Source organism: Odontesthes bonariensis, chromosome 16 (assembly GCF_027942865.1).
Source record: "Odontesthes bonariensis isolate fOdoBon6 chromosome 16, fOdoBon6.hap1, whole genome shotgun sequence".
NCBI classification, from domain to species: domain Eukaryota; kingdom Metazoa; phylum Chordata; class Actinopteri; order Atheriniformes; family Atherinopsidae; genus Odontesthes; species Odontesthes bonariensis.
The window spans coordinates 38,002,418-38,112,949 of NC_134521.1; the positions used below are offsets into that span (position 1 = coordinate 38,002,418).

The 110,532-nt window shown below is 43.4% G+C and overlaps 2 protein-coding genes across 2 annotated transcripts; both read right to left on the minus strand.

Moving 5' to 3' along the window:
• Window positions 1-378: 378 nt before the first annotated feature.
• On the minus strand, window positions 379-30,361 carry sim2 (SIM bHLH transcription factor 2). The gene is given in 11 exon segments (XM_075486805.1): window positions 379-424; window positions 426-712; window positions 5,220-5,361; window positions 5,449-5,596; window positions 9,317-9,423; window positions 9,944-10,143; window positions 13,380-13,465; window positions 14,064-14,172; window positions 14,302-14,391; window positions 27,721-27,803; window positions 30,187-30,361. Coding segments are annotated over 11 exon segments (1,473 nt in total).
• An 18,876-nt stretch (window positions 30,362-49,237) lies between these two features.
• amot (angiomotin) lies at window positions 49,238-110,061 on the minus strand. The gene is made up of 12 exons (XM_075487053.1): window positions 109,750-110,061; window positions 88,952-89,957; window positions 87,143-87,719; window positions 68,229-68,373; window positions 65,648-65,740; window positions 63,446-63,591; window positions 61,728-61,877; window positions 59,373-59,569; window positions 58,189-58,317; window positions 54,698-54,936; window positions 51,979-52,209; window positions 49,238-50,004 (listed from the first exon to the last, which is right to left on the minus strand). Exons 2-12 carry the CDS (start codon window positions 89,899-89,901, stop codon window positions 49,871-49,873), a joined length of 2,991 nt encoding a protein of 996 aa, XP_075343168.1. The 5' UTR covers window positions 89,902-89,957; window positions 109,750-110,061; the 3' UTR covers window positions 49,238-49,870.
• Between the last annotated feature and the right edge of the window lie 471 nt (window positions 110,062-110,532).

The following is a 110,532-nucleotide window of genomic DNA, read 5'->3' on the forward strand; positions in this document are numbered from 1 at the left end:
TCCCGTTAAAAAGGAGTTTTTTCTTTCCACTCATGGAAGGGAAGTTTCGATGCAATATGTTGGTTTCCTTAGCTAGCTCTTTGAAATGTCTCTGTATGTATGAATTTGACTAATTTGGAATTTAATGATTTGGATGTGATTGGATTAAGATTAGATTACAATGAATTGGATTCTAATTGTCTTGAATTGGATTGTATCCTTGAAGCGCCCTGAGATGCATTTATTGTGATTTGGTGGCGAATTGAAACATTTACTGACTGTAAAGTCTTACATTGAAGTGGCAAGACGGACACAAAAGCTTCTTCATGTTTCTTAGTTTACCCAATAATAGTATAAAAACTGCATCAATGAGTTTTAGTGAGGACAGTTTAAACTTTGTCAAATAAAGACTGTACCTGTGTACTTGTTGGATGCAGAGGGGCTGCCATCAAACCGGCCTTTTATGGTGCAGGAAACCGATTATTCGTCGAGACAACTGAGAGGAGGTAACTGAGTAAGGAAGGTGGTTCTGAGGGTCCAAATGCTGGTGATTGTAGGGGTATTGGAGGGTCCAATTGTAAGCTGGGTCGCAGGACACCTGACCTGCTTCAGGGGTCAAGCTAGAGCTTTTCTCCCGGCAGGATGCCATCGGGTACCTGAATCTCTCCTTCCCCTGCAGCTTCCATGGGGAAAAGCTTGAGTGGGCCGGCTGGAGAAGGCTGGAAGCCTGCTGCTACCCATAAAACATACAACAGCAAATACTTACAATTTCACAGTCATTTCTTTCAGAAGATTACTTTTTTTCTATGTTTCTATGAAGAAATGATATGTTCACTGTATTTTTCACTGGACCCCAATACGGTCACACATATAATGAAACATAGTGATCATGAAAGGAACAGCAAATCCCCCCTCTCTGTTAGAGGCAGAGCCTTCAGTTATCAGGCCCCTCTCTGTGGAACCAGCTGCCAGTTTGGGAGGCAGAGCCTTCAGTTATCAGGCCCCTCTCTGTGGAACCAGCTGCCAGTTTGGCTTCAGGAAGCAGACACCCTCTCTACCTTTAAGACCAGGCTGATGTAGCGTGCTCAGAGGGGGGGAGGAAGGAATGTTTACATGAAAATCCTCCCTTCTTGACACCAAAAGACTTTTCACTTTACGACCAAGGAAAAACCTTTTAACAGATTATCTAAAGGATAAGAAACCAGGTGTGGGACCTTAAAAAAACCAAAAGGTCCTTTGTCCGATTTTCTCCCCCAACAGGATACCCCCATGCTATCTATGCATAATAAATTACGCATCGACACCTCCCGATAAGAAAACAGCTGCGGTCTACTCCCTTTTGCCTTGCTTCAACCAAAGGAATGTTCAATTCTCTATTCCCCAGAGTGAAAATCCACTAGAAGCTACGGTTTTCTTGGACTAAAAGTGTGAAAATCGGGACTGGATGAGCCCACAGGCTATTTTAAGACTTTCCCCATTCTTCTACATGGAATATTCGAAAATTACAAAAGACATTTTTATAGAAATCCTCCCGTGGAGCCACAGTGCCACCCAGAGGACATGAATAACGGACACTTTTCACTATATCAGCCAGTAACCAGACAATTAAAATACCATGTATGTTTTAATGTTTTCATTATTGCAATGCCTAACCCAATGGTTTGAATTCTACAGGTATTAACCAAAAGCTGCATTTACCTTCATTAACTAGAATCCCCATTAGTTGTCATACCATTTTCATTATGATAATGTGAAGTATTCTGTGTTGATGACCGTTCCATGCTCATATTTGTGTTTATGCTGCTCTCATGCAACATTATTGTCTGTTATGAACATTATATGTTCTAAATCAATGTAACGTAAGTTAATACGTTTGGAAGAGAGAATTCCCTTGTTCCCTAATCACAGTTCAACCCCCCTTTTTTTAGCCTTTTGGTTAAGGGTCAGCTAAACGCTGATTGGTCGAAAGCTGACACGTCACACCAAGCTTAAAAGCCAGACGCGCCATTTCGTCGCTCTCTCAAATTCGTGACTTTTGGACCTCTTTGTGGTCTTCAAAGCCTCCGACAACAACGTTCATCAGAAGAAAGCAACACAGCCTCCGACTCTGACAAAAGTAAGGCGCTGAATCCCCCAGCTGGTCGAGGCGGATGGCCACCCTTCCTGAGTCTGGTTCTGCCAGAGGTTTCTTCCTGTTCAAAGGGAGTCGTTTCTCTCCACAGTCGCCTCAGGCACGCTCAGGACGGGAGATTGGACCGAAAAACAAAAAGTTTTCAGTGCAATCTGTTGGTTTTCTTAGCTAGGAAATTGTTTTTGAATTGGCTCTATATGAACGAATTGGATTATTTTATGAATTATGATTATTATTAATTAATTGAATTCCAATTGGCTTGAATTGGACTTACTATCTAAGTGCCTTGAGATGACATTTGTTGTATTTGGCGCTATATAAATAAAAATGAATTGAATTGAATTAAAATCCTTAAAGCGGCGGACAAAGCTGAATCCTTTCTCTGGAAAAGTGGTGGTTGGAGCTGGGATCCTTATAAAGTAACCGGCCGAAGTGATTAGCCATATTGCCTCCGGATGACGGCCAGACTTAGCATTACGTAACAAGCCATCACTCATCCCTCTTAGTTAGCTATCTCTCTCTCCCAACCGTATTTCATTATAACAACTGCAAATTACCCATATTCTGTCCCTTTATCAACTGTTTATATATATATATATATACGCTTGTGGAATGTTAAATAAATGCTTGTAATAATTCATCAGAGCGTCACGGACAAGTTATTAAGCATCGGTTGTCTCTTCAGAACAGAACTCATTTCAGTGAGACTTCTTATTTCATAACCTTAACAGTCTTTCCTCCCAGGACTGTAACGAACGTAAGATAAAGTTCAAATGAGGGAGGTGGTGCCCCGCTTTTTCTGTTATATATTCATTTATAAGTGCATAACGCTACACTTAAAACTTTCCTTTTTATAAAGCTTATAGTTAGGGATGACTCAGGTAATCCTGAAACATCCCATAGTTAAGCTGCTATAGGCCCAGACTGCTGGGGGGCCTCATCTGTCACACCTTTCCTCACTTTACTCTCTTTATGTATATGTGATATTATTGTGGTCATTAACTCGTGTTTCCCTGTTCCAACAGATATCCTTTGAATGGTGTTACAGTGTTTGTTGTCCCCTCTTTTCTCTCTTCTCAAACCCCAGCTGGTCGAGGCGGATGGCCACCCTTCCTGGTTCTGGTTCTGGTTCTGCCAGAGGTTTCTTCCTGTTCAAAGGGAGTCGTTTCTCTCCACAGTCGCCTCAGGCACGCTCAGGCCGGGAGATTGGACCGAAAAACAAAAAGTTTTCAGTGCAATCTGTTGGTTTTCTTAGCTAGGAAATTGTTTTTGAATTGGCTCTATATGAATGAATTGGATTGTTTTGACATTTCAGTGAATTGTTCTATATTATTGAAGTGCCTTGAGATGACATTTGTTTTAATTTGGCGCTTTATAAATAAACTGAATTTAAAGGGGATAGAGAATCAAAATCGTCTTTTTCATGTTTTTGGTGTTAGTTCTGAGTCTCCCCGCTGTGGGGAGTACACACCAAGTGCCAGCAAGTGTCAGAACCTCTGTTTCAAGTACTCCCCTTTTTTGAATAGCCCCCAGAATATCCCCCAATCCGTTTTTGTGAAAAAGTGACGTCACTTTTTCAGCAATCGCCCCCCCCCCCCACACCCAAATCCACAGCCACCCCGTTTCAGACACGCCCCTTCGGCGAGAAACAGGAACAGGTGAGCCTTCCAAGGCTGTGAAAGCGGACTACGATCGTTACATATTCTTCCCCCGGAAAGCAATGTTCGCGATCAATGGCTTTTATTTATTTTTAACAGCATCCCCAACCGCCGACTTTTCCTTTGCGCCGCGCATTTCACGGAGTACAGTTTCACAAAGCTTGCACGATTCCGAGCAGCAGAGTACAGGGTCAGTTCCGACAGGGACAGACACAGACTGCAGCGAGCTGTGCGCTCCACTGAGAAGCTGATCGGCTGCAGCCTCCCATCTATCCATGACCTGCACGTCTCCAGGACTATGGAGCAAGCAGGTCGGATCACAGCTGACCCTTCTCTATTTGCACCGCTCCCCTCGGGCAGGAGGCTTCGGTCCATTCGGACCAGAACCTCCCATCACAAAAACAGTTTTCCCCCCTTGCAGTTGGACTTATGAACACTTCATAATCACCTCATAACCTGCCCCAGTCACTTTACCATCATTACAATTGCACTAATGAAGCTGCACTGTTGTTGCTCTGTATATTAGATACTGTGTATTGTTGTACACACCTTGTACATTTTATATTCATATATTTTTATTCTTTATTTCTTATTATTATATCCTATGTTACATGTTTGCACCTTACGCCGCAGCAAATTCCTAGTTAGTGAACACTGTTCACTAACAATGGCAATAAAACGGATTCTGATTCTGATGAGCTTTCTTTTCAGTCAGTGTATTACTCTATAGCTCTGTTTTCAGTGAGAGCAAGGGCAGCCGAATAGCCCCAACACCTACCTGCATTTCATAATGAGGTTGCCAGATAAGCTCTGAAACGACGCCAATAAGGGCAAAAGACCCATTCTAAACCCAGCATAGTAACAGCTGTTTCAGAGAGCCTTTTAGGGGGGTTCTGAGCCATTACAGACCCAACCAATTTTTTTTGGGCTACATATCACATCACAGAACAAGGATTAATGCCCCATTCAACCATTCTCTATCACCTTTAATTAAATTCTTTGGAAAAACAAAACCTAAAGATAATATAATAATATTAATTCTGCAGAAAATAAAACATATTGAAATTGAAAAATAAAAGGTCATTTAAATTCACTTCCAGGTTTTCTGTTACATAGTGACTCTTCTTTCTCCAAACAGACAGGTAAAGCACATTTTCAAATCAATAGGGTAACATTCTTACATTTTATACATTTCTCTGTATGTTTCCCAGTTTTCTACTATTGTGCAGTAGATTCATTCTGGCAATCTGAATCACACGCTTAAGATCATTGTTTGGTTCACAGGGTTACAAAACACTTCCCATTATAAGAATAGCAAATGATTGATTCTTAGTTTATAGAATAGAAGAAGAATAGAAAAATACTTTATTTATCCCCCAATGGGGGAAATTCAAATTCGTCAAGTAGCTCAACATTTTTTTATGAATCACTAAAGCAAGTAGAAAACCCACCTCAGGATATGGAGCTGGTCTCATTTTGCTTTTCACCTTGACTGCTCTGGTTCTGAGTTGTTTGTGGTGGTCCTGAGAGAAAGTAAGACTGAGAGCTCGAGTCTGGTCCACAGATAACTGCAACTCGTTGCATTCAATGTCTCTGGATTCAAACAGGAAGGTGTACACAGTTCATCTTTGAACTGGAAGCTTACAGACAGAAAATGACAGAAGAAAGATGTTGACTCACGTGAGAACGTAGTTTACACTGACGATACAGTGCGGCCTGGATGAGCGGCTGTTGTGGATGATGGTGGCGTAACTTTGCACCCACACCCAGCCTCCGTGCTTTGATAACATGCGGTAATACTTGGTGGTGACCTGGCCCTTTACAAGTACTACAGAGAACACAAAGATCAGGATCAAAGAGAGAAAAGTCTGTGTCCCCCTCTGTGGCAGGACCACTTGTTGCTCTGGATATTCAAAGCATACAAAAAAGATTAAATGACACTGTTACACTATTCTCTGTGTTGGAAGTTTTTATCATTGCAGATACTCATTTTACCTTTTGAAGAAGAAAGTTAAAAAAAAAAAAAAATTGTGTGGACAATAAAACATCATTCAGTTTGATTTTTCATGCAGCAATATTGCCATTTTACACAGGGTGGCATGTGTCACTAGCATTAGCACGACCAGCTAATAGATCTAATATGTCCTTCAGTGCAGGCCTACACTGAAAACTGCCTGCTTTGAGAAGAATGAATAGCCCATCACAATCTGTTGCCAGGATATATTTTGGGACTTTTTGACCAGTGCGAACAAAACTTGAGCAAACATCCAAAGTGAAAACCTAAGAGCTTGAATAAGGGCAACTGGACTTCTTCTTGGATCTTGAAGAAGTTTCACCTCTCATCTGAAAGGCTTCTTCAGTTCTAAACTAGATGGTGCGGAGTATCAGCTTATGAGCCGTTCACATGTAACCACCTGATCAATGTTTGGGTCATCTAAGTCCTTCTCTTCTGTGAGTAGTTTACCTGTCTCAAAGAGCGAGTTTTGGTCACATGATCGAAGCTGTGAATGGTTGTGAAATTGCCCGGGGAGGAGAGGAAATGCTGTGCTGGAAAGGTGGTACCTGAGACCACCTCCTCCGTTCAAAGATGCTGCTTCCATTTTAACATATATGGCTTCTTTGACTCCTCTCTTAAACCACCTGTCTCATCATTACTGTCCTCAGAAGTGTCCATCCTCCTGAATATGTAGGTGAACTGCTGAGTCCTGACCTGAAGAGCTGGCTCTTGTTTGGGAAAGAAGCAGGAGCTGGATCAATTATAAGCAAATATCAATGAGTGTCCAAGGACAATTATTAATATTCAGTAAAATTATTAATAAGAGTAATTACCCATTTGGAACCACTGACTTAAGTCAGAAGCTGATAACTAAAACCCAGTATCAGTATGAAAATATGTTGGTTACAGAACAGATATGAATCCGAGCACTGACATCCACAACCAGCAGTTACCACGGTGAAATATGCACAATGACCACATGCAACTTCGCCTTTAATTAACAAACACTATTATCTTCTAAGCTTATACTATGTACAAGATAAACAAGCAATGGGAGAAAGAGTATTGTTTGTGTGCGTATTGGAGAAGAGGGAGGACACTGAGACAAAATGGTAGCCATGATCATGTGACGGTGAGGGCACAAGATGGCGGCTGTGACCATGTGCTCAATAAGTCATGTGTTAGCCAGAGAAGTTACAACTATGGGGACGTGTAACGCATGTTTACAGTGTCCTGCACAGGTGAACTCGTTCAGTTGGTGGTGTCCCCAACACTCCTGCGCTGTGCCATGTGCTTGTGAAGCTGTGGTTTTGCATCTTGTTTCCCCTCGGCCTTAGTGGGTACACTTTCAGCCCAGAGATGGAGTGCTCTGATGACAGCCAGTTTGTGTTCTCGTGGATGATTTTAGTCAAAAAGCAGGCCCTGGTCTGAACTGGCGGCGGCTGTCACCACTATGATCCACGGTTCTCCGGTCGAGACAGTTGAGGAATATAAATATCTGGGAACCATCCTGGGTTGCCAACTGAGGTTCTCTTCCAACACAGAAGGGATCCTGAGGAAGTGTCACCAGAGGATGTACCTACTAAGGAAACTGAACTCTTTTTCTGTCAGTCAGAACATCTTGTTGACTTTCTATTACACATTCATTGAGAGTGTTTTGGCTTTCTCCATATGCAGCTGGTATCACTCCATTACTGTACAGGAAAGGAACCGCCTGCATAACATTGTCAAGGTGTGTTCTAAGATTATTGGACTTTCTGTTCGCCATCTGAACACTGTGTACGAGCAGCAGGCTAGCAGCCTGGCTCGTCGAATTCTCAAGGACCCGACTCATGCTCTGTTTCCGGCATTTGAGCAGCTGCCATGTGGTCGCAGGTTCCGCTGTCCAGCCTGTAAGACCCAAAGGAGGAGAGCAACCTTTGTTCCCAGCGTTATTCTCCTCTTGAACTCTAAGAAGTCTAAGACAGTTACTTCAACTTAGGTCTTCTTGTACAATACTTTAGTGCAAAATCTCATGTCCTGATGTGCAATATTACAATATCACCTTGACACTAACTACAATGTCACTTTAATCACATTGTCATTTTATCGACGCCTTATTTTTTTTAAATTTTATTTATTTGCTAAATATTTTATCACCCCCTTTGGTGTTTTTATTTTCTTTTTCTTTGTGATTCCATTTTCTTGCTCTTATTTTAATGTACCGCTCTTCGCCCTTCTAATTGCCCACTAATTTAGAAGAATCTCACTTAGTCTGGAAAGATAGTTTAATAACATAAGAAATCCCTTTGTAAAGCTCAAACTGCTTTTCACTCATTGATATTATAAAAATTATAATATCAATAATAATAATAAAACTTATCTATAATTCACTCTTCCTCAGAGTGCTACAAGGTAAAAGCAACAAGTAAAAAGCATGATAAAGACTGTTTTGAATGTATTGATGTAGAGTTATGTGTCATCAGCATAAGAATGGAAAGAAATCCCATGTCAGCTGATGACATGGCCAATGGGGAGCATGTAAATGATGAAAAGGATGGGCCCAAGGACTGAGCCCTGCGGAACACCACAGGTGAAAGGCAGCTACCTGGACTTGCATCCTTCCAGTGAGACACATCCAGTCCTGTCAGAGGTGGAACTGGAATCACTGTCGTGCATGGTCTGACTTTGGATCTGAAGAAGTCCGTGAAGTTGTTACAGCGCTCATCTGTAGCTTCAGTAGAAAGTGATGGTTGTGGCTTCATAAGATGATTTATTGTAGAGAAAAGCTTCTTGGAATTGCCAGTGTTTTTATTGATTAAGTTAAGAATTTTGACCGAGCCTCTTTTAGGGACTTGGAGTAGGCTGTTTGATGTTCCCGAAAGGCCAGTTTGTGAACAGTGAGCCCAGTGTTTCTGAGTTGGTGCTCCAGATGTTCTCTTTCAACATTCTTTTTGGCATCTCACTATGGGACACGCCCTTGTGTGCGGTCCCCAGAAGGTCCTTTACACTATGCCAGTCCTGACTGGCAGTCAGAGGCCAGACTTCCCATTTCATCAGGCGTCCCCATTTTAGCCATATCTCTCTCTTAACCCGTCTTTTATTGTAAAGCCTGCAAATTATCCCTGTCACTGTCCTTTTATCAACTGTTTGCATATAATTTTGAAGTACTGTTTAAATAAACGTTCTTATAAATGACCAGAGATTTAAATAAATTCTTAAGTGTCGGATATCAATTCAGATAGAACTGAGCTTCAGTGGAGATTTTATTATAACGTTAACCAGTTCTCCTCTCGGAACTATAAAAGTGAGAGGTGGTGCAAAGGTAGTATCCTGTATTTTAATTCATTTCACGTGTAGAAAACGCTACAATATATATGTGTATAGTTATGATACATGTAATATATCTAATATATAATTAGCGTCCTCAGAGAAAGAAGCAACTGGCTGCTACTGTAGACACCAGCACTATCCAGAGTTATAAAAGTTTTTCTATAATATCTTCCCTTCAGTCAGCAGTTGTCTTCTTACTTTCCCAAAACATCTGTATCACCAGAGATTTAGAGGACTCACATAAATGGTGAGCATAGCGTAGATGGAAAACATCACATGTGTGAACATGGTGGTAGAGAGTCTTCTCTATCAGGTCCTGGGGCTCGTAGCCTGTCAGCTCAGCCACCCTGTCTCCAGCACAGGAGAGAGGGCAAGTTAGGGCAAGAAGTTAGGCACTTATTTAGAATGCCAATGTACTGAGGTCCATTGTAACATTGAGTTAATAGAAATCAAATTTTCTTTTTCAAATCAACATGCAATTCCATATAGTGTACATAATTACTAATTTCACAATTATTCTTAAGAACATATTTAATGTTGCACCGTTTATCTGTAATTGACATTATTTCTACATGGTTTTAGAATTATTTTCTGTCCCTGAACTATATTAAAAAATAGTTTCAGTGTGCTTTACAATAAGATTCAAAAGAGCATCATGGCTTTAAAAATTATCAAGGATTTAAGCGAAATTGAAAATATGGAGTAGTAATATTCAGACATTGTTTTGGAATTCCTCTTATTAGGAAAGTGCCCAGTTCCTTTTGTTTCCCTGTCAAAGGAACTTAAAATAGAATACATGAATATTAACATCTCAGGTAGAAAATGCTGTTTGGTATCCATTCACTTGCTCAGTCAAATTTCTCCTACCTCATGTCCAAAAAGATCAGTTTCAAGTCAAGGCTGGCCCGGAACATGAACATGTTACTCTGCAGTTTGATCTCAGTGATCCCACTGGGGGGAAAGGAGTGACCAACTGCCACCAGACCAACCGCCTGGTAACAGGATTCATACCGCATCATGTCCACCATGTACTGATGCAGTTTCAGATAGCCACTGCAGTGGATGACCTGGGAGAGAACAGCACAACACCAAAGTAATTACCTTCAAGTACAAGGTCAAAGTATTTTCCATATCAAAGCATAATGGGTATAAGCAAAACACAAATGACCATTTACAATGATAACCATTTTTTCATTATGAGATTTTTTAGAAGTTATTGATGCCCAGTCATTGTGGTTAGACAGGAATGAAACCATCCACCTTGTTTATAAGAAGTCATTTTAATCAAATAACATTTGATTAAGTTGTTAATCTAGATATTGGTCATTGAGATAATTACTTTGATAAGACTCAGTTCTAAAAACTCTTAAACTTCTTTTTTCTTTTAAATGTTGTTTTTTGAAACTCCAACACCAAACATCCAAGCGATAGCTGTGGAATAGTTTAATATACTCACAGAAACACTCATAATTCAGAGCTGCTGGTCAACTCATTTGAATATCTGTGAACCTTGATCGCGTCACACATTTGTAATAATTCTGGTAACTTCTTGAAACTATCAGGTTTTTTTAAATTTTGCTTTCAATTCCCACATCTTTTCAACTTCTTCCTTCAGCCTTTGGTATTTTTCAAGCTTCTCCTGTTCCTTCTTCTTGATGTTAGTGTCACTTGGAATTGCTCCATCTGTCGCTACTGCCGTCTTCTGTAGTTTGTCAACCACCACAATGTCCGGTTGGTTAGCCATCACCTGTTTCTCAGTCTGGATCTGGAAGTCCCACAGGATCTTAGCCCTGTCATTCTCCACTACCTTTGGAGGTGTCTCCCATTGTGACTTAGGAACTTCCAATCCATACTTGGCCCAGATGTTCCTATACACTATTCTTGCCACTTGATTTTGGCATTCCATGTATGCCTGCAGCTTATTCTGCATTGCCCCTAACAAAGGTCAGTACAGGAGGTCATTACTTCCCACAACGGAAACTCTGTACAATGACATTTTATAATTACACAATGCAATTTCTGGAGAAGTTGTAGCAAATGGACTGTACTTCTGTAGCTCTTTTTCTTGTGTGGTTAACAACAAAAGCGCTACCCACATAAACCTATTCACACTTCTTAATCTATACGATGTTACAGGCTGTGCAGTGCTTTTCTCTGCCAAATACATTAACACATCGATGGATGCATTGCAACATTGGTCTGGGGAAGCCGGGGATCGCGCCAACGTAGCTTGGTGTTCATGGTGTGATGCCTCATGCTTAGTGGTGTTTTACCTCTGGGGCCTTTCAGAAAAGATGTGTTTATACTGACAGATCATGTGACACTTAGATTGCACACAGGTGGACTTCATTTCACTAATTATGTGACTCTTGAAGGTAATTGCTTGCACCAAAACTTTTTGGGGGCTTCATAGCACAATTTTCAGTTTTTTATTTTTTAATTATCTTTTTTATGTATATTTTTTCTAATTTCATGAGAACTTAGACTATTCACCAACTTAGAATATTTTGTGCAGATCCATCACATAAAATAAGATTTAAAAACATTTAAATTACAGGTTGGAATGTAACAAAATAGGTAAAAAGCCAAGGGGGGTGAATACTTTTGCAAGGCACATCTAATAATCTTGACCTGATGGCCCCACTCATCAACATGGACAGATCCTGGTTTTATTTTTTTGTTTATTTCCACTTGTTCAAATATTCTTGATTGTGTTGCTCCTTTTGAATTTAAAAGTCTCAAACTGAAAACTGATCACTGGTTTAACAACAACACAGGTGTTTTCAGATGGATCTGCAGAAGAAAAGAAGAAGTGGAAAAAGATAACTCCACTTTTGATTTGTTCAGGAAAGCTCTTTTTAAAAAAAATTAAATATTACCAGGATGCAAAACTAAAGTACTTATCAGACATTGGACCTCATGCAAGAACCACTCCTACGTGATTAAAGAGAATTTGCCGCATACACCAACGGCTACTTTTGGATGTCTTAGCGCGTCAGGCTCTTGGAAGAGAGCGGGTGTTCCGAGACCGTGTAGATATCCTGCGGAGACAGACGAATGGCTGACATCGCGATTTAGATTGCAACTGGTAGAGTGCAGACATCACCTCTCACTAAGCTGTGTGTTGCTCCATGATTTCAGGGCAGTAGTCCTCGAAGATCGCCACTGGGTTCCCCTGGTAGAGCAGTTTTCCCCTCATTTTGCAAGCTTCTTGAATGATCCTTTCCTTAACTCTGTAGTTGGGAATCCGTGCAATTACCAGTATTGGTTTACCACCGGGCAGCTTAGCAGTCAGGGCTCTGTTGGCTCGGTCCAACTCCGGAGGTGAACTCAGAACTTCATCCCCGAAGATCTCGAGCAGAAGCTTTGAGAAGAAAGTAGTGGGTTGTGTGCCTTCAGCAGACTCAGGCACTCCCACTATCCGTATGACGTTGTGTTGGCTGCGGGATTCAAGATCAATAGTCTTAGCTTTTAGCTTGGCGAAGCTATCCTCCAGAGCAGTGTATTTAGCTTCCATCTCCTCAAATCGGAGGGGACGTCAATCTTTGTCTGTGGTCAGAGATGGCTGATTGGACACCGTCCAGTTTAGTTTCGAGGGAAGTTAAGGCCGATTTAAACTCAGCGGAGAGGACTGTTTTGTGCTCTGCTAGTAGCTTGGTCAGAGCAGCCTTGGTAGAAGCCGGTAACTCGTCTTCCTTTTTTCCGTCCTTCTTGGCTGACTTCGATGCCATTCGGTCTCCGGGTAGAGGTAGAAGTGACTTAGGCGTAAAGATACGACAAATGCTGTGTTGCAAGTGAAAAGTTTGTGTTAAATGTTAAGTTTTAATGAAATGTTGTGGGAGCTTAGGCGCAGTGCATCTACTCCATTCGTGACCCGGAAGTCCTCCCCATGTAGACTTTCTTATTGGCAAATCAGTGGCAACTTTCAGAGAGATTTGCAGCAGCAGAAATAATAAAGCTGCTGTGGCAGGTTGTGGCAGAGACAACAAACAGGGACAGCTGAGGTTGACAGATACAAGCTACAGTATATTAGTTATTCAGTACAACTGAGTTGTGTTTTTAATGTATAAATATTCATAGCATTGCAGTTTAAGTGCAAGCTTTAGTTATATTGAAGGGTAAATGATTACAACATGGCTGTTAGGATACTAAAATCTTTATCTAGGACACACTTAAGCTGGATAGATAATCAAAAGATCAGCTAAGTTAACGCTATATGATATTCAACACGATATATAACCTCCTGCTTTTGCAGAAATATCTCAGACCTAAAGATTACACAAATTAAAATGGCTGAACATACCTTGTATCCTCCACATGTCATTCCCGCATTTCGCTTTGCAAGAACACATTTCATCCTCAAGAAGAAGGAACGCTCAATTTCATACCCTGTCCAAGACCACAAATTACAAGTCATTACTATTCACTGTACATGCATTACTCACTTTATATTTTGTAATATGTTTTTTCAATCCATTTTCCCAGTTCTGTGACACGAAGACTTTTTTTGAAAAAGGTGATCCAAAATCTAGCCTATTTGGTCTGATGGATTAAAATAAATGAATGTGCATCCTAGCTGGTAAGCTGCATAGATCAACAGAAAAACATTCACCCTTAAAGCCATGAAAGCCGACCAACATACAGTACAGCATGACAACAGACCCATTGGCACTCAAGCCCATTGACACTTGAACCAAAGCAAGATGTAATGCTGTGGAATTTAATATACTGAATATATTTAAACAACTTGTTGCCTATTTTTGCAAAAAATGTTCCAGAAATCTAAGTATTTGGCACACAACTATGTCATCCAACAGTGATTACTCAGCAAATAGACAATTTATGTCATCGTCTAAGTGGCAAAACAACGATCACTTTGAGCTGTTTCAGTGTTCAATCTGCATTATATCATGGGAAAAGCATACTATCAAATGTGCAGTATTTAAAAAATCACAGCACAGACAAAGCTGAAAGGGTTTTAAGGTACCTGGAGGCAAATGATGGTGTGGTGGCTGGCGAAAACATAGCAATGCGGTCATCTCATCGCGGTCTAATGGGTGGATGTACTCAAATATACTGTTTCCTGTTAGTTCCACCTGCAATGCACATTTTCATTCTATGCTGTACATAATTTCTGTTTACATGTGCCTCTCTTTCCAAATGTTTGTCTTAGACAGATTAAACGGATTTATGAAAGAGCTTAAAGAGGCCAGGGAGGGTCTTACCTGGGACAAGCCAAGGTGGACTGATGCTGTTTCTGAGATGTAAATGATTTTCCCATCAGGGGCAACAACAAACACAAAGCCATCTAAAGTCTGAGGGAGCACAATGACAAAAAACACAGGGTTGTAAAGTTAAACATTTCAATTTCCATAAATTACCAATAAGTTGTCTTATCGGTCTCTTTCTGTGTGCGTGTGATGGCTGGTGATGCGGTTTGAGGTGTGAGTGGCGGTGGTTACCTGGTTCTCAGCCAATCATTGCCCATATTTGAGTGCCACCTTATCATTAACTGCCCTTGTCTATCCTACGCTTCAGGATTCCTGTGCCAGCGTTACTGTCTGTCTTTCTACCTGCCAGCCTTCTAACCAGAAAATAATACAACTCTGGACTTTTCAAACTTTTGGACTAATAATTTAAAACTGAATCAGTTTGGTGTGTTTTCATGTTCAGCTTTTGGAAAAGAATCAAGTCGAAGAATTATGGCTGCAATACGGCAGCGCTTTACACAGCGTCTCTGTTAGGTTTTGACTTGGTCGAAACATAAAGCAGAGGCAAGACATAATACAGCAGCTGAACCGATTTATTCTGCATAACAATTAAATAACAGTGAAAGAGGAAAATCTTCCTAATTTTCTCTGAAGGGTACAAAGGTTCTCTCATGGCAAAACCCAGAAAGTCTCTTCAACTTGCTTTCTTGTGAAGATCTAGAGGGGGGTGAAAGTGCAGGTGGTTCTTACAGAAATCCTGGACGTGTGACAAGAGGACTCTTTCATGGAGTCCTTTCAGATGAAGCAGGCTGATATAACAGTGCAGCTAACATCAAAGCTAACAACAAGCTACATAGAAGGAAAACCACTAGTCAGGCTCTGTCATTGGAGACAGGGGTGGAAAGAGAGTGCAGGCCTGGAGGGAAGGACAGAGTAAGTGCTCGGGTAGGAGAGGCTCTCTGAAGAGCTGAGACCTCAAGATTTTCTTGAAGATAGACAGGGCTGTTCAGGTAGTGTGGAAACACACATGAACAGAGTCTGGATTGTCTTCAGCGTGGTGTAGGCACTGCTAGACGACAATCCTTTGACAACCGGAGTGACCGAGTTGTGATGTAAGCCTTTGTGAGAGCATTGAAGTAGATTAATTCCGTAGCCATTCCATTAAGGACTCTGTAGGCTAACATCAGGGACTTGAATTTGATGCGGGCGGCTAAGGGCAGCCAGGCTAAGGGTAGCCAGTGGAGCTAAGGGTAGCCAGGCTAAGGGTAGCCAGTGGAGCTAAGGGTAGCCAGGCTAAGGGTAGCCAGTGGAGCTAAGGGTAGCCAGTGGAGCTAAGGGTAGCCAGTGGAGCTAAGGGTCGCCAGTGGAGCTAAGCGTCGCCAGTGGAGCTAAGGGTCGCCAGTGGAGCTAAGGGTCGCCAGTGGAGCTAAGGGTCGCCAGTGGAGCTAAGGGTCGCCAGTGGAGCTAAGGGTAGCCAGTGGAGCTAAGGGTCGCCAGTGGAGCTAAGGGTAGCCAGTGGAGCTAAGCGTCGCCAGTGGAGCTAAGGGTCGCCAGTGGAGCTCAATGAACAGAGGGGTGATGTGCTCTGTTAGGCGGATCGAAGACCAGAAGCACCACCGCGTTCTGGACCATCTTTGTGAGGCTTGCCTTTAAGTTTGGTACAAGTCTCCATGACATGTTCACCTTTACAGAAGAGACATCCCAGTATTGATGGTGATGCAAGAGCTGAGTGTTCCACTTCCTCTGCAGCCCTCTGTTCCAGCTTTATAGGCGCTTGTAGTGAAAGATTTCCTGACTATGTCTTTTTTCTGTTCTTTGAAATTGCTTTGTTTAGGTGACGGTATTTTAGCTGCCATGTTATCTTTTATGTCTCCAAAGACAGGGTGAAGAACAACGTTGGCCTGTTTGTAAATAAAGTCTGCCAAATCCCTAAACTTGACTCTTCTATCACATTCCTCTTGTATGCGACACACAACATTTCTCCACCTTTCACGCAGCTTGAATGGAAGCTTTGCAACAATAGCCTTCAAGTTTGCAGCATTGTCCAGTTCTTCCATATAACTCACCTCAGTCATGGTATTGCAGCATGCTGTCAGGAAGAGTGAAAAGGTGTTCAGAGACTCTGCATCCTCTGGCTTGATAGGTGTCCAGTCCAACACTTTGTTTCCAAAATGCTCTTTTAGTAGCTGTTTGGCCCTTTGGTAGCCTGCATCTGGATTCATGTGAAGGCAGCTCTTTATCAGCTCCTTTGGCTGTCCGTCAGTGAACTGCTCCAAGTCATAGAGATGGTCTTTAAAGCTCTACACCATGCTCGAAGGCTCTCATAAATGAATTGTAATCCAGAGGATCACCGCTGAAAGTAGGGTTGTCTAATGGGGGCAGTGTCATCATTCTCTGTTGTTTGACCATTAGCTCTGTGATGTTGTTCTGTCTTGACATAACACTACAGAGAGTCTCCACGGTGCGATCACCAGTCACAAGATCACCACTGGACTGTTGCCATGTCGCCAACTGGATTTTGACTCACAGGTAATTGTAAGTATCCAGAATCCATAGTCCATCCTCCTCCTGCACTTACATGTGATAGATGTTCATCCTGATAATTTTCTAAAACTTTGAGTTTAGCATCAGAGGCTACAATGGCAGTTTGCAGATCCAAAACTTCCCTTTTTGCTTTAAGCTCGGCTTCTCGACGTTCGAGATCTTGCTTTTGTTTAAGAGCTGCAGCTTTTGACACCTTGCTCCCAACAGCCGGACCACGCCGCCTGCTCCTATGGCTTTCAGCTGCTGACGCTAATGATAAACTGTCTGCATCACATTCTTTAGCTTGTTTAGCACGATCTTCAGCTTCTTTTATCCACATCTCCACATGTTGCATAGTCCACGATTGTGCATCAACTTAGGGCGTATTCAGACCAGGAAAGTCCGATAGTTCACTTGCTTTGGTCCGAACCTTTTTTTTTCATTTTGGTGCGGTTTGCTTTCAGACTGTACATTTCAGTAAACGGACCAAAATATGTCAACAAAGCCTCGCGCCCTGAAGTCGTTCGGCTATTGGTCAGAATCGACACGCGCAACACAAAATGCTAAGTCCAAAAGTGAATGTAGCCATGGACGCTTTCCGTGCCGTTATTGCTTTTAATATAATCAAAACTATATGTTGTTCAACGTTTTGCTATTTTCACAACTGTGTAATTACTATGCTGCTGTACAAGTAATTTATCAACCACGACGACAAAGGGCAAGGCGGCTACGGAGGAGAACGCTGATTCGGTCTTGCGTTAGCTTTACCACAGCCGGTCTAGTAATTAGAAGAACGACGCTCTGTTCTGTTACCTAGCAGCAGACAAACGACGGATGCTTCCGAGGTACAAAAAAGCAAAAAGTCTGGGAGTAGGTCCGGTCTGCTTTCACACCTCCAAAAGATCCGCACCAGGGTTCGTTTGATCCGGACCGAGTCCGACCTTTCCGCTCGGTCTCGGTCCGCTTGTTTGGTCCGGACCAGAGTTCGGTGGTTTGTATTCAGACCATCCCAAAAGGTCCGAACCAACGAAAATCTGGTCCGTTTGGTCGTTTGGTCCGGACCAAACGAGGTAGGTGTGAATACGCCCTTAGGCTCAAACCATGAGCTCTGATCATTTTGTAATTCTTCTTCACACAACAATCGCGTTAAAGCATCATTTGTCTTGCAACATTCCTCTAGATAGTCCTGATAATCCAAACGTAATTTCTGTTTGACTTTGTTTGCATTTGCATCGTCTTCCATTAGCCGTTTGATCTCGTTAGGTTGGCTAGTTAGATGGCCCAGTTTAGCTTTCCTGGATTGAGTTAATCGATGCACTTTTTCCAAGACAGCCCTCTCTGTCATTTTCGTTTCCCTCTTTCCACAAACTAACTCCTCACAGCATTCACCCATAATGTCCAATTGCAATGATTTAGCGGTGTTAGCTTGTTTGCTTACCGCGCTGTTCTCTTGTCGACGTTGTCCACAAAGCAGTCCAGTTTCCACGAGTCTTGTCCTTTCCGATGTCCTTTACACATGGAGAAGAAGAGGTTTTTCGGACAAAAAATTTCCACGGCAGCTTATGCCAGACGCGTGTTGCCCAAAACAAAACGAAGAAAGAAGTGTTTTCCAAGATGGTTGATTTTACAGGTTTATTCGCCAAAGTGCAAAAAATAAAAAGCACTAGTTTTCCACGGGCACTATAACTAATGATAACTGTACACTGTCACTCCAAAACACGTCTTCCACGATTTCCAGCACAATATCAACAAGTTATCAACACGGTCAGAAAAAGCGTGTGCTTCTGTGACTCTCCCGTGATGCACACAGGTGCTAACTGTTATCTGCTTCACTGAAACTAATAAGGACATTAAACAATGAATTATGAGTGTTTATGTGCAAATGATGATAAAATAATAATGACTTCAATTAACTTATTTTTAAATGCAATTAAATTATTAAACCGCAATGAAATCCAAATACATTCTCCATATTAAACTCAAATTTACTATGAATTGTTTATCAATCATATGGCACCTACATATGTCTTTATATTTATACACATATATATATATATATAAATATACTATATATATAGTCAGAATTTTAGTAAGATTTTGCGATTTTGGTTCATTTTGTGTGTTTTAAAAAAAGGGGGCAAGACTCAGCTGCTAGTAATCCATAGAAATAATATTTTGAGTTGTTGTTACAGAGTCTGTTTTATTGCAAGCCATGTTTTCTAACCACAACATCTGTCATGTCCATGGGGTTTTCCCCATATTTTCAGTTCTTTTGTGTTTTATCATGTGTTAGTTTATTTCATGTCTTAGTTTTTAAGTTCATGTTTAGTTAAGTCTTGCCGTGTTTTAGTTTTGCCATTGTTTTTCCCTCAGTCCCCATGTTCTGGTCATTAGTTTCATTCACTTCACCTGTCCATCGTTTCTCAGCTGCACTCATTTACCAATCACCCTGTTCAGTATTTAGTTTCCAGTTTTCCCCATTCAGTTTGTGAAATCCTTTCACCGTGCACCAAGCTAGTTTTGTTTTAGCCATGTCTTACTTTCCACAGCTTAGTTTCATCATCCAGCCTTTTTGTTGACTCCGTTTTAAAAATAAACCAAGTTTGCTCTCACCTTGAAGTCCGTGTCCTGCCAACCCCAGTTCTGACAACAATGCTCTTTTCAATACCAAAACTTAACCAACATTTTAAAAACTAACCTAATTTTTGATACATAACTCTAACCATGCATGTTTTAATTCTTTACCTAAACCAAATATCCAATATAATGTGTAAAACAGAATATTAAAGCGTATAAGCAAACAGAAACTGATGGCAAAAATTACATTTCAAAGCAAAGTTACAGAAACCATTCTTGGTCAGGGCAGTACTTAAACTTGACACTTATCTCGGCAGTTATTGTTGTTGTTGCTATCACACAGCTCCTGATTTCCAAATGGGGACTATATTTTTGAATGTGGTGCAACAGTCAGCAGATGTGGCTATTTCCTGACCGGCAGTGACTGTATTTCTCCACATTTTTTGAGTAGTATGAAAAAAGTAGAAATAAAAACTAATTAAAGAATAATTTTGCTCTATGATTACATCAACAATCATAATCCAGGTAATTGAACAGAACACCACTCTCTTTCTATTATGTTATTTGCTTTTTTTTTTTTTTTTTTTTTTTTTTTTTGGCAAAAACTACATTTTCCAACTAAAAAAAACTACTTTCGAGTTCTAACATGTTAACATCAACTATAATTTGATCAATCAATGAATCAAGAATTTTTCTTTTCCGAATTTAGACTAAGGTCAATTTAATTTATATAGCGCATTTAAAACAACAAATACAAGTAAAAGAAGATAAAGACAATAAAAAAACTAATTCTACATTTAGATGTCATACTCCAATTAAATGGAAAACTAAGGAGAAGATGCTGGACTTCAGTGACATAAATATCTCTACATCTGAACAATGCGTAAATGGAAAGGTGAACTGTTCCACTGGTTTCAGGCAGGCACTGAAAAAGCTTGATCCTCTCTGAGTTTTAACCTGGATCTTGAAAGATCTAAGAGAAACTGGCTGGTTAACCACAGGGGTGTAGATGTTTAGAAGATTGAAATCAATTCAGAAATGGACACAAGGCCAGTGAATGGATGCCAAAGACGAACTGTGGCACTCTGAACAATTGGCAGTGGATTTTTACCGTCTGATTGAATAGATAAGTAGACCTGGATGTTGTCTGCAAAATGATAAAGAATATCCCGCTTCCTGAAAATGGATCCCACAGGCAGGATATACAGATTAAAAAGCATTGGCCCTAAAATGGATCCTTGAGGTACATCACAAATGAAAGGGGCTCTAGAGGATGAACAATCCCCTAAGAGAAACTTTTCTCAGTCAAGTGTGACTTAAACCAAGTCAAGGTTGATTCTTTAATGCCAACAAATTGCTTAAATCTTAACAGGATGGCATGATCCAGTTTGGTTTTTTGCCGCACACGACTTTCTCTTAAATTTGATTTAAATTGTAGTTTTGAAACTGGCCTGTAGTTAGAAAGTACAATTGGGTAAAAAATAAAGATACTCAGCCCAACAGCATAAGAAACTTCCTTAAAAAGCTGATAAGGAACTCTATCTCGGGAATAGTTTGAAGGCTTCTTCTGATGTACAACCCTCTGTATAACAGGCTCAAACTGCTCAAAGACAACTTAACATGGCAGAGATGCAGATAAAGACTTCACTGAAGGAGGCCTCAAAGCAGAAACTTTTTTTTCTCGTCAAAAAATTTCAAGAAATTCTCAGTGCCGGAGAAGCCACAACATGACCAGTTTCACATACATTTGTTATTGATTTTAAACATTAAAAAGTACTTGATGCTCCCACTGTCTTGGATGGGTAGAATAAGTTTGCTCAAGATGAATGTAATTCCCAGGATTTTGTACCCCATGCAAATGCTGCCACTTAAGATAAATAGGAGAGTCTATAGAGTTCATAGCTGAACTCCCATAGCTGAGCACACTTAGGATTTGGTGCTCAACACACTGGCCGGAGAGATTTTTCCTCAGCATTGCAACCTTTAATTAATAATAAAGCTTTCCTTCCAGGCATAGGAAAGAGTATTTTCGATGACTGGTACTCAAAAGAATTAAGATTCGTTTCTGATTTATTTGAAAATGGTACTTTCATGTCATTCAAACAAATTCAGAATAAGTTTTTTTTTTCTTCAAGTGAGGCATTTTGTAAAATCATATATAACATTTCCAAATAACCATCCAATTTTAATTTTTTTTTTTTTTTTTCATTGAAAGCTTTCTTAATTTAATCGCCTTTACTCTCTTTTTTTTTTTTTTTTATGGAAAATGAATCTTTATCATATCTGCTAATGCTGACAGGACTAGGGAGCTTTGGGAAAAGGACTTGGGGGTGAAACTTATTGCAGAGGCATGGTCAGATGCTTTCATATCTGCAAAGAAGGTATTTACATGCAATAGACTCCGGGAGAGTCGATATAGAATTTACAGTCTGCAACGCACCCCTCACTTTCTACACAAAATAGATCTCCAAATCTCCCCCCTCTGTATAAAGTGTAAAACAGAAGCTGGAACTTACTACCACTGTATCTGGCAGTGCCCATTAATATTGAAATATTTGGGGAAATGTTGCTAAAGAGCTTAGCTCTATATTTCACAAAACAGTAACATTAGATGCAGTATTCTTTCTTCTAAGCATACGAGGCAGCTCTGTTTAATGTGTAAACTCCTGCTCTGTTCTGATCCAGTGGATCCCTCCTTCAGTCACACAGTGGGACAGAGAAACCTCTAAGGTTTTTCCTATGGAACATCTTGGTGCCATTTTAAATGGTAACAATGCTTTCTATGATATATGGCAATCTTTTCTTGATCATCTTCCCAGAGAACTCGTTCAATTATTGAAGAGGCAATCACCCCTTGTCTTGACAAATAAAACAGGATTGGTAAATCCCTCTTCATGACCACATTGTAAACAACATAATCACGACCTGAATGTGTTTTCATGTAACCCATGTGCAGCATTTTTTTTTTCTTAACTTTGCAAGAGCTGTGCTGTTTGTTTGTTTGTTAATGAAAAATCGATAAAATATTATTGAAGGAAAAAAAAGTACTTGGAGCATGTGACAGTTAGAAACAATGTAAGAAAAATCCAGATTTTTACAGCTCCCTGATACTTTGCCAAGCAGCCCCACAGCATTTCTAAAGAGATGTGTCTTTTTTCTACTTTCTCTTGTCATGTTTGCTTTCATATCTGAGATCATGGATGGTATGCTTGAACCAGGGCTGGGAGGGAGAGTTTGTGTGTTTAGCCTTTAGAGGAGCCACAGAGTCCAGAATGTCAGTACAGATAGAATTAAGCTGGTTGGTGATATCCTTAATGTCCTGATTGGAGCAGTACTGCAGGGGCTTCACTAATCTGATAGATTTCAGTTTGTTCTTGTAAATGAAGAATCTTCCTCACACACCAGAGTAAGTCATGGAGTTCCCCAGGGTTCTGTGCTTGGACCGATTCTTTTCACTTTATACATGCTTCCATTAGGTAACATTATTAGACAGCATGGCATAAATTTCCATTGCTATGCTGATGATACTCAGCTGTACTTATCTATAAAACCAGATGAACCCAATAGGTTGGTCAGACTACAAGCATGTCTTAAAGACATAAAGACCTGGATGACTCAGAACTGTCTGCTGCTAAATTCAGACAAAACTGAAGTCGTTATCTTTGGACCTGAGCGTTTCAGGGAGAAATTGTCTAGCTATATAGTTACTCTAGATGGTATTTCCTTGGCTTCTAGTTCTACAGTGAGGAACCTTGGAGTTATTTTTGACCAGAATTTATCATTTGACTCGCATATAAAACAGGTTTCTAGGACTGCCTTCTTTCACCTTCGTAATATTGTTAAAATCAGGAACATCTTGTCTCAGAGTGATGCAGAAAAACTGCTCCATGCATTTGTTACTTCAGGATTGGACTACTGTAATTCTTTATTATTGGGCTGTCCCACATATTCTCTGAAAAGCCTCCAGCTGATCAAAATGCTGCAGCCAGAGTTTTGATGAGAACTAACAGGAGAGATCATATTTCTCCAGTTTTAGCTTCTCTTCATTGGCTCCCTGTTAAATTCAGAATAGAATTTAAGATTCTTCTCCTTACATATAAAGCTCTTAATGACCGAGCTCCATCATATCTTAAAGATCTCATTGTAAGATATTTTCCTAACAGAGCACTTCGTTCCCAAACTGCAGGTTTACTTGAGGTTCCCAGAGTTTCTAAAAGTAGAATGGGAGGCAGAGCCTTCAGTTATCAGGCCCCTCTCTTGTGGAATAAGCTGCCAGTAAATGTCCGGGAAGCAGACACCCTTTCCACTTTTAAGACCAGGCTTAAAACTTTCCTTTTTTATAAAGCTTATAGTTAGGGATGGCTCAGGTGATCCTGAAACATCCCATAGTTAAGCTGCTATAGGCCTAGACTGCTGGGGGGCCTCATCTGTCACACCTTTCCTCACTTTACTCTCTTTATGTATATGTGATATTATTGTGGTCATTAACTCGTGTTTCCCTGTTCCAACAGATATCCTTTGAATGGTGTTACAGTGCCGCCGCACCCCCCCCCCCCCCCCCCTCTCTCTCTTCTCAAACCCCAGCTGGTGGAGGCGGATGGCCACCCTTCCTGAGTCTGGTTCTGCCAGAGGTTTCTTCCTGTTAAAAGGGAGTCGTTTCTCTCCACAGTCGCCTCAGGCACGCTCAGGACGGGAGATTGGACCAAAAAACAAAAAGTTTTCAGTGTAATCTGTTGGTTTTCTTAGCTAGGAAATTGTTTTTGAATTGGCTCTATATGAACGAATTGGATTATTTTATGAATAATTATGATTACAATGAATTGAATTCCAATTGGCTTGAATTGGACTTTATTATCTAAGTGCCTTGAGATGACATTTGTTGTATTTGGTGCTATATAAATAAAAATGAATTGAATTAAAACTTGGGTGGGTTTCCTACTCAAACATGGCGTACGCTCAAACCCAAATGCCCTCCTACGCACAAAAATATCCAGATGTATAATCTGAATCTGTGCGTACGAATGAATCCAAGCACATTTCCTTTGTACATCCCAATCAACGTGGAATTGAGCGCATATGTCGGAGCACCCGACTTCACAGAAAGAGAGATGTCGGTGCTACTTTCTGAAGTGGAGACCCGCAAAAATGTGTTCTTTGGCACGCTGTCCTCCCATAAGCAGCAAACGTAAGAGGAGTGGGTGGGAGAGCCTGAGGCTGTCAAAGCTGTGGCTCTGAGAAGCCTCATAAGCAGAGGTGAAGAATTACATTTGCTCACAGAGACGATCAGGGGCTTGTTAGAAAGATCTTAAGCTGAAGTTTAACCAGCAGGAAAATAACTTTAACCACCGACTATGATGCTGTGAGGACGGGATGGAAACTGGGGGCGCACATACTCAATGCACGGGGAATAATATTAGGACAATTACACAAATAAAGTTACTAACCAAGAAGCCACCCATCACACACGGTGCCACCTTGTAGTCTGTATTTACGCATCACACATGATCTCTACATCGATCGAATGAAAATGTTTCCTGTTAACGTACAAATTCATCATGTGATTGCGCTTTTATAGCAATGTGTGTGTGCAGTCGATAGCTCCGAAATTTAGCTTTAATGTTGGGAATTTGATATACGTAGCTGAGATGCAGATAATTCTGTCCCACACGGCTGGCATGGCTCGGCTCGGCTCAGGGTTGACTGGCACAGTCCCAATCGGTTGGCCAGCTCCCTCTGGAATGCCCCGGTTGGAACCCCAGTGTGCACATCACCTGTGTGCACAGGCAGCGCATGGCTCCTCGCTGTGTTGCGCTCCAACGCCGGCCGCAGCTCTGCGCACAGTTCCAGGAGGATTTCCCTCAAAACGGCTAATGAGTCGCCATCATGTGCCAGCAAATCCTCTCTGTCTCTGAACACACGCTCTCTTCAAATTGCACCATTTGCAAAGTCTTGCAATACCACTAAAGCAGCCATTGTTTTTAATGGTATACATTGCACCACTTTGCGCTGCTTTTATATCCACTCCTGTAACTGCAGACACATGGGTGTGTTAATTGTTCATGTATCTCAGATGTGCACATCACTGTCTGAGGACAAATTGTTTTCACATTTATTTATTATAAGTTTCCCAACATCATCTCTAAGTGTCGCCAAAGAATCAACAGCTGTAGAAAAGTGCGTACGCCAGCCCTGAAGCCGGCGAGGCACCACGCATTTCCAGTCATTTCGCTCTTGATCAGTGGTTGCGTTAACCGAATATTTCCGTCATTAACTGTTTTTAAAACGGTGACGGAAAAAAAATAGGGGGCATCTGTCATTTTGACAGATTGCAATTCACCCCCCTGACCACTTGGTGGCGATGAGCATATTAATTGGCTCTTGTGGAGGAAGAATAGTAAAAAATGTCATGGCAGTTGAGTGTCAGCAGTTTCTTTAAAAAGCCCAATAACGATAAAGATGTAACAAGACGGACAGATGAAGGACAAATTCAGCCCTTGGCCTCGGCTGAGCGAGCAGCAGCAAAGAGGTTGGGCGGGTTAGGCCTCAGTGGGAGCAGGAGTTGTCCTGGCTGAGGAGGGAGGATGGGAAAATGTTCTGCCACATATGTAAAAAAGAAAATATGAGCAACGGATTTGTCCGAGGATGCACGGACATGCAGAAATCAGCATTAACTGACCACAAAAGTAGGCTCAGCCACCTTGATACTTCGAGGGTGCTCAACCAGATTGAGGCTATGATTAAACATGTGGAGAAATCACAGGTTGCCTGCAACGAGGCATTAAAAACACAACTTAAGGTTGAAAACAGTCTGCCGGCTGTCCAAACCTTAACAGTGCACACACACACCCACCATGTGACAGTCAGTCGGATGGAGGAGGCCTTAGCCAAGACCATAACCAGTGATATTGATGACCACATCGACAACAGCAGATATGTTGGAATAATAGTTGATGAAACCACTAATATCACGGTGGAGAAAATGCTAATCGCATACATGACACTTCAACGGAAAGGCTAGCCTGAAACTGCGTTTATCGGCAATTACGCAATTCCCTCTGGCACTGCTGACTGCATCGCAGCAAAAATAAAAGATGTGGGGTTGTTATGGCTCGGGCTGTTGGACGTGGAAGTGACGGAGCCAATGTGACGGTGGGTCAAAAGGCCGGAGTTGTACAGCAGCGCACGGGACAGTGATGCCTTAATAACAGTCACCACTCTTAATAACATACACACATGTAACAAGGGTTAATTTGGCTTGTTTATAATTCCACAAAATGATTGTTTTTAACCTGACATTTACAAGACTAGTCAGGTGGAACTTTTCTTTTCTGTTTCTGTACATTCTTTTATGGGGGATCAACATTCGCTACAAAGACAAGGGCTGTGTTCGAAACCGCCTACTTCTCCTACTATTCCTACTAGTCATACTTTTTTTAAGTTCCCGGATGTACACTAGATGCATACTAGATTCGCCGAAATGTTGAGTATTCATCATGAGGTTACTTGTCACACTCAAACTACTCAAGATACAACGTAACGTGACGTTGCCCATCGCCATTTGAACGGTCAAATTCCGTTAACGGGACGAGAGCAGTCAAAACTGCGGCTAGCTTTAGTAGCGCCGAATTCGTGGGAACAAAATTGTAAATGGCTGGTATTTTGTCAGATTTTCAACACCTTGGGGGTCTAAACGACTACTTTCTCGCCTGAAAATGTTTCAAATGTTGCTAAAGTTATATTTACAGAGTTTATAGCTTAAGCGAAATCAGCTTTTCAGGCCGGCTGATTTCGGCTCGGGCAGGAGTGGAGTGCACTGTGTGTAAACGCTCTGCATACTGTCTGATAGATGAGAATGCCGTTTTCAAGTATGTAGTAGGCGGTTTCGAACACAGCCACAGTCCCGCCTAAACACTTCCTATTTTTTCTGATGTTCGGTGAGGAAAGGTGAGCTCCCATTTTGTCCTTTATATTTAGCATTTTGTTTCGTCAGGTATGTTCCATGCGTTACATATTCCCGGTTTAGAGACCAGGAAAGACATGAATGAGTTCACCGAAATTTGTTGCTTTAGGTCAACTTTAGGCCCCTTAGTGACGCCTCGGATGATGTACCTCTATCTACAGTCGCCCCTAGTGTGACTAGAGCCCCCTCTGTCTGAATGGCGTGGTACTGAAGTGTCTGGTTTGGACACTGCAGTTGCAACAGCTGATCCATCCCTCGCTGGGTCCCTTTCCAGTGAGTGGGATGATGGTCGCACGGCCTCATGGGTCATCAAGTCATCCCAGTCAATAGAGTTACTACAATAGAAGTGTAAGAGCATAATATAGAGTACTGACTTGTAAAAGTTGGGAACCTAAGTCTTTTGCCATACTGTCCAGAGGGTTGAACCTGGCTGACTGGCCCCATCCATCCCCGAGACCTATGGAGGGGAGACAGAAAAAACAAGACAGTTAATTAGTGAATCAATGACCACCCAGAAATATAGGCTAAGAATTTAAATTAAAATTCTCACTCCAAAGAATTTAGATGGGGGTACAGTAAGGATTTCTTTCCATCCATTATATTCCACTTTTTTGAGTTTGGGTTATGGGGTCAACAGGTCAAGATGAGCAGGCAGTCACAGGTGGGCAGGCACCTGGGAGGGCTGGTGGGCTTTTATCAGGGCAAGAGAGGCGGCAAAGGCCCATTGTTCTTTGTTCGTTTGCTTGGTTGGAGCAATAAACCTAAAGAAACTTCATGTTTTGCCTGGACAATGGACTCATTTATCCTGCGTAAATTCACTCCCTATGTGTCTCAGTGGCCGTTTGATTTAATTTAGTTTATTATGGTTTTGAAATTTTTTTTAGTTTTACACAAGAGGACGAATAGCCATTACAGGAAGTTCTACCCTTAAATGACATTAGTAAGCCTAAAATTGGACATATACCTGTATAAAACTCAGAGCCTATTTAAGAATCCAAATCTCAGAAAAAGCTGAGGCAATCGATAAGAACGTTCTTCCTTTCTCTGAAGCAGACAGAAATAAATCAGCTGGTTGGACAGACTGATCTGTGAGAGCAAAGCAGAAGGGATGTGCAGCACCGATTAGATGCTTCCAAGTCTATATAAATCTTATTTATGTCACCAATAGTCTTCTTAATAAGGTTCATAGCCTCATTTTATTTTTTCAAGCTATCCGTAAAATTTCATCAGTAAATTTGAATTCATGACTTTTCTTTTTGTGGTTGTATCCTGTGAACTGTTAAAATCTGCTCTGTGAACAATAAAATACTGTAAATCTGTAAATACTGTAAAGGGTTTTTCTAAGAGGTTGTTTTTCTCCTTTCCTATATATATATATACACGTGCCTTTTTGTTACTGAAAGGGAGAAACTGTTGAGCACTTGTTTAAAAGAATGTTTTTGCATTTCATTGCTTTTAGTTTCCATTTACAAAGAAACACAGCCAAGCATTCTGGGTAAGAATATTCCATTTATTATATATTTATAATAATAATAAAATTTCCACCATCTCCTACTTTCTACTGATATTTTTGTTATCTATTTGATTTTTATCCAAGAAAATATTATATCCACAAACCAGTTGGGTAAAAAAAAAAAAATCGCCTAATTTCACAGTAACTTTAAAAATTATATTTTCTAAAATATAAAAAAGTCAATAATAATTATTCAAACAATTTATTTTTAATAAATCAGATAATGAAATTAATATGTGAGCACTGTGTAACAGAACTGTAGGACTGTGTTTATGCTTCTGAGCCAATTCTCCTGTCAAACGGAATGAAAACAGCCATTAATCACTTTTAAAGTCATTTGTAGATTATTTAGTTAATTCATGTTGATGTTATTTCAAATGAATTAAAGGCCTTCAGACACTTCTGTCTCCGGGCGTAGCTGCTACATCATTTGGTAAATCCGTGGAAAGTTCCATTTGAATTCAGTTGAGTTTTCTTGGTGAAGCACCAAGTCCCCCTCGGTCGGCTGCGTGTCCGACAGAGACGCGCTTCGGTCGGCTTTGCTGCGTTCACCGGGGGTCCGGCCATGAGAAGGCGGCCCACTCATGCACACTGACGGCCGGCAGCAGTAATAATAACACATGATGGAGCAGTTTGTTTTTATTCATGAATTACTGCTTTTTGCTTGATAATTTGGGCCTTTTTAGGCTCCAGGCCCCTGTCCGGCTGGTGGAATAAACACCAGAATCTACCGCACTACTTCTGCCTGTTGCTGCATCTGTGGCCTTTTTAAAAGAAAATCTTTCTTCTATTTTTTTTTATTTATTTATTTTTTTTATTAACGTTTTCAAAAACAAAGTGCTACAATAACTTTGGTAAAACTTTCTAAAAAGACTCCAGTTGTGAACGCGTGCACTTTAGAAAGTTTTCATACATTTAATAGTCTTTTTAGATTTTAGCTTGATGAGTAAACTCTCCTGAGACACTTCTCATTTTCCAATATAGTAAATTAATAATTGATTTGAGTCAATCGGCTACAATAAATCCGTTCTTATCATTTACAGTCACTGAGTATCAGGAGATTCACCCCACAGTTTGTATTTGGTCTGTTCTTTTTGTCAAAGAGACACACACGTTATAAATATAGGCTACACATTATAAATATATAATATATATATATATTGTGGGCGCGCTTTTAATTTCCGTCGCTGCAGCATTGGTTGAAACTGAAATGTACAGTTCTATAATAACTCCATCTGTTAAGTATTCCAGCTGTTGGACTGGCTCACACAGACCGGCTCTCCCTGCGCCTGAGGCCGCTGCGGGCCTGCCGGCCGCGGGGACCTACCGTGGGGGAAGAGCGCCCTCAGCCTGATGTAGCTGCTGCTCAGCCGGATGACGGAGGCCTTGTCCAGCTGGGAGGTGATGGCCGCCGGCAGAGGCAGCAGCTTGGCCAGCTCATAAAACTCTCCGTTCTCTTTCTCTCTCCGCGTCTTCGCCGCGTTCTTTGACTTTTCCTTCATCTCTGAAATAAAATGATTTGAGCCTCTCAGATGAAGAAAAAAAAAAAGCTCCTTCTGCTGCTCATTAAATGAGGAGCAGCTCTGTGAATAATGACTGAAGGTTCCTGCTGTTTGACCAACCTTTAAAATCACTGATCAGCCAGAGGTGCAGAAGCCTCCACGCGCCACGTCCCCTTCCCAATGCCTCAGATGTCCCTCAGTTTTGCGTCCATTCACGCGCACACCCAGCTTTCCTGCCCTGTTGCCCCCTTCAGGGTCTGCTACCAAACAAAAGATCCAACTGCTGGATGGACTGATCAGAGTTAGGGTGCACAGGTCTGAATGAGCTGCCTCCAGACTGCTGCCTGCCCCCCCCCCCCCCCCTGTGTGCGTGTGTGTGCGCGTGTAAGGGACTAACCCAAAGTGAAGCTAAGACGATATCCTGTATGAATATACTGGTTAGGAATGTGGAGCAGCCTTAATGTTCTGAAATGTATCGCCTTATTTTTTTCTTTCTCAGATTCATTCAGGAGGAGGGCACTAACCGGACCAACTAAATGTGACCACCACATTTTTAAAACTCTGAGTAACATTTAGTCTTCTTGATTCAAGACGGAACTGTTTGCACAATCACAGTTCAGGTGAAATTTGAAGTGTTTTTGTAACCTCGTGTTATAAAGTTATTTTATATAATATAATCATTGTGTGACTGTCACTTATAGATCCAGCTGCTTTACTACAGCAACCTTGATGCAGGCGGGGCGCAGGCTCAGTAAGTTGTAGTTACAACAATGTGAACATGAATGATAAAAAAAAAAAGCTCCAAGATGGTGGCACATGCAGTTAGCAGCCCGAAACTCAAAGCCTGCCTGAAGTCATCCCACCAGACGCGTGTGTAGAAAACTTCCTATAAGCCCCCCCGGGCTGCTCTGTGCTAACAGTAGAGAGATATAGGGAATACTTTATGTCAAAAAAGAGTGATTTATGACATGTGACCTTTAATGTACGTATGTCCGGTCAGATCAAAGGGTTAGGTACATATGTAGGTCAGCGATAACAAGTGGCTGTTGGTGGTGGTGGTTAGGGGTGTGTGTTAGGGTGTTTCAATATGTTTAAGTAATAGCAGTTAAATGCTGCTTCTCTGTGTTTTATAAATAAAAAGGTTTAGGGGTTTTAATAGGAATGGTTTAGTTTAAGCTGTCAAGATTTTAAAGTCAGAGCGGGTGGTCAGAACCTGGTTTTTCTACATTCAGCTTCAAAGTGTCGTTATTAGTGCAGTGAGATAGAATGAAAGAAAAAACACATTTCGTGTACAAAACAATTCAAAGTACGTCACGTAAAATAAAAGCTAAAAAAACAAGCAACTGTCCAGATAAACTAAAATATATCGTGCAGATTCCACACAGACATATGAGAAAAGGAATATAGTAAACAGGCTGAATTTCCAGTCTCATCCCGTAAGGTGACTTGGGGGGTGTTGGAGGTGTGATAAGAATTCAGGGGACAGTCAGTTGATAATTAACATATCAGAAAGAGACCGTGGCAGAACCCCCATACATTTCGGGCTGTGACTTTCCTGTTGGCATTGCAAGAACCTGACTAAAAGGGTGGTTCAGTGTTAGTCAGTTTCCTATGTACTTTTTTTTTCCTTCTTACTTTATCAGTTCACAACAGGTGTCAGTGGATGGTCAGACATTCGGTTTAGTTAAAGTGTGAATTAAGGGGCGGTCTTAAGTATAAAAACCAAGTACCCTACATTACTGGCTAGGGATTCCATCAACACGTGACAGAGGACCATGGATTTGGGTACGCAGACAAAAAAAAAAAAATCTTTTAAACCGTTCTTGGTGAAAATAGAATCAGGTTAGAATATAGTTCTTGTTTTTCTGTAGGAAAAACGATTGGAGCTCAGAGCCAAAGACTGACACCCCTCGATTTCGATGATATATTCAACCCGATCAGCAGTAAGTATTCAATCTTTCAATCTTAATATATATTTATTTATTTATATAATATATATATATACACACACACACATACACATGTATAATTTTATTCATCGTAACTTCTAATTACCATCTCCAGAAACAGATGATGAGGATTTAGAGGATTTTGTATTCACACAGAGCGACTTTGGTAAGTTTTTTTTTTTTCTTTTTTTTTTTTTTTTCACAATTTCACTATCCTCTAACCTGCACAATAATTAATTAATTAAAAAATACTACCTGTGTGGTTACTTACAGATCTATTAACGGCCGCTGAACACCAGGATACCAAACGGAATGGATCAGTTTTTAACGGCTACTTGAATGGCATTGAACCGGCACCAGTTACCACCAGCCGCTTATCGTTGAGAGGAAGAACCAGATGGAGAGCTGCATTTTCACAAGAGCCTAAAGCTGTAATCGTACACCGTGAAGCTACGGAACCACCTGGACTTCACACGCCGCCTAGCTATTCCTTTTCCCCGCGAACGGAGCAGAGGGTAGAACCTGCAATTTTCGACATCACTCCAAGGAGAATCGATTTTGGGGAGCTGACTGAAAATACACCACGTAGAGCCGCTGTTTTGAACGAGCTACACGGGCTATGCACCCCGGCCGGGGGAGCGGGTCCAGCGGGCCAGGTTCTTGAGGTGGCGGTGGATGGTGATGAAGGGGCAGAGTCAATTGAACTCCAACCCGTTGTACAGGGTGAGTTGAAAAAAAAAAAAACTAAAAACGTTTCATTCTTTTCATTTTTATTTTCTCTCAGTGGATAAGTTTACATCTGTGTTTACATTTAAATGTAAAACCGGGCTTCCTACGCGTGTGTGTACTACGTCACTACGTGAGTGACGTATTAGGGGTAGGTATAACCGAGGGATGTTAGGTCTGTCACTTGGATGAGTACATGACTATGGAGCGGCAGCAGTCTGTAAAATCGTGCTGAGTATTGTAATAACGCAGCATGTTCATTACCACCGTGATGCTTTAAATCAAACGTTATATGGTAACATCTAAGTATATATCACATAGTGTACAATGAAGCATTTTTAATTTTATTTCTTTATTTCTTTTTCTTCTTTTTTTTTTTTTTTACACTGGTACAAATTCTGTTTCATACTATTTCACAGAATCTACAGCAACGGTGAGGACCGCGAGGGCGGTGGTTTCAAAACAGGGCCATCGCAGATTACGCTCAAGAGCCCTACTCATTAATGGGTTAATCGAAGGTATAATCTCTTTTTGTTTCTACTTACAACATAATGCACAGAACCTGGAACATATTAAAGATATGCAGGTTTTTTTTTTTTTTTTTTTTTTTTTCTTATTTATTTATTTTTTATATTTTTATACCCCTTCACAGAAGCGATGCTATGTATCGATCGCATACAACCACAGATCCGACGTTCACGGCTGAAAAGAAAACATGCTGCTGCCATACAACGGAGTAAATTAACGACTCTCAATTTTCTGGGGACTTCCCTGGTTCTTATCCGCAAGATGAACCGTAATTTGTAAGGTATTACAAAAAAAAAAAGTTAAATATCTGTATCGTTTTTTAGTTTGTTTGCTTGTTTTTCGTTTTTTTTTTTTTTCTGATCTCCTGTTATCCGCTGAACCATTCTTAACTCTGAGTAAACATGGATAATAGGGTAATCCGTACAGCCCTAGATGAATTATTAAGAGCTGTTGAGGCCTTGAAGGATATACCCATACCGATTCATCCTTCAGATTACTTTAGAGAACTTAACTATGCACTCCGTAATATAAATCGGGTTAGGGGTGCGTGTGAGGAGGATGATGATGATGATGATGATGATGAGGTAGGTCAAGATAATCAGACAGCTTTCTTACATGAATTAGAACAAGCAGTCCTCAATTTAAACAGACTTTTGTCATCCTTCCGTGATGCTGTATCAGAATCACGGACGGATGCAGCGGTGACCTCGAATATGTCTCCAGAATCCCTCAGTGAAGCTGTATCAGAAGAAGAAACTGCTTCTTCTGATACATCTTTACCGAGAGATGCTCTGATAACCTCATCAGCCTCAAACCTGTCTCCAGATAGTGTCTCGATAAATCATATTTCTTCGACCTCGTCAGATGAATCAGAACAGAATCCACAACACCGAGGAGGGAATTTGAATCAGGAGATTGTAACCAGCGCTGATCCAATTCAGAGAGATAACCCACAGCCAATTCTACGCGAACGCTTCAATACTACTGAAATAAGACGCCCTCTCACGATACCGCGACCATCCCAGGGTAGTGTGCCTGATATCGCTGCGTTCACCACAGCAGTCATGAGTGTTCTCGTTGAAATGGCTGAAACAGCACGGTCACTGGTCAGATGTAATGATATCGTCCAGTTGGAGTTAGTCGGGGATAATATCTCTCAACACATAACTGTTACGGTCACTGATGAAGCTAACGTAATTCTGGACGCCTTTCTAGATTTTTTAGATGAGTTAACTCAGTCTAATGCAGAGATAACTTCAGACACTAACATGGAGTTAATTCTACAACTGGTGACGAGTCCTTCAGGCGGTGCTAAACGGAAGGCATCAAAAACCTTAGAATGCGAACTGATTCGTAAGAAAAGGCGCCACCTGTACATTGCACACAATTCTGACAATCAACTCTGCTTCGCTGTCAGTCTCGCTCACCTGACTAACCCGAGCTTTACTGACAGTCAAGCCTTAGAACAAGGGAGGGTTTGGCAGCAGGCTGTAGGTCTTACTGATCAGACCGCTGTGACCTTGAGTGATGTTGGAAAATTTGAAAATGTCCTAAATAGGAAAATAGTGGTGTTTCACAAAACCTCAAGGGATCAGGCTCTGTGTAAGTTTCAGACAGATTTCAGTGATCGTACGAGACCTCTTTTTCTACTGCTGCTAAAAAACCATTACTATGGGATAAAAAATCTGAAAGGTTTTACAGGATCGAATTACATCTGTCACCACTGCTACACAGGGTTCAATAAACCCCATACACATTACTGCTCTGGTTACTGCTCTACATGCTGTGATCCATCTTGTACACTCCAACAATACTGTCCAATAGTCTGTGGGGATTGTAACAGAACCTGCCGCAACTCGCAGTGCTTGGTCCGACACAAAAAACCTCGGGAGAGACCCCGGGTTGGAATGCTTGTGAGTGATTGTGACCTGATTAAACTGTGTGCAACATGTAAGAGATTTTATTATGTTGCGATGAGTAAGGAGAAGACTCTGCATGTTTGTCAAGGCTTAAAATGCTCGATCTGTGGTGAGAAGCTAGCTTACGGTTCTGCAGGTGTTTTTGGTGATCATCAGTGTTACATTCAACCCCGTGTTGCTGATGAACAGCTTGATGAGAAACTGATCTTTTATGATTTTGAATCATTAGTTGGTCAGAACGACGTACACGTCCCCTTTCTGGTCTGTGCTAAAACGCTAAAAGGTGAGCTGTATACTGCCTACGGTTTAGACTGTGTACGTCAATTTCTCCTCCATTTCAGGAGACCGCGATACAAGGGTTATACGTTTATAGCGCACAACGCTCGTGGATATGATGGCTATCTTATCCTCAGCGTTATGGTGCAATTAGGGATTAAGCCGTCTCTTATCACGCAGGGGAGTAAGGTTCTCTGTTTTACAGACCGTGATTTCGGCTTGAAATTCATCGACAGTTTGTCTTTCCTGTCTATGAAACTGAGTACGATGCCTAAAGCGTTAGGTTTCACTGATCACTGCAAAGGTTACTTCCCCCACAGATTCTCTTCAGTGCTGAATTTGAATTATGTGGGGCCTTACCCTTCACCTCGCTACTACTCTGTAGAACTCATGAGTCCCTGTGAGCAGGAGGATTTTTACAGGTGGTATGGTGAAGTGAGTAAGGGTACATTCAACTTTGAAAAAGAAGTTCTTCACTATTGTAAGAATGACGTTGAAATTCTTTTAAAAGGGTGTGTTAAATTCAGGGAGCAGTTTTTTAACGAGACGCGCGTGGATCCCCTCAAGTGTATCACAATAGCATCGGCATGCATGCGGGTGTTCGTCAGTAACTTTCTCAAGCCTCAAACCCTGGCTATACCATCACCCTTTGATTACAGAACTCAGTGTAAAACTTTCTCACGCGCATCGATCCAGTGGATCGAGTGGGAAGCATATACCAGGGGCATAAACATCGAACACGCGTTAAACAGTGGGGAGAGGAAGATAGGATCCTATTGTGTGGACGGGTATGCAGAAAACGTCAGCGGTGTGGGTGAGATTTTTGAGTTTCACGGCTGTTTCTTTCATGGCTGTCCCGTGTGCTATCTGCCTCAGGATACTTGTCAGATAAGGGGGTTACCTTTTGAGCTGTTCTATACAGCAACCCGTGATAGAGAAGCGGCGCTTCGGTCAGTGTACGGTCATCGTGTACATGTCATGTGGGAGCATGAATGGACTGATATGAAGAAAACCAACCTGGGGGTGATTGAATTTCTCAAGAAATATAACGCCCCCGAACCACTCTCCCCCCGACAGGCTCTGTACGGCGGTCGAACCTGTGCACTCAGACTGAGATACACTGCAGGGGTAGGTGAAACTGTGCACTATGCAGACTTTACATCTCTGTACCCCTATGTGAACTGCAGCTTTCCCTACCCCCTTGGTCATCCCAGGATTATCTGTAAAGATTTTGGTGACCCTGACAGCTACTTTGGTTTCATTAGAGCTGTCGTTTACCCCCCGCGTGGTCTGTTTTTCCCTGTTTTACCTTACAGGACATCTCACGGTAAACTTGTGTTCACTCTCTGCCGTTCATGCGCAGAAATGAATAACCAGACAGATGCATGCAGTCACAGTGATGAGGAGAGGGCACTAACAGGTGTGTGGGTGAGTGTGGAGTTTAGCAAGGCATTAAAGCTGGGTTACCGTCTTGCTAAAATCACAGAGGTGTGGCATTTTGACAGAACCAGTAGCACGATCTTTGTTGATTACATACACACGTTTCTCAAGGGTAAGCAGGAGGCTTCCGGTTACCCGGCTGATGCAGTTGATGAGGAGAGCAAGTTGAAATACATCAGAAATTACAAACTCCATCAGGGCATCCAGCTGGATCCCGACAAAATAGAGGTAAACCCCGCTAAAAGACAGGTTGCTAAATTGTGTTTGAACAGTTTCTGGGGGAAATTCGCCCAGAGGAGTGACCTGCCCCAGACAACCATCATCAGTGACCCGAATGAATTCTTTAACTTCATGTTCTCGGGTAAATATAAGGTAACCTACTTCCACTTCCTGAATCTGGATATGTGCATGTTGCAATGGGTCTACAAAAAGCGGTCAATTACCCCTCCGAGTAAAGTGAACAATGTATTCATTGCTGCGTTCACCACCGCTTATGCACGGTTAAAACTGTACACCTGTCTAGAACTCATGCAGGACAAAATTCTCTACATAGACACAGACAGTCTGATCTATGTGGTGAAGGATGGTGAGACTCCTCTAAAGCTGGGGAACTATCTGGGTGACTTGACTGATGAGTTGGGAGGTGATACAATCCAAGAGTTTGTTGCAGCTGGACCCAAGAGTTACGCCTACCAGACTAAAAACAAGAAAAAGGTTTCGATGCGTGTTAAAGGTATCACTCAGACGCATGAATGCTGCGAGAAGGTCAACTTTGACAGCGTCAAAGAGTTGGTGGAGGGTTACCTGGGTGGTTCCAGAGATGAAGTGATTGAGACTCCTCAACGCACCATCAGGAGGGATAAAAAGGTGTTTCAGTTAAAAAATGCGACATTCCTCAAAAAGTTCAGGGTGGTGTATGACAAAAGGCGTCTCTTTCCGGACGGAACAACTCTCCCTTTCGGTTATTAAGAATGGTTCAGAGGTGAAATAGGAAATTGTAAATAAAAAAAAAAAACAAACAAAAAAAAACAAACAAACTAAAAAATGTCACAGCTCTCGGTTAAAGAGGTTGATTTTGATCCCAGACTAAAGACACCCTTTTCATGTCTGGTTGTGGGACCGAGCGGGTGTGGGAAGTCTTACTTTGTAAAAAATGTTTTACTGAATTGTAACCTTGTAATGGATGTTGTACCTGACAATATTGTATGGATTTATACGTCTTTCCAACCTTTGTATGCTGAACTGCAGCGGATTATTAAAAAGATCAAATTTGTGGATGGATTGCCTCACTCCTTTGAAGATGAAAACCTGTTTCCTCCTGATCTAAAGCACTTGGTTATTCTGGATGATGTTATTTTTCAGGCGTCGGACCATCCTGAAGTGGTGAAAATTTTCATACAGTACAGACATCATAGAAACATGAGTGTTATGATGTTGACTCAGAATGTGTTTCATCAAGGAAAGTACAGTCGCACCATCAGTCTAAACAGTAATTATCTTGTGTTGTTTAAGAATCCCAGAGATAGATTGCAGGTGAATATACTAGCTCGTCAAATCTTCCCTTCGCAGAAGGCTCTCTTCCTGGAAAGTTTTGAAGATGCCACCAGAGATCCGCACGGGTACTTAATTGTTGATCTCACTCACTCATGTCCAGAACAATACAGACTGAGAACAGGTGTGCTTCCAGGTCAGTGGCCGGTTGTCTACATCCCAAAGCAAAGTAATTCATCATCATGTCCGCGCGTATAAGAAGGAATGCTCCTTTACTCAGAGCTCTGTACCACGCCACACCTCAGAAACGTAAAGACATTCTTACTCATTGTTCACCAGATTTTCTTCGTGCTTTGTGTGAAATTGCTCTAAATATTTTAAAGGGTAACATTAAACTGTCACCTGCTCAATATCGGAAATTGAAAAAGCAAAAGAAAGTTATCAGACTGCTGGCTGATAAGAGAAGCGGTTTAAAACGTAAACAGCTGGCTCTCAAAAACCAAAGAGGAGGTTTTATTCTACCGATTCTAGCAGCTCTCGCACCCTTAATTGGAGATCTAGTCGGTGGAATCATCAGAAGATAAAAAAAAAAAATAAAAAAAATCATGTCTCTCAGAACTGCACAAAAAATGTTTCTCGTTTCACCCCATCAGTTCAGACATTTGACTCAACCAGAGACTTCCATCAGACAGACGGCTGAGGAGGAATTGGATGGTAAAATGAGAGCTATACTTGATGAGTCAGGAATGAGCTCTTATGAAAAAATTAAGAAATATGACGCTCTATTACAAAGATATCTCACCCTAATCAAACAAGGTGAGATAGAGGAACCTCGAGTGACTGTGAGTCTACAGCGTAAAAGCCTTAATGATCCAATACCTGAATCAGATTCCACTGAGACGGATCGTGTTCACGAGTCCGATCAGATAGAATTGGATGCAACTGCGAATGATGTGCTAAAAATCCTTCCTAAACGTGATCGTCGAAATGGGGAATACATTCTGAGAAAATTATCAGAGAGAAACGGCTGGACCTCCAGAGGAGAATTTGTTTATCAGGGGCACGCTGTGAGAGGATCTCATTTGATTGATTTACTTAAAAATCTTATGCTCCCTTTTAAGAGGAAAAACCAAACCCTGCAACCGACGGGGTGGGTGAGTTTTCTTAATACCCTGAATGAACTGAACATACCCATATCCTCTGTGAACAACCCACAAGCCCGTGATCAGTACCAACGCCTCAAAATGGGACCGAGTGGTTTGGAGAAAAACCCTTCTGTAAAACCTAAAAAGACAATAACCCTCTCCCCGCATTTTTCAAGATCAGTACAGGGTGAGCGAGATGAGGCTGCAAATGGACAAAGTTCACGTAAAAGGACAAAACCTATCCCTTGGAGTACCTTCTAACCTTAAACCTCTGTAAGAAATGAATAAAAAAGACATATTTATTTGTTTTCAATAAAAACTTTTATTGATCACAGTTTTTCAGAGTGTACAGTCTTCTTTTTTTTTTTTTTGAAAAAAAAAATCGGATGGAATGATCACTTTCATGCATTCACAATTTGTAACAGTCTTTGAACATCTGTAGAGAGCAGGCTCTGTGGTGAAAAGATTTACCACTTTGGTTTCTGATACATCTCTGATATTTTTTCACAAAGTTAGATACCATCGCATCATTTTTAAGAACATCCTCATCGTAGGAAGTTAACACTTCCTGCATAGATAACCCACAGGCTCGTCGGCAGAGGTAGTAAATACAGTGCTGACCGCATACTATGGACAGGGTGTTCTGAAGTTGGCGGTTATGGTACAATATTTTCCGGGACCGATCGTTCAGAAATGACACAGTGTCTGACGGGTAGTGAGCAAAATCTGGCGGTAATCCATAAGAATCAAAAAAGGTGGCTTGACCATTCTCCTCCAAAGTCAGAGCTAACCAGTGTTCTCCGGGCATGTGAGAAGGATGCGTGTTCACGATAAAGTAGGCTGGTTTTGTAAACGTTTGTGTGAGTAAGGGGAGCTGGTCACAGGCCCACACGCCGCAGAACAGGTCACCCAGTAGGTGATGCATCAGGGTATCGATCTCGTAGTTATTCATGCTCACTCTTTTTTAATAATAGTCCACCAGCACCTGTCTTCTTGAGTTAATCTCCAAAATGGAATCGTAACACGCGTAAACAATCAGAGTAGTGGTATGAGGAAGAGGGATTCTAAACCTCATTTCCAATCTTAAATTCCCGTTGGAAACAGGTGACAGCGCCTCTGTATCTTCGGCAGGGTTGAGATTGAATACAAACAGCGTGTAGCCATCGTTAAACTCGTCACGACTGATACTCAGAGGGAGGTCTTTTAAATGACGACCGGTAGCTGTGAACATGTTGTAAAATTCTCTGACTGAAATGCCATGGTTGAACTGTGGCTGGAATGCCTTGGCGGGGACTTGTTTACCATCTTGGCAGAGGGCTAGATATTCTACATCCATATGCTTAAAATTAAAAGGTGAGAGGTCACGTCTCCCCGTGAATGCCTCGTGATGCACCATGCTTAAAACTATATATTTAGGCATCGTCCCCAAAAAGAGATTCTCCTGATTACATATCCTCGAGTTTTCAGGAATGGAGTATGTTTTCACATTCACACGTGACAAAGGGTAGAGTGCATTTCCTCTCATTAAGGCTGATGTATGACCTAGACGAACCGCTGGGGAGACTGCAACTTTTTTGATAAAAAGAGAGGCCCCTAATATCTGCAATCGGAAAGTTGAATCTCTGGCACCCATGAGGTAAAAGGCTTCACTAGCCCTTGTTAGTTTAATTCTCATATCCACAGAGTTAAGCAGGAGTCTCTCACAGAAAAAGACATCCCCATGGAGAGGCCCCATTAGATGTACTTCTCTGGAATTAGCTGTAGAGGCCGCTCTCCGGTTTAATCCTCTGTTTGGGCCGTTATTGGTCACTATCGAATCTGAAGATCCAGCCGTATCTTTATAGTAAAGACCTGCGCTGAACTGACTCTTTAATGTATCTTCAGAAAAGTTGAGTAAAGTCTCAATCATGGCTCTATAAGGATGTGTGGCACTGGATTGTGAAATTAATCTATCCCCCAGAGTAACATCACATTGACTGAAAAGTGTATTGAGAGGATAATTGATGAGACCCACTGCAGCATCGTTCGCCAAGTTAGTTCCATCTGCATTGGTAATCTTAACACGGAGATGTAACAAGGTGTCATTCAGATCAAGATATTTTTCACCATCTCCAGGTATAAAAAACTCAATCGGTCCGTTCTCAGTAATGGCGGAAATTGGCATAATTTCTGTGTAGACCTTATCCTCGATAGATAGCTGGGTCATGGGTACTGAAAACAAGTCCAGTTCTGCCAGGGTACATTCAGGGGATTTGTGATGCAAAAGAGCCATGTTTTTATTCTCACCCTCGGCTCTTTCTTTTTATGATTCAGTGAAATATATCTCTCCTCCGTGTTGACTTCCTACCCCTAGGTCTGTTTTTTCCAACTGATTTCTTCTTTTTAGCCGCCTTCTGTATTTGTACTCTCCTCACACGTTCACCCGGTGGCCGCTTCCTAGGTCTTCGTGACATAACCATTACCCCCGACCCCTCCTGACCACCCGTGTCTGTAGAACCCGATATTTTCCTCATGGCTTTACCTATGACATCTGACGCAATATTTGTAGCCGCTGTTTTCAGATGCGGCTTAGCTATAGCGAAACCTCTTTTAACTAAGGGCGCAACAAAGCGAAATAATTTTGAAAAAATAGACCCTATCCCCCGACCGTACATTACAGGTGCTCCGTAAAAGCCTGGCAAAGTTCCTCCGACTTGATTCTCATAATAGTTCACAAAACGGTGCGGGTCATCCCGCATGTTCATTTTAACCATGCTGCTGTGTCTCGTTATCGTTTTGTTTTTGTTTTGTTTTTTCTGATACAGGTATCACCTCTGGCTTAACGTTTGCTTGATGTCTTACTCTCTCTGTGATATCCGACTGAATGACCGTCATTTCATAACGTGCTGCGTTTTCACCGGTCGAAAATGTAATCTCACAATGGTTTTCCCGTAAGTAAAATTTACCGGAACATTTTGATCTGTTTTGATCTCGATCTGAATGTTTTCAATGTGTCTCTTTGCTACAGGTAGATAGTTGACTGGGTTAAAAGTATGCGTGATTATATCACCAAACTTCCCCTCTACTCTAACTGTTCGTAAGAGAGGTGCGTATGCATCACCAACAATTTGGGGGGCAACCACATCGCTGTAACAATAAAGCTGGTAGAAACCTGATTTTAAATCCATCGGGTGAGGTGCCACCCTTGTATCAAACATGATCCATTTACCTTGCTCTACACCTAACATGTAGCACATTGGTGGATAAAAACGCAGATTATACTGGCCACCGGCCTGATACATAAGTCTATTTTCAACCGTATCTAGTTGGAGATAGATGTCAGAATCTATTTTTCTAAGGTGACCCTCAATCTCTGCCCTGAGTTGATACAAATCTTTAAAGTGCCCACATCCTATATTCTGACGGTGGACCTTTTCCGCACCCGTCTTTCTCCACTCGAAATAAGCCTGACCCCTCGGAACATTGTGCCATGTGTGTGGATAAGAAATCTCTGTTAAGGCAACCTGCCACGAACCCTGTAAGTCGATGTGTTGGGCTAAGTCGACACGGAAGCTTGAGCTAGAATTATTCTTAAAAACGTTGAGACTGGCGTTAGACGGCAGGGTGATATAAAACCCTTCGTCCTCTACCGCTCGGTTCATGGTGTAAAGTCAATGGTGAGGGCGGTGGTGAAGTCATCTCTTATATACCGCAAAGGTCGCCGGCTCTAACCCAGCTGTTGAATTTCTCGGGCCAGTTTTTCCAACGGACAAAGACCTGTTTTACACCTCTGACGGTGCGTCGTTTTAACACCTCCTCCACTTGGTACATCTTGTCTTTACTCAGTTGGACTTTCTGGAGCTCCTCCGCATAAAAGGAGCCCTCAATAGGCTCTCCATCGAAATCTTTGAGTTTGTATACACGAGGAGATCGGGCAATCTGGTCACTCACTGTAAACACCTCATCTGTATAACTCTGTTCATATTTTTTGTCAAACACACCTCGCAGTTTAGATATTCTTACACTATCCCCTGTTTTAAATCTCATCTTCGAGTCTGGGCGCCGCTGACCTGAAGTACTTCCGTACAGGTTTTTAAACAGTTGAAGGGTATTTTCTAGTCACCTGCATTGGTAACATTCTGATGCTTGAATGATAACTATGGTTGTAACTTTTCACAAGATCCTGCAGGACATCCAGGTATCGACGGGTGTTGTTAGCAGTAAAAAATCTCCACATCCTCGATTTTAAAGTCCGGTTAAACCTCTCAATCACTGATGCTTTTACTTCACTAGGTGTGGCGAAATGTTTAATGTTATGGTGCTCTAATAAAGCTTTAAATTTCTTGTTAAAAAATTCTTTACCAGCATCTGTTTGAAGTTTTTTAGGTGTCTTACTTTCTCTAAAAACAGATTCGAAACCCCTCACCACCTCTGCAGCGGTTTTTCTCTTGAGTACGAACGTATGCCTTTTTTGAAAATACATCAATAACTGTTAATAGGTAATTATAACCATCGTTATGTTCCGCCAGGGCCTGCATGTCGCAGAGATCTGCCTGAAATTGCTTTAAAGGGCTAGTGACAAAAACTCTATTTCTCGGAAAATGTATTCTCGCGGGTTTATGGAGAGTATACGTGTCTTGCTTTGATAAAAACTCTTCAACTTTTTCACGCGTAACTTTCTCACCATTTTCATACTGTACGGTTTTACGTAACCTCTCTACTCCTCCAAAACTACCAGGGCAGCCGGGATCGTAGTAAACCTTTTTCATTAATCTCTCTTCATTCATCTTGTCTTATGCAGGTTCACAGATGTACTGATGAAAAACATAAAACGTGACTATATTTCAACGTTATCTTTTTATTACACACACGCACACAAGTTAAATGGTATAACAACATCACACATGATTACATCACTAGTCTAAACATTTATAAAATGAGTCAGTGAAAAAATAAAAAAGAAGAAGTTATAGCCCTCCCCTTCAACCCTCCCAAAACTTTGTCATGGTTTGAAGCTGCTGCATTTTCTCTGCATCCTCTCCAATCAACTGCTCGTACATGTCTTGTATAGGAGTATAGATTTGTTTCATCAGTGTCAGTTCGTACAAGTAAGCTTCTGCCACAGCCCTGACTCTCCCGTCGTCTTCACGAATCCTGCGCGCAGTCAGAAGATGTTGGATAGAAGCAACGAATCGTTGATTATAAAGTTCCCGCATCAGTCTATAGTAGTTGGCATGGAAGAAATCATCCTCCACCACATCCTTACACTGATGTTGTCGTAAACTGGGATGGTCCACACTGCACCCGTAGCAACACTCCACCATGAATTTTTTGATGGTTTCATTCAAGAGATGCAACACAGCAATTTTTACAACTTTGATGAATCCTGCGTGCACCCACCCGTCAAATTCATCCTCACCCTCTCCTCCTCCATCCACGTCCTCCGCTCCACCGTCATCCTGAGTGCCTGCCGATGCACCCTGGCCTGATGGAAGTTGGGAGTCCTCCTGCTCGTCAGACTCAACTTCCTCTGGTGTTATGGCCATGGTGTTGATGCTTGATCCTACCCGGTAGACCGTTAAGACGCAGTCATCAGGTGCCGTGGGGGAGAACTCAATCTCGAGAGAAGAGGAGGAGGAGGAAAAGTTTTCGGGTGAAGGCGACGGTGAAGGAGGGTGATACGGTTCCATACTGTATCTACCAATGTCTGGTGATCCAGACTGCGGTGATGCTGACGGGTTCCCAGGCTGCACCAAGATCGTCGGAGAAGTCTCCAGTGAACGGTAATCAGGGATCCCCCCTGACATTGTCTTCTGCGCTTCAGTTCTCATCCTGTTCCTTGTCTCGATTGCTGGGTAAGAGCGTGTGATGGAGTGTCTCTTTTATAAACCTGAAGGAATGGGTGTGGTTAATGTTTGGGGGGTGGAGGATGATGAGGTAACACCTCATTGGAGGCGTGTCTATAGAGCCAGAGTCTTCTTGACTGCCAGAATTTCAACCCAATTCTGACAGCTCCGGAAGAGCAAGGAAATCCGATCCGCTATTTCTTTCATCTTGTCCACCCATGCAGCTCGAGGTATTGCTAGCACCCTCCTAAACACACCACAGTCTGAGTTAAAACACTCAAGAACAAAAAGATCAGCGTCTACCTTCTCATTAGGTTTCCGGTAGCTTGCACGAAAGAACCAGCGACCAGTGACGGCTGTTCTCGATTGCCATACCGCATTGAAAGCCATCCTTCTTTGGGCTAGCTCGATGTCATTTAGAGGTGTCATCAATCTCGGGCGTTTAGCTTCAGAAGCACCGTTGATTTCTCCAGGGTCTTCCTTCACTGTTGACGCATTCTCAGATGGATCCAAACCTCCAGGAGAACGGGGGGTTGCTAGCTTCAACACCCCCCAGTCGTTGGAGGTTAGCGTGCCCACACTGGTCAGGGGTCCCAGCGTCTCATCATCCGCATCGAGCTGATACAGACAGAGGTCGCCTGTTTCATACTTGAACACATACCCCCATTTTCCTTGCATTCCATAGGACTCCAACGACCATTCTTGATGTAGAGATTCAGGCGGGGGTTGCTGTGTCCTGCACAGGAACACCATACTTCTTTTGGGAGCATTTGGTATCAGCGGAGGATCTTGATATATCGTTACCGGTGTCTCACAAATGAGAGAGCGCCGAGTAAATAACCGCTCCGACGCTTGCGAAGATTTCTCTTCTTCTTCTTCTTTAACCGCTCGGCTCCTTGTCCTGCTCATTGTGAATCAGCTATCTTTCACAGCGCTGTCGCTCTCTACACGTGGACCCGTCAGGGTTTTTATCCATTACCAAAACCCCACCCTCCTGTCATCTCATTGGTTCTTAAAGCCAGGGGGCAATCTACATATAACTATGTTTTTCTTTTTTTTTTTTCTTTCATTCTATCTCACTGCACTAATAACGACGCTTTTAAGCCGAATGTAGAAAAACCAGGTTCTGACCACCCGCTCTGACTTTAAAATCTTGACAGCTTAAACTAAACCATTCCTATTAAAACCCCCTAAACCTTTTTATTTATAAAACACAGAGAAGCAGCATTTAACTGCTACTACTCAAACATATTGAAACACCCTAACACACACCCCTAACCACCACCACCAACAGCCACTTGTTATCGCTGACCTACATATGTACCTAACCCTTTGATCTGACCGGACATACGTACATTAAAGGTCACACGTCATTTATTGCCTCTCATAAATGACGTTTTATTACCGTCCTCATAACTCATACTTTATTACCCCCCATAAATCTTTTTGTGACTAAAAGTGACACCCTAACACACACACACACCCCTAACCACCACCAACAGCCACTTGTTATCGCTGACCTACATATGTACCTAACCCTTTGATGTGACAGGACATACAGAGGTCAAAAGGTCACATGTCATAAATCACTCTTTTTTGACATAAAGTATTCCCTATATCTCTCTAACAGTGCAATAGTACGCATTCATTCATTCGTTCATTGGTCTTAAAGTATTGGTGAAATAAAGACTTATTCAGAGGCTGTGTTGTCTCTGCCCTGTTCTCTCTGTTATATGGATATACGGTTATCTCCAGTGATCTAAATATCTTCTGAAGGACACCGACTTTCACCAAACTGTTATCGGTGAGTAGATGAAGGTATTTATGCCAGAAATAAGGTCCAGGTTTAAAAAAACAACTTCTCCTTTAAAGATCTAATGTACAAAGGTAGTTAAAGTGTATCACACAGAATTAAAGTGAAAGTTGGGTAATACACAGTAGTGTCCCCTTCACTGATAAACTCCAGCTTTCAGAATGCCATGGTGGCAGGCATCTGATATTATTGATCAATTTAAATGTACAGAACTGGGATGAACACCTTTTTTTTTTTTTTTTAATCTATTCTCCTCGCTACAAGTATAAATACTAATGTATTAATTATGGGTGGGGAATTGAACTTTAACCTTTTATTTTGACAGATCACCATCCAGATTAAAACCACTGTTTAAATCAGTCCATTATTAAAGCTAATGTGGCCATTCTGGGTTCTCAGACCCAACAACAGTCTTCCTTTAGTTCCATCTGACTGCCAACGACCCGTTTACCTTCATAAAGAAGGGCTATTATGATATCTGAGCCATGTCTCATTTATCTGGAGTATCTAAGGCCTGGAAGATTTAACACACTCCTGTATCAGATGATAACTTTGCTGAATTTGTTTCTTCAGAAATAAAAGCTCTTTGATCAAGAATTCTGACTCTCTCTAACCCTCAGGATCTCTCCATGAAGCTGCCAACACAGACAGACAGATTATATCCAACTCATCCGGCATGAAGAAACTTCTTGACTTAGATTAATAATATTCTGGGTTTGCTCAGATAATATCTCAAGTTTGGTCCTTTGAGAGGAAACTGTTTTTGAATTGGCTCTATATGAATGAATTGGGGGCTGCACGGTGGTGTGGTGGTTAGCACCGTCGCCTCACAGTAAGAAGGTTCCAGGTTCAACACCCAGCTGGGGCCTTTCTGTGTGGAGTTTGCATGTTCTCCCCGTGTATGCGTGGGTTCTCTCCGGGTACTCCGGCTTCCTCCCACTGTCCAAAAATCATGCATGTTAGGTTGATTGGCATCTCTAAATTGTCCTTAAGAGTGACTGTGAGTGTGTATGGTTGTTTGTCCCGTTTGTCTCTATGTGGCCCTGCGATGGACTGGCGGCCTGTCCAGGGTGTACCCCGCCTCTCGCCCATTGACCGCTGGGATAGGCTCCAGCCCGCCCGCGACCCGACCGCCGGATTCAGCGGTATAGATAATGGATGGATGGATGGATGAATGAATTGGACTAATTTTGAATTTAATTAATTGGCTTGAATTGGACTGTTATTGAAATGCCTTGTTGCGATTTGGTGCTATATAAATAAATTGAATTGAATTGAATTGTATAGAGCTACCTTCTGTGAATCATCAATCCAACCTTGAGCTCCAACGCCTTCAGGCTCGATCTGAAACCCTGAAGTCTGCCACAGCCCTGCAGAGTGGGAGGTGTTCGGACCCCTGAGAGTTCTCACCAAGTTTTTGAAAAGATTCCCAAACCTGTTTGGTCCCATGACCACGGCTTCCTCCCCACATCGCTGAGTCGTGCTTTTTGAAGGTCAGCATTAAGATGCAGCAGTGCAGATGTTCAGAGGTTCCAGGAGCAGCTCAGAGTGTACAGGGCGGTATGTACAGTCGTATGTGTGCATTCATACAAACCGTGAATATATCTGATGAACAGCAACACTGGACAGTGAAGGCTGAAGGCCTCAGAGCAGAGAGCTCCCCTCAAAGCCGAGTCTATCTACGGAGTGATGGTTTCCATCAATCATATTTGGCTGGATGGTTAAGAAAACATTTTTCTGTCATATGACCAACATAGAACACACAATATTTATTTATTCAGACTTTGAAAATGATTATGAAAATAACAGTAAACCATACATACAATACCTCATGTCAGACTTCTTAAAGTAATACAGAAAACAAAGAAACAAATGCTTGGTCCAATGAAGCTGACCTGCTCAAACCTGCATTAACAATAATTCTGTTTACTCTGGTTACTAAGAAAGAAGCAGTCACCCCAATTCATCTGAATGTAGCACAGAACAGGAACACATCCCAAGATCAAGCAGCTTAGGATCAAAGCTGTTGGAGTTGGGAAGTAATTTAGGGTTACCCTAGGATAACCCCTAACCCTACATTGGGGTAACCCCAACCCTACCCTCAGTGACTCTGAACCCTGCAGGTCAACAGACTGCATGATGCTGAAACATGACAAAGTGTGCCTACAGTAGGTTAGTGTGTGTGTGAAGATGAAGCTGCATTAGAAAGATAAACATGAGAAAATAAACTGTCAGAATACTGAGAAGGGAAAAGTGTTCTGATCTCCGTCAGGCTGGAATGAAAACTGAAGCGTGGGGCAGCATGCCAACAGAGACCAGGCTCAGTTTCACTTTTCTGCTGTAATAGCGGTGCCCCCCATGTTTTTTGGTTAAAGTTTTTCTCTGCAGACCCCCGGGTCAGATGAGGATCTCCACCATGTCGGCGTCGACCTCCTGTTGGGCGGGTGGAGCTGAAGGATGGGCTGGTTGCTCTGGGTGGGATTGGACGGGGAACCTCCGCTCCAGGATGCTGCTGTGGAACACCGGCACATCTGCACAGAAATGACAAACACCATTATAAGACTCAAAGATGATGAGTCAGCATTGCTTCAGTACCATCTGTGTTCCTGTTATTCTGCAGCCAGTGGGTGTGTGGGTCCTGAATCCCGTCAGCAGAGCGCTGCCTTTGATCACTCTGTATGAACTGAATATGATGCCTTCACCTGACCTGCTTCATAGTGCTCATTCTGCTGTTTGGAATAGTCACAGCTTTCTATTTTCCAAACTCATTTTGGGACTTTGTAAAACAGACCTGGAAAAGCAATTCATGGCAGTTTTTTTTAGATGAAGAGGGAAAAACATTAAATCAACCAATTTAATCTCTGAAGTCCAGATATGCAAATGAGCGTGCAGTTAAAACCGAGTTCTGCCAGAGCTCGATGAGCTGTTGGACCGGCCGATTGAAACGAGAGCTGTCAGTGAAACAATGGAAAGGATTGTGAAACACAGCTCAGAGTGTAACTAAAGATGTTGGGTGTTCACAGTCAGGCTCTGAAATGTGGAGCAAGTCCAAACAAAATGGGAAGGTGGTAAAAGGGAAACGTACGGGTCCACCAAGGAAGCCGTCAGTCGGCACAGAAAACTAAATGTATGAGCAGAGAAATGAAAAATAAATGGGCAGGAGCCAATGTTTAGAAGTGAACTGTAAGAAAGCAGCTGAAGGAAATGGGATCTCCATCCAGAAGAGCCGAAAGTAAAGCATCACTAACCCCTGAAGAAGAAAACAAGGTTACAGTGTAGAGAATAGTAGTAATCCATGTAGTCATGGACGGTGGATGGAAGTCAGACTCTGAGATGAATAACCAAGGAGATGCTGGAACTTTAGTTTGGTCCAAGGAAACCAGCACATTTCCACCATAACTGATGGTATGGGGCTGATGGCAGGTAAAGGGCCAGCGGAGGTGGCGGCCATTACCTCTGCAGGAGGTGCTCAGGTGGACTCTGTTCTCATCACATCAGTCAGAAGGAGGTTTGGTGATGATAAATCTCTCCACAGAACAAAGAGGGTTCAGACTCTATCAGCTCAATGACACCACCAGCAAACGTCTGGATCTCAATCTGAGTTCAGATTTAAGGTGGAAAGTGAAAAAGAAGATGACAATGAGCTGATCCGTCAGCTGCTATACAACAAAGATGGAAGCTGACTGATGAAGAAGGTTGTTTTTCAGACAGAGGAACTGAAACTTTGTTTTGGTTCAGGAATCAATCATTATTTCTCCTACTTGATCTGAGAGTAAAAGTGTAAAAGTTGTCAGCTGCATTAGGGTTAGCATGAACAGCCTCTGAAGTCCTCAGCAGAGGAATGCTCAGAGGATACTTTACTCATCTCTACAGTATCACACATAAGATGTTCCACATGTCAACTTTAAAGGAGCTGAAGATCTACAAATCTACCAGATACGGAAGAAGTCCCACTGATGGGCTTTCATTAGCACACATGTTCACTGGAGCTTAGTTTATTATATTTCACTTTTGGCCGGTAAGTGGATGTAATGAGTCAGACTTTTAAATCAACTTAAAAATGAAACCGTGCTTTAACAACCAAAGTGTACATGTTGGGAGCAGCTGGGATTAAACACATTTTCTCTACTTTCATGTGTACAGCACCAGTCAAACTGGTCCAAAGTTTGGATCGGTGTTGAACATTAGGAACAATTTCTCTGCCTGACGCTCAAAGCAAACGTGTTGGATCATAAACTGGAGGACTCGACTGAACATCGTCTCTAATGAATGCTGGCAAAGAAAAGATGGTGAAAAACTGCTTTCAGTCATTTCTGAAGCAACAAAGTTGAGCAGGTTTCTGATGTTCTTCAGATATGGTGTAAACACTCAGTGAAGACAAAAGGAATCGCACTGATCAGGTCAGCTGCTGGTTTCCTGACGGACGTTAAAGGATCGATGAGCTGGACTGTTATTGCCCCACCTTAGGAAATACCAGACATGAGGGGCAGATAGTGTGAGCTGACCTGCTAAGCGGTCGGGGATGTAAACTGGGCTGGTTCTGGACAGCAGAGCCGGCAGGGTCATAGTCTTGCTGGGGTCCTGACACGGACCCTTGTCCGTCTGCATGCAGCTGTCCCGGCTGCCGGTCTTGGAGTGGCCTGCAGTCATCGGGGTTGAAAGTACCGGCGAAGGGGATGATGAGATGGACTCTGTCCTCAGAGACTCTGTGCGACACTCTGGACCCAGCAGAACCCCTAAAGAACCAAGAAAACACATTATTCAGGTAATCCATCACCCAAAGATCCATATCAGCTGTCAGGCCTGTTCTGACCTGCGCTCAGGAAACGAATGTGTAGATTTCTGAATGATCACCCCCCAGGCCTCTTTCTACAAACCTGACACGGAGGCCTGACCTTAACGGAGGGCAAACTCGGCACAGGTAGGTCTCAGTTTGGTGCTAAATCAAATGAATAATAATGCTGTGAAACTTAAGTTTTTTATTATCTGGTGCAGCTGCTCAGTCGGTCCTTGAGCTCCACTGAACACAGATGTGAGATATGAACTGTTACTGTGAAAGGAGTGGGGGGATGTGGTTCTTTGCTCTCTCCTATTCTCTTCTTTAGGTAAAATCTGAATGAAGCAACAATAAATTCTGATGGAAATGGGACCATTGGGCCTCATGCAACAACAATTCGTACGCACAGATTTGTTCTTAAATCGTCCGTACGAGTGATTTAAGAGAATTTGCGCATTCACCAATCTTTTCGTATTTTACGTTTTCTTTCAGGTACGAACAGAATTCACGAGTGATCCAGACCTGACGTAGGAGTTTCATAAAATAGTCCGCTGTTATTCAAATCACGTTTGCTTGACTAATGGATTGTATTTAATTACTTTGACGAAAACATAAATAAATATACATTATACCCCATAATGATGCTGACATTATTCTGTTTGACTTGAATTACGCACAAATTGAAGGTTCATTTGACTCTGTATATAACAAGGTCAATGGGAAGCGTAACCAGCGGCTGACTTTCTACTTTTGGATGCCTTAGCGCGTCAGGCTCTTGGAAGAGAGCGTGTAGATATCCATGTGGAGACAGATGAATGGCTGACATCGCGATTTAGATCACCAAGGACTGTGCTGCTGCAAATATGCAGCTTGCTAGAGCCACGACTCCAGAGAAAAACACGCCGATCAAACCCAATTCCACCACACGTCCAGGTCCTCACCACCCTTAGATTTTTGGCCACTGGAACCTTTCAGACGGAGACTGGAGACAGATCGGGGGTGTCCCAGTCCTCTGTGAGTCGTGCGCTCCCCTTGGTCATCAAAGCTCTCATCAGTTTATCACCCGTGGTACATCACATTCCCATACACCGCTGTCCAACAAGTGCAGATTAAGAGGAACTTTCATGCCGTGGCTGGACTGCCAATCATAATCGGAGCACGAGACACATATATACGCATCAAAGCACCCGTGCTGTCGTGGAGCGCACTGAGCTGAAGGCCAGGTGGGTGTGTCTCCATACAGCGAGGGGGGGGCAAACTGCTCTATAGCCCAGAGAAGGCAAGCTGCGTTTTGCACAATATTGCCCTGAACGAGGGTCTCCACCTGAACCAGCCCAGGCAGACCAGAAGGTGTGGTGCCAGAAGACCCCCCTCATGGACCACCCCATCAAAGTGCAATCATGATGAGGCAACAACTGATTGCACGGCTTTAGTTGCAGTCATCGATCGCCTGCCCAGGGCGAGACGTTTTTTTTAAGCCATTTTCAGATCAAACCATTTATTTTTTTATTTCGGTGACATGGTATTAACAGCACTCGTAATAACTTCCCATTTCTTGGCTTTAGCAGGTCCCGTAATTCCACTGCTGACACTGCTAAAAATGACAGATTTTCCTTTTTGGATCTCTGAAAGCAGAACTTCAGTCTCAGAGCCCGTAAAGTTCTTCTTTTTGTGCCTTGATGCCATTCTCATGACTCAACACTTCCTGGCACAGCAGAGAGGAAGCACAGCCTTATATGGTATCATTTTGGGCGTGGAGTATGCAAATTTACTATCCTCGTGCACGTGAACTTAGATACGCACAGGTGTGATTCATCATTTACGCAGGTCGTTTACACACTTTTTCCGAAGTTAAGAGCGCTTGTTGAATCTGACGTGGCGTGTTCGTACGAGACCTTCTTACGAAAAAATTGAGAGAAATTTAGAATAAAAATACGAAAATGTTCTTGCATGAGGCTGCACGGTGGTGTGGTGGTTAGCACCGTCGCCTCACAGCAAGAAGGTTCCAGGTTCAACACCCAGCTGGGGCCTTTCTGTGTGGAGTTTGCATGTTCTCCCCGTGTATGCGTGGGTTCTCTCCGGGTACTCCGGCTTCCTCCCACTGTCCAAAAAAATCATGCATGTTAGGTTGATTGGCATCTCTAAATTGTCCTTAGGAGTGAGTGTGAGCGTGCATGGTTGTTTGTCTCTATGTGGCCCTGCGATGGACTGGCGGCCTGTCCAGGGTGTACCCCGCCTCTCGCCCATTGACTGCTGGGATAGGCTCCAGCCCACCCGCGACCCGATCGACGGATTCAGCGGTATAGATAATGGATGGATGGATGGATGGTTCTTGCATGAGGCCCAATGCCTCGGTGACTTAATGTCCTAGGTTTAACTGTCAGTTTTCTCCCATCTGAAGGGGGCTTATGTGTGACATGTTTACCACCAGTGCATGAGCTTCTCACCCAGGCTGCCCTTCCAGCTGGTGTCCTTGCGTTCTTCAGTGATTGGTGAGCTACTTAGTCCCAGATTATGTGACAGAAGCCCTGAGCCACCAGAGCCCGAGTTGGAGATGGACATCAGGGATTTGGACGGCCTCATGGCGGATTGGGCATCGGACTTGATGGGCTCTTTCCTGGAGCGCTGGTGAAGCACCTTGATCATGGCATCCTTCTCAATTATTTGGGCATGGAGATTCTTTATCCTGGACAGAGGAGCAGAGTGGTTACTATGGTTACTACGGGACGGTGAGTGAATAACTGAGACTTGCTCCACAATGGTTCGTTAGTACAAAAACTGGGACACGAAATGCAAAATGTAATACCAGCTAAACAGATAAAAAAGGTTTGGCCAACAAAAGGCTGGAAAAGGAAGAAGGACTAAAACAGCTGGAGAATCATGGTGCAATTAGTTAGGTTCACTAACAGGTCAGTAACGTGACTGTGACTGGCTATAAAAAGAGCACCTTAGAGAGGTAGAATCTCTCAGAGGTAAAGATAAGCAGAGATTCTGAAATTTACAAAAGAAACTACATCTACAAACTGTGGAGCAATTTCAGAATAATGTTCATCAGTGTAAAATCATAATACCATTAAAAATGGTATTTTTTGACTTGAATTTCTTTTGGCTTGAATTTCCTTCGGGATCAATAAAGTATCTATCTAAATGATCAGAGCCTGGACACATCTGTGCACGGCAGCAGTGAAAAATGAATTCATCACTTATATTAATCCAATCATTTAGGATTTTGATCAATCAAGTCTGACAGAATTTGAATTATTGTAATGGGAAACATGACAGATGTACAATCCACCAAATGGACGCACTGGAGCTACAGCTGGCTGCTAACAACCCGTCTGGAACTGCTGTGGGACAGAAATAACACACCTGGCAGAGCCTTCGGTTATCAGGCCCCTCTCTGTGGAACCAGCTGCCAGTTTGGGAGGCAGAGCCTTCAGTTATCAGGCCCCTCTCTGTGGGACCAGCTGCCAGTTTGGGAGGCAGAGCCTTCAGTTATCAGGCCCCTCTCTGTGGAACCAGCTGCCAGTTTGGGAGGCAGAGCCTTCAGTTATCAGGCCCCTCTCTGTGGGACCAGCTGCCAGTTTGGGAGGCAGAGCCTTCAGTTATCAGGCCCCTCTCTGTGGAACCAGCTGCCAGTTTGGGAGGCAGAGCCTTCAGTTATCAGGCCCCTCTCTGTGGAACCAGCTGCCAGTTTGGGAGGCAGAGCCTTCAGTTATCAGGCCCCTCTCTGTGGGACCAGCTGCCAGTTTGGGAGGCAGAGTCTTCAGTTATCAGGCCCCTCTCTGTGGAACCAGCTGCCAGTTTGGGAGGCAGAGCCTTCAGTTATCAGGCCCTTCTCTGTGGAACCAGCTGCCAGTTTGGGAGGCAGAGCCTTCAGTTATCAGGCCCCTCTCTGTGGAACCAGCTGCCAGTTTGGGAGGCAGAGCCTTCAGTTATCAGGCCCCTCTCTTGTGGCATAAGCTGCCAGTAAATGTCCGGGAAGCAGACACCCTTTCCACTTTTAAGACCAGGCTTAAAACTTTCCTTTTTGATAAAGCTTATAGTTAGGGATGGCTCAGGTGATCCTGAAACATCCCATAGTTAAGCTGCTATAGGCCCAGACTGCTGGGGGGCCTCATCTGTCACACCTTTCCTCACTTTACTCTCTTTTCCCCCGTTTATTTCCTCATATGACATTATGTGCATTTGGCATTATTGTTGTCATTAACATGTGTTTCCATGTTTTATTCCTGGCCTGGTGTTACAGTTGTTTGTTGTCCCCTCTTTTCTGTCTTCTCAAACCCCAGCTGGTGGAGGCGGATGGCCACCCTTCCTGAGTCTGGTTCTGCCAGAGGTTTCTTCCTGTTCAAAGGGAGTCGTTTCTCTCCACAGTCGCCTCAGGCACGCTCAGGACGGGAGATTGGACTGAAGACAAGTTTCAGTGCAATCTGTTGGTTTCCTTAGCTCGGAAAGCTAAGCAATTAAGCTGTTTAATTGGCTCTCTATGTATGAATTGGACTAATATTAAATGAAGTTAAGATTGGAGCTGCACGGTGGTGAGGTGGTTAGCGCCATCCCATTCCAGGTTCAACTCCCAGCTGGTGCCTTTCTGAGTGGAGTTTGCATGTTCTCCCCGTGTATGCGTGGGTTCTCTCCAACAGCTGGGATAGGCTACAGCCCCCTTGCCCCCCTGCGACCCGACCGACAGATTCAGCAGGTATAGAAAATTGATGGATGGATTAAGATTACAATTAAATAATTACAACTGGCTTGAATTGCACTGTATTATTTAAGTGCCTTGAGATGTATTTGTTGTAATTTGGCGCTATATAAATAAAACTAAATTGATTTGAACTTTTGAAATTTATTTTTTTGGCCAAAGATTAAATAAACTGTAGCTGTCACGTCCATGGGGTTTTCCCCATGTTTTTTGTTCTTTTGTGTTTTATCATGTTTTAGGTTATGTCATGTCTTAGTTTTTAAGTTCATCTTTAGTTAAGTTTTGCCATTGTTTTCCCCACAGTTTCTGCTTCCTCAGTCCCCATGTTCAGGTTATCAGCTCATCTGCGACACCTGTTCGATTCTCTCATCAGTTCCCACAGTATTTAGGCTCTCTGGTTTCTCTCAGTCTTTGTGAAATCCTTTCACCCTTCACGCCACGTCAAGTCAACCTGTGATTTCATGTAAAGCCAAGTCATGTTCTTTCTTTTGTCTTAGTCTAGTTTTGTTATCCGGCTCAGCCGCGCTTTATGTTGACCTTGTTTTGATAAATAAATCAATTAGCTTTTTTGAAAGTCTGCATCCGTGTCCTTCTACGCCTCGCACTCCACCCATTGTGACAGTAGCTTGTTGTGGCATTCAGTCCACTTTCAGTGTGGTGCTTTAAGATCACAACATTTGGCCAGGTGTTATAACAATGAAAAATAAATCAAAGCTATGCCTTTATACGGCCACAGATTAAAATGAACAAGTTGGCCAATGTACGGCATCCCGACCAAGACAAAAGTATGGGTATTTTTCCTGTAGGTCATCTGGATGTTAACAAAGAAACTGAGCTGAGGGCAGTCATTGGTGCTCATCATAGTGCCGACCAGTTGAATGTTTGAACAGAGACAGTGATCGACCATGATGGTTCTCTATAGTCAGAGACTGTAAAGAACGTGGGACAGAAAGACTTGAACTTTGTCCTCGGCCTTCCAATCGATCTATGCTGTCGGGCTGGGAGGAGAGTAAGTGTATGATAATAAGCGAGTATGGGGAGTGAAATGTAACACAAATCCAATGGAAACATATGAGGCTGAGATGGAGAAAAAGTCCCGGACGATTGTGAAATTCCAGCCAGACGCTAGTTTTAGCTCTCAAAAAGAGGACATGTAAAAAGGACATCTGGTCACCCTAGATTATGACATTACCAGAACTGGGTATTGAAGAGGCTGCCTGTATTTTTGGTATTTACCTGCTTTCCATGTCCAGACAACGCCGATTGGCCATGAGAATCTCCTCCTCTTCCTTCTGTATTCGAGCCTCCACCGAGGTATCGTAGCTGCTGCTCGGGGAGTGGTTGATGCCCGCTACGGATGTATCCCTGCAGGACACAAATCAAAGTAAAAGTCAAGAGTTTTGGTTCCTTCATAGATCATTATGTGAGCGTCCATTTACAGACTACCAAGATGATTGCATTCACATTATCTTTGTGTTTTATTGTTGTTACAATTGTTCAATTGTTGTTGTTGGTAAGTGTTTGAACCAGTTGAAGAATTGGTTCAGTTTCTTTTCTCCTTTCTGTAGAAGTCGTAAGCCTCCCTCGGGCAACATTTAATTTCCTTGTCTTTGGTCGTGAAGGTCACCTTCTCTTGGTATATTATTAGGGTTACACCGCACGTAAAAACTTGGACAAAGTCGCAGGCCAGCCTTAATATTTATTACATTACGGTCATTCTGCAGACGGTTTTATCCAAAGCGACTTACAATAAGTGTGTTCCACATCGGGAGGCAAAAGAACTTCAGGTCATAAGAAATCAAAAGTGTATTTCCTTCCAAAACCAAACAGCTAAGAGCAGAACTAGTGCAGAGTAAAGCCTCGTTTCCACCATGAAGTTCAGAATGGTCCGCTTATTTCAGTGTTTCCACTACCACCAAAGCGTACCCGACTCGGATCAAAAGCCGAGGACTCGGATCTTACTCCCTTTTGGATTCTCACCTACTGTTGTGCAGGATCGTTCGAACCCTCTCCCTCCTGCAGAATCCTCCGCTGTCTGGATCCGACTAATCCATCCCCACAACTAATAAACCTTTTATCTTCGTATTCCATTCAGTCTGCATTTCAGTCCGAGTTCTTGAGCTCAAGCCGTGACAAATGTACATATAGATGTAGGTCCAATATGACAAGAAAACCAACCTGTGAAATCATTTTTCCTTGAAAGAACTCGGGTGTCATTTAAAGAAATGGGTAGAACTTCCAAGTTCATCCTGGAATCGTATAAAAAGAGCAGTGCCCAGGAAATAAATGGCTGCATTGGAACCCTGACCATCTCCGGTGTCTTATGACAACAGCAAATTACAAACTAAACACTTTGCTCTACAGTTTCATCAAGCATCGTTTGATAACTGTTAGCATAAACCCAACCTGCAAAAACACACCTCTGAGTTGCCACAGATGAAGCAGCATCCAGGGCAAACTGCCTCATTACGCTCTCCTCCAGGTACTTCTGCTCCCACTTGGTCATGTCGGCCTCCAGAGCCAGAATCCGTTCCTCTTTCTCTCTGAGGTGCTCCATTAAGGCCGTGGCGTTGTACTCAGAGGGGACCCCACCGCTGCTCTGAGAGATCCCCTGACGCTGAGAGGAAGAAAAAGGCTTATTATTCTCATTATTATGGCTTATTACACAGAATTTGTAACCCTTTCAAAAGCATTTATTTTATCACAACATTTGATGGAAAAAGGCAACAAAATGAAAGAAGTCTTTCAATAAAACATATTTCACATCACCGTGTGGATATTTCCCCAGAGCAGAGCTCTGCATGGACCAGCACCAGCTTCCATCAGAGACCCTGAGGTCATGTGATCAGGGCCTGCTGGCTGTGCAGCACACAGCTGAAAACCAAAGTTGACTCTGTAACAGTGGCTCCCACTCTGACAGTAGCCCCCACTCTGTGGGGTTAGGCTTAACTCTGAGCTGGAAACACATCCTTTGATTAGCTGTTGTTGTTGTTCTGTTTTTATATGTTCCATATTTCCTGTATTGTGTATAATTTCCCTAAATTTAAATTCTGGTCATTTGTAAATTCTGGTTACCTCATTATAAAAGAACAGCTCAGAGTTTGATGCAGACTTGTGAAATATCTAAGCAGACAATATTGATCTCATTTTTCATCACGATTCTCCTTATTTGACAATATCGGTGTGTTCACACCAGACGCGGTCGAGCGACGCGATTACATACAAAGTCAATGCAAAGACGCGATTAGACGCGGATTCGAGCCGGCGGCGCGAGTGAAAATATGCGATTCGCGCGAGTTAAAAAAAATCCAACTTTGGCGAAATATTCGCGCCAGACAGCCTATCAGCGTTGAGATTCTGGACGACAGTGACGTGGAGACAGATGGACAGGCGCTGTCTGTGACATGCAGATGGGACTGCAGATGGAAATTAGCTTCTAAGCTACAATCTGGTGCAGGTCATCTCTTTACTTTGTAATTAATGTACTTTGCACATGGTCCCTGACTAAATAAAATAAAAAAATTAAATCACCGCCTTCTCCAGGAGTTCCGTCTGGATGACGGCCGCCTCCAGCGGCACCCCAGGCCCACCAGGACCCAGCCCGACGACCCGCTCGGGAGGACCGGCGCCGCGATCTCTCGGCAGGACACCAACCACAGGCGCCCCGCAGCTGAAACGGAGCCGCGGCCCAGCTGCGGAGCGCCTGCAGCCGGCGTCCCGCCGAGAGATCACGGCACCGATCCTCCCGTGGCGGCCGCTTCCAGCGGTGTTTCGGGCTCACCGGGACCCAGTTTGGTGGCCTGCTCGGGAGGATCGGTGCCGTGATCTCTCGGCGGGACGCCGGCTGCAGGCGCCGGTCCTCCCGAGCGGGTTGTCGGGCTGGGTCCTGGTGGGCCTGGGGTGCCGCTGGAGGCGGCCGTCATCCAGACGCAACTCCTGGAGAAGGCGGTGAAATTATCCGAGCTGAATGCACCACCGGATGATGTCACTGACCCAGACACGACGGCGTGTGCGTTTCAGACGAATCTCGGACTGCCACAGCAGGTACAAGGACGCGATCAGCCATGGATAGCCCCTTGAGCTATTCACTCGTTTTTTACTCGCGCGAAAGAGGCGTTTGAGGCGATGGAATTTAATTTGCACCTGCGGCAACGATCGCGCGATGAAGGCGGTGCGAATATTCGCATCGCGTTTGGTGTGAACGCACCGTATCAGCTGCACGGCATGAACATTGCTTTCATTGGGCTCAGAATGGCCGTAAACACCAGCCGGTGGTCTCTGTCTCTAACGGGAAGCCGGTGGTCTCTGTCTCTAACGGGAAGGCGGTGGCCTCTGTCTCTAACGGGAAGGCGGTGGCCTCTGTCTCTAACGGGAAGGCGGTGGCCTCTGTCTCTAACGGGAAGGCGGTGGCCTCTGTCTCTAACGGGAAGGCGGTGGCCTCTGTCTCTAACGGGAAGGCGGTGGCCTCTGTCTCTAACGGGAAGCCGGTGGCCTCTGTCTCTAACGGGAAGGCGGTGGTCTCTGTCTCTAACGGGAAGGCGGTGGCCTCTGTCTCTAACGGGAAGGCGGTGGCCTCTGTCTCTAACGGGAAGCCGGTGGCCTCTGTCTCTAACGGGAAGGCGGTGGCCTCTGTCTCTAACGGGAAGGCGGTGGCCTCTGTCTCTAACGGGAAGGCGGTGGCCTCTGTCTCTAACGGGAAGGCGGTGGCCTCTGTCTCTAACGGGAAGCCGGTGGTCTCTGTCTCTAACGGGAAGGCGGGCAGCAGAATGTGTTACCTGCTGCATGCGGAGGGACTCCAGCTCTCTCTCCAGTCTGGTTCGGAGTCGGTGTTCCAGCTGCTCTCGCTTCTCACACGCTGCCTGAAGCTGAGCCAGGGCCTGCTGCATCCGCTCTACTTTCTCCACGTAAACCTGCTTTTTCTTCAGCTGAACACAGAAATACAGACAAACAGGAACTCATCTTAACATCAACACTTCATCTGTGCTGACTTCTTTATCATAATGGAGGAACAGAAATTAATGTTTTACATACTGAATGTGCGTGTGAATAATTCCACTGATAAAAACTGTTAACTGTCAGAAAAAAGGACTTTTCCTGACCTTAAACCTTTTAGTATGATTTGCTGTCAGTTATTTGAAACTCATTTTTTTATGCAAAGTAAACTGTTTTAAACTCAAATTTAGAATTTTTAGAAATAATCTTCAACTATATTCTGTTTGCCTCGATTAATATCACAATCGTATTTGAGTCCTAATCTTCAGTCCATCTTCATTTATTAAATTTAATTCATATTTCTTTATAATGTAATCTACAACAAAGCCATTTATAATACAATTAAATCCAGTCCATTATAATCCAAATGAAATATACTGATTAAAATCCAAATGAGTCCATTTCATATAATGGCACCTCCAATGGCACCTACCAAAATATTGCGTCAAATCTTCTGTTTGATTCAATCCCTTCCATCAGAACTAGAACCAGAACCAGGAAGAAACCTCCATCAGAACCAGAACCAGGACCAGAACCAGGTAGAAACCTCCATCAGAACCATTTATAGGTGTTTGTTGTCCCTTCTTTTCTGTCCTCTCAGCCCCCAGCTGGTCCAGGCAGATGGCCGCCCTTCCTGGTTCTGGTTCTGATGGTTTCTTCCTGGTTCTGATGGAGGGTTCTTCCTGGTTCTGGTTCTGATGGAGGTTCTTCTCTCCACAGTCGCCTCGTGCACGATTGGATCAGAGAGAAGTTTTGATATAATCTGTTGGTTTCCTCAGCTAAACAACTTAGTTTTTTTCATTGACATTGTATGACAATATCAAACTGAAGTGGCTTTATTTCAATAAACTTGAATTGAACTTGTTTATTTTGTCTTCATTCTCCCCTGTGATGAGATTTTGCTATGAAATAGCACTCTATAAATAAATGAAATTACTTTATAAGCAATTAAAACAAAAAGTATTTCCCAAAAGATTAATAAATGAGTAGAAAAGAGATCGTGTATTGAATATTAACATGTGGATTAATAAGAATTCTGATTATAATGGTCTTGCAGTGTGCCATAGATTCATACAGTCTTATTCATAGGTCATTATTAACAAGCATGAGAAACTCCAAATGGAAAAACAAAGCAGTGGCACACTGACACATGACCAAAGGTCTTTGCTAAGATTCTGAACAACCTATCACTGGGTCCCTGTGCATCCTGAGGACAACCAATCAGAGGGAAGATTAAGTGTTTGCTGGTCAACCTTTTATGAATTTCCATTGATCAATACTGTCTGTCTACTGGACTGGACTGAACTGGAGTGAATTGAATTGGACTGTATAATTTCACTTGAATTGAATCCACCACTGTAAAATGCCCTGAGATCACTTTTTATGTGAACTGCTGTTGTATAACTGTTTAACTGAGTTTTTTTTTAATCTGTTGTGACTTCCTACCTTAAATGGGACCAGGTCCTGTCTGATAAAGACTGGAACAAGCATTAAGGCTTACCTCCTCCTCCAGTTTGACCACTTTGGCCTGGGCGTTGTTGAGTGCCTGGTCTCTGATCTCAATGTGCCTCCTCTGGTCGTCGGTGGTAGATCGCAGTGCATTTAACTCCATCTCCAATTTCTCCTTCTCACGTAGGATTTCTTTATCTGAACACACAGGAAAATGAATCCATCTACATGTCTTTATCCTTTTTTATTATTTCATTTCAGATGGTAAATGTTATACAACCTATAAATAAGAATAAACACTCGGTAGGTAGGATAGGCCGAACCACCTTCTGTCCATTTGACTCTTTGTGATGGAGTGTATTGAACAGTATACTTTACACTCGTTCCCTTTGCAGCTTAAAACATGTTTCCTTCTGCTGTTTCAGTAAAACTGTCACATGTCTGAACTTATACCCCCTAACCCGACTTATAGAGCACATTTCAATGCCAGTTCACTCTTTTACGCTACATGCCGAAATCACACTCATACACCACGTCTTGGTCCATATTTACTATTTCTACAAGAACTTGCTTCTTCATGATCACGCTGATGTGTTGTTGGGATCCTAAACCTTTAGGAACTTAGCCATAGACAGAAATATTTTTGAAGTTGAGTTTGAAGCAACATTTGAGACATTTTTCTGTGCTGGTTTGGATGCTGTGCTGCTGGAAGGACTTGTGGTAACTGGCAGGTTTTTTATTCATAACCATGGAAACAGGACAGTTTTTGGAGCAGCTAACTGAGCTGTCAAAAGCCAAACAAAATGCCTGGAATAAGACCCCAAACCAAGAAGAGCTGAAGTGGAGTCCAGTATGCAGAGCAGGAACAAAATGGAGGCCAAAATGAAAGAAAGAATACTTCCTAAACTCTTGATAGTTATAGATCATTCTTCTCACCCTATCTCTAAGGGAGAGCCCAGACACCCTGCGGAGGAAACTCATTTCCGCCGCTTATATTCGCGATCTCGTTCTTTCGGTCACTACCCACAGCTCGTGACCATAGGTGAGGGTAGGATCTCGTTCTTTGGGTCACTACCCACAGCTCATGACCATAGGTGAGGATAGGAACATAGATTGACCGGTAAACCGAGAGCTTGGCCTTCTGGCTCAGCTCCTTCTTCACCACGACGGGCCGGTGCAGAGCCCGCATCACTGCAGACGCCGCACTGATCCGTCTGTCAATCTCCTGCTCCATTCGTCCCTCACTCGCGAACAAGACCCCGAGATACTTGAACTCCTCCACTTGGGGAAGGATCTCATTCCTGACCCGGAAAGAGCATTCCACCCTTTTCCGGCCGAGGACCATGGTCTCAGATTTGGAGGTGCTGATTCTCATCCCAGCCGCTTCACACTCGGCTGCGAACCGCTCCAGTGAGAGCTGAAGGTCACGGCCCGACGACGCCAACAGAACCGCATCGTCCGCAAAGAGCAGAGACCCGATTCTGAGGTCGCCAAACCGGACCCCCTCAACGCCCTTAAAAATTATGAACAGAATCGGTGACAAAGGGCAGCCCTGACGGAGTCCAACCCTCACAGGAAACATGTCCGACTTACTGCCGGCAATGCGGACCAAACTCTGACACCGGTCATACAGAGACCCAACAGCCCATATCAGGGGGTCCGGCACTCCATACTCCCGGAGCACCCCCCACAAGAGTCCCCGAGGGACACGGTCGAACGCCTTCTCCAAGTCCACAAAACACATGTAGACCGGTTGGGCGAACTCCCATGCACCCTCCAGGATCCTGCGGAGGGTATAGAGCTGGTCCACTGTTCCACGGCCAGGACGAAAACCACACTGCACTTCCTGGATCCGAGATTCGAAACAAGAAGTCCATTAGCAGGAAATGTTTCACATGGATGGACATTATTAAAGAGATCTACACAATGGATATTAATCTACGAGTAAAAGAAGAGGACTTTGAACAAAGGAAATGGATTTTATTCAAAGACAAGGACGGTACTCACTCATTTGTACAAATCTGCTTCATTTTGTTTAATTTCTGATCTGTTGTTTCTTAGGCATCAAACAACTCGACATAAACAGAATAAAAAAATACTCTGAAATGGCCACCGTTTAAGAACAGATCCGACCGGGCTCTGCAGTAAACCTGGTGCTCACTTATCACTGCGCCTGCAAACTGGATCTAAATCTAAATCGACTGTGATGATGTGTGTGTGTGTGTGTGTGTGCACGTGCATGTGCATCACTCACTCTGAGCCAGCAGCTGGGAGATGGTTTTGCGGTTGTCCTCTGAGCCGTCACACTCTTTGGAGGCCAGCTGCTTATTTGCCGTCTCCATGCGCTCTTTAACACAGCAGCACATAACACACACTGTTTAGGACAGACATACAGAAATAAAACAAAAAGGTGTGATTGTGTTTATTTTGCAAATCTTCTTGAAAAGTGGAAGCACTTCATGAAGTTTGTTCCAGTTTAATGCTTAAGATCCGCAGATCTGCAGGACTACATTCTGTCTGCAGAAAGTGATTCCATCTGTTTGCTGCAGCCAGAGTTCTGATGAGATCTAACAGGAGAGATCATATTTCTCCAGTTTTAGCTTCTCTTCATTGGCTCCCTGTTAAATTCAGAATAGAATTTAAGATTCTTCTCCTCACATATAAAGCTCTTAATGACCGAGCTCCATCATATCTTAAAGATCTCATTGTAAGATATTTTCCTAACAGAGCACTTCGTTCCCAAACTGCAGGTTTACTTGAGGTTCCCAGAGTTTCTAAAAGTAGAATGGGAGGCAGAGCCTTCAGTTATCAGGCCCCTCTCTGTGGAACCAGCTGCCAGTTTGGGAGGCAGAGCCTTCAGTTATCAGGCCCCTCTCTGTGGAACCAGCGGCCAGTTTGGGAGGCAGAGCCTTCATTTATCAGGCCCCTCTCTGTGGAACCAGCGGCCAGTTTGGGAGGCAGAGCCTTCAGTTATCAGGCCCCTCTCTACCTTTAAGACCAGGCTTAAAACTTTCCTTTCTGATAAAGCTTATAGTTAGGGATGGCTCAGGTGACCCCGGAACATCCCATAGTTAAGCTGCTATAGGCCCAGCCGCTGGGGGAGCTCCCATGATGCACCTCTCCATGTCCATGTGACATCATTGTTGTCATTAACTTGTGTTTCTCTCTCTCAGCAGGTGTCCCTGGCCTGGTGTTACTCTTTCCTGTCCTCTCAGCCCAACCTAAACCAATTGGCTCTGTGTGAATGAGTCTAATTTGGAATTGAATGAATTGGTCTTCCAATGAACTGGATTATATCCGGCTTGAATTGGACTATATATTTGAAGAGCCTTCAGATGACATTTGTTGTGACTTGATGCTATACAAATAAAACTGAACTGAATTGAAATTAGTACCAAATGCTGCAGTGTACACGATACATGAGGGACATTCCTGTTTCTTTTTGTTTTCTGCTGTTCTTTCCTGTTTCCCAAAAGGAACTGAACCCTCTTAAAAAAGTCACCGGACATGATTTGTTGTTGTGTGAAAAAAAAAGATCTATATATTCATGAGGGTTGTAAGAATGAACAAATCAGACTCTAAATCTAACATTAAAAGATGTAGTCATAAATTATGACCCAGTTCTACCATCAAACAGAGTATAATCCCCAGAAAGGCCGTTCTGATCAGGTGGGGAAAATGGCTCCTACGTTGCTGTTTGTGAGGTAAATACTCTGATAGCCATGATCACACAGTTTACACTGAACCATCAGATGTCTGTACATAATTAGTTTTTTATGATGCTCTGATGAAGTTATAACACAGTTTGTTGGTCTGGAGCATCCAGGTGTGTATTAACTCGTCCATGTGTCCAGGGTGCTTGCTCTTTTTCCAAATTAAAATTCCAGACTTTTTTAAAACTGATACTTTTTTCCCCCAAGACCTTAACTTTATGTACTTGTAACTGGTGTGCCTACTGCCTACTTCATTGGTTGAGATTGTACCAACTGTGTTTATTAGAAATGTTAATTTTTATAGGCTAGTATTCAATGAACAAATGCATTATTCACAGTAAATTATGCTTTTACTGATGAAAACGTTTCAAAACATGAAAATCACAAGTACATGAATTTCACATCAAACAAGTGTCACAAAAACTATCTATAAAAAAAATGAATGGATGGATGAATGTATGTAGAATTCAGTCTCTTCACTCACATCTCATCCCATTAGGCTAATACAGTACGTGACCAGTTAGTAAAATTATAGTTTTATAGCCTACCTTCCTATTTCTGATTTCACAATGCCTTTGGAAAATAAATGTATGGTAGAATTTTACAGTATGCTCATACTTTATTAAGACTTTCACACAAAATTCAAGACTTTTCAAGGTCTGGAAAACAGTGCTTCAAAATTCCATACTTATTAAGACTTTCAAGACTTGCGCAAGCACCCTGTGTGTCATTACAACACTTTAAATGGTTAGAAGATCATCAGCACTATTCCAAGAGAAGGACAAAATATGAACAAAACATCTGGACTTTCAGTCATACCTGCTGGCTGCAGATTATATATAAATTATACATGGACATAATTTAACCTGGCCCTTTACTGAGAAATAAAGATTTTCTCTCTACCATATATTATAGATTTAGTTTTAACTTTGACAATGAGCCAACATGGCTTTACTTCTTTAGAGAATTTCAACAATGCTTGTCATTTATGAGCAAATTCAATTTTTCCACTTTTCCTCGTAATTATTTTGACATTTTTTAATTTGTGTATATTGTAACTAAGATGAGTGTGAGTGTAAAAGCCTAAAACAAAAAGGTGTGGTGAACTGCATCATGTTTCACCTCGGAGGTCTCTGTTGAAGTCGTGGAGGCGGCGCACCTCCAGCTCCAGCTTGTTCCTCATGGTTTTCTCCAGGGCTTCCCTCTTGGAGGAGGACTTCGCCAGGTTTTCGTAGGCCTCTGACACCAGCTGGATCTCTGTTTCCAACTGCCCACAGACACAAGATAGAAAGAATTTACTGAGTCCAGAATATACTGGATCTGAAATCTGTTAACAGGTCACCACTTTCTGACGTTATTTAACTCATTTATTGGAGGTTTGCTCTGACTAGAAGTATGTGTGCTCACCAGTGGTGGGCAGTAACAAAGTACTTTTACTTGAGTGCTGTACTTAAGTACATTTTTGGAGTATCTGTACTTTACTTGAGTGAAGCTGGTGGTTACTCGTTGCTTTTAGGCTTTGTAACACGCTGCTGCTGTTTTCTTTCCTAAAATGCATTCGGCCACAGCATCAGGTCGTTTCAGAGGTACATGGGGCTGTAAAAGCACTCAGAAAACAATACAGCAATTTACTGATATTAGAAAATGTACTTTTGAATACTTAAGTATTTTTAAAAGAAAGTACTTCAGTACTTTAACTTAGTTATCCTCTCCACAGCATCCTGCAGGACAGAGGAGCAGCTGCAGTGAGAGGCTGCAGGACTGAGAGGTTCAGGAGGTCCTTTGTCCCCACAGCCAGAAGGCTTTTTAACAGTGATGCTGAGTTCTTCTCACATTTATCTCTCTATTTCTTTATTATTTTTTTGGTAATATACAATCAGTGTAAATACTTTAATTGAGCTTCATGAAAATTAGAATTTCCCTCCTCGGGGGATGAATAAAGTATTCTTCTAACCGTATTCTATTCTATATAAGCCAGGTACATTATCAATGGCTGTTAAAATACTAATGCAAAAGTAATCTTTAGTGTGTTTATTTTATAAATATTTATAATGTATGATGCTTCAATACGTTATAAATACTTTAACTTGTTTAAAGTATTTCTTTTGTCAGAATTAAGCCTTCTTGAGACAGATTATGTAGCTTACCTTAGTTCTGTCAGAACCACTCTCGTCAAAATGAGACGAGAAATAGATGTGAATTTCAGAAGCTTATTCTGAATGCATACAATTTATGTTTGGCGGTATGGCTCTGTTCGGAGGAAGTTCCCGACTTTTCCATGAGCTCCATGGAAGCCAAGACAGGGAACCGCAGCATCCTCAGGTGGAGTGCCTTCCATTTGCTGTAAAGGCAACAAACCCCCTAGAACAGAGCAAGCAACAATGAACAACAGTATGACATTGTTTGCAATGAGAAGTCGGTGGAGCAGGGGAGGTGGTGGGTGCAAGCAGAGAGCAAAAAAAGCAGTGACAGCAACCTAGTTTAAATTAAGTGCCCCAAATGCCAGCATCCAATTGCGAGCATCAGCTGATTACCCAATTGAGCACAGCTGGTTGCGGAGCCATAAGGGTTGGGTCGGCGTCAGCCAATAGGCAAAGGGCGCGTTGACTACGTGGTCTGCCAGAACTAACGCGATGCTCCATATGTTGGAGGCCCTGGTTCAAATCCCAGCTCCCCCCCTCTGCTACATGTGTAAATTTCAACATATATGTTTTCTGTTATTGAATTTTTGTTTTTGTTTTCCACAGATTTGATTTGAGTTGATTCATCACCAGCAATTACACTGATTTTTTTTATTTTTTTTTTTATTTATTTATTTATTTTTTTTTAATGTTGTATACAACCGTGTACAAAAAGTCATGTTGTTAAAACACTTCTATTCTCTGTAAACCATTAAAATGATTGGATGAATCTTGATTTGTGGGTGGAGTGCCCCTGCAAGTTCAGTGCCCTGTAAGCCAGGCGTATTGTTAACACGTATTAAGATACTAATGCCAAAGCGTTTCACAGTTTATCTTCTAATCTGTTGATTTTAGAGATTGTAAATATCTTTACTGGTTTATGGTAATATTTTTATTTATTTATTTTATGCAAAGCAGTGAAATGATTGGAGACAAAGTTCAGTCATCTTTTGTAACTCACCCAGATGAGCAGATGCCTGATGTGGTGTGCAGGAAGCCCCAGCTATATGTTTAAATTTTACTGTCTCTTTCTTGTTTTTGAATGAAAAAAAAAAACTATTTCCCTAACATGAAGCATTTTTAACATTTTTATTTTCAAAAGCAATGGTGTTAAAAAAAATGTAATTTTCTTTAAAGCATTAAAATGATTGGATGATACTAAATTAGTGGCGGGAGACTTTTTGCAGCATGAATTAGTGTCCCTGCAAGTTTAGTGCCCTGTAAGCCAGGAGATGGAGATATTAATGGAAAAAGCTATCACTGTTGGTCTGTTATACTAAATACTAAATACCCTGTTGAAGCCTTTTTTTGTTGTAAAGTAGTAAAATGATGGACTTTAGAATGAATCCTTCTTTAGACGTCCTGTTTAGGTCACCTGGTTGAGCAGATAGTTCATCCCAGCTACAGGTGTTAACTGTTATGTTTGATTCTTTTTTTTTTGTTATTGTTGAATTTAAAAAGGCTATTTCACCAACATAAACATTTGAACTTTTCGGTTTTCTGCATTTGCATTCATTCATCATCTTTTCACAGGAACAGCCATTCTAGTTTTTATTATTATTAAAGTATTATTTATTATTATCCCGTACATTTTTTGACACATAACTACTCCTACGCACTTTAAGCTGTTTCAGCCATTTAAATATAAAAAATGTAGCTAATTCAGGAGATTGGTACTATGAAATTTTGAGTTATTTAGCAATCTTTCAAATTTAAAGCTGTAAAATGATCACACAATCCTTCTCTAGATTCAAGCCTTTATTCTCATACAGAACATGTTGGGATCCCATCCCTGTACAATGAGATTCTGTTTTTGCTGTCCGCAAGAATGCCGACAGATTGAAAGGCACATTAAAGTGAAAAGGGCACAATCAAGTAAAAGGGCAGCATATGCAAAAATACAATAGCAGTAAACATAGTTAAAGGGACACTATGTAATAAATTAAGTCATTTATTAGCTCAAATCAACATATTCATTCATAAGTTGGTTCTCATTGGTGTAAAATGATCTCTGTCAAAAATCTCACTTATCCTCCTGAGTGAAGAATAACTTGTCTGTATCTACATAGAGCAGGTAAGCTCTATGGAGGCTGCCATGTCCTTCCGCTCTATGAAAAATGACGAAGTGCCGAGAGGGACATAAAGCACTTCGAATCGCGATTTCCCCACCAGGCCTACAAGCAGAAATGACGTCATTGTGACGTCATTTCCGCCAAATGGCTTATTACAGCCGCTAATGCTAAATAGATTTTATTCCTTGGCACATATGTCTTTGTGTTCATTAGCTTTCTTTTTGTAAGTGCATCATCTTCTTCTTTTTATTATTATTCCTATGCTCCCCCTGGATTTCTTCTTTTTGGCGTTATGCTCACATTTGTAAACTGTTATTTTGTTGATTTACTAATAAAGTTTAAAAAAAAAAAAAAATGCTAAATAGATTTTCTCGTAAATGATCCCACTAATAATGCATTGATTGTTACCAAACTTCTGCCGTAGTACACATAGGCTCTTAACTCACAAAACGAGGCATTAGAAAGTTTGTAAGTTTACCGGGAGTTTATTTACCGCTGCTAATGCTCCTATTGCTAACACAGGCTAATGCTAACGCTGCGTCAACGTCACTTCCGGTAACTCCCGGAATATGACTAATTGCATTGCTTGCACACCAAAGGAGATGTTATGTTATCTGACATGTTATCTGTCATCTGTATTCATAGTGTTGTTGTATGTGTGTTATATAATCCTTTGTACTGTGTGTTTTGATTTCTTTTTGTTTGTATGGACCTTGAGTCTGAAGCTATAGCTTCTTGAATCTTGACACATTCCGCTTGCCGTAGTTCAAGAAGTTGCAGCGCACATTTGAAAACGTGAGGCGCTAGAGAGCAAATTCATTCAACTTTGCAAAATAAAATTGCACCACTAGATGGGGGAAGAAATTACATAGTGTCCCTTTAAGTATGAACAATAGGAACTACACTGAGTTGGGGGGGGGGCACAATAACAACTCCTGATACAATACTAATGCAAAGGTGATTTACACTTTGATTTAAAATAAGAATATACAATATATCAGTATTAGAGGTTCTCCATGAATTCAGCTTGTTTAAAGCCTGGAAAACCATCTTTGAACAGAGGAGATTGTAGAATGATCGACTTGATCCGTTTATATTTACGTTTAATGACAGGCATAAGAAAACGTCCTGTAACCCCCGGCAACCACACATAAATTTCCACTCCAACATTCTGCATTACAAAGTAACTGTTATCCCCTGTATAACTATGACAGGGGGGTTCTCAGGTATCCCCTTCCCTCACCTACAGAGCAGCATTGTCTCTCCTCCCCCGGCAGTTTCACAACCATTCATACCTTGGATCCTGAGACCAAAACTCACTCGCCCTTTCGGACGGCTCGATAATTCAGAGGTGATAATGACTCAAACACATTGGTGGGGGGGCTCACATGTGACTGTAATGACCCTCTCTGCTTACCAGCTGATACTCCCCGACATCTAGTTCAGAACTGAGAAGCCTTTCAGATGAGAGCTGAAACGTCTTCAAGATCCAAGAACAAGTCCAGTTGCTCTTATGATTACCATGACCTATACGACTCAGAATCTTCACCACAATTTCTGATGTTTTTGAATTTCCTACATCTTCCACTTTCATCACTAATTTTGGCAACGTCCCACAGAAAGCCCTACCAATATACTAATATGGAGACTGTGCGATGTTTTTTGGGAAAATTGCAAAAGAACTGCAAAAGATTTTTCCATAAAGATTTAATGGGATTCTTTCTACACAATGTCAGTTTAAGTTTTATGAAAATTTAAGATGCTCGAAGGATGGTGATGTCACCCATTGTCACTTTTTACCCTTCAGATTTATCACAAAAAAAAATAAATAAAAAAAAAATTCTCTTACATCCATAATTTCTATTGTACCTACAGAAATGTACCTACATTTCCCCCAATGTGACCATCAGTGTGATGGGTTAGAAAATTAGGTGAAATTTACTGCATAACCTGAAAAAGCGTACACCACCTTTTAAATGCCCAGTGTTAAGCTATTCAACAATTCTGAGATAACTCCTCATGGATCAGCTGCTGGACGCCCCCCCTACTTTGAAGATATCATGAATAAATATATACATTATACCCCATAATGATGCTGACATTATTCTGTTTGACTTAAATGATGCACTAATTGAAGGTTGATTTGACTCTGGATATAACAAGGTCAATGGGAAGCGTAACCAGCGGCTGACTTTCTACTTTTGGAGGCCTTAGTGCATCAGGCTATTGGAAGAGAGCGTGTGTTCCGAGACCGTGTAGATATCCTCCGGAGACAGATGAATGGCTGACATCGCGATTTATAATTCTAGAATGCGCTGCTGAGGGTGGCAGCACGTTGGAGTAGCTCTGTACCTCACATTGAGATTTATTCTTTTTTCTAAATTTCATTCCTGTTTTTTCTTGGAAGAAATTGCATTTTTTGGACAACTGTTCCTTCCTGCCTTGGATGCTGTGCAGCTGGATTGATTTTTCCCAATAATTTTGTATATTCTGCTCTTTTGTTATGATGCATAACCATAGCAACAAGGTGGTTTACAACAGGGAGCAGCTGATTAACATTGGAAAAGCAGAAATAATTCGACAACTGAAGCCAGAAATCCCACTGGAATTGAAAAGGAGGCGTCGTGGATGCAGAGCAGGAGCAAAGAGGAGAGAAAGAAAGAAGAAGTTCAAACCATCTCTGCCATCCGTCATCATGGGCAATGTAAGATCGTTAGCCAACAAGTTGGATGAACTTCTAGCCTTGACAAAGACTCAGCAAGAATATCGGGAATGTAGCATTATGTGTTTTACTGAGACATGGCTGCAGGATCATATCCCCGACTCCAGCGTCTCTCTGCCGGGCTTCCTGACTGTACGAGCAGATCGAGATTTAAAGAGTAGCAGGAAAAGGAAAGGGGGTGGATTGGCAGTGCTTATCAACAACAGATGGTGTCACCCAGGACATGTTACTGTGAAGACTCGTCTCTGCAGTCCTGACATTGAACTATTGGCAGTAAGTTTTCGTCCATATTATTTGCCAAGAGAGTTCACCAGTGTTGTTTTGGTGGCTGTTTACATTCCACCCTCAGCTGTTGCCGACACTGCATGTGATGTCATCAGTTCCGTTGTTGCTCAGACACAGACACAACACCCCAATTGTTTCGTGGCAATATCTGGTGATTTTAATCATGCCTCACTCTCTGCTACACTGCCAACTTTTCAACAGTTTGTCAGCTGCTCTACCAGAGAAAAGAAGATATTGGATTTGTTTTACACAAATGTCAAGGATTCATACATTTCCAAATCAAGACCTCCCCTGGGTAAATCAGATCACAACCTTGTTTTTCTCTGTTCAGCATATAAACCCCTTGTCCAGAGACTACCTGTCACAAAAAGGACTGTTAGAAAGTGGTCACAGGAAGCTGAAGTAGCCTTACAGGGTTGTTTTGATGCAACCGATTGGATTTCTCTTGTAAGCCACATGGAGAGGACATTAATGCCATGACTGAGTGTGTGACTGACTATATAAACTTCTGTGTGGACAACACCATCCCCACCAGAACAGTGAGATGCTTCCCTAATAACAAACCCTGGATCACCAGTGAGCTAAAGGAACTATTGAACAAGAAAAAAAGAGCCTTTAGGGAGCGAGACAGGGAGTTACTGAGGAGTATACAGAAGCAGCTCAAAGTCAAGACCAGAGAGAGCAAGGAGGTATATAGAAAGAAGCTTGAGAGTAAACTGCAGAGGAACAATATCAGAGATGTGTGGTCAGGAATGAAGAAGATCACAGGCCTCAAACAGAGGGAGGATCGGATGGATGGAAGTCTGGACAGAGCAAATGAGCTGAACACATTCTTCAACAGGTTCAGTTCAGGAACAAGCTCACCATCCTCCCCTCCTGTTCCCAGCCAAAGAGACATCCCACCCTCCTCTGACCCACAGCTTTCCTGTAACATCTCCAACTCCACCTCATTCATGGATTCTTCTGCTTCCACTAGTTTGTCTTCAACCAAATCAGGAGATGCTGCTGTCCCCTTTGCCTCCCCCTCCCACTTTTCTGTTTCTAGAAGTCAGGTGAAGAGGCAGTTGGAGAGACTGAACCGGAACAAGGCTGCAGGTCCAGATGGTGTCAGCCCCCGAGTCCTGAAGGCCTGTGCAGAGCAGCTCTGTGGGATTCTGCAACACCTTTTCAACCTTAGCTTGACCCAAGAGAAGGTACCACTGTTGTGGAAGACATCCTGTCTGGTTCCGGTACCAAAGAAAACTCATCCTTCAGACATCAATGACTACAGACCTGTTGCCCTGACATCCCACATCATGAAGGTCCTGGAGAGACTCCTGTTGACCCACCTGTGTAAGCAAACCAGCACATATCAGGACCCCCTGCAGTTTGCTTATCGCCATGGAGTTGGAGTTGAAGACGCTATCATACACCTGCTTCAACAAACCCACTGTCATCTGGACAAAGCAGGCAGCACTGTGAGGATCATGTTCTTTGATTTCTCCAGTGCATTTAACATAATTCAGCCTGATCTGCTTCGTCTGAAAATCCAGAAGACTCAGGTGGAGGCCTCAACAATCACCTGGATTAATGACTACCTGACAAACAGACCACAGTTTGTCAGACTGAAGAATTGTGTGTCTAACAAGGTGATCAGCAGCACAGGAGCACCACAGGGGACTGTACTCTCACCATTCCTTTTCACTCTGTACACTTCAGACTTCCAGTACAAGTCAGACTCCTGTCATCTACAGAAATATTCAGATGACTCTGCAGTTGTCGGGTGTATCAGAGATGGACAAGAAGCTGAGTACAGAGAGCTGGTGGACCGCTTTGTGGCATGGTGTGGGAACAATCATCTTCAATATAAACACAAGAAACTTGTGCTAAAGAAAATAAAAATAAAATAAAATAAAGGACCAGACTCAGTGAATAATTCCCTACACTCCGTATTATATAGATCAATGAGCAGTGCTGACCAACATATCATTGGGTTCATCAGGTGGGAACCTCCTTTCATCAGTGTTTCGTCTAGTTGGGCCCACGACACCTCCAGGAGGCTAGACAATGACCACTGGCGTCCCAGAGTCACCCCCCTAATGCCAGCCAACACTGCCCCTCACACCACAACAACCATAATCTACCTCAGCCTCTCACCAACTGCACACCAGTCACAGCGGGGTGGGGATGCAAACCCTGGTTCGGGTAGGGGGAGAAATAAAAGAGGTTAGATAAGCGGGAATGGGATTCAAACCCTGGTTCGGGTAGGGGGTAATGAAAGTATAGAGGGTGCCAGAGGTGGAGGAAGGACAAGACACACTAGCAGATTCAGCAGACAAACTCACCTAAACAATCCTATAATCACTAACAATGCCAGCAAAAACAAATCCATACAACTCACTCCAAGCCAACTCACTCCAAGCCAACTCACCCAAAATGGCCGCCTGGTTTCAAAAGGATCACCCCGCTGTGACTGGTGTGCAGTTGGTGAGAGTGAGTTGTATGGCTTTGTTTTTGCTGGTATTTTTAGTGATTATAGGACTGTTTAGGTGAGTTTGTCTGCTGAATCTGCTAGTGTGTCTTGTCCTGCCTCCACCTCTGGCACCTTCTATACTTTCATTACCCCCTACCCGAACCAGGGTTTGAATCCCATTCCCGCTTATCTTACCTCTTTTATTTCTCCCCCTACCCAAACCAGGGTTTGCATCCCCACCCCGCTGTGACTGGTGTGCAGTTGGTGAGAGGCTGAGGTAGCTTGTGGCTGTAAAAGATGGTTCTATATATGGATCTATATAGGGAGTATAGGGAATTACTCACTGAGTCTGGTCCTTTATTTATTTATTTATTTTCGTTAGCACAAGTTTCTTGTGTTTACCTTGAATAGGGATGGCTCAGGTGATCCTGAAACATCCCATAGTTAAGCTGCTATAGGCCTAGACTGCTGGGGGGCCTCATCTGTCACACCTTTCCTCACTTTACTCTCTTTATGTATATGTGACATTATTGTGGTCATTAACTCGTGTTTCCCTGTTCCAACAGATATCCTTTGAATGGTGTTACAGTGCCGCCGCCGCTGCGGCCCCCCCCCCCCCCCCCCCCCCTTTCTGTCTTCTCAAACCCCAGCTGGTCGAGGCGGATGGCCACCCTTCCTGAGTCTGGTTCTGCCAGAGGTTTCTTCCTGTTAAAAGGGAGTCGTTTCTCTCCACAGTCGCCTCAGGCACGCCGCTCAGGCCGGGAGATTGGACCGAAAAACAAAAAGTTTTCAGTGCAATCTGTTGGTTTTCTTAGCTAGGAAATTGTTTTTGAATTGGCTCTATATGAACGAATTGGATTATTTTATGAATTATGATTATTATTAATTAATTGAATTCCAATTGGCTTGAATTGGACTTACTATATAAGTGCCTTGAGATGACATTTGTTGTATTTGGCGCTATATAAATAAAAATGAATTGAATTGAAATTGAATGTGCCAAACCCTCCACTTAAATAGCTTGAACTTCTTCTTTGCTTTTTCAAAAGTCTATTTACCCTAAGTGCCCCCCCTGCTGGGCCCCCTGCTGCTATTGCATCTTCTTATCCAAATCCACTGGCTGGATTTTACTGCTTTATCTGAAACCTCCTGCACTATTTTCCTCACACTCTGTCCACTTACACCTAGCTCCCTCAACAATGAGACAACAGACTTTGCAACAAATCCTCTACATCCTACTTCCACTGGACAGATTCTAACCTTCCATCCTCGCTGCTCTGCTTCTGCCCCCAACTCCACATATCTAAGCTTTTTCCTTTCATATGCTTCCGCTACTAATTCCTCCCAAGGAACAGTCAGCTCTATGAAATAGACTCTCATTCTACTCCTAGACCACAAGACTATATCAGGCCTTAGGTTTGTAGAGGCTATTTCCTGGGGAACAACAAGCTTATTTCCTAAATCTACCTGCATCTCCCAATCACAAGCATCCTCCAAGCTGCCGTCCCTCCTTATCGTCTTTTTAACTTTCTCCCCTCTTGAACAAACTGAATTGCAACTCTCTGTACCTTGGACCCTCCTAAGTTTACCTGCCTTCGTTTATCTTCAATACCTGCAGCTAAACTTCTTAATACTTGGTCATGTCGCCATGTATACCGGCCTTGTGACAGACTAACCTTACAACCTGACAAAATATGCTTTAGAGTTGCAGTACCTGAACATAACGAACATAACGGGTCTCCATTTACCCAGAGTTTTAGGTTCTGGGGAGTTGGAAATACATCATATGTTGCCCCTATCAAAAATCTAATACTCCTTTCCTCCATACTCCACAGTTCTTTCCAACTAAGCTTTTTCTTTTCTACACCTTCCCAATTCACCCACCGTCCCTGCTTAGCCTGAGCCACTGCCTTTGCACCCCTTAACATTTCCTCCTGTCTACGAATCTGCTCAACAACTAGCTTTCTCTTCTCCTTGGGACCTGCTCTACTCCACACTGGTTTGCCTGGGCCAAGCCCCAAGCCTCCCCGGCCTATTTGCACATTACCCACAATCTCTGCATGTCTAAGAGTTGCTTCTGCCTCCTGAGCTGCCAATCTTGGTTTCCACTTCCTCCCCTTGGTTGGGTTTGGAACCACCTTACTGACTACCACATCTTTACTCCCAGCTAACAGGAGCTCTGTCCTAACTTTAGTACATTTAAACTCCTCTACTAGACTAGATACTGGGAGCTGGAGTATGCCTTTCCCATACAGTGCCACAGTACTTAAACATCTAGGAATACCTAGCCACTTCCTAATATAAAAGCTAACTAATCTTTCCATTTTTTCTACAACAGATAATGGAATCTCATTCACAGACAGTGGCCACATCAACCTAGGAAACAATCCAAACTGCAGACACCACAGCTTCAACTTTCCTGGAAGCTCTGATTTATCTATTCTATCCAGTCCCTCAGCAACATCTTCCCGAAACTGCACTGACTGCTTTCCATCATTCATGTCTGCCTGGTACCACCTGCCTAAACTCTTTACTGCCTTTTCCCTTATTATTGGAATGCTTTCTTCATCTATTACAAACTTTCTATCACTTAATTTCCCTCTAATTATTGAGATACTTCTAGACTTAGTAGGTTTGATTTTCATCCCAGCCCACTTTAGATTTTATTAAGTCTCTCAAGTATTCTCTTCATACATGGCACTGTTGTAGTCACTAACGTCATATCATCCATGTATGCTCTAATTGGTGTAAGGCGCATGCCATCCTGACGTCTTTCTCCACCTACAACCCACTTGGAAGCTCTAATAATTATCTCCATCGCCATTGTAAATGCTAATGGAGAAATCGTACACCCTGCCATAATGCCTATTTCTAGCCTCTGCCAACCTGTTGTGAAACCTGCTGTACTTAGGCTCAGTCTAATATCCTGAAAATATGCTCTCACTAAGTTAACAACTACTACAGGCACTCTAAAATACTCAAATGCTTTCCAAATAAGGCTATGTGGCACTGAACCAAATGCATTTGCTAGATCCAGAAATATAACATGCAAGTCTTTTTTCTCAATCTTGGCTGTCTGAATCTGATGCCAAATCATGCTAGTGTGCTCTAAACACCCTGCGAAACCTGGTATTCCTGCCTTCTGCACAGTAGTATCTATTAAGCTATTCTTTTCTAAATAACTAGCTAATCTCTGTGCAACCAAACTAAAGAAAATCTTCCCCTCTACATTTAGGAGAGAGATCATCCGGAACTGACTCAGGTCCGAGGACTCTTTCTCCTTTGGAATAAGAACGCCTCCTGCCCTACGCCATGCTCTAGGAATAACCTGTTTCTCCCAAACTATTCTTAATTGTCTCCACAAAAACTTTAGGATATCAGGTGCACTTTTATAAACCCGGTAGGGGACTCCATTTGGCCCTGGGGCCGACGAAGCCTTTGCACGCCTGACTACCTCCTCAACCTCTTTCCACCTAGGTGGTCTAACATCCATATTATGAGCTATCTCTCCTAATGGTGGCATGTCAGGTGGAAGGCCTACTACTCTACGCTGCTCAAGATCTGAATATGTATTTCTTAGATACTCTTCCACCTCTGACTTTGTTGCCTTAAGCTGCCCTCCCTTTTCCTGGTTAAACAATCCTTTAACAAACTTGAACGGGTCCCTATAAAATGCCGTCCTTACATATTCTTTCTTCTTTCTCTTTTTCCTAAGACATTCAGCCCTTCTAAGTATTGCTAGCCTGCCTCTCAATTCTTCCTGCAAAACATTAATTCCCTCCCTCTCTTCTTCTGTAGCTCTTTTCCACTGCTTTCTTAAATTTCTTCTTTCCTTAACCAATTTATCCATCTCTTTTTGCCGTCTAGACTTACCTAAATGTACTCTTTCAACCCTCTTTCTATCTTGCACCCCAAATCTTTCTACACCATAGGAATAAATTATATCTCCCATCTTCTCTAGCCTATCGCTTGCATTTCCTCCTAACCTACCCAATATTATTGACAAATCTTTATTGACTGCCTCCCATTCTTTGTAACCATTTGCCCTAGGCCACTTAACTCTATCTTTCTGCTCCATATTTCTCTCTCTAACTGGCCTGTTCACCTCAGTATCAGCTGCATCCCTTCTTAGAACCTCCTCATCCACCTCCATAGCTGTGTTATTGATATCCTTCGGACTATGGTTTTCTACCTGCCGCTGGACTTCATCCGACTTACTCGATTGACTTCTTAAAAAGTACTGATCGATGCGGCCACACTGCCCTTCTTTTACCACACATCTCTTTCTTCCCTGATGCATTTTAAGGCCTCTAACTGATGTTACTTTCTGCCAGCCACAAGGACAAACCTGAAGCTTACTTCCCTCTAGTCTACCACTTTTATTTACGCTCTCTTTCCTCTGAGAACTATTCTGGTCAGTTCTAGCCCTAGAGAATAGGTCCGTGCCCCTATCCTTCACTGAGTCACGTATCCACCTCGTAGTCATGTTCGTTCCAGTGTCAGTTGCCATGTAGTCTGCCTGTGAGTCATCTTCCGCCCCTGCTCTCGCTGACTCTAGGGGTATTCTCCTTAATCTTTCTGTAGCTTATGCTGGTTGTAACAAAGCGGCTAGGCCTCGCTACTGCTACCATGGATTGCTAGCCCATGGCAGCACCTTTGGGGTCTTTGCCTCCTGTCAGCTGTCTTTCCAATCTGTCACATGGTCTTTCCCTTGTTGTCAGCTGCCCTATTCACAACAGTCACTAGCTAGGCTAGATTTGGATTCAATATAAACACAAGAAACTTGTGCTAAAGAAAATAAAAATAAATAAAATAAAATAAAGGACCAGACTCAGTGAATAATTCCCTACACTCCGTATTATATAGATCAATGAGCAGTGCTGACCAACATATCATTGGGGTCATCAGGTGGGAACCTCATCTTGAATGTTAACAAAACAAAGGAGATGATTGTAGATTTCAGGAGAAACAAGGTCAGATCAAACCCTGTTTCCATCATGGGAGAAGAAGTGGAGGTGGTTGAGGAATATAAATACCTTGGTGTTCATCTGGACAACAGACTGGACTGGAGACACAACAGTGAAGCCATCTACAAGAAAGGACAGAGCAGACTGTACTTCTTGAGGAAGCTAAGGTCCTTCAAGGTTTGCAACAAGATGTTGCAGATCTTCTACAAGTCTGTTGTCGAGAGCGTCATTTCCTCTTGCGTCATCTGTTGGGGCAGCAGCATCAGAACCAGGGACCTAAAAAGACTCAACAACCTGATAAGGAAGGCTGGTTCTGTTCTGGGGACGACTGTGGAACCTCTGGAGACAATAATGCAAAGAAGGATTTTGCATAAAATCAAGAGAATTATGGACAACCCTGAACATCCTCTCCATGAGACTGTTATCGGAAAACAGAGTCTCTTCAGTCAAAGGCTTCTTCAGTTTGGATGCAAAACGGACCGCTACAGGAAATCTTTCCTGCCCACAGCCATCAGCATCTATAATAACTCCTTGATTTAATTGAGCTACATCAACATTTAATTTCCCTCTGGGATAAATAAAGTATTTTTGAATTGAATTGAATTTGAATTAGATCACCAAGGACTGTGCTGCTGCAAATATGCAGCTTGCTAGAGCCACGACTCCAGAGAGAAACATTCCGATCAAACTCAATTCCACCACACGTCCAGGTCGTCACCACCCTTGGATTTTTAGCCACTGGAACCTTTCAGAGGGAGATTGGAGACAGATCGGGGGTGTCCCAGTCCTCTGTGAGTCGTGCGCTCCCCTTGGTCATCAAAGCTCTCATCAGTTTATCACCCGTGGTACATCAAATTCCCATACACCGCTGTCCAACAAGTACAAATTAAGAGGGACTTTCATCGAGCGCATTTTTAAGCTATTTTCATATCAAACCATTTCTTCTTTATTTCGGCGACATTACGAACTACAGGTGACACGGAATTAACAGCACTCTTAATAACTTCCCATTTCTTGGCTTTAGCAGATCCCATAATTCCACTGCTGACTCTGCTAAAAATGACAGATTTTCCTTTCTGGATCTCTGAAAGCAGAACTTCAGCCTCAGAGCCCCTAAAGTTGTTCCTTTCTGGATCTCTGAAAGCAGAACTTCAGCCTCAGAGCCCCTAAAGTTGTTCCTTCTGGATCTCTGAAAGCAGAACTTCAGTCTCAGAGCCCCTAAAGTTGTTATTTCTGGATCTCTGAAAGCAGAACAAGTTGTTCCTTCTGGATCTCTGAAAGCAGAACTTCAGTCTCAGAACCTCTAAAGTTGTTCTTTCTGGATCTCTGAAAGCAGAACTTCAGCCTCAGAGCCCCTAAAGTTGTTATTTCTGGATCTCTGAAAGCAGAACAAGTTGTTCTTTCTGGATCTCTGAAAGCAGAACTTCAGTCTCAGAGCCCCTAAAGTTGTTCTTTCTGGATCTCTGAAAGCAGAACTTCAGCCTCAGAGCCCCTAAAGTTGTTCCTTCTGGATTTCTTGAAGCAGAACTTTGGTCTCAGAGCCCCTAAAGTTGTTCCTTCTGGATTTCTTGAAGCAGAACTTCAGTCTCAGAGCCTCTAAAGTTGTTCTTTCTGGATCTCTGAAAGCAGAACTTCAGCCTCAGAGACCCTAAAGTTGTTATTTCTGGATCTCTGAAAGCAGAACAAGTTGTTCTTTCTGGATCTCTGAAAGCAGAACTTCAGTCTCAGAACCTCTAAAGTTGTTCTTTCTGGATCTCTGAAAGCAGAACAAGTTGTTCTTTCTGGATCTCTGAAAGCAGAACTTCAGTCTCAGAACCTCTAAAGTTGTTCTTTCTGGATCTCTGAAAGCAGAACTTCAGCCTCAGAGCCCCTAAAGTTGTTCCTTCTGGATTTCTTGAAGCAGAACTTCAGTCTCAGAGCCTCTAAAGTCGTTCTTTCTGGATCTCTGAAAGCAGAACTTCAGCCTCAGAGCCCCTAAAGTTGTTATTTCTGGATCTCTGAAAGCAGAACAAGTTGTTCTTTCTGGATCTCTGAAAGCAGAACTTCAGTCTCAGAACCTCTAAAGTTGTTCTTTCTGGATCTCTGAAAGCAGAACTTCAGCCTCAGAGCCCCTGTTGTGGAGAAATTAGAGTCGAATCCCGCGTTGGTCAGCCGTCCATTGGGGAGTTTTTTGAACAAACTGTCACAGCAAATATGCATACAGAATGTACAAAATGTCCGACGAGCTCATCTTGTGCCACCCTTTTATACCGTTTTATCATAACAAGTGTACGTGGCCCTCTCTGGAGGCGCCTAGCTTTCGCAGTTTATCATAAACACGCTCATTCTAACTATCAACAATATTCATATGAACCAGTCAACAAGGCCCAGGATGTAACTAGGCCAGAAGTCATGAGAATGTCATGACATCCTTCTCCCACACCCCTAAAGTTGTTATTTCTGGATCTCTGAAAGCAGAACAAGTTGTTCTTTCTGGATCTCTGAAAGCAGAACTTCAGTCTCAGAACCTCTAAAGTTGTTCTTTCTGGATCTCTGAAAGCAGAACTTCAGCCTCAGAGCCCCTAAAGTTGTTCTTTCTGGATTTCTTGAAGCAGAACTTTGGTCTCAGAGCCCCTAAAGTTGTTCCTTCTGGATTTCTTGAAGCAGAACTTCAGTCTCAGAGCCTCTAAAGTTGTTCTTTCTGGATCTCTGAAAGCAGAACTTCAGCCTCAGAGCCCCTAAAGTTGTTCTTTCTGGATTTCTTGAAGCAGAACTTTGGTCTCAGAGCCCCTAAAGTTGTTCCTTCTGGATTTCTTGAAGCAGAACTTCAGCCTCAGAGCCCCTAAAGTTGTTATTTCTGGATCTCTGAAAGCAGAACAAGTTGTTCTTTCTGGATCTCTGAAAGCAGAACTTCAGCCTCAGAGCCCCTAAAGTTGTTCTTTCTGGATTTCTTGAAGCAGAACTTTGGTCTCAGAGCCCCTAAAGTTGTTCCTTCTGGATTTCTTGAAGCAGAACTTCAGCCTCAGAGCCCCTAAAGTTGTTATTTCTGGATCTCTGAAAGCAGAACAAGTTGTTCTTTCTGGATTTCTTGAAGCAGAACTTCGGTCTCAGAGCCCCTAAAGTCGTTCCTTCTGGATTTCTTGAAGCAGAACTTCAGTCTCAGAGCCCCTAAAGTTGTTTTTTTGTGCCTTGATGCCATTTTCATGACTCAACACTTCCTGGCACAGGAAAGAGGAAGCACAGCCTTGTATGGAATTATTTTGGGCGTGGAGTATGCAAATCTACTATCCTCGTGCACGTGCACTTAAATACGCACGGGTGGCATTCATCATTTACGCAGGTCGTTTACACACTTTTTCCAAGTTAAGAGCGTTTGTTGAATCTGACGTGGCGTGTTCGTACCAGACCTTCGTACGAAAAAAGTGAGAGAAATTTAGAATAAAAATACGAAAATGTAGCCCAGTTAACGTCAGCTGCTCACTACTTTTTTACAACTTCACCCCCAGCTTGGGTAAGCATTGAACAAGAGTCTGTTCCAGAACTGCCCTTGCATAGTTATCTTTACTCTTCAGATGTCAAAACACTTAAAAAACATGCAAAAAATCCCTTCCTGAAAAACACAATTTTAATGTGGCACGCGGCACACAAACATATAGGAGAGTCTCCTGTACTCTCTCAATTTACTCCCATCTGGGGTAATGAACAATTCCCACCTGGTAAAAAAGATGGGGGATTTAAATTATGGAATGCAAAGGGCATCCAGACAGTGAAAGATTTGTATATGGATGGAGTGTTGCTTACCTTCAATCAGTTATGTGAGAAGTATCAAATTCCTCAAAAGCATTTCTTTAAATATCTACAACTAAAAAAACTTCATGTCATCCAGATCCAGACAATATATACATGTCCCACCATTGTCAATAATAGAGGAGGTCTCCCTTGGACGTATGGCAAGGAAAGGCCAACTCTCTATTTATTATAATTTACTAATAGCTGCCTCTAAGGATTCAGCAATGGATAGGTTAAAGGCCTGGAGGGATGACACAACTGAAAAAGATTGGAATGAGGCTTGTTTAAAGGCACAAACACAAACGATAAACACAAGGTTTAAGCTCCTCCAATATAAATGGTTAATGCGGATCTATATAACTCCTGTTAAACTTTACCATATGTCCGACAACATTCCAGATACTTGAACCCACTAACACCTTATTTTATTTTATTTTATATGTTACCACTAACACCATATTTGATTCTATTTATTTTAGTACCGTAAAAAACTGTGCACCTTACATCCTCCCTTTTTTTTTACATTACTATATATTTTTGTATTTTATATTTTTTATATTTCTGCTTCACTTTTATATTTGCACTCTTTGCACTGTTTTTGGTGGCTTTGAATTTCGTTGTACCACGTATGATGACAATAAAGGCATTCTGATCTGATCTTCTGATCTAAATGTCTAAATAACAAAGGAACTAAATAACAAAGGAACCCTTCTTCACTGTTTATGGGAATGTCCAAAGATTCAAAAGTTCTGGAAAGATATTGTCAATTGTCTGTCAGCAGTCTTTCATATCAACATCCCTTTAAATGCTAAACTGTGTGTACTTGGAATCTATCCACTGAACTTCATACAAACAAAGAAATAGACTAAACTACTGGACTTTGGGCTTCTACAAGCTAGAAGAGTGATTGCACTTCATTGGAAGAATATAGAGGCTCCTTCCATGAAACAGTGGATAAAAGAACTTTCAGAGTGCATTGGTCTAGAAAGACTAACATATATTGCTAAGGGAAAACTGAAAGAGTTTGTTCATCTTTGGGAACCATACATGAGCATTATAGAATCTGGAATGTAATGTATTTATTTATTTATCTTTGTTTATTTACTTATTTATTTTAAGGGAGATCGTTATTACATTGAAATGTATCTGTATTTCAGTTAAGAATTTTGTACTTGGAGTTATTAATGTTAGGATTGTGCAAGTTTAGGTATGTGTGTGTGAGTTATACTGGTTCTGTGACATGTGTTGTAGTCACAGTTCAAGTGTTCTATAAAGTAATAAAACCCAATAAAGATATTTAAAAAAAAAAAAATACGAAAATGTTCTTGCATGAGGACCAATGTTTTGCTGAATTCAGTTCCAACTGTTTTCTTTTTCTTTTAGCATTACTCTGCTCTATTTCCAAAAAGGTCTTAAGCAAGAGTGGATCTTCTTTGCAAGATTGAGTGTATTTTGTTATTTACAACTTCAAAGTTTGAATCACAATCAGTGATAGAAACACCACTGCTGACATCTCTATAAACGACCTATCCTTTTCTTTTAAGACAGACTTGCACCTATCCAGTGAAAGCATTTTGCTGATGTTGTTACCTTGTGAAGCTTGGTGACTTTCTCGCGACAAGCCTCCATCTCCTGCCTCAGCATCCTGTTCTCCTCTGTCAGCACATCTACCATCTGTGGGGCACGAGCCATTGTAGCATAGGGCTCCCCCTGCAGGTGTGTGAAGGAGTGGGGCAGGGGGAAATGAGCAGCCTGGAGGGACAGCTGGGCCTGTGAAGGTGGAGGTCCTTGGAACTGCTGCTGTGGTTGTTGACATGGCAGGTGCAGCTGCTGCTGATGGTGCAACCTTGGGGTGGAGCCGTAGGGATCATGAGGAAAAGTATGAGCCCTCTGTGATGTTGGATGTATCGCCCCTGAAGAAACCGGCTCCAACACTTGGTGGGAACCTGTTCCCTGGTGACTACGAGGCCCCATGATGAAGAAAGGCTCTCCCTGACACTGTGATTGTTGGTAAGGAAAAGAAGGATGTGAGCTGTGGGAGGCAGTGAGCATGCTGCTGAGGGTGGAAGACTGGGCGCGAGACAAGGAGCCAACCGAGGTGACGGAGGAGGTGGGACTGTGTTGGTGAAAGGGCCTCTGGTAGTGGACCAATCCCTCCTTACTGGATCTGAAGAGAGATCAATTATGTGGTCAGTAACAGTAGTCAGTATTGTGTCTGTACAGAATGCTGAGCATGAATTGATGATCATCTTACTGCTGAATGGATCAGATTAGGGATTATTTGCTTGTAAATAGACACAGTATATGGCAGGTTATGCAGTTGGCGAGTCTGGGTATAGTTGCACTTCATATTAAATGACATTACATAGACGTACTGACTTTGCAAATAATGGGGAAAAATAGACATTTTAAGAAACCAGTGTGAATAATGTGAAAGAGTTAGTTGCTTATGAGTTACCTGGATAAATAAAAGCTGAATAAAGTAAAATGAAACATTAATTTAGTTGTAGTATGAAACCAACAAATAACGATCATTCCTCAGTACAAGTAGACATTGTGTATGGTTACTACAGCTGGCAGGAAGGACCTCCTGTATCTCTCTGTATTCCAGCCGAGCTGATAAAGCCTCTGACTGAACACTGTTGTTTGATCAGAATCTCATCCAGAGGATGGTCAGTATTGTTCTTTATGGTCATCACCTTTTGCAGCATTCTTCTTTAAACAATCAGTTCCAGGGGCTCCAGAACAGAACCAGCCTTCTGTATCAGGTTGTTCACTTTCTTTGAGTCTCTGGCAGTAACAGAAATTACTGTTGCTTCAGTAATGTTTATTTTCTCTTGAATTCTTCATTTTTGTTTGATATTTAAGACATTTTGTTGGATCTATAGGTAGACAGTTTAATTCCACAGATGTCTGGGTTTCTCCCCTGAACCTACCGATGCAACGTGGACTTCGGTGTCTTGCCCACGGACACTTTGACATGTGACACAGGGAAGCTGGGGATCAAACTGCCAACCTTTTGATTGACAGACAACCACTCTTCCTCTTGAGCGACAGCTGCCACTGATTATAGTAAGAGTATCTATCCTTGCTATTGGGTTTCACTACTTTTCCTTTATCTGCAGCTGCAAAGAAACGTGGTGATGTGTGTGTGTGTGTTTGTGTGTGTTTCTTTCTCGTTAGGACCTTTTCCAGTGATAATTACTGACCTTAATGGAACAAAACCAAGTCCCTATAAGGCAGAGAACAAAGTTTCTGGGGTCCTGATTAATGTTCGGGCTAAGGTGTGAGTTAAGTAAAGTGTTTGGATAAGGCTACACACGGTGAATCAATCACTTAATGCAGGATCCTAATATAGATGACTACACAAGCGTGCATGTGTTTGTATGTTTTTCGTACCTGAATGATCCATACTCGGGTGGCGGTTGGTATCGAACATTCGGTACCTCCCTGGAGTGTTCCCTCCCTCTCTGCTCATGGTAAAAATGGCTTCCAGGTTCTTGTTTGGTGGGAGAACCCATTCCTTTGACAGGGTAGTCTGGAGGTGGGCCACGATGCTGTGCTTTGTAGTAGTCACTAGGCTGCCCCAGAGGGGGCAGCTGGGGTGAGAGTGGGGCGCTGCTGACAGGAGCATGGGCCTTCACACCGCTGGTGGCCAAGGACAGTTGCATAAGTCGCTCACTGAGGGAGCGAACATGTCCTTGCTTCAAATCTTTCAGTCCATCATCCTGATGCACCCTCCCGGCACCGCTCACTCGCTGTAAGGTGGGACGGCCCTCGGTGCGCACCTTAGCACTGCTGACCCCGGTCACATAGAAGGCGGCTCCCACTGAGGCCGGCATGGGAAGCTGCTGGACCGGGTTGCTCTGCTGTTGATGTTGAGGAGGAGGAGCTTGGCCACGGAAGTATTGGGACTGCACTTTAGCCTCTTCATATGTGGGGAGGTCTTCGGGGTTCGGGCACTGCTCCTGGGTGCTCCCACCGACTCCACCACTGCTGTTTCCTCCCCCTCCTCCACAGGTGCCCATACATCCTCCTCCACTACTCCCACCACCTCCTCCTACTTTGGTGGAACCGAGCTTCTCCAGGCTACTGTCTGTCTGCAGCTCTTGTCCCTGGGGCTCTTGTCGTGCGATGTGGGCAGTCATGGAATGATCATCAGACGGGCTTACTGAATAACCCCCTCCCCCACCTACGCCTCCCCCTCCCCCTCCAGATTGCTGCTGTTGCTGCTGTTGCAGCACATAGTTCCGGTTCATCTGCTCCTGCAGGAGGCGTTGCAGGACTGTGCTGGCACCACCGCCTACACTATTACTGCTGTTGGACAACTCCTCACCTGAGGCCCTCATCTTGAGCTCACGTGATCCACCAAACTCATGGAAGGCCCGCGCTCAGTCTCCACTGGCTGGAATAGAAAAGAGGAAAAGAAGAGGAAAATGAGTAAATAGAGGTGAAATGGTGAGTAGATGTGATAAACAGAAAAAGGTCAGAGGTACAAATACTGAAATGATGAAATACTGAAATAAATGAACTATTTTCAATTCTTTGTTGTTGTTTTTTTAATATTGACAGCGTGGAAAGGGAAACGAGTACAGCATCAGCAGATAAAGTTCAGATGTTTACAGTATCCTGGTTATTCAGTCTTCAGGTGATGAAAGATAACATCTATCACAGCAGCTTTTGTTTCATGGTCAGCTGTTTCCAACAAAGTATTCTAAAGCGACCCTGCAGTATGATGAGACCCCCACACAGGGACCCCAAGCCAGCATCTCCACTCAAACACAGAGCTACACAGGGCTGTGCCAGAATCAGAGGCCCAATCACTAAAGGGTGTTACAACAGACCAACATCTTGGCCTGTCTTCTCTTAAATCAGCATTTCACATTGAACATCTTGCATTGATCAATAATGAACGAATCACTAAATCAGTTCATGTTTGAAATGAGGGAACTTTTGATGAAGTGAAATCTCAGTGACAGTCTGAGATAACTCAGTCCCCCTCCACATGCCCCTCATGCCCTCTTCTCCCCTCTCCAGTTCTGTTCATAAAAAGAATGCCGTCACATGCCAACTAAAATCATTCCAACTCTCATTTGGATGTTGTGATGTGATAATAAGAACAGGTTATTTTCTATGTGAACATCAGTTTGATCAGGTGTGCTTTGTGTTCTTTGTGTTCAATAAGCTACTTATTTTATGATAGCAACTCTTTTTGTTTCTTTTTCCATTTTCAGCTGGAACACAAACATTTCCCAATCTGACATTTTCAAAATCTAATTTTCATAACTACTGTGCCAAGAATCCAAAGGTTTCCACCTATAATTTCCTCTTCATAGTACACAGCTGAATCCAGCCACTATCCTGACTTATAGAAATGCTCCTACCTCTATGGCTGCCACAGAAAGCCTCTCCTGAAATCAACCTGACAACCAGGCGTTACGGTTTCACCGACTGTTTCTTCATTCAGCATCTAACTGCTGCGCTCTGATTTGAGGAGACACACCCCTCTTTCCATTTCCTACTTCACACACTTACTCCAACAGGTTGGGTTGGGACACAAAGACGGTTGGGTCTGGCATCCATTCAGCTCTGGCCACACCTTCATACCTGTGCTTTACAGTCTCCAGCACTGAATCCATCAGATGCTAACTTTCCCTTTTATGATTTGGGACTTAAAAAACAGGATTGACGACATGATGACGCAACAATTTTTGCATAATAACAATAATAGAAAGAATCGTTGGAGAAAAAATAAGCCATGTCCTTAGTGGTTTTAAACCTTTTCATCTCATGAAAATACAGAAACAAATTTCTATGTATTTTCAATGTCAGGGAGCAAGAGAGAAAATCAGAAAAAAGATTAGAAAGCTTTTAGAACCATCATATGTGGCATATAATAAGTCTGCAGCACCATTTGGGCTTTAAAAACATAAACATGTCAAACTTCCAACTCATTTGAGTTAGAGACACTCACCAAAGGGCACACGGCTGTTTCTAACCAGACATGTCCGACATGTCCTGTACATGCAGCTACAGTGGAGTGGACTCCTCACGCAGAGGATGCATGACGGTGTCATTAACCTGGCGTGCACATGAGTTCCTCAAAGATCTGCAGGGCACTAACTGATAATGACCCTGACATGTTTGAGATCAGCTGAGGAGAAGCGAGTTTGTTTTCTGTGCAGCTTTTGACCTGACGTAGAACAGGCACAGAGCTGGTTGAGTAAGAAAAAAAGCTTTAAAAGGTTTTAAACTCTTCACATTTCCAACTTTTTTAATCGATCTTCACTATCACAGCACAGACCAAAATAGTTTTAGACTGAGTACAGAATGTAAATAAGCATTTTCTTATCTATGAATATTAGAAGTTAGGAATAATAATTAGAAAATAGTGTTATGAAAAGGTGGCAGCTGGAGAGACTGAGCACATCTGCAGGTCCAGATGGTGTCAGCTCTGGGGTGGGTGGATGCCTTGTTCCAGTACTTCAGTAATCCCATCCATTTGTCCTCTACGACAACAGATCAGTTCCCATAACATCCCATATCATGAAAGTCCTGGAGAGATTGTTATTGAGTCACCTCCGGAGGCCTGCTCTACGTTTTGCTTATGGTCCTCGGGCTGGTGTTTAAGATGCATCATCTACCTGCTGTAAAGAGCCCACTCTCATCTGGACAAAGCAGGAAGCATTGTGAGGATCATGTTCTTTGATTTCTCTGCAGCTTTTAATACACTTCAGCCTGAACTGTTGTGTTAGAAGCTGCAGGAAATCCAGGTGGGTGCCTCCACAACCACCTGGATTATTGACTGCCTGACAGTTTCCTGAACGATCAGGAATGCCATGTACTCACTGTTCGCAATTAGCACAGACGTCTTTTTTTTCAATGTATCTGCGATGACTCCTATAAATTTTGCGCACGCGACATCATTGCTGTACGTCGGGTTTATGTTCAAGCCAATTTTCTTCTGAAGAATTATTTCGGACTTGAACTTAGTGAAGGGAACTTTTGCAATATGGTCGGCAACGTTAAACTTGATTATCATCTCAGTTTGCTGCTGCCTGTCGCTGAAAGGCAGCGGGGAGAGAGGACACTGAGCAGGTAATGTGTTTCATAGATGCGTTGTGCTTTTTCAGCGTTTCAATTCGAAATCTATTAGAACCAGTCACAAATGCACTATTGCCACACTTTACAGTAAATGCAGTGCATTAATCGGCTTTACTGTATTTTAGCCAGGTAAACTGGTCAAGCCACTCTCTTAGAAATATATACACTTTACCCCTTTTAATTTCAGTTGGTTCTGGCTCGGAGTCGATCGTATGTGGCTCATTATCTGATGCTAGCTCCGGATGCTAGCTCTGGACCTGTGCCTGACATAACGTGGGAGGTTGATGGCTCCGTGTCAGAGCATTGGTTGTGGTTATTTTCGGACGTATCAGGCCTTAACTTAGCAAAAAGTTGTCAATCGTTCTTTTCATCTTATCACCTGCGGCTACATCCACTGTTTATCTGACGAGCCGAGGTTCATCACCTCTCTGTCTGACTAGCAAGCACGTGTTCAAACGTACACGGGCCAATCAGAGGGGGGTCCCGCCCTTCACTATCTCTGATTGGTTAAGACCACGATATGGTTCTAACGTGTGTCTGTTGTTGAACCACAGGGAGACTTTCAGAGTCGCGTAGACTTTTTTTTTTTGTTTTTTTTTTGTTTTTTTTTTTCCTCGAACGGGTGGTTGCACCGGTGCAACCTGAGATTTTTTTTAGGCGCACCATTGAGAAAATAGGTCGCATATGCGACCAAATTGGTCGCACTCTGGAGCCCTGCATGGAGGTGATGAAGACTACACACTGGACTGGAAATGCAACACTCAGGACAGAGCACACTGTACTTCTTAAAGAAGCTCAGGTCCACCAAGATGTTGCAGATCTTCTATAAGTCTGTGGTTCAACTCCTAACTTCCCCTGACCACATGGTGAAGTGTCCTCGGGCAACACACTGAACCTAATGTTGTCTGCCGATGCATCCACTGGTGTGTGATGGAGAAAAAAGTACTGCGTAGCCTGTAACATGTACAGACTAAGACATGCTCGTGCTGTAAATGTGTGTGTGCATGAATGAATGTGGCTTGGAATGTAAAAGCCCTTTGAGTGGTCAACCAGACTAAAGTCAATGTATTATTTGAGTTAATTCCCCAATTCAGGTGTCTTTCCATTAAAAGACATTCAAATAAATTGATGAGGAAGTGAATGAAACTAAGTGCTGTATCTGTGACAGTCATTAAGCCATGTAGCTATGTGGAAGGGCTTATACCAAAGATGTCCAGGTCAGATTTTGAGAAATTCAGTCAAGAAAATATTCAACAGAGAAGATATTTTGGTTAAAATGTTTGCTCAGTGTTTCCCGCAGCGCATTATAGTCAAGGCGGCCGCCTTAGCGAACTCGCACTGCCGCCTTGCCAACGTTCCCAAAAAAAAAAAAATTTTTTTATTTTATTTTATTTTATTTTTTAAACCGAAGTAATAATGCTTTGCCAGGCTCAGACATTAAAGCTGCCGTCGGCAGGTTTTCAAAATTGCGAGTCTAAAGTCGGAAAATTCGAACTGATACAACTTTCAGGTCCCTCCCCCAACCTCTAACAAGCTCCGAATCGCCCCCCAAACCCCTCCCCCTCTGTGGACGAGGTTGTGCACGTAAGTTCACACCAGTGTGAGCGCACACAAGCTGGGGCAGACTCACGCTCAGCAGCGTGTGCACAAGCTGTGATTGACAGGTAGGATTCCTCCACCCTAACTTGATTGGTTAAAAACAGCCGGGAGCGCTCGGTTTTTGCAAGCATGATTACAGGCTTCAGAGGGAGCTACAGATTTCGTTATTTTTCCTAAACAGCCTATTTAATATTCTACTTCCAGAATCCCATGACAGTTCAAGCTAATATGACTAAAAAAAGGTTGCCGACCGCAGCTTTAAAAGACAGCATTGATAACATTGAATTGCGACACCTTAATAATGTAAATAAAAAAGTGTTACAGCTCTTAAACAGCTTCGTTATTGCTCTAACAGCCCCCGTCCCATTCCAAGTTACACCCCCCCCCCCGTCCCATTCGAAGTCCCCCCCCCGGCCAACGACTCACCACCTTGACTAAGCAATTTCCTGCGGGAAACACTGTTGCTGATAAAGATTCAGAGGGTGAGAATTTCCCTGGTTGGCTGTCAGAAGGAAAGGAGAGTGACGGATCAGAGGACAGTGAGAGCAGTGATTTCAACAGCCTACAAGATCAATATGGTGAGAGAGCAGGTGGGCATGGAAGCACCACAGGGGTGTTCTGAATGTGGCAGCAAACAGGTCGAAAACTGATTAAGTCACCAGCGGGAATCAGAGACTTCGATGAGCCTGTTGGCCATCCAGGAGACAGATGTGACAGATCCTGAGCCCACTGAGCTGCCGTCCCTCTGGACTCTGAGAGCAGATGAAACTCACAGATATGAACACCAGTTCGTGGCCACTCAAACACTGAAGCCAGAATCACCATCTGACTGAAAGACATTTAACTGATTTTCTATTGTTTTCATGTGGATAAAATGACAAAAAAAACATGGAAAAGATGCGCCACCATACAGTGATGTCATCAATGACGTAAAAATATGTGAATACTTTTACTACCTTCATAAACTTTGGGTCCTACTCAATGTGTTTCTCATTTACAGCATCCCTTTGTCCCATTGCACTTTAAAGCTGCAGTCATGTGTCACACTGTAAGTTTTCTGTAAAGTGAAAGAAATAAAAACAGCCCTGAAAGGGTTTGTTTGCCCGATCAAACCCAAAATGGTTTACTTTTTCTCTGTGTGGGTTTCTTCAAAATATTGAGTAAGGACCCAACTTCATGTTGGACGACATTGCTTTCCTGAACAGAAGCGTAGCCTCACTTTCTGACAGCAGGAAATGCTTTACACTCGGACTTACCATTTTTACATTTGTGCCCACCACAAACCCTTCAAACTTGGCCAGAACATGCTTAGCATTTGGATGATGCTTCATGGTAAATGATGAGCAGAGCATGCCCCACAGTGTCATGCTATGCAGCAGCACCGTCTGTACTCGGGTTGTTTCTCATTTCTCTAGGTGTTTGTATACTGCCGGTCTATGCAAACCATACTCGGCTCATGAGACATGTCAACATGCTCAACAAAGCGTTAGTCCTTATTTTCAGAATTCTATGTCTGATTTGCGATAGTTGCGCACTTTGTCCTAACGCCCGACAGAAGCTGTTCACCCCCAGCCAAGATGAACTCCTGTTGCTCCACTGGAAAGCAACACCAAGCCTTCAGTGATTCTACCAGCCGAGCTCCGGCCAAGACGTGGAGGTATTCATTGCGAATAGGGCCGGCACGGTATATGTATTCGTACCGAACCGTCACGGTACGGGGGTCACGGTTCGGTACGCGCATTTCCACGCAGAATACACACGGTACGGAAGTTTTCTGAACACGGAACTGTTATTTTGCAAGAGTTTCCTTCAGGACCCATTTAAACACTGCCACATGCAAGCTCTGATTGGTCCGTAGAGATATACGCTTTCGGACAGAGTAGTTATAAGAACGCAGTAATCAGAACTGTCCTACTCGAATTTCGTTCTGATAACTGTCCTTCCCCAGCGGAGCTGTTTCAGTCTGCATTGCACATGAGTCGGGACTGATGCGCCGCGCGCAGCCGTCCGCGTCAGTGACGTGTTAGCCGTTAGCCGTTAGCCGTTTAGCGCCACATTCAACAACAAAACGGAACAAAACCCGAGAGAAGAAAAAACACCACAAAGAAGCTAATATGGAGAGCGGGGAGGCCACCGTGTTCATGGTCTGCATGATGGTGATATTAATCATGGACAATAACATCAGGCGTCTAACATCGAGGCTGGAAGAGCTCACAGAGAGAGTCAGGAGACGATACTTTTTCATTTCATGAAGGAAGAAAGGAGAGCAGCGCGCCGCAGACAAAGGAGACAACGTGTAAGTTTAACTTATTAAACACGCGCCGGTTCTGTCTGTGTGGTATGATGAAACATTTCAGCCGTGATAGCATGACATGTGGCGTAGCTACCGACCACCACACACCTCCGTCAGGTGTGTTCTATAGAAACCATGAAAAGACCCGACCAATTACGTCTCCCAAATGTATTACAACAACCCCTGGATACGAATACATGCAGAGCAAAAAAAATTACCAAAGCAATTGGAATTTACATCGCATCTGCTATGCGCCCATATTCCACTGTAGAAGAGGCAGGATTCAGATATCTATTACATGTGCTCGAACCTCGCTACACGCCTCCTTCGGCACTGTACCGAAAATGTACCGAACCGTAGGGTACGTACCGAACCGTGAGTTTTTTGTACCGTTCCACCCCTAATTGCGAAGCATCCATAAACCACCGCTCCCCCCCATCATCTTGTCAAATGCCCACTCACTTCTGAATAAAGTGGACCTGCTACACGCTACACTGCCGACTGGAAAGAACTTTCACTTGTGTCATTGTCCTGACCCAAACCTGGCTCGAGGAGTTGGTCTCTGATGCTGAGATCAGCCTAAACAATTTCATATGCATTAGGTTTGGCAAAACTAAGCAATGGATGAAAAGGTGGTGGGGTCTGTGTGTATATCAATCATAGGTGCTGTTACAACATCAAGACACACCGAAGGTGTGCACACCTGATGTGAACACGAATGTCTCCCCCAGGAATTCCCAGTTGTTGTGATTAGCTGTGTTTGCTTCCCCCGTGGTGCCAACACAAGATGCTAACAACATATCGGCTAAGTATGGACACGGACCTCAGCTTCAACCAACAGATTACGGACAATCATAGGAAAAACCACCAGCAGCTGTCAGCCACCCATAAACCGAAAACACTGTTGCCCCCGTCTTCCCCTGTTACTGTACCAGAGCATCATTCAGCCCATCCTCTTATGTTCCACCTGTTTTTTCATTGTTATCTGTCACCGACCGATCCGAACTCACACGCATCACCCATACAGCTGTTAAAATAATTGGTCTACCCACACCCTGTCTCGCTGAGCTAAGTAACATGTCCATCATGCACATTGCAACCTCAATAGAACAGGACATCACTCATTTACTCAAATACCTCACCCTACTTCCCTCAGGATGAAGTTACAGCACTTTGAAATTGAGAAAAGCCCGTTTTGAACCGACGCTCTCAGTTACAGGCCCGTTAACTCCACAGTATGGTGCCAGACTCTGTTCCTATTAGTTGTTCTGTGGTATGGACTCATTGACTGTGGCTGTTCTGTCTGTCAGTGTATATTATATCATATGTAATGTCAACTCACAATGTACAGTGTCTGTGAGAGAGACTTTCCCCTAAAATCCAAGTCTACCTATCTTTATGTTAATTCTATCAACTTGTTCTCTTGTTGCTCAATAATTTATGTTCCTATTCCACTGATCTTTCTCATAGTTGGTTCAGCCTGAGTATGTCTCCATGACAGCACTGACTCATTCTCACAGCACCACCAAATGGCTACGGGGCATTAGCCTGATGTCACAGGTACAGTGTTGTGTCACTGTTGCCGCATAATTTACAGAGGAGAGAGGGATCATAATCCCACCATCTGGGAAAAGATGGTGGGATTATGATCCCCCTCTCCCTCTCCCAATATATCACTGTAAATGTAGCCTATCTTACATTAATGAAATACCCATGCTAATCACCTACGCAAAAAACCTGGTCTGGAAAGTTTTTAACGCTCGGGCTATTCCCCTCCTCCTCCTGAGATTACTCAGCATGGTTTGGTCCGGTCCAGCCCCCTCCCCTCCTGAGATTCCTCAGCATGGTTTGGTCCGGTCCAGCCCCCTCCCCTCCTGAGATTCCTCAGCATGGTTTGGTCCGGTCCAGCCCCCTCCCCTCCTGAGATTCCTCAGCATGGTTTGGTCCGGTCCAGCCCCCTCCCCTCCTGAGATTACTCATCATGGTTTGGTCCGGTCCAGCCCCCTCCCCTCCTGAGATTCCTCATCATGGTTTGGTCCGGTCCAGCCCCCTCCCCTCCTGAGATTCCTCAGCATGGTTTGGTCCGGTCCAGCCCCCTCCCCTCCTGAGATTCCTTAGCATGGTTTGGTCCGGTCCATCCCCCTCCCCTCCTGAGATTACTCATCATGGTTTGGTCGGGTCCAGCCCCCTCCCCTCCTGAGATTCCTCATCATGGTTTGGTCCGGTCCAGCCCCCTCCCCTCCTGAGATTCCTTAGCATGGTTTGGTCCGGTCCATCCCCCTCCCCTCCTGAGATTACTCAGCATGGTTTGGTCCGGTCCATCCCCCTCCCCTCCTGAGATTCCTTAGCATGGTTTGGTCCGGTCCGTCCCCCTCCCCTCCTGAGATTACTCATCATGGTTTGGTCGGGTCCAGCCCCCTCCCCTCCCGAGATTCCTCATCATGGTTTGGTCCGGTCCATCCCCCTCCCCTCCCGAGATTCCTCATCATGGTTTGGTCCGGTCCATCCCCCTCCCCTCCTGAGATTACTCATCATGGTTTGGTCCGGTCCAGCCCCCTCCCCTCCTGAGATTCCGCATCATGGTTTGGTCCGGTCCATCCCCCTCCCCTCCTGAGATTCCTTAGCATGGTTTGGTCCGGTCCAGCCCCCTCCCCTCCTGAGATTCCTCATCATGGTTTGGTCTGGTCCATCCCCCTCCCCTCCTGAGATTCCTTAGCATGGTTTGGTCCGGTCCAGCCCCCTCCCCTCCTGAGATTCCTCAGCATGGTTTGGTCCGGTCCAGCCCCCTCCCCTCCTGAGATTCCTTAGCATGGTTTGGTCCGGTCCATCCCCCTCCCCTCCTGAGATTACTCATCATGGTTTGGTCCGGTCCAGCCCCCTCCCCTCCTGAGATTCCTCATCATGGTTTGGTCCGGTCCAGCCCCCTCCCCTCCTGAGATTCCTTAGCATGGTTTGGTCCGGTCCATCCCCCTCCCCTCCTGAGATTCCTCAGCATGGTTTGGTCCGGTCCAGCCCCCTCCCCTCCTGAGATTCCTCATCATGGTTTGGTCCGGTCCATCCCCCTCCCCTCCTGAGATTACTCATCATGGTTTGGTCGGGTCCAGCCCCCTCCCCTCCTGAGATTCCTCATCATGGTTTGGTCCGGTCCAGCCCCCTCCCCTCCTGAGATTCCTCATCATGGTTTGGTCCGGTCCAGCCCCCTCCCCTCCTGAGATTCCGCATCATGGTTTGGTCCGGTCCATCCCCCTCCCCTCCTGAGATTCCTTAGCATGGTTTGGTCCGGTCCAGCCCCCTCCCCTCCTGAGATTCCTCATCATGGTTTGGTCTGGTCCATCCCCCTCCCCTCCTGAGATTCCTTAGCATGGTTTGGTCCGGTCCAGCCCCCTCCCCTCCTGAGATTCCTCAGCATGGTTTGGTCCGGTCCAGCCCCCTCCCCTCCTGAGATTCCTTAGCATGGTTTGGTCCGGTCCATCCCCCTCCCCTCCTGAGATTACTCATCATGGTTTGGTCCGGTCCAGCCCCCTCCCCTCCTGAGATTCCTCATCATGGTTTGGTCCGGTCCAGCCCCCTCCCCTCCTGAGATTCCTCAGCATGGTTTGGTCCGGTCCATCCCCCTCCCGAGATTCCTCATCATGGTTTGGTCCGGTCCATCCCCCTCCCCTCCTGAGATTCCTTAGCATGGTTTGGTCCGGTCCATCCCCCTCCCCTCCTGAGATTACTCATCATGGTTTGGTCCGGTCCATCCCCCTCCCGAGATTCCTCATCATGGTTTGGTCCGGTCCATCCCCCTCCCCTCCTGAGATTCCTTAGCATGGTTTGGTCCGGTCCATCCCCCTCCCCTCCTGAGATTACTCGTCATGGTTTGGTCCGGTCCAGCCCCCTCCCCTCCTGAGATTCCTCATCATGGTTTGGTCCGGTCCATCCCCCTCCCCTCCTGAGATTCCTTAGCATGGTTTGGTCCGGTCCAGCCCCCTCCCCTCCTGAGATTCCTCATCATGGTTTGGTCCGGTCCAGCCCCCTCCCCTCCTGAGATTCCTCATCATGGTTTGGTCCGGTCCATCCCCCTCCCCTCCTGAGATTACTCAGCATGGTTTGGTCCGGTCCATCCCCCTCCCCTCCTGAGATTCCTTAGCATGGTTTGGTCCGGTCAAGCCCCCTCCCCTCCTGAGATTCCTCAGCATGGTTTGGTCCGGTCCAGCCCCCTCCCCTCCTGAGATTCCTCAGCATGGTTTGGTCCGGTCCAGCCCCCTCCCCTCCTGAGATTCCTTAGCATGGTTTGGTCCGGTCCATCCCCCTCCCCTCCTGAGATTACTCATCATGGTTTGGTCCGGTCCAGCCCCCTCCCCTCCTGAGATTCCTCATCATGGTTTGGTCCGGTCCAGCCCCCTCCCCTCCTGAGATTCCTTAGCATGGTTTGGTCCGGTCCATCCCCCTCCCCTCCTGAGATTCCTCAGCATGGTTTGGTCCGGTCCAGCCCCCTCCCCTCCTGAGATTCCTCATCATGGTTTGGTCCGGTCCATCCCCCTCCCCTCCTGAGATTACTCATCATGGTTTGGTCGGGTCCAGCCCCCTCCCCTCCTGAGATTCCTCATCATGGTTTGGTCCGGTCCAGCCCCCTCCCCTCCTGAGATTCCTTAGCATGGTTTGGTCCGGTCCATCCCCCTCCCCTCCTGAGATTACTCAGCATGGTTTGGTCCGGTCCATCCCCCTCCCCTCCTGAGATTCCTTAGCATGGTTTGGTCCGGTCCGTCCCCCTCCCGAGATTCCTCATCATGGTTTGGTCCGGTCCATCCCCCTCCCCTCCCGAGATTCCTCATCATGGTTTGGTCCGGTCCATCCCCCTCCCCTCCTGAGATTACTCATCATGGTTTGGTCCGGTCCAGCCCCCTCCCCTCCTGAGATTCCGCATCATGGTTTGGTCCGGTCCATCCCCCTCCCCTCCTGAGATTCCTTAGCATGGTTTGGTCCGGTCCAGCCCCCTCCCCTCCTGAGATTCCGCATCATGGTTTGGTCTGGTCCATCCCCCTCCCCTCCTGAGATTCCTTAGCATGGTTTGGTCCGGTCCAGCCCCCTCCCCTCCTGAGATTCCTCAGCATGGTTTGGTCCGGTCCAGCCCCCTCCCCTCCTGAGATTCCTTAGCATGGTTTGGTCCGGTCCATCCCCCTCCCCTCCTGAGATTACTCATCATGGTTTGGTCCGGTCCAGCCCCCTCCCCTCCTGAGATTCCTCATCATGGTTTGGTCCGGTCCAGCCCCCTCCCCTCCTGAGATTCCTTAGCATGGTTTGGTCCGGTCCATCCCCCTCCCCTCCTGAGATTCCTCAGCATGGTTTGGTCCGGTCCAGCCCCCTCCCCTCCTGAGATTCCTCAGCATGGTTTGGTCCGGTCCATCCCCCTCCCAAGATTCCTCATCATGGTTTGGTCCGGTCCATCCCCCTCCCCTCCTGAGATTCCTTAGCATGGTTTGGTCCGGTCCATCCCCCTCCCCTCCTGAGATTACTCATCATGGTTTGGTCCGGTCCAGCCCCCTCCCCTCCTGAGATTCCTCATCATGGTTTGGTCCGGTCCATCCCCCTCCCCTCCTGAGATTCCTTAGCATGGTTTGGTCCGGTCCAGCCCCCTCCCCTCCTGAGATTCCTCATCATGGTTTGGTCCGGTCCAGCCCCCTCCCCTCCTGAGATTCCTCATCATGGTTTGGTCCGGTCCATCCCCCTCCCCTCCTGAGATTCCTTAGCATGGTTTGGTCCGGTCCAGCCCCCTCCCCTCCTGAGATTCCTCAGCATGGTTTGGTCCGGTCCATCCCCCTCCCCTCCTGAGATTCCTCATCATGGTTTGGTCCGGTCCAGCCCCCTCCCCTCCTGAGATTCCTCAGCATGGTTTGGTCCGGTCCAGCCCCCTCCCCTCCTGAGATTCCTCAGCATGGTTTGGTCCGGTCCAGCCCCCTCCCCTCCTGAGATTCCTCATCATGGTTTGGTCCGGTCCAGCCCCCTCCCCTCCTGAGATTCCACTTCCACTTCCAGTCAAACATGCTACAGCTGTAACCACCGTGTTTCTCCTGTCTATTAAATCATAGTTGAATTGTGCTTTAGTCTGTGGGATCATTTTGGTACACTGAACTGAAACCATCCCAACTCTGTTCATTTTGGACTCATTTTCAAGCAATTTGCTTTGTTAGAAGGCCCCAGACGTCATGATTTCATTAATCATGTAAAACTTTGTAGACAACGAAAACATCTTTGGGATAATCTTTGAATGAACTTAATCCAAACAGTCAGGTTTTCTGCATGTTAGTTTATATATATGCTACAGAATCTGTGTGAATGGAGAGTAAAAAGATTTGAAAACATTTTCATAATGTTCTGGATCTGAATGGACATTGACTGAAAAAAATTAAAGGTTCTGAATCCATGTATCGTTTATTCATTCCATATTTGATGTAAAAAAAAAAAAAACGAATACTAATAACTTTGAAAACTTGTATGACAAATTATTCTCCAATTTCTGACTTTGTGCTCAGATCAAAACTAAAAAACTCCGATTCTGTTTAGTTTTTCCATCTGAGATAATAGCTGAGCCAGCAGTTTTCTCTGCAGGCTGCGCATCCAAAGCTGGCTTCATCATGATGATTACAGATACAATGCAATACTTCCCTTTTCTTATTGACCATGAGCATTAACAAAACAAAGATGCTGTCCATCCTGTGACTATCATTTGCCCCTTACCAATGCGTGGGCAAACCCAGACAAAAATGATGTCATCACCATTCATTCAGATATTTTATAACTCAGACATGACACAAAACTTTCAGATCTGGCATTTTGGTGGAAGACTGATGAGCCAAAAAGAAATTCCAATCAGTACTTTCACCAAAGAGAAACCATATTCTCCATCAACCAGGTTCCAACTTTCTTCATTAAAGTAATACTATGTAACATTTCTACCTTAAAATAACAGCTTGAAAAAAATTGTGCGGCTAGAATGAGTTTTAATATTACGATTGGCCTGTCTCCTATGCCCTTCGGGGGTCTGAGTTGGAAAAACTGCGCTATGTAACTTTGCTGGACCGGCCCGGGAGCTGAGCGGAAGTACTTCTCACAGACTACATGGCAACTGACACTGGAACGAACATGACTAAGAGGTGGATACGCAACTCAGTGAAGGATAGGGTCACAAATCTATTCTCTAGGGCTAGAACTGACCAGAATAGTTCTCAAAGGAAAGAGAGCGTAGTTGGACATGATAAAAGTGGTAGGCTAGAGGCAAGTAAGCTCCAGGTTTGTCCTTGTGGCTGGCAGAAAATAACATCAGTGAGAGGCCTTAAAATGCATCAGGGAAGAAACAGATGTGTGATAAAGGAAGGGCAGTGTGGCCGCATCGATCAGTACTTTTTAAGAAGTCAATCGAGTAAGTCGGATGAAGTCCAGCGGCAGGTAGAAAACCACAGTCCGAAGGATATCAATAACACAGCTACGGAGGGGGAGGAGGAGGTTCTAAGAAGGGATGCAGCTGATACTGAGGTGAACAGGCCGGTTAAAGAGAGAAATATGGAGCAGAAAGCTAGAGTTAAGTGGCCTAGGGCAAATAGTAACAAAGAATGGGAGGCAGTCAATAAAGATTTGTCAATAATATTGGGTAGGTTAGGAGGAAATGCAAGCGATAGGCTAGAGAAGATGGGAGATATAATTTACTCCTATGGTGTAGAAAGATTTGGTGTGCAAGATAGAAAGAGGGTTGAAAGAGTACATTAGTTAAGTCTAGATGGCAAAAAGAGATGGAGAAATTGGTTAAGGAAAGAAGGAATTTAAGAAAGCAGTGGAAAAGAGCTACAGAAGAAGAGAGGGAGGGAATTAATGTTTTGCAGGAAGAATTGAGAGGCAGGCTAGCAATACTCAGAAGGGCTGAATGTCTTAGGAAAAAGAGAAAGAAGAAAGAATATGTAAGGACGGCATTTTACAGGGACCCGTTCAAGTTTGTTAAAGGATTGTTTAACCAGGAAAAGGGAGGGCAGCTTAAGGCAACAAAGTCAGAGGTGGAAGAGTATCTAAGAAATACATATTCAGATCTTGAGCAGCGTAGAGTAGTAGGCCTTCCACCTGACATGCCACCATTAGGAGAGATAGCTCATAAGATGGATGTTAGACCACCTAGGTGGAAAGAGGTTGAGGAGGTAGTCAGGCGTGCAAAGGCTTCGTCGGCCCCAGGGCCAAATGGAGTCCCCTACCGGTTTATAAAAGTGCACCTGATATCCTAAAGTTTTTGTGGAGGCAATTAAGAATAGTTTGGGAGAAACAGGTTATTCCTAGAGCATGGCGTAGGGCAGGAGGCGTTCTTATTCCAAAGGAGAAAGAGTCCTCGGACCGGAGTCGGTTCCGGATGATCTCTCTCCTAAATGTAGAGGGGAAGATTTTCTTTAGTTTAGTTGCACAGAGATTAGCTAGTTATTTAGAAAAGAATAGCTTAATAGATACTACTGTGCAGAAGGCAGGAATACCAGGTTTCGCAGGGTGTTTAGAGCACATTAGCATGATTTGGCATCAGATTCAGACAGCCAAGAGTGAGGAAAAAAGGCTTGCATGTTATATTTCTGGATCTAGCAAATGCATTTGGTTCAGTGCCACATAGCCTTATTTGGAAAGCATTTGAGTATTTTAGAGTGCCTGTAGTAGTTGTTAACTTAGTGAGAGCATATTTTCAGGATATTAGACTGAGCCTAAGTACAGCAGGTTTCACAACAGGTTGGCAGAGGCTAGAAATAGGCATTATGGCAGGGTGTACGATTTCTCCATTAGCATTTACAATGGCGATGGAGATAATTATTAGAGCTTCCAAGTGGGTTGTAGGTGGAGAGAGACGTCAGGATGGCATGCGCCTTACACCAATTAGAGCATACATGGATGATATGACGTTAGTGACTACAACAGTGCCATGTATGAAGAGAATACTTGAGAGACTTAATAAAATCTAAAGTGGGCTGGGATGAAAATCAAACCTACTAAGTCTAGAAGTATCTCAATAAGTAGAGGGAAATTAAGTGATAGAAAGTTTGTAATAGATGAAGAAAGCATTCCGATAATTAGGGAAAAGGCAGTAAAGAGTTTAGGCAGGTGGTACCAGGCAGACATGAATGATGGAGAGCAGGCAGTGCAGTTTCGGAAAGATGTTGCTGAGGGACTGGATAGAATAAATAAATCAGAACTTCCAGGAAAGTTGAAGCTGTGGTGTCTGCAGTTTGGATTGTTTCCTAGGTTGATGTGGCCACTGTCTGTGTATGAGATTCCATTATCTGTTGTAGAGAAAATGGAAAGATTAGTTAGTTTTTATATTAGGAAGTGGCTAGGTATTCCTAGATGCTTAAGTACTGTGGCACTGTATGGGAAGGGCATACTCCAGCTCCCAGTATCTAGTCTAGTAGAGGAGTTTAAATAAACTAAAGTTAGGACAGAGCTCCTGTTAGCTGGGAGTAAAGATGTGGTAGTCAGTAAGGTGGTTCCAAACCCAACCAAGGGGAGGAAGTGGAATCCAAGAACGGCAGCTCAGGAGGCAGAAGCAACTCTTAGACATGCAGAGATTGTGGGTAATGTGCAAATAGGCCGGGGAGGCTTGGGGCTTGGCCCAGACAAACCTGTTTGGAGTAGAGCAGGTCCAAAGGAGAAGAGAAAGCTAGTTGTTGAGCAGGTTCGTAGACAGGAGGAAATGTTAAGGGGTGCAAAGGCAGTGGCTCAGGCTAAGCAGGGACGGTGGTTGAATTGGGAAGGTGTAGAGAAGAAAAAGCTTAGACGGAAAGAGCTGTGGAGTATGGAGGAAAGGAGTATTAGATTTTTGATAGGGGCAACATATGATGTATTGCCAACTCCCCAGAACCTAAAACTCTGGGTAAATGGAGACCCGTTATGTTCGTTATGTTCAGGTACTGCAACTCTAAGGCATATTTTATCAGATTGTAAGGTTAGTCTGTCACAAGGCCGGTATACATGGTGACATGACCAAGTATTAAGAAGCTTAGCTGCAGGTATTGAAGATAAACGAAGGCAGGTAAACTTAGGAGGGTCTAAGGTGAAGAGAGTGGCAATTCAGTTTGTTCAAGAGGGGGAAAAAGTTAATAAGACGATAAGGAGGCACGGCAGCTTGGAGGATGCTTGTGATTGGGAGATGCAGGTAGATTTAGGAAATAAGCTTGTTGTTCCCCAGGAGATAGCCTCTACAAACCTAAGGCCTGATATAGTCTTGTGGTCTAGGAGTAGAATGAGAGTCTATTTCATAGAGCTGACTGTTCCTTGGGAGGAATTAGCAGTAGAAGCATATGAAAGGAAAAAGCTTAGATATGTGGAGTTGGGGGCAGAAGCAGAGCAGCGAGGATGGAAGATTAGAATCTGTCCAGTGGAAGTAGGATGTAGAGGATTTGTTGCAAAGTCTGTGGTCTCATTGTTGAGGGAGCTGGGTGTAAGTGGACAGAATGTGAGGAAAATAGTGAAAGAAGTGTCAGATAAAGCAGTAAAATCCAGTCACTGGATTTGGATAAGAAGAAGCAATAGCAGCTGGGGGCCCAGCAGGGGGAGCACTTAGGGTAAACAGACTCTTGGAAGAAGCAAAGAAGAAATTCAGGATATTTAAGTGGAGGGTTTGGCCCATGTGATCCTTTTGAAATCAGGTGGCCATTTTGGGTGAGTTGGCTTTGAGTGAGTTGTATGGCTTAGTTTTTGCTGGCATTTTTGCTGATTATAGGACTGTTTAGGTGAGTTTGTCTGTTGAATCTGATAGTGTGTCTGCTTGTGTGTCTTGTCCTGCCTCCACCTCTGGCACCCTCTATACTTTCATTACCCCCTACCCGTTTGAATCCCATTCCCGCATATCTTACCTCTTTTATTTCTCCCCCTACCCGAACCAGGGTTTGAATCCCCACCCCGCTGTGACTGGTGTGCAGTTGGTGAGAGTGAGTTGTATGGCTTTGTTTTTGCTGGCATTCTTAGTGACTGTAGGATTGTTTAGGTGAGTTTGTCTGCTGAATCTGCTAGTGTGTCTTGTCCTGCCTCCACCTCTGACACTCTCTATATTTTCATTACCCCCTACCCGAACCAGGGTTTGAATCCCATTCCTACTTATCTTAACCGCTTTTATTTCTCCCCCTACCCGAACCAGGGCATCCCCACCCCGCTGTGACTGGTGTGCAGTTGGTGAGAGGCTGAGGTAGCTTGTGGCTGTAAAAGATGGTTGTTGTGGTGTGAGGAGCAGTGATGGCTGGCATTAGGGGGGTGACTCTGGGACGCCAGTGGTCATTGTCTAGCCTCCTGGAGGTGTCGTGGGCCCAACTAGACGAAACACTGATGAAAGGAGGTCCCCACCTGATGACCCCAATGATATGTTGGTCAGCACTGCTCACTGGTCTATATAGGGAGTATAGGGAATTACTCACTGAGTCTGGTCCTTTTATTTTTTTTTTCTTTAGCACAAGTTTCTTGTGTTTACCTTGAATTGACTTGCTTTCTGGCACACCTATCGCAAAAACAAATAGACCCCTCTCCACGCTCCCAGGTATAAGGCTAAGCTAGCGCAACATTGTCAGTACGATCATCATGGCAGAGGCACCGAAGAAACAGAAGAAGACGTTGACTGATGAAGCAAGGAAGAGAAAGAGAGAGACCGACAAAGCAAGAGACCGGACTAGAGTTGCTCTCGGAACAGCCTGTAGGGGGAGCTCCATAATGGGCTTTTTGAGAAGTTACATAGTATTACTTTAAGATTCTCACAGCAGTACGAAATCTAACAGGGAGTCAGTGCAAAGACTATCTATCATCTATCTATCTATCCATCCATCCATCCATCAATCCCTCCATCCATCCATCCATCCATCCCTTCATCCATCCACCCATCCATCCGCCCATCCCTCCATCCATCCATCCATCCATCCATCCATCCAACCATCCACCCACCCATCCATCGGATTGGGGGGGTACTGAACAGGGTCACACAGAGGCAAACAACTTCCTGTTCTGTTTTTTTTTAAACAGACATAGTTATTGGCCTGCATTCAACATTCTGATATAGATGAATGGCTACAGTGAAATCTGTGTTTGGCTTGTAATGGCTCCCTTTTGGATGGGAGCATGATGAGCAGAGAGGGAGAGAATTAAGCTAAATGTTACACGTTGGGTAGCGTGTGGGGGGGGTGTAAGGCCTACTGTTGATGTTTTTCATCAAGCTCGGTTTAGGGCCTTGTATACCATCTATGAAACAGCTGCTGTTGCTTTTCTGTCTTTATTTAAGATCAGCTAAATGTTAGCCTCTTCTATCGACACCATGCTAACTGTTTACCAGAGTGCTTGCATGAACGCAGGTGAAACAGCAAGTATATTACCAGCCTTAGAGATCAGAATCTGGCTGGGAAAGAAAACCAAAAGCCCGCCATTATAAACACTGTCAGTAGGGAGAAGCTCCAAAAAGGAACCGCTCTTAAATTGCGTAATACCCAAATGAGTTTGCTTTTTTAAGGTCTCACACAGACTCCTCATAACTGTCCAACTGTCACATTCAAGTTAGGGTTTGTAGTGTGGGAAAACCCTAACCTGGGCCCTTCTGACTGGGGATCCCTTTTTAAAAAAAGATAATGTTTTCTTCTTTGACATTGTGCTGTGCTTTCTGAAGAAAATGCCATTCCTTTAAAAGTTGTGTTTGCTTATCTGAGTGCTCTGCTTGGTACTCAGTAGCAAAGTTTAAAAGTTTTCCTAAATGATTTCTGCTCATTTCTGCTTTGCTGGGACTTCTGATTGATTATTCATTCCAAGCAGAAAGTAGACCGACCACTTACTGCTGAATCTTTCTGAAAAGGGCTTTTACAAAAGTGGAAAAAGTTGAATAGTGGTTATTACTTCCAGAAAAGAGTGAGTTGATATATGCAGTGACTGGAGCCTGAACTCAGCAGGGGTCTCTGATGCTGAGGAGGTTGCTTTTCTAACAGGCAACCATTGCTCCGCTGCTTTTCTAACAGGCAACCATTGATCCGTTGCTTTTCTAACAGGCAACCATTGCTCCGCTGCTTTTCTAACAGGCAACCATTGCTCCTTTCTGAAAGTTGTTGTTCAGAGCTGAACATTCATTCCATCTGTGAGCAGCTTTCTTTGTACCACAAACAAAGCAAAGCGACACTTTCAGTTGTTCCCGAATACATTCACTTTCTGACTAAGTCCATGTCGGTAAACACGCTTTTACCTTTCTGTCGAGCTTCTTCCGTTTTTACTTTCCGGCGCTTTAACTCGGTGAAACCTTCATTTCTTCCTGGCGGGCAGCGGCGGCCCCTCCGCCCGCACAAAACTCTCTGTTCAGGGAGAAAACTTTCAGCTCCTCCGCCGGAGGTCTCCGCAGAAACAAGTTAGTTCTTCCCCGGACTCACTTCATTTCCAAACGGGTAGAAAGAAGCAGTGACTCCATGAGAAGGAACAGGAACTCCCTTCAGCCTGGCCTGCTGCATGAGAGGAATTTACGGCCCCCCCTTCTCCTCCCAAACTTCTTCTACATCTCATGGAAACTGGATGAAATCTTTCTGTTTTTTCATCCAGGGGCCGGAAATCCCTCCTCCTCTTCACTTTTTTTTTTTGATAATTCTTTTAAAACAGTCACATAAAGGATTAGCAGACAGATTACACCAACATGAAACTACTCATATATTAGTTATAGCTGGAATATAACATAAATATTAATATATAAAACATATATTACACTTGTTCATTGACACATGAGTGGATTCCCAATAAAAGTGGGAATGAAATCATTTCCAAACTCCAGCCTGTTTAGAAAGCAGCCTGAATCTGCCGGTTCATCTTCATAAAACAGATTATTATTAATATTTTCTGGATAAAAAGCGACAAAAGGAGCCTGATCCTCCGGTGCCTTCAGGTACCGGAGGATATTCAGGAGTTGTTTTATTTCAGCTAAAATGATGTTAGTTACTCACATGAACACCTGAAAAACATATTTGGTGTTAGCAGCACGTGA

Excerpts from the sequence above, each read along its gene's own strand:
- amot (XM_075487053.1), bottom strand. The coding sequence starts at position 89,901 with ATGAGGGCCTCAGGTGAGGAGTTGTCCAACAGCAGTAATAGTGTAGGC. Across the intron at positions 61,878-63,445 it reads TGGTCAAACTGGAGGAGGAG|CTGAAGAAAAAGCAGGTTTA; the intron begins GTAAGCCTTAAT and ends TTCTGTGTTCAG. Across the intron at positions 59,570-61,727 it reads AGTCCCTCCGCATGCAGCAG|CGTCAGGGGATCTCTCAGAG; the intron begins GTAACACATTCT and ends TCTTCCTCTCAG.